Below are 144179 nucleotides of genomic sequence, written 5' to 3'. Positions count from 1 at the left end.
TTCCTTCCTTCTTTCCTTCCTTCCTTTCCTCCTTCCCTCTCTCTTGCTTTCCTCCTTCCTTCCTTTCCTCCTTCCCCCCTCCCTCCTTCCCTTCTCTTTTCCTTTCCTCCATCCCTCTTTTGCTTTCCTCCTCCCTCCCTTCCTTCTCCCTTCCTTTAATTTTTAGAGCAAAGCTGGCTGAGGAACTCTGGGAGTTGAAGTCCACAAGTCTTAAAGTTGCCGAGGTTGGAGACCCCTGCTCTAGGGCACACAACAGCTGAAAGACTGGCTCATTCTGATGCAGAAGGTTGAGAATTATCATAATGTTCCATGCAGAGGCTTGAAAGCAATGGCTACTGCAGGTGGGTCATTCCTACTCCTGTGTAAATCCAGTCCAGAAATTCAGCAATCTGTTGTGTGGACGATGGTTTGGCAAGAACATAGGTAGTCCTTGACTTACAACCACAATTGAGTCCAAAATTTCTATTTCTAAGCAAGACAATTGTTAAGTGAGTTTTGACCCATTTTATGACCTTTCTTGAAACAGTTGGTAAGTCTGTCGCTGCAGTTGTTAAGTTAGTAATATGGTTGTTAAGTGAATTTGGCTTCTCCTTTGGTTGTCAGAGAGTCAGAAAAGGGGGTCACATGACTGGACACTACAACTGTTGTAAGTCAAGCATCCAACATTTGATCACGTGACCATGGGGATAGTGAAATGGTCATAAGAGTGAAAAATAGTCATACATCACTTTTTCCAGTGCCATTGTAACTTCAATCACTTAATGAATGGTTGTAAGTTGAGAACTACCTGTATTAAGGACAATCATACAGGTGGGCAAGAGAGTGGTGCAGTGGCCTAGAGGTGGAGCTCTCGCCTCATGATCCGGAGGCTGTGAGTTTGATCCTAGGTAGCAGCAGGTATTTCTTTCTCTGGGCACATGAGAATATATCTGCTGCGAACTCTGCATTGGCAAAAGGAAGGGCATCCAGCCAGTAAACACTTCATTCAGTTGTCCAGACTCTACTCCCTTTGAGTTGTGAGCCACCCTGAGTCCCTTTAGGGAAAAGGGCGGCATACAAATAAATTAAAACTAAAACTAAAACTAAAACTAAAACTAAAACTAAAACTAAAACTAAAACTAAAACTAAAACTAAAACTAAAACTAAAACTAAAACTAAAACTAAAACTAAACTAAACTAAACTAAACTCCCATGTAAGGTCATTAAAAGCCAAACAACAACAGGTGAGGCAAGAGGTCAGACAGAGAATCAGGAGCACAGAGAGCTCCAAGTAATACTGGATTGATGTTAGATCGTATCCAAACATCTACAATATTTTTCAGAGTATAAAACGCAGGAGCACTCTACAAGCCTGCCAAACCTATGCATACCCTGTTTTTTGGGGGGGGGGGGAAACGGACTGTTTTTCTTGGGTTTTTGCCCCCTGCTCATCCCCAGGAGCACTTTGCAGGCCTCCCGAAGCTCATGCATGCCCTGTTTTTCACATGCCCAAAGGAGTGCTTTGAAGGCCTCTCAAACTCTCTGCATGCCCCGTTTTTCACAAAAAATGAGGCGTGCAGAGAGTTTGGGAGGCCTGCAGAATGCAAAAACTTTTTCTTAAAAATCTACCTCTTCAAAATCTTGGTGCATCTTATACTCTGAAAAATACAGTAATAGTGGCATCAAAGTTCTTTCTTCAGGAAAGGCCTGCAGCAAATTATTGGGTTTAAACCAGTGTTTTTCAAACTTAGCAAGTTTAACAAGTTTAGACTTCAACTCCCATCATTCCCCAGCCACCATGATTCAATTGTTTTGGGTTTTTTTGTATTTATGTATGTATTTATTTTGTCATGTTTGAGTGGTACAGTGGCCTGGAGGTGGAGTTCTCGCCTCACAGTCAGGAGGCTGTAGGTTTGATCCTTGGTAGAGGCCGATATTTCTCTCTGGGCACAATGTAAATATATCTGCTGAACAAAACTCCACATTGGCAACAGGAAGAGCATCCAGCCAGTTAATACTCTGCTAGCTCCATTTAGTTGTCCAGACTCCACCCTGAAAAGGGGTCGTTATGGGGTCTTTAATAGAGGATAATTTATTTTGTCATGTTTACATAAGTATATATTGGAGGTGGTGACCCTTAGAGAGCTGTACACAACAAAATTTCATTTTAATGTATGCCGAGTAGTGTACATTGAAAGTGACAATGAAGTTATTCTAAGTTGTACGTAAAGGGGCTGATACACATGTAGTTATCCTGTGTGGCAGCTATTTAAAACATACTAGCATGTTCTCAAAGTTCCAAATGAATCACCAACCTTTGAGGTGTCTATTGTAATGCATCATGAAACATCTATCTCTTACAAATTATAGCAATGATTCTCAGCCTTAAAGGTAAAGGTACCCCTCGCACATTTATGCTAGTTGTTCTCGACTCTAGGGGGTGGTGCTCATCTCTGTTTCAAAGTTAAAGAGCCAGCGCAGTCCGAAGACATCTCCATGGCCATGTGACTGGGATTACTCAACGCCGAAGGCACACGGAACACTGTTCCCTTCCCACCAAAGGTGGTCCCTGGTTTTTTACTTGCATTTTTACATGCTTTCAAACTGCAAGGTTGGCAGAAGCTGGGACAAGTCATGGGAGCTCACTCCATTACACAGCGCTAAGGATTCGAACTGCTGAACTGCTGACCTTCTCAGTCTTACTATAACTTTAAACCATCGCAGCATGCTGCTGTGGAATTCTGGAGTTGAAGTCCATGGATTTTAAAAGTTGTCATGGTCGATAAATACTTCCTTATGCTATAGATCTCATGTAGCAAAATCCTCTCTCTCTCTTTCTTTCTATTAGGTCCAAAATTTCTTCTCTGGGATCTCAGCAGGTGAGTGGATAATCTTGAGATAAGGAGCAGATAAAGCAGCATTTGAGGGGAAAGAGCTGACCTTAAAAACCCCTGGGTATATTTTTAAACTTTTTTAAAAAAAATTGTAGGTTTATGGGCATAGTTGGGTTGCAGAGTTTATATTACACCAAAGCAAGAAACTCTTTTCTTGACCCATTTTAAAAATATTTGCAGGGCAGATAGGGTTTGAATTGTATCTCTGGGCTCCAGTGTTTAAAAAGTATGCAGTATTTTTAATACTAATACTCTGGCAAAGGCAGTCTGGAGACCATGGATTTGCAGAACAAATATGTCCAGAGGGCAAATGATATTTCTGCAATTCTGTAAAAGTGAATTAAAGGTGCCTCAGATGAGGCAGCCCTTATGGTACCAAGGATGAGTTTTACTTTGATCTTTTTCCTCCACTAGCCATGCAAAACCATAGGTTGTTACCGTCAGTGTTGTTTTCTGGACAACTGTCAAGCAAAACCATTGTGGTATCTTCAAATGGGAAAAACAAAAATACTGTTTGAGACCACCAAATGCTAATCAGAAACTGTCATTATGGATTTTCTATTCTTTTCTTTTCTCCCCCCCCTCTTTTTTGCCTTTTTCTCCTTCCTTCCTTCCCTTTCTTTATCTCTTTTTTCTCCTCTGTCCTTTTCATTCTTTCTTTCTCTTTCTCTCTCTCTCTCCCCTTTTTCTTTTCTTTTTTCCTTCCCTCCTTTCTACCAGCCTTTAGTATTATTATAACTTTACTTCTAGGAGTGGGGAGAAATTTTTGGCCTTGTGGATGAAAATAATGTGGCTGGTCTGGATTGCTTTGAGCCTTCAGCCAGCTGATGCGGAGAGCATCAAAAGCCACAGAGTCTCAGAATGTCGGGACTCATCCTGACCGGAGGACGGACATGAATCCAGCTTTATGTAAAGGAACAGATGAAGAGATGTATCTGATCCAGATTAGAGAAATAACCATCTCCTCCATCCTTTCTCTTTCCAGGGATGTCCAGAAGACAACAAAGAGAGTGACACGGGTATGGTTTTCCAAGGATGGATGCAGGCATGGATAGTGGGGGATAAAGACCAAAGCAAAAAATAAATAAATCATGTTTTGTTACTGCAAAGGCTGCCTCATCTCAGGAGCCCCTTCCTCTATTTTTGCAGAATTGCAGAAATATCACTGCCCCAGACCGTCTTCCAGATGGATTTTATACCTACTGCTCTCTTAACATAACTCATTTGTTCTGCAAACTCATGAGCTCTGCCTGTAACAGTATGGGGAAATGACCAGGCAACAGGGGAGGAGGAGCAAACTAGGAGCAGTCAGATAAGAGATGGCTGAGCCCACAGAAGCACTGTGAATGTCTGAGAAAGGGACCCTCCCTCATTTCTAGGGCTGTAGAGATGTACATTCAGACTTTTCTGGATGCTGTTCAGGAAACCTTAGAATAAAGATAGAGATGGTGCACGTTGGGTAGGCTTCCTGTCTGGACTAAGCCTGGCACTAGCATTGGAAAAAAAAAATGGGTTGTGACCTCTACAGAAATGTTCTCTTTTTTTCCAGGTAGGTGCCTCAAAACTGATAACCTTCCAGAGGTGAGCATAGAAATGTTTGGCTGGGTTACTGTTCCTTTGATTGTAGGGTGGGTTAGAAAGTGAGTGAGTGAGTGAGAGAGAGAGAGAGAGAGAGAGAGAGAGAGAGAGAGGGAGGGAGGGAGGGAGGGAGGGAGGAAAGAAGGAAGGAATTGTAATAGAACTTACTTATATCCTGCTTCACAGTGCTTTACAGCCCTCTCTAAATGGTTTAGATCAGCATGTTGCCCCACATCAATCTGGGTCTTCATTTTACCCACCTTGGAAGAATGGAAGGCTGAGTCAATGCTTGAGCGGGACAGAATTGAACTCCTGGCAGTGGGCAGAGTCAACCTGCAATATTGCATTCTAACCACTGTGCCACCACGGCTCTTTTGATGATGATGCTTATTAAGGTTTATTAAGATTCGGAAGGACCCAAGGGGCTTTACTCAATGCATTTCTCAAATGCAGGAAGACAACATTGAATTTCCACTTGCACTGGTTGTCTTCCCCCCACCCACAAGAACAAAGAGTGAAATACAGTATAGCTGGTTTCTGGGTGCCCACATACAACTTTATAAAGAGCTGTGGTGGCACATCGGTCAGAGTGCAGTACTGCAGGCTACTTCTGCTGATTGCCGGCTGCCTGCAATTTGACAGTTTGAATCTCATCAGGCTCAAGGTCAAGGCTCAAGAACAGAAGTGTCAGTTTCGTTTCTTAGAAAAGGGGAGCCACCCCTCAACCCCTTGGCCATAGTTGTGTTTATCAGTTTCACTGGCTCCGTTATATTCCTGCAGGATCCGGACGTGAAGAATGCTCCGTGGTATGCAGGCAGTTGTGACCGGCGTACAGCGGAAGCAGCTCTCCTCCAATTTAACAAGGTATCCTAGCCCTGTTTTATGATTTTTATACATTCCAATCTCTGGTTTGCACAGTCTGAGCCCTGAGGTCGTTTTTGGTCCACCCTGGCTGAGAAATCCCAACAGAATGTAATTCTATCACATAGCAAGCCTGTCTGTAGCATTAGCAATAGCCCTTGGACTTATATACCGCTTCATAGTGCTTCACAGCCCTCTCTAAGCAGTTTACAGAGTCAGCCTCTTGCCCCCAACAATCTGGGTCCTCATTTGACCCACCTGGGAAGGATGGAAGCCTGAGTCAACCTTGAGCCGGTCAGAATCGAACTGCTGGCAATGGGCAGAGTTTGCCTGCAATACTGCATTCTAATCACTGGAGCACCAAGAAGGAGAAGGAGAAAGGGAATAAGAGAGGAAGGGAGGGAGGGAGGGAGGGAGGGCAACAGACTTATACATCGCTTCACAGTGCTTTACAGCCCTCTCTAAGTGGTTTACAGAGTCAGCCTCTTGCCCACAACAATCTGGGTCCTCATTTTACCCACCTCGGAAGGAATGAAAGGCTGAGTCAACCTTAAGCTGGTCAGGATCGAACTGCTGGCAACGGGCAGAGTTTGCCTGCAATACTGCATTCTAACCACTGCACCACCACTCTCTGTAATCTCAATCTCTTCTTCACCTTGAAGATGTCCTGCTCTACCCAAAGGAAGATCTCAAAGGGTTGGTCTGGACAGTTCTCCATAGGGCACTCAAGTCAGAGATGCCTTAAGTCCACAAGAGAGAGAAGAAAATTCATTTGTTAGTGTTTCAATGAATGATTGGGGGGCTGTGAACTAAAAGATGAGGAACAGTTGCGGGAACTGGGCATGTACAGTTTAACAAAGAGAAGGATTAGGGGTGACATGGCAGCAGTCTTCCAGTATTTGAGGGACTGCCCCAAAGAAGAGGGAGTCAAGCTACTCTCCAAAGCACCTGAAGGCAGAACAAGAAGCAATGGGTAGAAACTAATGAAGGAGAGATCCAACCTAGAACTAAGGATACATTTCCTGAACAATTAGTGGAATGACTTGCCTCCAGAAGTTGTAAGTGCTCCATCACTGGAGGTTTTTAAGAAGAGACTGGACAGCCACTTGTCTGAAATGGTATAAGGCCTCCTGCTTGAGCAGGGGGCTGGACTCGAAGACCTCCAAGCTCCCTTCCAACTCTGTTACTTTTGTTCTCCTCTGCTCCCCCACCTTTCTTGCAGAACGGTGCCTTCATGGTACGGCAGAGTTCCCACCACTCTGCCAGCCAGCCCTTCACCTTGGTGGTTTTCTACAAGAACCGTGTCTACAATGTCCCTATCCACTACCAGGAAAGCAGCTGCCAGTTTGCACTTGGCAAGGATCCCAAGAGCCATGAGGTGAGTTGAAGGGAAAGTTGGATCTCCAGGAAATGCCACTATACAAATAGTTCACAACTTACAATCTATTCATTTAGTGACCAAAAGTTACAATGGTACTGAAAAAAATGACAGGAGCATTTTTCACACTATTGCTATTAGCCTCTGCTTAGAAGCCACCTGGCATAGACAACCATGGGAGAGGGCCAGTGGGAGTCAAACAGCCATGACTGACATCATGTGTGTAAGTTGCCCCCAACTTTGCTTGGTGACATCACAATGCTTGTGATATCATCTCAGCATGGCAGGCAACCTGATAAAATCATGTCAATTGTGGATCATTCGGGTAATGAAGGAAATCGGTGGGTTTAACATTTTTAATTAACAGCTTATGGCCTGGATTGCTCATGGCAGTAAGCCATGTTTTATTCAACTAGGATTGGTTGAATAAACCACAGTTGATGGGTTCCATACAACATGCTAAACCATAAATCATTTTGAATGGCTCAGCCAACCCTCCATCCCCCCATCCCAAAGTATGTGTAGTAATTTGGGCTACAAACTTTCCCTGGAGAGGCCCATAGGAACTCAGGAGGGGAGGTGGTCTTGGAGATGGGACTCAGTCTAACCAACCCAGTAGGATCCTTGGGGTGAGACTAAGCTGGAGGAAAAGGTACAGTGTACATCAGGAGTGTCCAACCGTTTAACTTTCAGAGTTGTGGACTTCAACTCCCAGAATTCCCCAGCCAGCCATGCTTCATGAATTCTGGGAGTTGAAGTCCACAACTCTGAAAGTTAAAAGGTTGCACAACACTGGGGTTAATCTTGAAGGAAAAGCAACATCTAGCAACCACAAACACAACATGGAATACTCCTCTTACTGATCTACAGATGGGGTTGGATGAGGAGACATCCAAACACAACAGGGCAGATATCCTGCAATTGGAGTACAATGGTTGGAAACTAATCAAAGAGAGAAGCAGCCTGGAATTAGGGAGAAACTTCCTAACAGTGAGGACAATTAACTAGTGGAACAGTTGCCTCCAGAAGTTGTGGGCGCTCCAACACTGAAGGTTTTTAAGAAGAGTCTAGACAGTCACTTATATGAAATAATATAGGTTCTCCTGCTTGAGCTTGATTATTATAATTGTATATTTTCCATTATTCTGTTCTGTTCTATCTATGTAAACTAACGTTCATTGAAGGGATAATTATGAAATGCCTGGGCCCAAAGTTAGCCCCCCCCCCTGATTTACGGAAACCCAGATTCAAAAGTACGGAAAGGAGAGAATTGAGCACACCAGATGTTGATCTTTGTCTTTCCCTCCCCAGCTGTTTGACAGTGTCTCCAGCATCATCCAGAAGTACTCAGAGCGCCCCCTGGTGCTGATCGACGGCAGTACTTCTGCCAAGGAGCAAACTCTCCTCTTGTTCACTGTGACGCCCTGAAAATTGGTGCCAGCCATGCTGAGTGGATCCCCAGTTTCAGCTAGGCGCCCTGGGAGTAGTTTCGAGGTGCAAGGACAAAAGGTTCAGAATTCAGCAGGGCATCCTATATTGTTTTATTCATGGCATGCTTTTCAACCACTTTTCCAGAGGCAGAAGAAAGGTGCTGTGCAAAATTCTGGACGTGATTTAATGATGATAATAATCATAATAAAGAGTTTTAAGAGTGGAATTAGACTGGCCTTTAAAACGGATTCTTGCATGAAGCATGCCTGTTGCACCTTGTACAGTCGTAACAATAATAATTCTCTGTTGCTTTTTATAACCTTGCAATCAGAAGTGGTAGTCAGCCGGTTCTGACTGGTTCTGGCGAACCGGTAGCGGAAATTCTGAATAGTTCAGAGAACCTGCAAATACCACCTCTGGCTGGCCCTGCCCCCGATCTATTCGCTACCTCCCGAGTCCCAACCAGTATCCTTCCCCCAGGAGTGGGAGGGAATGGGGATTTTGCAGTATCCTTCCCCTGGAGTGGGGAAGGAATAGAGATTTTGCAGTATCCTTCCCCTGGAGTGGAGTGGGAATGGGGATTTTGCAGTATCCTTCAACTGGAGTGGGGTGGGAATGGAGATTTTGCAGTATCCTTCCCCAGGAGTGGGGAGAGAATGGGGATTTTGCAGTATCCTTCCCCATGGAGTGGGGAGAGAATGGGGATTTTGCAGTATCCTTCCCCATGGAGTGGGGAGAGAATGGGGATTTTGCAGTATCCTTCCCCATGGAGTGGGGAGAGAATGGGGATTTTGCAGTATCCTTCCCCTGGAGTGGAGTGGGAATGGGGAATTTGCAATATCCTTCAACTGGAGTGGGGTGGGAATGGAGATTTTGCAGTATCCTTCTCCAGGAGTGGGGAGAGAATGGGGATTTTGCAATATCCTTCATTTCATTTTTTTTTCATTTCATTTTATTAGGATTTATAGGCCGCCCTTTTCCCTGAGGGGACTCAGAGCGGCTTACAATCGTAAGGAGTGGGAGGGAATGGGGATTTTGCAGTATCCTTCCCCATGGAGTGGGGAGAGAATGGGGATTTTGCAGTATCCTTCAACTGGAGTGGGGAGGGAATTGAGAATTTGCAGGAACCATTTTTTACACTTATGACCATGCAGCATCTTCATGTTCACCTAATCAAAATTCAGCTCCTTGGCAACTGACTCCTATTTATGACAGTTGTGGTCTCCCAAAGTCATGTGCTCTCACTTTTGCAACCGTATGACAAGCAAAGTCAACGGGTTAGCCAGATTCACTTAACAATCAGGTGACTCACTTATCAAGTGCAGTGATTCACTTTAACAACTGCAGCAAGACAGGTTGTAAAATGGTGCAAAACTCACTTAACAAATGTCTCACTTAGTGACAGAAATTTTGGGCTCAATTTTGGTCATAATACTGTGTGCAGTATTTGAGATCTGTCTCTAGCCGATGTTACTAACCCCTTAAACGGAGCCAGAAAAAAATAAGAAAGAAATTAAATGGGCAGGTTTCAAACTACTCCAAAAATATGTAGGAAGTTAGCAGTCACCCCAGAGGTGGGTTCCTACTGGTTCGGACCAGTTCGGCCAAGTAGGTAGTAACGCTCCTGAACCAGTTCTATCAGTTGCGCTGTAGGTGCCACCATCTTGTTTTACACACACACACACACACACACACACACACACACACACACACACACACACACGAAGCGCGTGCCCAACGTCCGTCCCTAACCCTAACCCACCCCTCTCCTAGAAAAATGAAATATTCTAGGAAATATTAAAAAGGCAGAATATTATATTTCCCTGGTTGGGAAATGGAGAAACATGCTTTTAGGCAGGAAGCAAAATCACTCTTGATAGTTCCCATACTTCTCAATAGCCCCAGCATATGTCAGCATTTAAGAGATAAAGAGATAGCTAGGTCTATTCATAGGCAAATGCCCTCACCCAAGATCCAACAAAGGTAGGATTAGCCTTCTACCCATCTCACCACATAGCACTTGGGAAGATTACATCACCCAGCAAGGCTCAACCAAGCCCGGGACTCAGGACAGCCTACAGAGTTGCCCCTGCATGGCCCCATGGGAGTCTGACAACCAATCAGAATACAAGCTCAAATTCAAAAGCCCAGAAAAGGTATAAAACTCAGGGCACTCTTAGCATCTCTTCCCTTTTTTTCTTCTTCATTCAACATCTTCAAGGCATGTTGTCCTGTCCACCATTAAAACCATCTTTCCAAGCAACTTCCATGAATCCAGTGTCTTTCCCCCCCCCCCACTCGGAACTGAACTCAAATGGACATTTCTTCCAACAGATGAGTCCAGGGGATTGAAGTCCAGGGGATTGAAGCCCTTGAAGAGCATTCGGCGACTTCAGCTAGTCCAGAATGCGGCCGCGCGAGCGATTGTGGGTGCACCTCGCTTCACCCACGTTACACCTATCCTCCGCGAGCTGCACTGGCTGCCTGTCAATCTCCGGGTGCGCTTCAAGGTGCTACTTATCACCTATAAAGCCCTTCATGGTAGCGGGCCTGGGTATTTGAGAGACCGCCTACTGCCAATTACCTCCACTAGACCGATACGATCGCATCGATTAGGCCTCCTCCGAATTCCATCTACTAGCCAGTGCAAACTGGCAACTACCCGGAGGAGAGCCTTCTCGGTGGCTGCTCCGACCCTCTGGAACGAACTCCCCGTGGAGATTCGGACCCTCACCACCCTCCAATCCTTCCGCGCCGCTTTGAAGATCTGGCTGTCCCGGCTGGCCTGGGGTTAAGATTCCAACCCCACCCGAATTGTGTGACTGTTGTGCTCTCTTTTAATATGTTGTATTGTTTCCATATTGGAATACTGTTTGTCTTTCCCCCCCTCCCTTTTTGAATTGTGAGCCGCCCTGAGTCCCCCCAGGGAAAAGGGCGGCATACAAATAAAGGAAATGAAGGTCTTGTGTTTCTTTTCAAATGTGCCAAACATACATGAGCCCACATTCTAGCAAATACTAAAGCCTTCTTTACAGAGCCATTAATCTTGAGGCATTTTCCAAAGCAAACATTTCTTAACTATAGCAACTTTGAGCTGTATGGACTTCAATTCCCAGAATTCCTTAGCTGGCTGGGGAATTCTGGGAGCTGAAATCCACCCAGCTGAAATTTCAGAGCTCAAGAAGGCTTACGTACGGCTTTTATTTTTATTTAGATTTGGGTGCTGCCTGTCTCCTCTAATAATAAAACATTTCATAAAATTTTTGAGTTAGAAAAAGTGCCATTGAGCTCTTTCAGAAAAATGTAAAAGTTTTCTTTAGGTAGGTGACATGATTAGAAGTTAGATGGGAGAGAAAGGAAAAGTCTTTTAATAAAGGGTGACATGATTAAAAGCTAGAATAAGTGATAGAAATAAGAGAAGGGGAAATATTAGTGTATATACTTTTATGTAATAAATTGAAAGTAATAAGAAAATGTGGAACAACTGAACAATAGATTAAAATGCGACCTAATGTAAATGGCTAACATTATTAGAAATATACAGGGCGGGGCATAACCTTTTCCTAGGGGGTCACAGCAACACTTGTAATAACAACACAAATAATTCATACACCATTCGAAAGCCCATCAAAAACTGAGTTTATTGACACGATTTAATAGTCAGTATGACCACCATTAGCCCTTCGAACAGCATTCAAACGAGGTGGATAAGAACACAACAAATCTTCAAACAGTTCCGTTCGATTTTCCAGATTTTTCAACACAGTTTCCAAATTCATTCTCAAAGTTTCAACCGAATATCGATTTTGACCTTGCTCCTGATTCATCAGAGCTTCCACTTCATCCTTAATTATGGCCCCAATGTTCTCTGCCGGATTGAGATCTGGCGAATTTCCCGGCCAGACGTCATTGCCCCAAAATTCGACATTGTTTTCCTTTAACAATTGCTGAGTCGCATTTGCACGCATGCAAGGAGCTTTGTCATGAAGAAAGACAGCCTCACCAACCACCAAGACATTGTCTGGATCACTGAGAAATGGAATGACATTCTCCAATAAAATTTTCTCACAGAAATAACTGCCATCCCAGGATTCCCCTTTATCCTTCAAAACCCAATGCAGTTTCTTGGCTGTGAAAATGACAAAAATCCCGATGCAAGTCGGATTGCGAACGATTTGTCGATATCGTTCATGTTTGGCGATGTCGTCGACGTCTTTAGCCCAAATTCGATCGTTCTGGAAATTCGGTTTTCGAATGGCATAAACGAAGAATTCGTCAGATGGCGCCAAATGAAGAAAATCTTCCTCGGTCCATTCAGACAACCAATCGCACAACCAAAGCCGATCTTGAACGTGTGTTTGAGTTTTCAATGGTTTGCAAATGACGTGGAATGGCTTCAAACCTTCTCGTTCTCGATATCGGCCGATTGTCCTTTGATCAACTCGTTTTCCACGAATTTGAAGGATTTCTTGGGCCACTTTTCGGTTTCCTTTTCGTTGTTTGCGACTGCCAGTTGCAATGATGGCTTTGCTTTCTTGGGACAGTTGCAGAGGACGCCCTTCTCCAAATTTTGTGAAACATTCTTGGGCTGTTTTGTTCCAATTATCAGTAACCCAATCCGGATGACGTTTCAATTTGTTTGCAATCCATTTTCGATTGATAAACGTCGCTCCAGCATCGCGAGCCTCTCGAAAGGCAATGCATTTTATTCTGTCAATGATCCTTTGTTCTTCCGAATCGAATTTTCCAGCCATTCTTAAAGCAAATTTAACATTTAATAGCTCATTCAATTCAGTTTTTTATGGGCTTTAAAATGAGGTGTCGCGGAAGTTGTAAACTGCTGTCGATCTTGCTGTGACCCCCTAGGAAAAGGTTATGCCCCGCCCTGTATAAGTTGATTGAATGTAATAATTATGCTTAACTTTATTAGTTTTATCTGTATTAGAATGTATGACACCCAGGTACCACACTCTCATGAATTGATTTGACACATTTATAAAAAATAAATAAAACACTTTGGGGGGGGGGGGAAGAAAAATTTAAAAGTTGTTGGTTGGTTTTTTTGGTTGAAGTTGTAGTTCATTGTCTTAAAAGGAATATCAAAGCCAAGATTAAAGAAACTTTTGGCTAGCACCATAAAAAAACAGAAAGAGAAAAGAGAGCAGTGAAAAAAGGCAGCCAACGGTCAGCTTGACATTTTTTTCTGTTTCCTGCCAATTCAAATAAAATACCAAGTTATAGCTTGGGTGAACAGATGCGCTCAGCCCAAATAATCCTGTTGGCAGCTGCGAGAGAGATAGAGAAAAAGGAGATGAGACAAGATGATAGCAGATTCCAGGGGTGAAATCCAGCAGGTTCTGACAGGTTCTGGAGAACCGGTAGCGGAAAGTTTGAGTAGTTCGGAGAACCGGCAAATTCCACGTCTCGCTGGCCCCAGAAGTGGGGAGGGAATGGGGATTTTGCAGTATCCTTGCCCTGCCCTGCCACGCCCACCAAGTTACGCCCACGCGGTGTGCGCATGCACACTGCAATAAAAATTACTCTCCGCATGCGCAGAAGCAAGTAACAAGATGGTACCGCCCAGAGAACCAGTTCGGGGGTGTGGCAGGCCTGGGTTGCTGCCGGTTCCAGCAACCCAGCAATCCAGACCGCCAAACCACTACCAGTTTGGCTGAACCAGTCCAAACCACTAGGAACCCACTACTGATGTAATAGAAGAGAAGAGAAGCAAAGCTGGAAGGGACATTGGAAGTCTTCTAGTCTAAGGTGACCAGATTTTCAGATTGGTAAAGAGGGACACCTTTGACCGGGGGGGGGGGAGAGGGGGCTTGATTAAAAATTTTATACGGAGCAACAAAAATTTTCATACAATGCAAAAATAGTATTGTAATATTTTTTTTTATTTCAACGTAACTACAACTTACAAATATAAATTGTAACTGTTGCCAAACATCAAAATTTAGATCGCGTGACCATGAGGATGCTGCAACGGTCGCTAAGTGTGAAAATGGTCGCTAAGTGTGAAAAATTGTAATCAGTCACTTTTTTCAATGCGATTGTAACTTTGGTCACTATACCACCTTTCTTGCCACAGTTCTTAAGTGAATAACTGCAGCTGATAAGTTAGTAACATAAGTGAATCTGGTTTCCCATTTGACTTTGTCAAAAGGTGATTATATGACCCCAGGACACTGAAACCATCATAAATACGAATCTGTTGCCAAACATCAAAATTTTGATTGCGTGACCATGAGGATACTGCAACAGTCGCTAAGTGTGAAAATGGTTGCTAAGTGTGAAAAATGGTCATCAGTCACTTTTTTCAATGCCATTGTAACTTTGGTCACTATACCACATTTCTTGTCACAGTTCTTAAGTGAATAACTGCAGCTGGTATTTTGTATTTTGGATAGAATCTTTTTTTAAATAGTCTAAGACAAAAAAAGAATCCCCACAGAATAAATTGAAGTAAAACATTTCAAAGTATTGTGCATAGAATTTTTAAAAATGGTTTCACTTCAATTTATTTTGGATAGAATCTTTTTTTAAATAGTCTAAGACAATTTAAACAAAGAATCCACACAGAATAAAACTATTTTAAAAAATCCTATGTACAATAAATAAAATATTATTTTAAAATACATTAAAAAATAAAAGAAAAAACCCAGCTCACTTACTAGCAGGCACAAGTGAGCACTCCCAGTCAATCCAGAATGATGTAGATGTTAATACAAAGAACTGAGCAAATTAAAATGGTGAAATTAGTCAGGGAAATATTTTTCAAAGAAACTTTGCCACCATTTTTTCCACACGAGCCGACCTCCAACCTCCGTGCCCCTTCCCTCTGGAAAATCCAGGAAGGAACATTCGCTACCTCTCTAACCAAGTATTTCCTGGAGCTCTATGGTACTGGGTCATCTTTTCTTATAAAAGTGAGTAAAAGGGGCGGGGTGTGTGTGTCCATTTTCTTGCTTTAAAGTTCAATGAAAGTACTGAGACAGAGAGAGAGAGGTTAGACAGAGTGTCTTCTGTACTGCCCCGGTTAGGATTTCTTAAGCAAATCCACTGGGCTTTCAACATGAAGCCAGAAAATTGGGACTTTTTAAAAACGCCCTGGGTCACGGGACAAATTGTTATAAATCGTGACTATCCCGCTGAAATCGGGACGTCTGGTCACCTTATTCTAGTCCAGCCCCCTGCTGAAGCAGATCCTATTCCACTCCAGATAAGCTACTGTCTAGCTCAGGGGTGTCAAACTCAAGGCCCGGGGGCTGGATCTGGCCCATAGGGTACTTAGATTTGGTCTGTGGGGTTGCCCTAGAAACAGCAAAGAACCGGCCCGTGGTGCTTTTTCCAGCGAAAATGGGCTCCCGAGTGCCGTTTTCAGCTGCCAGCCACGGCTCCTGCAACCCTTGAAGAGCACCCGGCGACTTCAGCTAGTCCAGAATGCGGCCGCGCGAGTGATCGTGGGTGCACCTCGGTTCGCCCACATAACACCTATCCTCCGCGAGCTGCGCTGGCTACCTGTTGATCTCCGGGTGCGCTTCAAGGTGCTACTTACCACCCATAAAGCCCTTCATGGTAGTGGATCTGCGTACTTGAGAGACCGCCTCCTGCCAATTACCTCCTTACGACCTATTAGATCGCACAGATTAGGCCTCCTCCGAGTTCCATCCGCCAGTCAGTGTCGACTGGCAACTACATGGAGGAGAGCCTTTTCAGTAGTAGCTCCGACCCTTTGGAACGATCTCCCCGTGGAGATTCGTACCCTCACCACCGTCCAGACCTTCCGCACAGCCCTCAAGACCTGGCTATCCCGTCAGGCCTGGGGATAAAGATCGTAATCCGTCCCCACCCGAATAATGAATGTTGTGTACTATTTTTACTTATGTATTGTTTTATGTCTTACTGTCTTGTACTCCCCTCCCTATATATTGTAAGCCGCCCTGAGTCCCCTCAGGGAAAAGGGCGGCCTATAAATAATAATAAAACCATAAACCATAAAACCATAAACCCTCTGCCAGTGAAAGAGGGTTGCAGGAGCCATGACTGACAGCTGAAAATGGAGCTCAGGAGCCCATTTTCGCTGGCAGAGCGCTCAGGCCACAGGCATCCCTGACACAAGTGACATTGAGGTGGACGTGCCCCTGGTCATCCCCCCCCCCGGGGTCAAACACAACCCTGATACAGCCCTCAATGAAATAGAGTTTGACAACCTTGGTCCAGTTTCTTCTTTAAAAAAAAAACCACGACTACTGGAGGCAAGCTGTTCCACTGGTTAATTACCCTCCCTGTTAGGAAGTTTCTCCTTAATTCCAGGTTGTTTCTCTCCTTGATTAGTTTTCAACCATTGTTCTCCTTCTCTGAACTCTTCTTCATTAGCTCCAGAAGAGTTGCAACAGTATAATGCACTTGCATTCTCAGAGGTTCTTGATCTTAGATGAGGTTAATCTATTGTAGCTTTCTTTTCATTGTTCACCTACTTTTCTCCTTCTTTTCGGGTGTGATTATAATTTACGTTTGGCTGCAGATCAGAAATAAAAGTTATCACAATAGAGTTCCTCAACCTTAGCCACATTTAAGATATGTTGACTCAGAGGAGAATACATGTTCAGCATAGTGATGCAACTCACCTGGAACTAATAAACAGGAGTTATGGGAGGAATAACAGAACATCAAAGTTGGAAGGGACCTTGGAGGTCTTCTAGTCCAACCCCCTATTCAAACAGGAGACCGTATACCATTTCAGACGTGGCTGTCCAGTCTCTTTTTAAAAGCCTCCCAGTGATGAAGCACCCACAACTTCTGAAAGCAAGCCATTCCACTGGTTGATTGTCCTCACTGTTTATCCTTAGTTCTGGATTGCTTCTCTCGTTTAGTTTCCGCCCATTGCTTCTTGTTCTACCCTCAGCTGCTTTGGAGAATAGCTTGACTCCCTCTTCTTTGGGGCAGCCCCTAAGATATTGGAAGACTGCTATCATGTCTCCCCTAGTCCTTCTTTTCACTAGACTAAACAAACCCAGTTCCTGCAACTGTTCTTCGTATGTTTTAGCCCCCCTAATCATCTTTGTTTGAAGAACATTTGGGAATTAAAGTCCACATATTTTATTATTTTGTGAGTCCACATGTTTTAAAGTTGCTGAGCTTGAGGAACACTGACCCAGCACAAGAAAGATCAGGATAACCATTTCATGCTTCTGAAGTGGGGGGATGCGAATTCTTGGAGCTGCAGCTGGCCTCCCTGCAGTTCAACATATGGCACTGTACAACCACATAATGTAAAGGGGGGGAAACACCATCATTTTGTGGGGCAAAAAAGAAGAATACTTTAAAAAGAAAAGAAGGAAAGCTTATTAGAAGGCAAATAAAGGGTGGGGTGCAGGTGTAGTTTAATTCCATGCAGAGGAATCCCTGATGGAACAAGGAGAAAATGACATTCATCCCTTCCTTCCTCTAGCTTTTCTCCTTCCTTCCTTCTCCCTTCCTTTCCTCATTTCCTCTCTCGCTTTCCTCCTTCCTTCTCCCTTCCTTCCTCTCTTTCCTCCTTCCCCCTTCCTTCCCTCTCGCTTTCCTTCCTTCTCCCTTCTTTCCTTTCGCTTTTCTCGTTCCTTTCTTCCTTTCTTCCCTCTCGCTTTCCTTTCTCTCTTCTTTCTTTTCTCCCTCCCTCTCTTCCTTTTCTCCCTCCCTCCCATCCATCCATCCTTCCTTCAATTTTTAAAGCAAATCACCTACTTTAATTAATATCTGATGGTTTTTTTTCTCCCCCTTCTCCATTTCTTTCCCAAATAGAACTGCTTTCCTTTGGAGTAATCACATCTTACGTATGTTGCTGATGAAAACAGTGATATTCACGCTACGGCTTATACTGCTTAGCACATTAACCTACATTCTCAGTTGCTAGAAAATATCCTGCCCCGTAACATCACCCAAAGTTCTGGATCTTTGCAACAGACGAAGCGAAAGGGGGAAGACATGACAAAAAGAAATTTAATGGATTGTGCAAATGCAATGGCCACCTGCTTTGCATGTTGTGCACACCCAGTAAATCTCCAAGCCCAGTATCTAATTTTACAAAACCAACAAAAGCAAATCTGGCTGAGGAATTCTGGGAGTTGAAATCCACAAGTCTTAAAGTTGCCAAGGTTGGAGACCCCTGCTTTAACAGACTTCCTATGCAGGTGGCAGTACTTTCTCCTACATCCTGAGGCTGTCTAGAACATAGAATTGTGTGTGTGTAGAATATAGGGATGCAGTAGCTCAGTGGCTAAGACCCTGAGCGTGTCAATCGGAAAGGTCGGCAGTTCGGCAGTTCGAATCCCCAGTGCCACCTAACAGAGTGAGCTCCTGTTACTTGTCCAGCTTCTGCCAACCTAGCAGTTCAAAAGCATGTAAAAATGCAAGTAGAAATATAGGAACTATCTTTGGTGGGAAGCTAACAGTGTTCCGTGCACCTTTGGCATTTAGTTATGCCGTCCATATGACCACGGAGACATCTTTGGACAGCACTGGCTCTTTGGCTTTGAAAAGGAGATGAGCACCGCCCCCTAGAGTCAGGAACGACTGGCACATATGTGTGAGGGGAACCTTTGCCTTAACCTTAGAACACAGGATTGGAAGGGACTTTGGAGGTCTTCTAGTCCAACCTTTTGCTCGAGCAGGAGACTTGAAAAAATAATCCTGCTAAGCTCTAGTAGGCTTCTTCCAAGTAAATGAACTTGGAAAGGGGTGAAAATGGTTCTTCTACTTTTATATATTCCAACCTGCAACCAGATTGTTTGCAAGTCCTGTAGACTAATGGCCCAACAGAGGCTTTTCTTAACTTCTGCACCAATTGTCACCAGAGGTCTGCAAAAGGAGAGAAGTCTTCCTCATTCAGATGACCTTAACAGGGAACTTGTGTCCGCAGGCCAGGTTCTTCCTTGAAAGAAGAAGACCACAATTTACCCTCCAGCACTCTTCCCTCAATAAAACCTCCGTCTTTGCTTGGAAACTATGACTCGGTGGAAAATACAATAGGTCAGAGTAGAGGGAAGGGACCAGAGATGAGGGAAATTGTACAAATTATGACTCAATACTAAAGGGCAGATTTCACTGTTAATCACAGATTATGCTTCCAACCCATTTCTCTTCACACAGCATAAAAGCCACCATCTCTTGCCGTTTTACTTTTGCAATTCTGAGGTTAGATAGCTCCTTCTCACCCACACCCGTGGCTAGTCCTTCTGGGGTATGTGTGTGTGTGTGTTGGGGGTGGGGTGTTTAGAAGCCAGTTTGATGTCAGCAGAACATCCATCAGTCATTGCAAAGCTGTCCTTCAATTTGTGGAAGGGTTTTTTTTTTTGCATAAGGATAAACATGAAAGCATATGTAAAAGAAAGTTAAAAGTTAAAAAGAGAAAAGGGTAAAGGTGTGAGAAAAAATAACACACACCTCCAAGATGGCAGTCCAGTCTCTTCTTGAAAGCCTCCAGTGATGAAGCTCCCACGATTTCTGAAGGCAAGTCGTTTCATTGAATATAGAATAACAGAATTGGAAGGGACCTTGGAGGTCAGCTAGGCCAACCCCCAACCACCCAAGCATGAGACCCCACACCATTCCTGACAGATGGCAGTCCAGTCTCTTCTTGAAAGCCTCTAGAGATGAAACTCCCGCAACTTCCAAAGGAAACTTCTGTTCCATGGGTTGATTGTTCTCACTGTCAGAACATTTCTCCTTATTTCCAGGTTGAATCTCTCCTTGATCAGTTTCCACCCATTATTCCTTGTCTGGCCTTCGGGGGCTTTGGGAAATAGCTTGACTCCCTCCTCTCTGTGGCAGCCTCTCAAATATTGGAAGGCTGCTATCATGTCTCCCCTGGTCCTTTTGTTCATTAAAGCCAGATTAACAGAGTTGGAAGGTTCCTTGTAGGTCATCTAGTCCAAACCCCCACCCAAGCAGGAGAGCAAACACCATTTTTGACAGATGGCAGTCCAGTCTCTTCTTGAAAGCCTCCAATGATGAAGCTCCCACAACTTTGGAAGGAAACTTCTGTTCCATGGGTTGATTGGTCTCACTGTCAGAAATTCTTCCTTATTTTTAAGTTGAATATCTTCTTGATCAGCTTCCACCCATTAATCCTTGTCTGGCCTTCGGGTGCTTTGGAAAATAGTTTTCCTGTTATGGAAAACAATTTTATCAGTGGAATAGCTTTCCTCACAGGGTTGTGGGTGCTCCATTGCTGGAGCTTTCCAGAAAAAGATTGGAAAACCATTTGACTGGGCTCCTGCTTTGGACTTGGATGAGAAGTCCCTTCAGGCCTGTGATTCTATGTTCTCTGGAGGCCTCACACACGCTTCCCCTTTCTTCCCCTTCTTCCTTTCTCACTCTGGCTTCTATGCAATTCCAAATCATCCTTCACTTGCCATACCCCAGGGCACAGCTGCAAAGTTCAGCCATGGGGCATGAGTGCCACAGCAAAGCACTCCCCTTTATGGCGGTTCTGAATTTGGAACGTTTCCCTATCACATTATGCTGAACAGGCAAATGAGGGGGTTTCAGCAGCCCCCGGCGTTAATGATGAACAGAAAGGCAGTTCTGGAATGGAAAAAGTCTCACTTGTTTTTCACAAGGGGCGAGAGCAATGGCTTAAAACCATTCAACCGTACTCTGCAGCTGATCGATTTAGCCCCCTTTAAGTAGCACTTGTGATTCTGGTGGCAAGCTGTTCCATTGGTTAATTGTCCTCACTGTTAGGAAATTGCTCTCCCTAATTCCAGATTGCTTCTCTCCTGGATTAGTTTCCATCTGTTGTTTCTTGCCTTGCCTTCTAATGCTTTGGAAAATAAGTTGACCCCTTCTTCTTTGTGGCAGCCCCTCAAATATTGGAACACTGCAATCATGTCTCCTCTAGTCCTTCTTTTCTCTAACTAGCCATACCCAATCCCTTCAATCGTTCTTCATATGTCTTCATATGTTTTAAGCTGCAGGCCTTTAATCATCTTAGTTGCTCTTCTTTGCACTTTTTCCAAAGTCTCAACATTTTTTTTTGTAATGCGGTGACCAAAACTGGATGCGTTATTCCAGGTGTGGTCCTAATTGTCCTCACTGTTAGAAAGTTTCTCCTTAATTCCAGGTTGCTTTTCTCCTGGGTTAGTTTCCATCCATTGTTTCTTATCTTGTCTTCAGGTGCTCTGGAGAATAGCTTGACTCCCTCTTCTTTGTGGCAGCCACTCAAATTCTGGAATACTGCTATCATATCCCCCCTAGTCCTTATTTCCTTTAGACTAGTCACCAGTCAAACCCAAAATCTGCAGGCGTTCTTCATATGGTTTAGTCTCCAGGCCTTTGATCATTTTAATTGCTCTTCTCTCAACTTCTTCCAAAGCCTCAACATCTTTTTTGTAGTATGACCAAAATTGGTTGCAGTATTCCAGTTGTGGTCTTACTAGGGTTTTATAAAGGGGCACTAATACTTTAAGTGATCTTGATTCTGTGCCATCCCAAACTGTATAGCTAAATATCTGTAGAGATTCTCAGTCATCCAAGTTATTGGATGACTACAGGAACCAGAAGCACCACTCAGGTGACCCTGAGGACACAGGTAAACCTCCAAGTGCTTCAAGGACCCTCTAAAAGGATGCAAATGACCAGTATAAATCATTCCATTCCCCACCATTCAGTCAGAGCTGAAAAAGCTTCTTCAATGGGAAGTGAAATGTTTTCAAAAGAAAAAAACAAAGTCCAGTTGCCTCCTGAAAAAGCACCTTTGGGACAACTATGATCTGGAGGACTGAGAATCTCTACAGACTTGGCAACTTTAAGACTTCAACTCCCAGCACGGCTGGCTGGGGAATTCTGGGAGTTGATGTCCACAAGTCTTAAAGTTGCCAAGGTTGGAGACCCCTGCATTAAAGTAAAGTAGAATAAAGTAGTAAAGTAGTCTTAAAAGTCTCCAAGGTGGGTCACCCCTAGATGCAAAAGAAGTCACATTTTAAAAAGCCCACGGTTGCTTCAAAATTTTGTCTTTCGTCTTCTACTTCTTTCCCTGTTGTTGCAGCAGTCACTGCCACAGGGAAAAAGTGAAAATCCACCCCCCCATGAAGAAGAGAAGCAGGAAAAAAAAAGACTCCAAGGCCAAGATTTCTTATACTGTGGGAGGCTTAGGTCTGTCTAGGTTACAAAGAAAATCCAACAGCAAGCGAGGCTTTTCCTCATCTTCCTAGTGTAATTTCTTTTGCAATTTCTAATAGGATTAAGTCCAGGCCATCTGCAGGAGATTTTAAAATGACCCAACTCTCCCTCCATAATGCAATCACAGAACAGGAAGGCAGGGAGGGCCAGGCCTCTTCTCTAAGCATCCTTCAAGAGGCTGGCTTAAATCACCCGTCACCATGGCAACCTATTCAACCTCGCTGGACTTTTGTGGTCTGAAGCCGCTGCAACATGTGGCCAAGAGGAAAGAGTCAGTTATCCAGGCAGGGACAGGAATTATTGATCTTAGCCATAAATCAATCTCAGGAAGAAGGAATCCGAGAAGCAGATGCATTTTGAAAACATAACAGGAGTTGGGGGCAACCAGTTACAGGTAATCCTCGATTTATGGCTTCACTTAGTGACCATTCCAAGTTACAACACTGCTGAGAAAAGTGACTTTATGATCGATCCTTGCACGTAACAACTGTCACGGCATTATCATGGTCACAAAATCCGTTATTTATGACAATTGCTGCTTTCCGTGGTCAAGAGATCTCCATTTGCAAACTTCCCAGCTGGCTTCCTGTTCCTTTAACAATTGCACTGATTCGCTTAACAACCACAGCCAAAAAAAAAAGTTCATACAATTGACTCGTTTTATAACTGCTTTGCTTAGCAACTGTAATTCTGCTCCTTTGTGGTTTGTTATGTGAAGGACTGCCTGTAATCTTATAAATTCAGTTCTGCTGTGCATTAGGATAAAAGAGTTTCAAGAAAGCCAGGACAAGCGGGAGTGATTTCTGAGCAGTCAGAAAACTTTCTTAAGATTAACAATTAACACATTAACAAGAGCTGGAAGAGGGCTTGGGGGTCTTCTAGCTCAAACAGGAGAGAATATCATTTCAGACAAATGGATGTCCAATCTCTTCTTAAAAACCTCCAGTGATGGAGCTGCAATAACTTCTGGAGGAAAGTCGTTCCGCTGGTTGATTGTTCTCACTGTTAGGACATTTCTCCTCAGTTACAGGTTGCTTCTCCCCTTGGTTAGTTTCCATCCATTGTTTCTTGCCCTGCCTTCGGGTGCTTGGAATGTCAGTTTGACTTTCCTATTTTAATCCCTGATAAGAGTATTTGGGCTCAGCTAACAAAATGGTTCAAGTCTGCAGGCATTGCTGGACAAATACACAGTGCCAAAATGGGCCAAATCCACATATTCTTGGGGCAAGTACAAGCCTATGCATGTTTGAATAGCTGTGCTTGTGTCCCTCATTGAGGGCCATCTGGGAATGGGTTCTGCCAAAAGGAAGGAAGGAAGAAAGGAAGGAAGGAAGGAAGGGCCATAGGACTTGGACTTATATGCCTCGTCGCAGTGCTTGACAGTCCTCTCTAAGCGGTTTACAGTCAACCTCTTGCCCCAAACAATCTGGCTTCTGATTTTACCCCCCTTCAGAAGGATGGGAGGCTGAGTCAACCTTGAGCTGGACAGAATTGAACTCTTGGCAGTGGGCAGAGTTAGCCTGCAATACTACATTCTAACCACTGCGGCACCAGAAAGTACAAGTAGAAAGAGAATAGGAAGGAAGGAAGGAAGGAAGGAAGGAAGGAAGGAAGGAAGGAAGGAAGGAAGGAAGGAAGGGCCATAGGACTTAGACTTATATACTGCTTCATAGGGCTTTTACAGCCTCTCTAAGCCATAGCTGCCTGGGTTCTCCAAGTGAGTTAAGCTACAAACCGCAGTGGCTGCCTTCATACTGTGTGACATATTTAGTTAAAGTAGAACAACGGGCCTCCAGAAGTTTTGAATGTCCCAATACTGGAAGTTTTGAAGAAGAGATTGGATAACCATTTGTCTGAAGTGGTGTAGGGTTTTACTGCCTAGGCAGGGGGTTGGACTAGAAGACCTCCAAGGTCCCTTCTAACTCTGTTAATCTAAATTCAAGCAAGTTATCCTGATGGCATAGTGTAATGTGGACACTGTTTTGACAATCAATAAAAAAATTGATAAGTCTAGCCCAGGGTTTCAAACTCAAGGCCCGTGGGCCAGATCCCGCCAACAGGGTGCTTAGATCTGGATCTGGCCTGCGGGACCACCCTGGAATCAGCAAAGGACCGGCGCATGGTGCCTCTGCCAGTGAAAACGGAGCTCCGTTTTTGCTGGTAGAGGGTTTTCAAAACAAACTAAAAACAAAAGGAGAAATGTTTCCCCTTTTGCATTGGAGCATGCAAGAAGGGACAGGAAAAGGAGAAAGGGAAAGAGGGAAGAAAAAGGAGGAGGAAAGATGGGAAAGAGCAAGGAAGGAAAAATAAGGAAAGTAGGGAAGGAAGGAGAAAGGAGAATGAAGAGGGAAGGAAAAAATAAGGAAGGAAGGAAGGAAGGAAGGAAGGAAGGAAGGAAGGAAGGAAGGAAGGAAGGAAGGAAGGAAGATTATGAGAGAGAGTGAGGGTCTGAGGGAAATCCTGCCTTAGCACTTGGCCACTAAAGGTGCCCCCAACATGAGTGACATCAAGCTGCCCCCCCCCATCAAACACAACCCTGATGCCCCCCTCAATGAAATCGAATATGACACCCCTGGTCTAGCCTATTTGTTTCTTTAGTACAGTGTTGGGTTACAAAAAAGAGCAGGTAAGCCTTGATGCTATCAGTAGTGTTGGCTAAGGATGATTTTTAATTCAATTTTGTGCAACAAAATGCTGAGCTAGCTTCCAATCTATAATTGTGATGTAATGCACCAATCTATAATTGTGATGTAATGCACAATCCGAACGACGACTGCCCCACCTGGGTCCCCCAAAGCTTGGCCAGGTTCCATAGAAACCTCTACATCTTACTGCCAAAACTGTATTTTAAATGGAAAATAGTCTAAACACAAGACCCCAGAGACATAATATGAACTATTCTTTAGTTCACATTGAAAAATAATTAAAATCAAATTTATGTTTCCTTCTGGCATCTATTATTACTTTTAGGAAGGTACCACACCCAGATTTCAGGAAGTATCTGGCCTGGAAAAATTGTGCATTTGTATTTTTTTTATTTATTTGTTTATTAAACTTTTTAACTGCCCAGTTCAATCACAAAGAAGATTGGTTCCTTTGTAAAAGAAGATACAAGCAGGATAACGTACATACATGGATACATACATACAAACATACATACATACCAGAAGTGGGTTCCTACCAGTTCGCACCTATTCGGTAGAACCGGTTCGTCAAATCTACCAAACCGGTTAGAAGAGGTTCCACCAGTGGACCTGGAAAGCCGGCCACACCTACAGAAGAGGTTCCATATTTTTTTTAAACCCACCACTGATACATACATACATGAATGGCTGTTTTTGTGTGTGTGTGTGTGTGTGTGTGTGTTCCAGGATAATTCTAGAACACCTCGAGCAATTTCAACCAAACTTGGAACATAAATGACCTTACACTCTGGAGAAAAATACTGTGGGGGTAAGACATACTGTACAGCACGGGGGAGTTTCCAATAGCTTCACAGTACTCTACAAGGGGCCTCCCTCTGGTAAGTGGGAAAACATTTGGTCCGGACATTTCCCCCCTATAGATAAATACCCAAACAACGTCAGGATACCAGCTAATTCTGAATAAAACTCCAGATGATGAAATAATAAAACGCTAATTTTTAAAAACGATCTGTACATCAATATCTAGCATATGCTCCAGAGGTTGTTATTATGGGACTATATTTATAGATACCATTTTGTGGAATGTGGAAACAAACACAGGTAGTCCCTGACTTACAATTCATTTAGTGACCGTTTTAAGCGTGTGCTCAGCGAACTGGTTAGGAACCCCCCACTGGCCTGAGATGATGACTGGTTGGAATTCTAAGCCAAGACAACTGGGATGGTGGATTCTGTCAAATAACTGACATGATATAGGAAGCAGTAAGGGCAGGGAGAGGAAGATGTAGTTTTCTCCTGCAAAGCAGAAAATGCAGGCAGCTGTCTCACTTAGCAACAGATATTTTGAGATCAACTGTGGTTGCAAGTCAAGGATTTACCTGTACATATTTTCTAGATCAATTTTTGTGACTTTTTGCGTTTGTCCAGATTTGGGCCGATGGTAAATCTCACACAGCATCTGTAAGTATCAGGTCTATCATTCTGTCTCTATTTGTATTTCCCAAGACAGCCTGTCTTGTGCTCATTTGTTCTTCCATATCATTTGGGTCAAAGCTGTGCCTGAGCTAATTCTTCCTTCCACGTCTCTTATCTCTCTTTTTCCCTTGAACTCCTGGAGTAAAAACCGCCCTGTTGGCAGAAAGGATGTACCATATTTTTTGGAGTATAAGACGCACCAAGGTTTTGAAGAGGCAAATTAAAAAAAAAAGTAGGTAGGTAGGTAGAGGGATAGAGAGGGAGAGAAAGAAAAATACAGTAGGTAGGTAGGTAGGTATAGGGAGTAGTTAGGTAGGTAGGTAGATAAAGGGATAGAGAGAGAAATAGAGAAGTATAGTAGGTAGGTAGGGAGAGAGAGTGTGTAGGTAGGTAGGTAGAGGAATAGAGAGAGAGAAACAGAAGGTTCACCGACAAAAGGGCGAACAACAAAACCACGCCCAACTAAACCGCGGTGACAACACCGCGTGTTCTAAAGCACTCCGACGAATGAGCGCTGAATCTCGCCGACAACAGTGCGGCGACAGAAGCGCGCTGTAAAACTAAACCTAACCCTAACACTAAACCTAACCCTAAACCTAACCCTTACCTTAAATCGCCCCTGTCGACTGAAATCCCCCTTCTGTCTCCGCGCTGTTGACTCCGCGCTGTTGTTGGCGCATTGATGACATCGCGGTTTTAGCGACGCAGTTTAGTCGGGCGCAGTTTTGTCATTCACCCTTTTGTCAGGTCATGAAACAGAAAGAGGGAGAGAGAGAAATACAGTAGATAGGTAGGGAGAGAGAGAGTAGTAGATAGGTAGATAGAGATAGAAAGGCAAAAAATGCTGTATTCTGTGTATAAGACACACCCAGATTTTCAGCCTCTTTTTTGAGGAAAAAAGGTATGTCTTATACTCTGAAAAATACGGGTAATTGGCCTAATAAACTACTCTGACATAAAAATATCAGCAAAAACTTTTAATGGGATGGTTAGAAGTCAACCTCTGGCCTCAATCTGCATGTGTGTGTGTGTGTCTTGGTGTTTTATGTGAAAAATGCCAGGTGGGTTGTGAAACATAAAACAATGAGGCAGTCATTATGAGAGAGGCTAATCGTCAGCTATAATTTAATACACTTAGTGGCAGCTATTCATTTAGAGATGTTCTAAGTGGTGGCGACAACTAAATTAGCCCATTCTTTTTCTTGTTGTGCAGTGCCAGGGATCATTTGCATCAGCTTCCTGGCCATTTCTGAAAAGGAGCATCTCCTCAAAGTGTTGCATCATGATGGCCTAGAGGAGGGAGAACTGAAAGGAGGAGGGGGAGAAGGGAGAGGGAGAGAGGGGTGAATGGGGCATGTTACTAAGACAACATGTAGGCATGGGGTGATAATTAGGACTGGCATTTCCACTGAAAGTCATTGTATTTGCAAGTGGAGCTGGACCCAACTTTATAACATTTTTTTTACAATGGTCATTAAGCAATTCCCCCATAGTTGTTAAGTGAATCCAGCTTCCCTAATAGGTGTTTTTTTCTAGAAAAAAGGTAGCAAATGTGATAACAGAACACCACAATATCATAAGCCAGCTGCCAAGCATCTGAAAGGTGACCAAGGGAGTAGTGCTATGGTTGTAAGGGCGATATAAGTTGTTAAGTTGAAGCCATCACTGGTCAAAAGGGCCCAGCAGAGATTATACTACCAGACTTCTCAGGAAAGAACACCTGAATGAAAACTGCTGACCACCTTCTACCGCTGCACCATAGAGAGTATTTTAACTTACTGCACAGCGGAAGATAGGACAGCGCTCCAGAGGGTCAACGTCATTGCCCAGAGGATCATTGGCTGCCCTCTCCCCATTTGGAAGAGCTTTACAGTTCCTGCTGCCTTAAGAAAGTTCAAAACATTCTTAAAGATCCATCTCATCCTGGGCACCCTTTTTTAAAAAAACTTTTACCATCTGGCAGCCGGTCACAGGAGAATAAAAACAAGGACAAATAGGCGGAAAAACAGCTTTTATCCTTGGGCAGTAACCATATTGAATTCTACGGTATAGTGCAATATTGGGATTTCAATTTCAGTTATATAGAAAGTAAAGGATGTATGTTTGTGCTTTTATTTTTATAGTTATAATGTACACTGAAGACAGCATTTAATTTACCAAGTGCTATGACAATAAAGTAAACTAACTAATTAACATTTATATGACAGAATAACCTTCCCTAAATAGCTTGTGGTTCATATGGAGTGAAAAGCAATCCTTGGTGTGTATACTTTGAAAGCTAAAATCCTTGCCTGGTGAACCTTGGTTATCTTAGACATGTGAATTTTGAAAGCATGCTATTGGTACACAGTCAGGTCCAAGTCCAGAGATAACGCTATAACCTTCTAATCTACCGTACTAGACATCCTGGGGGATTCTAGAATGTGGCAACCTATATTTTTTTGCGGGGGAGCAATCATCGGGAGATGACGCATTCCAATCCCACCTTAGGCTGGGTGACTTTGGGCCAATCCCACCCTCTCAGCCCAACTCACCTCACAGGGTTGTTGTTGTGGGGGGGGGAAAGGAGAAAGGTGTGCTGGATATTTGCCAGCTGGAGCTATTTATAAAAATAATAAAAGATAACACAAGGCCACAGGAAAGATATTATCCAAATACCTCGACTTATGAACCACAATTGAGTCCAAAATTTCTGTTTCCGTGCGACATTTGCTAAATGAGCTTTGCCATGTTTTACAACCTTTCTTGCCGAAGTTGTTAAGTAAATCTGTCCTCCCCGTTGACTTTGCTTGTCAAAAGGTCCCAAAAGGACCTTTTGACAAGCAGGTCTCTGCAACTGTCATAAATATGAGTCAGTTGCCAAGCAGCTGAATTTTGATCACATGATCACGGGGATGATGCAATGGGTGCTATGGGTGCTAAGTGTAAAAACGGTTAGAAGTCACTTTTTTCAGTGCCATTGTAACTTTGAATGGTCACAAAATGAACTGTTGTTAAGTCGAGGACTGCCTTTCATTTTGGCAGCTTTTCTAGACACCTTGGCTACGAGATAGGGTAAAATCTAACAGCCGAAGCTTTTCCTGTCACTTCAATTTCAGGCCAAAAAAATTGCTCTACTAATTATCTGCTACAAACACCCCCACCCCGAAGAACAGAACCATTAAGGAAAGTTGGCTGTGCATGATCGCCAGCCCCTTTCCATCACTATCTTGAATACTATCTTGAATACCTTTGCCCTCTTGATTTCTGCTGTTGTTTTTATGCGCAGCCTTCATAAGGCAATAAATATTCCATCTTACATCAGCCCAACTTAAGTCGATAGTCCACTAATGTTCCCTGAAGGCGTGTGAGAGCTTAGCAAGCTTCTTTATGGCTGAGCAGGTCGTTCTGCTTTCTTGAAGTTCCTGCAAATGTACCAGGAAAACAGCACAATCAGAACCATCTAATTCGTCCGGTGACATATGGAACTGTGGAAAGATGCAACGATCTGAATATTTACAGAAAGTACAATTACTAAAACAGTTTTAAGAAAAATGTGGAGGGGGCGGGGGGGAGGTTTGTGCCATAATTTCAAACACTGCAGTTTGTGCCATAGTTTCCCTGTGGGAAAATATTGTGTATTGGCATGTTTTATATTTATAAGATAGATCATCTTCTTTTAACGACCCCATAATCCCTTGCAGGGTGGAGTCTGGGCAACTGAATGGCGCTAGCAGTGTTTACTGGCTGGATGCCCTTCCTGTCGCCAATGCAGAGTTTTGTTTAGCAGATATTATTCTCATTGTGCCCAGAGAGATTTATAAGATAAGATAGATAACTTTATTGTCATTCTTTTTACTGCGAACCCACATTAAAAATGAAATTCTGTTGCCTCTCAAGAAAAAGTTTATATCTACCCAAACACATATGTAACACACATATACACCTGTTATAAACATACATAAATATATACCTGCACTATACATATATATGCATATACACATATATTTATATTATAAATATAACATTAGAAATTATAATCTTTATAATTCATGTTACAATTATAAATGTTAAGATGTGACCTAGTAGTTATACAAATCTAGAAACTAATTTATACGGTAAACCATAGTTAAACCAGAAGGCTGAGCGATCTTTATACAGCACGGTGCAGAACTACATTTCAGGATATGTGCATTTCTGTGTCTTAAATGCAGGCAATAGTATCCTGGCTTGTAAGGTTTCTAGATGACAAATAATAGTTTGTGCAGAATAACCCACATGTATGGAGTAAACCAAACTTCAATTCAATACCAGGGAAATTGGGCTCAAATTTACCAACTAAAAAGAAAGATGCGTTGTAAGTGCAAGTGGGATTTTTAAGCCAGGGACAGGTACTTAAAAAACGTCACTCATACTTACAAATGTGCTACCTATTACTAAAAACAGCGGGCGGGATTTTACTTCCTTAAGCTGATGAGCTGAAGTCACACACAGCCCTGGATTTTTAATACACAGCTTGTTTTCAGAGGTTCATGAGGACATTGTGCAGCTTTGGCAATTCGAACACCATCTGCCATTTTTAATAATGGGAAATGTCTTCATCAACAAAAGTTCCAACTTACATACAAATTCAGTTAAAGAGTAGAATAGAACTCATTCTTATCACCTCAGCCAGTGGTGAAAATCAAACTTTTTTACTACTGGTTCTGTGGCATGGCTTGGTGGGCGTGACAGGGGGAGGATACTGCAAAACTCCATTCCCTTCTCACTCCAGGGGACGGATACTGCAAAATCTCCATTGCCTCCTCACTCTAGAGGAAGGCTACTGTGAAATCTCCATTCCCTTCCAACTCCAAGGGAAGGATACTGTGAAATCCCCATTTCCTCGCCACTCCAGGAGAAGGATACTGCAAAATGTCTATTCCCTCCGCACTCCAGGGGAAGGATACTGCAAAATCTCCATTCCCTCCCTACTCCAAGGGCAGGATACTGCAAAATCTCCATTCCTTCCCCACTCCAGGGGAAGGGTACTGCAAAATTCCCATTCACTCCCTACTCCAGGGGAAGGATACTGCAAAATCTCCATTCCCTCCCTACTCCAGGGGAAAGATACTGCAAAATCCCCATTCCCTCCTTACTCCAGGGGAAGGATACGGCAAAATCTCCATTCCCTCTAGGGAAAGGATACTGCAAAATCTCCATTCCCTCCCCACTCTGGGGCCAGCCAGATATGGCATTTGCCAGTTCTCTGAACTACTCAAAATTTCTGCTATGCACTAACGGAAAAACCTATAACAGATATTCTGAACGAATGCAATCCAGCTGCCTACTAGATGGGCAAAAACAAGATTAGAGAGCAAGGCAATGTTACCTGTTTCTTTGGAAGACCCAAGGAGATCCACTTAAAAAAGGATTGTTTTGAACACGCAAATTAAATGTAGCATGAATACACGTCAAAAGTGTAAATATAAATCAAACAGCAAGATGTATGGCAATTGTTCATGATAAAAGACTGAAATGAGAGCAAGCAGAAACATGATGATGGGGGGGGAGGAAATGAACGGAAGAATTTTAAAATGTGCAAATATTGGCACAAAGAGAGAGTAATGTGTGACCTATCGGGAAGAACGAATGTTTGTTGAAACAAACGTACGGGCTGGTCAAGCAGGTCTCTGTTTGGTCGTGAAGTAAGATTTGGGGACTGTTGCATCATGTAGGACTACATGACATGTCATTCAGGTAATAATGAAACCCACAGTTCCTCTCTTGGTGTATTTCCTTCCCCATCACCTGCCATCTGCTTTATTAGTGGGCATGGAATCATTTAAAAGAAGGTGGCAGTTTAGGTTTGGGATCCCTTGCCAGAGGCAAATATCATGAAAGAGGAACTAAATCTCATCATTCAGTTGTTAAATCAGTAAAATGGTTGTTAAGTGAATCTGGCTTCCCCCTTGACTTTGCTTGTCAGAAGGTTGCAAAAGGGGATCACGTGGCCATTGCAACAGTCATAATTGTGAGTCAGTTGTCAAAGCATCTGAATGTAAATCACGTGACCATGGGAATGCTGCCATGGTCATAAGTGTGAAAAATGGTTCATAAGTCACTTTTTTCAGTGCTGTTGCAACTTAAAATGGTCACTAAGTGAACTGTTGTAAGTCAAGGACTACCTGTATATGCCAGTGAAGTGTACATATTTATTCATTGCTTTAGATATTTAGCCTTTGAAAATGTATCGTGTTTCCCCGAAAATAAGACAGGGTTTTATTTACTTTTGACCCACAAAATATGGCTTGGACCTTATTATCAGGGGAGGACTTATTGTTTTGGGGTTGCCGGGCGGCTGCTCCCTTGCAAGTGGACTCCCAAAGAGCCAGGCACAGCCTCAGGGGTGAAGCAGCCATGAGGTGACCATACTCACGAGCAGCCACCCAGCAAACCCCCTCTCCAGACAGGCAGAGCTCCATGCACTGACCTAGGGGGTATCCGAATGTGCCAAGCTGCGGGAGCAGGGGGGGCATGCAGAGTGCCACGTGGCTTGGCCCCTAAGGGATACCCCTTAGGTCAGTGAATGGCGCTCTGTCCAATGGAGAGGGGGTTTGCCAGGCGGCTGCTCGTGAGCATGGTCACCTCATGGCTGCTTCAGCCTTGAGGCTCTGCCCGGCTCTTCGGGAGCCCACTCGCAAGGGAGCAGCCACCCAGCAACACTCCCTTCCGGCCAGGCAGAACGCCACTCCCCAACCTAGCGGTATCCGAAAGCGCCAAGCAACATGAGCACCTTCCCCCTGTCTCTCGCAGCTTGATGCCTTCGGGATACCACTAGGTCAGTGAGCGGTGCTCTGCCTGACCAGACGGGGGATTGTCCTGGGGGCTTATTTTCAGGGGGAGCTTATATTTTTGTCCACCCAGAAAATGTAGCAAGACCTTAGTTTCAGGACAGGTCGTATTTTTGGGAAAACATAGTAGGTGTTTCTTTGGGATAGTAAAGACAAAAAAAAAAAGACCAAAGGCCTCTAACAGCAAGAAAGTTTGTTTTTTACCCAATTATTTTTGCTTCTTGCCTAATCCCAGTGAAATAATAAGTTTTATTAATGAGAGACATTATACGTAAGCTTTTATCATTGAGGATGGGTGCAGTGTTTGAAAAGTTTGTGCTAAACACAGGCCGTCTCTTTTGGCTCTTTTAATGATGTTTGGTTTTTGTTATTGTTCTTATTAACCTGCAATTTTACTGATTTAAATCTATTTGGAGTAAGATTTTGGGACTGTTGCATCATGTAGGACTGCATGACACGTCCCTGAGGTCATAAAGAAACCCACAGTTCCTCTGGTGTATTTCCTTCCCCATCACCTGCCAACTGCTTCATTAGTGGGCATGCAGTCATTTAAAAGAAGGTGGCAGTTTAGGTTTGGGATCCCTTGCCAGAGGCAAATATCATGAAAGAGAGGAAAATTCTCATCATTCAGATTTAATTTAAAAGCATTCCCTATTATATTCTAAATAACTCCTTGGCACCAGGCAGAGGCAAATAAGGCAAAACTGGCTGCAAACTAGAATCAAATTCTCCATACTTTGTTGGTAGAAAGGTGAGTTTTACCAGGTGCAATTCATATGTGCTTAGCTGTATCATCAAAATTCTGAACTTCTGCAGGACTCAGATTAAATGCTAGGACGTTTATGTACATATATTTAATCTTATCTTTTTGCCTGATTGATATTTAAACAGAGGATAGGTTGTAACATATTCATACTATTTAAGAAAAGTGAATCATGCCCATGTAATTTCCTTTGCACTAAAATGGAAGCATCTGTCACTGGCTTCTTCTGGTATTTTTCTTTCGAATTCTCAATCTAGCCTCAGAAATTTCTGGAGATTTTCATTCAAGTAATAATCAACCCACTCCTGCTTAGCTTTTGAGGCCAAATAAGGTCAGTCATCCAATCAAATAGATTTAAATCAGTAAAATAGCAGCTCAGTAAGAGCAATAACTAAACACCATTTAAAGAGTCAAGAGAGAATGTGTGTATTTCGTTGTTGCTAGTTATGAAGTCATGTCCGACCCATCATGACCTCATGGACAACAGTCCTCCAGGCCTTCCTGTCCTCTACCATCCTCTAGGGTCCACTGAAGCTCATGCCAACTTATTCAGTGACTCCATCCAGCCACCTCATTCTCTGCCATCCCCTACTTCTTTTGCCCTCCATCTTTCCCAGCATGAGGCTCTTCTCCAGGGAGTCCTTCCTTCTCATCAGGTGGCCAAAGGATTTGAGTTTCCTCTTCAGGATCTGGCCTTCTAAAGAGCAGTCAGGGTGGATCTCCTCTAGGACTGAACAGTTTGATTGCCTTGCAATCCAAGGGATTCACAGGAGTCTTCTCCAGCACCCAGGTTCAAAGGCCTCCATTCTTTGGTGCTCAGCCTTTCTTACGGTCCAACTTTCATAGCCATCCATTGCAACTGGGAGAACCATAGCCTTGACTAGATACACTTTTGTTGGATGTTTCTGCTTTTTACTATGCTGTCTAGATTTGCCATAGCATGAAGGTTTTCAAACACTGCATTATTGTGACCCATCCCCAATGATAAAAGCGTATGTATGACATCTCTCACAAATAAAACTTATTTCCCTGGGGTTAGGGCAAGGAGCAAAAATATCTGTGTTAAAAAAACAAACTTTCTTGATGCAGAGGCCATCTATTTGTCTTTTCTTTTCCTTTACTATCCCAAAGAAACACCCACATTTTCAAAGGCTAAATATGGTATATCTAAAACAATGAATAAATGTTAACTTCACTGGCATAAATAAAGTTAGTCCTTCAGGTACAACAATTCACTTAGTGACCATTTGAAGTTACAACGGCACTGAAAAAAAGTGACTTATGAACCGTTTATCACACTCATGAGCATGGCAGCATCCCCATGGTCACGTGATTTACATTCAGATGCTTGACAATGACTCACAGTTATGATGGTTTCAATGCCCACATGATCCCCTTTTGCAACCTTCTGACAAACAAAGTCAAGGGGAAAGCCAGATTCACTTAACAACTTGTTACTAACTTAATGACTGCAGCGATTCACTTAACAAATGTGGCAAGAAAAGTCATGAAATGGGGCAAAACTCCATTAAAAATGTCTTACTTAGCAAAATAAATTTTGGGCTTGATTGTGGCTGTAAGTTGAGGACCACCTGTACTTCCAAAGATATTCCTAAGAATGCCAATGTGCTTCTACATTCCAGTCTAAAACTGCTAAGATAAAATCTACTGCAGGCGTAGCCATCTCTCAAGACTTGTTCCAGGAGTGACTCTCCACTCTTTATGGCTCACTCAGCCAAAGCAGGGGTTTGTGTAACAACATTGCTATTTTCTGCAAGCACAATCAAATTCCTCCCCAGGGGTCACCAGTCCACAGTTTGAATGGTTCTTGCTTATGTATTATGTATTATGAAACTGAGTAGTTGTGGCTTATTTAGCAAACTTGCTTAGAAACTGAATTTGTCCAGCAAATAAACCACTTTGGGTACCTAATTTCTAATTGATAGGAACTTTCAAGCAATTCTTTATTGGCTTTCCTTAAAAATATTGGAGACCAACTCAGGAAGACAAAACACACTTTCCCCTTCATTTATGGCCTCTGCTGATGCTAAAAACTATTCCCCTGAATGCTCAAACAGAACATTGAATTTTCACAATTGATTGTGACTCAGATAAGTATCACTTATCTATAATATATGCATTTGAGACCACTTATTTCTACCAAAAATTAGATTTCTCATTCCCAAAATGCTCTCTTGTATCATCAGCTTTTTATTGCTGCTTCCTGCCAGCTGCAACTGCTCTTGATCATAAAAGCTCTTCTTATCCTTGCTTCCCTTGATGTTATCTTGTTCTGAAGAATCTCAATCACAAATAATACATTAGAAGAGACTATTATTTAATGCTTTTTGATTAAGTAAAAAAGTATCCCATTGATCTCATCTGGCAAGACAAAGTTAATCAAGGCATGAGTCTGGATCAAACAATCTGTGGTCATCTTTTGTTGAACCTTGTTAATTGAATAATCAATAAACAAGGTTAATCAATGGTTCACACAGTACATAATAGGTATAGGCTCCCTTCGTGCTAGTTGTTCCTGACTCTAGGGGGCAGTGCTCATCTTTGTTTCAAAGCTGAAGAACCAGCGCTATCCGAAGACGTCTCCGTGGTCATGTGGCTGGCATGACTCACCTCCGAAGGCGCACGGAACACTGTTACCTTCCCACCAAAGGCGGTCCCTATTTTTCTACTTGCATTTTTACATGCTTTTGAACTGCTAGATTGGCAGAAGCTGGGACAAGTAACGGGAGCTCACTCCATTACCCGGCGCTTGGGATTTGAACCACCGAGCTTTCTGATCGACATGCTCAGTGTCTTAGCCAGAGCCACCGCGTCCCTTTCATATACCATCGCACGATATAAAACATGAGTTGCAAGCCACAAAGCTGGATTCATACAACCTAGACTAGTAATCATAATTTACTATCTGGGTGACCTAATAGGATTCAGGAGACCTTGCAGAGATTATGCGGAGTACTGAGGCTGTTTCCCACTGCCCTTCCCCCCAATTTATCTTTTATTTATTTATTGAGGAGTTAATAGGGAAATGTTTACCTTCCAGAAGCGTTCTGGTTTCATTCATATTTTTTTAAAAATAAGAGGGAAAAAATCATATTTGGAAAACGTGGCTCTTTTGTCACCAAGATTTGACAGTGTGTATGTAAAATACTGCAGCCACACACGGTTTGCAGCTTTCCAGAGTCCGCAACGTTCTGCTAAGAGATGTATTATGTTTGGTTTGGTTTTGGCTTAAGGTAAGGTGTTAAGCCAACCATGTGGAGCTAAATCCAAAATACGTAGGACCAAACAGAATCCTTTCCCACTTCACATTGCAGGGGTGAAATGTTACTGGTTCGGGCCAGTTTGCCTGAACCAGTAATAAAAAAATGTTTAACAAAAATTTAAAAAGTTCCGATGATCAGCTGTGCTGTGTGTTGCTAGGAACTTTCTTTTTACTTTATTTTAGCATTTGGGGTCCGTTTTTGCTCCCAGGAGGCTTCCCTGAGGCCTGCTAGGCCAAAAACGGGGGATGAGGGGTGCTGCGAGAGAGAGAGAAAGAGAGGGAGGGGAAAAAAAGAGGGAGGAAGAACCACAAACCTGGCAATAGACGCAGCTTCAGAGGATGCTTTGGAACAGCACAGCAATCCAAGGCTGGAAGCGACCTCAGAGGTCATCTAGTCCAACCCCCTGCTCCAGCAGGACATTGTTAAAGTGAGTTTGTCTTTTGACCCACTAGTCACATGACTACAGTCACGCCCACCCAGTCGCATGACACACACACACACACACCACCAAGCCACGCCCATGGAAAAACATTGGATTTCACCACTGGGCCAGTTTATGTATTGATTGTAAGCTGTGTTTTTTGCAGTTCCATTTCTCACTTTTGTACTCATTTTCATACCTTTACTACCTCTCAATGATTTTATTTCCAACTCATATAAGATGTCAGAGAAGTTCCAAATTCATTCTTGCTTTCTGATTAATAGGCTTGACATCCAAGGGAACATCTGGGACTACAGCAAGTTCTGTGAAGGTTTATCCAGTAATCAGATAATGCTGGTAGCTTTCACATCAAGTCGTCATTGTGTTCAGTTCCAAAAATAGAAAAAAGGGCTAATATTGACATCATTTCTCAATAGCTACCTTCCGGGTTCTCTCTCTAGTTTCCCATAACCAAGAGACTCCATGCCAGTGGCATGTATGGAAAACAGAAATCAAAATATATTGGTAGTGGGACTGCCGGTTTATTGTTCTATCCAGTACTTTGATATTCAGTGCGTAGTGTCTTTCCAGGGGAAAGTCCTCCCAGCCATCAAACAACATATAGAGGGGTTATACCAGAGGTGTCCTGACTTGGGAACTTTAAGACTTGTGGGCTTCAACTCCTTTGGACTCCCCGGGGTTATAGCTTTCAATTAATCATAGTTAATCACCACATACAGTATGTTCTATAAATCTAGTCAATTTGGTTAGTTAGTTAGGAGTGATGTGATAGCTGTGTTCCAATATCTGCCACAAAAAATAGGGGGGAAACCTATTCTCCAAAGCATGTGAAGGCAGAACAAGAAGCAATGGATGAAAACTAATTAGAGGCCCAACCTAGAACTTTCCTGACAGAACAATTTATCAGTGGAATGGCTTGCCTTCAGAAATTGTAGGTGCTAAAACACTAGAGGCTTTCAAGAAGGGATTGGCAGTTATTTGTGTGGATGGTATCCTGACTAGATCTCCAAAGCCCCTTCCAAGTCTGTTATTTGGTAGTTTATTATTTATTGTGCTTTAGTTCAGAAAACTGAACTGAATAAACCATTATTAAGTGCATCATAAACACGGAATAATCTATATTGCTGGCGTTAATTGAGCTGAAATCAAAAGGCTGAAGTGTTCAAACAACTCATTTGTTGCATCATGCCAATTATGTTATTAATTGTGTCTATGGAAAACTCCAGAGTTAACATACAAAGTCATAAGCTATGTTTAGAAGTTGGAAGGGTTGTACTAATACTTCACCAGAACCAAGCCATATCATGGCCAGCAGTTGACTCCTGCTTTCTACAAGTACAGGTTAATATTTATTTATTTATTTATTTATTTATTTATTTACTTACTTAACTTACTTACTTACTTAATCTATATACTGCCCATATCACCATCCAAAGTGTTTTTGGGCAATTTATTAATATAATACTGAAAGATGTGATGGTTTTTATATCTGCTATTTATTATCTTGTCGTATGACAAGTTCATATCACATCTTATATCTGCTGACCATCACGAAAAGAGCTAAAGGTGACTGTTCAGACAGAGAAATACCATTTTAAGTTTTGATTCCCAAATGAATAGGACTCCCTACCTTTCTCACAATATTTGCTCTAGGAAATGTCCCTTTTTGATTTCAGAGAATTGTGTTTACTTACCTGACTCATTTCCAGCTTGAAGCCAGCTTACCAATTTCCTAGATGCCCAAGCTTTCCACAGATCATTCTGATCCTGTAGATATGATAGATAAACCCAGTGTCTTTGTTATTGTTTACTAGAAACAAAAAAAGTCTTAGTTTTTTTAATTAGCATTCTCTGGGATGTACCTTTATATTCATTAACAAGAGTGTTACCTCTATATTCATGTTTTTTGTTTATTTTGATTTCCGGAAAAAGCAAATGTAATGGCTGTAACATCAAGACTGATTTGAAAAAAAAACCATCCCAAAAATCCTTACATGGTTTTGCCCATGTTAAAAATTCCTCTGTAGCTGCACACCCGCCTATTCAAAATCACATATTCATAAACTGCCATGCATATTCTGAAAGGCCTACTTTGCCCTTGAATCAAAATAGGCATATGATACATTGAAACACTACAGTTACTTTGATGGGTCCTTGAAGCTCTCTGAGCTTGATGGTTCTCTTGCAGATAGAAGTTTATTACCCAAACTAGCTAGCAGCATCAAGATCACGTGAAGTATTAGTACCGCTTTATAAAACCTTAGTAAGATTACACCTAGAATACTGCATCCAGTATTAGTCACAATACAAAAATGAGAGTTTTTTGGGAAAAAGTGCAGAGAAGAGCAACTAAGACCATTAAAGGCTTGGAAGCTAAAACATATGAAGAATGTTTGCAGGAATTGGATATGGCTAGTCTAGAGAAAATGATCATAGAGGTGACATAATAGCAATGTTTCAATGTTTGAGGTGCTGCAATAAAGAAGAGGGGGTCAACTTAGTTTCCAAAGCACCAGAAGGCAGGACAAGAAATGATGGATGGAAACTAATCAAGGAAACAACCTAGAACTAAGGAGAAACTTCCTAACAGTGAGAACAATTAACTATTGCAACGATTTGCCTTCAGAAGTTGTAGCTGCTCCAACATTGGAAATTTTAAAGAAGAGACTGGTAATGAAATGGTATAGGATGTCCTGCTACAGCAGGGGGCTGGGCTAGAAGACCTCCAAGGTCCCTTCCAACTCTATTTTGTAATAATCAGGTAACATCAGATGATGTTACCTAGTTTGGTAATAAAACATCTGACAGAAAAACCACCAAGCTCAGAAAGCAAAAAGGACCCCTCATTTCAGCTGAGCTTCAGCTACCTTCGTATCTCTGGGCTGAAATGAAGGGGCCTTGGTAGTTAATTTGCAAGCTGTTCAGAGTTACCATAATAGGTCATGTGATTTACATACAAATGCTTGACAGATTCATACTTATGACGGTTGCTGTGTCCCGGGATCATGTGATCCCCCTTTGTGATCTTCTGACAAGCAAAGTCAATGGGGAAGCTAGATTTGCTTAACAACCATGTTACTAACAAACACACACACTCACACAGCCTTCACACACACGCAGCCTTTACACCGAGCTTTCACACATACACAGAGCCTTCACGCACACACACAAAGCCTTAACACACTCACAGAGCCTTCACACACAGAGCCTTCACACTCACACACAAACCCGGCGCGCCTAGACCCTGGCGCCCGCCAAAAAGTCGCCTGGCTCAGGAAGAGTCGCGAGGCGGGAAAATTCCGCGCGTAGGCGGAGACAAGCCGGCCGGGCAGAGTAGGAGCCTCCCCCTCAGAGATGGGGGCCTGTGAGTCGGCTGAGGCGCCTAACGGCGGGGGGGAGTGGGAACAGAATTACCCCCTCAGGACACCGGAAACCGGCTGGGGGGCTGCCCCCCCTCACGCCTTTGTCCGGGGGAAGGGAAGCCGCCGCTCGCTCCTCCCGAAAAGGCAAGGAGGCGTGGTTTCGCCTGAGGGGGCGTGGCCTCCCTTATAAATATCGGCGGCGGGCGGCGGGCACCCTCATTCCTCGGGCGCTTCGCTTCTGCTTCCGTCGCGTTGTTTGAGGCGGCTGTCTATACGGTTTTTTTTATTATTACTATTATCATCCCCGCTGACGGCTTTGACGCCTCCTCGCTTTGTCTTTTTTCCTTCTTCTTTCGGCCTCGCAGTGTTCGCCCCCGCCATGAATGGTTACCGGGACAGCAGGATCGAGGAGGGCACCTTCCTCTTCACCTCAGAGTCGGTGGGGGAAGGGCATCCAGGTGAGAGGGGGAGGGGAGGGGAGCGCCCGAAGGACCCGGCTGTAGCAGGCGGGGGGGGGAGAGGAGGGTGGGCGCGCAAGACTGAGGCAAAGATTGGCGGGCGGGAGGGCGGGCGCCGCTTGATTGGCCAGCGCACCGCGGCTGAATGACGCAACGGGGCGGCTGTGGAGAATGTGGGGGGGGGCGTCTTGTGAGGGGAGGCTTGACATGACCGGCCACCCCTTTTTCCCGAATATTCGAGCCTCTCCGTCTTAAGGGGAGGGAGAGGAAACGCCTGCGGGACTCCCCTCTCCCCATTTCCTTGCCGTCTCGGAGCGGCCTTGCGGGCCGACCGGCGAAGGAGAAGCGGTGGGGGGGGGGGAGAGCGGGCCCTCGCGCACGCGCACTCCCGTTTTTTTAAGCCTCGGCGGCGCGCCCCGCATTGCAGGCGACCACGTGGTGCCCGCATGGCGAGACCTTGGGAGGAGAAGATGGAGAGAGTGGGGGGAGGTGAGAAAGATGGGGGAAATAAAAGAAAAAAATCACACCTCCCCATATTTCGCAAAATGCCTCTTAGAGGAGAAGCGGGTGGAAGATTTAAGGGTAAAAACGGGATGAGCTGGGGGGATGTTTTACAAGACTTAAGATGTAAAACTGATGACAACCCTTTCTGATGAAGGAAACCAAATAAAAGAAGCATCGAAGGCTTAATTCAGTGGTTCCCAACCTTTTTCTTCGGCCATGCTCCACCTAAGTATCTGAAAAACCCTGATGCCCCCACCCCCCATATAATTATTATTTTACTCAAAAAGTGAGCTCTACTCATGGAGGAAGCCTAAGAGGCCATTAACTTGGTTTAAACAAGTTTCAAATTGCCCCCATTAAAAACCAAATTATCCCTCCCTCCCCTGGGACGTGGGCCCCACATTAGGAACCACTGGCTAAATAGGATAAAAGCCCATTGGGCCGAGTGGAACACAAATGCTCTAAAATAAATGGGCGAGTTTAAGAAAGGCACCTCCGTCGTTTGAACTCTTCTGCAACAAAGGGACTTTTAAGTAGAGGAGAGGAAATGAGAACACAGGTCGCGCTTAGAACCAGACGAGCGATCCTGGTTTGGATACCCAACCATCTTGAAGGCATCTTCCCTTTTCCATTGTCTTCCGCCATGATGTCTTGAGCTGGGGGGGGGGGGTGTTGTACTTCAGCTTGAAAAGGACTCAATTTTCAGCAGTGGGACAAACCAAGCTTTGGTTGCCATGTTTGTCTAACGTGGGAGATGTTAGTTAAGGCATCGCCGGAGCCTCTGCTACTGAAGAACAGGTAGACCATCTTTTCCGCCATTGACATGTAGTCACTGAGTGCCATGTGGTTCCTATTAAAAGGAGAGCATTGTGTGATGTTCCCTGCAGAGTGGATCAGGTCTCTCTAGTCTCAATTCCTCTGCTTATGGCAATAAATAAAAGGCTTGATAGTGGCGGACACACATGCTTGATGAAATGAATGGAGACCTTGCCCCCTTCACTTAAGTGCCCATTACTGTTGTTCCTTTCATACCATAGTATGAAAGTATTTGGGGCGCCGTGCTGTAGAACAACATCTCAAAGGTCATCTAGCTTAACTAATGCAGTTGCTAAAAGATACACAAGAGACAAGGCAATCGTTTCTTTGGAGAAAGCTGCAAGCTAGAAATTCCCTGAAATTTGTTCTGAATCCCCAGTTGTAATTTATTTTTATTAAAATTACATTTTACCATACAATATAACATCAGTATGTACACAATCTTTCGGATATGACATCTACCAGAATATTGAATTGCATTCTAAAACAATGGCAGCCGCATCTCTGCTTGTCACTCTTGAGGGGGATGTTTAAAATAGTGTGGGGTTTTTTTGAAAGCTAAAGGAGCAAGGATTGTCTAGGTTTTAGTAGTATTGCTTGTGGTTGTTGCCTATTGCTTACTTTTACAGGCTTAGGTACTCCAAAGCCACATCAAAGCAATCCAGCATTTTATTCCATAGCAACCAGTCATTCCTACAAGAAACCCACAGACAGGATCTAAATGCAGTGATGCTTGTCCACCTATTTCACCTCCAAGATTTCTAATCATCTTAGTATTACACCATAGCTTAAGCCAAATCTTCCATGTTTCAGCTTTATTGATCAATAATTTTTATAACGTAGAAATCCAAACATATATTCTCTGAATGTTCATGTTTTTAAGATAAAAGAATCTGGACAAGCCTTGATTATTAGCTTGATCATACCACATTTAACAATGCAGTATGTTCATTTTTCTCTTGTCCTTAGTTTGCCTGTATCTGGGATTCTCTAAAGATGCTTATTCTCCTTGTTGCCATCATGTGTCCTCTAAAGAGCAGGGTAATAGGAGAGTGCAGATAAAGTTTCTTATAATAGACGGTGTAAATCAGCAGGGGCTAAGCTCTAATTGACAGTAGGATATTCAAGTTTGGTGTTTTCAGAGGGAATGTAAAAGACTTTGGTATTTCCAGCTTTTCCATCCCATAAAGTGTTTAAATGCAGGTCTTATTAATTAATAATATACCTACCTAATAAACAGTGGATTGAGTAAATTTATACATCCATAATATCGGGAAGAGCCACTTTGGTATGTTTAATGGTGCCAGGCCAAGAGATTTGAATTGTAGTCCTATTTTAGACAGAAAAGCCATCTAGGTGGCTTCGCCAGGCATGTTTTTCAGGCTTTAAGAAGAAGGCTGTGGCAAACCATTTCCAAAAATATTGCTAAGAAAACTGCATGAACTTCTCAAAGCAGTCACCAGGAACAGGATTGACTCAGAAGTCCACACATTTCACATCCAGACAATTGCAGCTTTGTTATTGCTTGAGTAACTTCTATGGAGCAGTAACGTAACAGAAACCTAGTTTTATCAAATTTTTGCCAAGTTATCTTCCATGGTTTATTGGGCTTGTGCATCATCAGCTTAAACCCAGCCCTTGTGGCCCTTTATCTAGGTTTTCCTAAGACTAACTATTTACAAGAAATGATGGCTGCTCCCAGTTCATGTGCTAAGCATTGGGTTAGCCTGAAAGGTTACACCGGGACAGGGTCTTGTTTGCAATTATGTGAACATGGTTTTGCCAGCAGGCCAGAGACCCCAGGGAACTATGGAGTCCACCATGTGGTTGTCGTCAGGGGTATCATGATGCTTTGTCAACCATGAAAGACAGGGAAGGGCTTTGGACTATACAGGTAGTCCTCACTTAGTGACTTGTTCAGCAATCCTTTGAAGTTACAACAGTGCTCAACAAGACTTATGGCCAGTCCTTGACATTGTGGTTATCACAGTGTCCTCACCGTCACAGGATCATGACTGGGACATTTGGCAACCGGCACACAGTTACAATGGTCACAGCTGCCCACAGTCACATCATCACCCCTTGTGATCTTCATTGCCAGCTTCCAATAAGTCAAATCAACGAGGAAACCAGCCACCCCCTGATGTTATGCTTAATGACGGCACATGATTCCTTAATCACCACAACCTGAACTGTCATTGTACACTGAAGATTGCATGTAATTTCGTTGTACGAGGTGCAGTGACAAAGTAAACTAAACTAAGTCACCTTATTTTAAATGGCTTGTCAAAGAGATGGCCAGAACAGACTTGAGAAGGAAAGCCTGTTTTAATTGATCGGTGAAGTAACAGATGTCTTAAAATGTGGAACCGTTTCTTTTTAAAGCACAAAACATGAAAAGATATTCCTAAGAGCACAAAGAATGATAGACCCCCTTTTTTTTTTCAGATAAGATCTGCGATCAAATTAGTGATGCTGTTCTTGATGCGCACCTGAAGCAGGATCCAAATGCCAAAGTAGCATGCGGTGAGTGCACCTGGCTTTTTATAGTAGGGCTGGAACAGTATGTTCAATATTTGTTCCTCATTGGGAGATTCTGTTGCACTTGGAAGTGACAAGTGTTTAATCTGTGTCCCAATGCAGAAACTGCTGCAAAGACTGGAATGATTCTCTTGGCTGGAGAGATCACCTCCACTGCCGCGGTTGACTATCAGAAAATTGTTCGTGAAACAATCAAGCATATCGGCTATGACGACTCTTCAAAAGGTGAGCAGATTGTGGATGCCTGCTAGGCTTAGCTACATTTTTTTTTTTTTTTTTTTTTGCATTCTGGGTTTTGATCAGGAAGCTTTTTTGGTTCAGATGCTATTTTACTTCCTCATCCTAAAGTTAAAACTTTTGTGCGTTTTTTTTAAGGCTTTGACTTCAAAACGTGCAATGTGCTGGTTGCTCTGGAGCAGCAGTCCCCTGACATCGCACAAGGAGTGCATCTTGACAGGAAGGAGGAAGACATTGGTGCCGGGGATCAGGTTGGTATTAAGACCTTATTGATTTGTGATAAACTAGAACAGAGGTGTCAAACTCAAGGCCCCACTGTGCTCCTGCCAGAGAAAACAGGCTCTCAAGCTCCATATTAGCTGGCAGAGGTTTGCAGGAACCCGCGGCAGCCGAAAACTTGGGAATCTGTTTTTGCTGGCAGAACACTTGGGCCACCACAGGCACCCTGACAGGAATGACATCGAGCTGGCCATGGCCACCCTAGCCACGCACACCCTGCCCCTTCCCCCTTAGATCAAACACAACCCTGATGCGGCCCGCAATGAAATAAAGTTTGACACTCCTGAACTAGAATGTGAAGTGAATTCTTAAGTCCTTGTGTCAGGGTTCCAAATAACATCCAAAATTAAATCAGAGTCCAAGCCAAAGTACTGCTCAAAGTTCCATATTTATTAAGAGAGCCATGTTGGCACATCTGGGAAAACCCGAATCTGAAAGCTTCCCAGTTTTCCCCACCCAGTTGAAAGTTGAAGTTCTTGCCCCCACACCCACAAGTCCATCACATGGTCCAATCTCCCACTGCTATGCTGGCAGCTTCCACCCAACCAGTTCCAGTCAGGTGCAGAGACAAAGGATGACCTTGGCTTCCTAGAAAGAATTTTGTTATGGCTACATTGCATCTAACTCTGTGCAATCGCCCCCTCCCAATTCCCCACTAATGAAACAGCATAGTAGAATAGAATATTAGTGTGGCAGGCCAAAGGAACCGTCTGCAGGCCTGACACCTTGCCTATATTGAGTCTGGAATTTATTGTTCCGCATGTCGTTCTTGCTTCAGGGTTTGATGTTTGGTTATGCTACCGATGAGACCGATGAGTGCATGCCCCTGACTCTCCTCCTGGCACACCAGCTGAATGCAAAACTGGCAGAACTCCGTCGGAATCATATTTTGACTTGGCTGCGACCAGATTCGAAGACCCAGGTAACGATAGTTGGCATTTTTCAAATAGGAAGGCCCCCGCTCTAGGCAGGCTAAAGGTTCCTTTTCGACCATGGTATGAGACATGCTCCTTTTTGGCTCTGTTACAGGTGACGGTTCAGTACAAGCAGGATCGGGGGGCTGTCATTCCCATTAGAGTCCACACGATTGTCATTTCCGTTCAGCATGACGACAGAATTGGACTGGATGAGATGAGAGATGCCCTGAAGGAGAAAGTGGTCAGAGCAGTTGTGCCTGCAAAATACTTGGATGATGATACTATTTATCATCTGCAACCTAGCGGCCGATTCGTGATTGGTGGCCCCCAGGTATGTCAACTGCTGCATTTTGTTGTTGTTGTCTAATGTGGACATACAGAATATTGGCAGTTTTCTGAAATGCCCAGAGCAGGAAAGTTCAGAGGCACTTGGCAGTATTTTGTAACAAAGCCAGGAATTTGCAGGATAAGCAGAGATGTTTAATAGAACAGAATAACAAAAGATAGAAGAGACCTTGGAGGTCTTCTAGTCCACCTCCCTGTTCAAGCAGGAGCCTCTATGTCGTTTTAGACAAATAGTTGTCGCCTCCCTTCTTAAAAGTCTCCAGGGTTGGAGCACTCACAACTTGTGCAGGCAAGTTAAGTTGTTCCACTGGTTAATTGTCCTCACTGTCAGGAAGTTTCTTCTTAGTTCTATGTTGCTTCTTTCTTTGTTCAGTTTCCATCCATTGCTTCTTGTCTTGCAGATCTTAGCTAAGATTTGCAGCAGAATTGTGTAATAAACACAATTGTTTTAGGGAGATGCTGGTTTGACTGCCTAAGAAATCCTTGTTAACACAATTGTTGTTTTAGGGAGATGCTGGTTTGACTGGCCGGAAGATCATTGTGGACACTTATGGCGGTTGGGGAGCCCATGGAGGAGGAGCTTTCTCTGGGAAAGACTACACGAAAGTTGACCGTTCAGCTTCTTACGCTGCTCGCTGGGTTGCCAAATCCCTTGTGAAGTCTGGCCTGTGTCGACGGGTGCTTGTTCAGGTAGGTTCAGCCGTTGTTTTTTTAGGAGGCAAAGGATGCTTGGGTCAGTTTCATTCCGACATATTCACCTTGTTCTTCCCTTTGGGGGGATAAGCAGTGCTGTCAAAGTGCAGAAAGATTACATTAAGTAGCCTGAGGGATTAATGCCGTAAGATAGGGGAAAGGGAATATAGCTAAATATGTGATTTGCACAGTGTTCTTTGTTATATGTCCACGCCTTTTATGGTTTTGTAAACAATGCTCATTTCCATCCTGCCCATATGCTGCATCTAACCTTTTGCACTTGCTACTTCTGACCATGATGAAATGCATCAATGTTCTGACCTAGGCTTCCTGAGAAAACAAATCACGCTCTTAGTCTCAAAAACTCTTTTATTTAAACGGCTGTGAATTATGGTCATTCATAGCCGGTAATGATTCACAAACAGTCTGAAGGTTCCAATGGAGTTGCCAGCAGTCTTTCAGGGGACTCTGGATAAGCACCCACCTTTATCTCCTTTGAAATGCTGCCAGAGGCATAATTGCTAATTAGTTTTGCAAGGCCAAACATAGCTTCTCAGAGCTTGAACCAACCAGATGAACTAATTGCTTCATGAAAAGGCTCACCTCTGTTGGCTCCTCCTTTATGTCTTATGGGACAGGCCAATCATCGCTAAGCCTTACTCCCGAGTCATCCCTTTTGTCTTAACTGTTCTTTCCTTCTAGCAGCTCTGCGCATGCGCACACTGGGAACAGGCTCTCACTGTTCCTCTGCCTCACTGATGTCTGGAGGCTCCAGAGGCAGAAAATAACTCCCAGACGGCTCCAGCCCCCTCTCTGCCTCCATTGCAGAGCCCTCATCAGAGCTTTCCCCAGACTCCAGGACTGGCCCATGTTCCTCCCCAACCTCCTCACTGTCCGACTCTGCTGCCACCTCCCCAGGCCATCGGCGGACGGCAGCAATCAATTCCAGCCATTTTCTTGGCCTCTCCCGTCCTGTCACCCTCTTATATTCATTGGGCATTTATTCATTCTTCACTGTTGCCTTGTTTTGTTAAACCTTTCTAAATAAGTTGCACTGAGCTTCTCTTTTTCTCCCTCCATATCCAACCTTTAATATCCCTTAGAAAAACTGAGCAAACATTTGGTTCCTCCATTTTCCCTTCAAAGGGCAACTACTTTTATGTAATTTTGAGGTTCACGTTCTGTGCCTCGTTGTGCAACCTTATGCAGTATCTGCTACAGATGAGTTGGGTTTTCTGTCGGCAGACATGACATTGCCTGTATCCCAAAATAACAGCATTTAGTTTTGAAATAACAGCACTGAAAGCATGATGAGTAAAAGGCAAGAGGTTTTTTTTTAAAGAAAATGAAAAATGTGTTATGATTTTTGGAAGTTATAGTGTGAAAGTGGGAGGGTGTCTATGAACATTCTCACTCATCAAAATCATAGTTGTCCCAAAGGTGTGTTTGTTTTTTTCCTTTCAGAGGAAACTGAATTTTCTGGTTTTACGTTGAAGACATTTCGCTTCTCATCTAAGAAGCTTCTTTGGCTCAACAAAAAAACAAAACAAAAAAACAAAACCAGAAAGTCTAGTTGCTCCTTGAAAGAAAGAAAAAAAACACACTTAGAAAAGAGGAGGAGTTTCCTGTTCCTACTTGGTGACCAATCCCACTATGGTTCCTCTTTGCTTGCAGGTCTCTTATGCTATTGGAGTCGCCCATCCGATATCAGTCTCTATTTTCCACTACGGCACCTCTCAAAAAACCGAGCACGAACTGCTGGACATTGTGAAGAAGAACTTTGATCTTCGCCCAGGGGTCATTGTCAGGTAAAACATGGCAACGCATGTCTGTATATGAACATGGAAAATACATGGGGGCTGCTAGGAAGGAGGGGATGAGGCATAAACGGGCAAATGGCTGTTGGGCAAATCTGCCCTCAGTGTGCCAACGTTTTGTCCTTCCTTCTGCTGTATGCGCCATACCCACTACGAAGAGACACAGGAAAGCGGCCTGCCGAGCACGGCGTGTCTTGGTTGTGTGGTCACAGGAGATGGCTACAAGTATCAAATCAGAGGTGATGTCCCTGCATTATTGGGGGGGGGGGAATGTGCACTTGAATGCCTTCCAGCTAGCAGCGCATGCTCTTTGATATGACTTGGCAAGGTAGATTAGATTAGGAAACACATGTTATCTAGGTTAATTACTACCTTATTGGAAAGCTGTAGGAAGAGAATGTTGCAAGTGTGAATGACCTTCCCCTCCTCCTTCCCTTTATCTTTGCAAGAACTAGGAGGAGGGGGGGGGCTGTCTGAGACGTTGACGTAATCTAATTCTTGCTCCAGACTCAGACCTCTTTTTGACCCGTTATCTTGATAAGCAGTACTTCCTTCAAGGCCATTCCCTCTGACCTCTACAGGGACAGTTTTGATGGGATGCCCCGGAAGAACATGGAATAATTTTCCTTGGGCGGGGGGAATGCCTGGGAAGCAGAACATCTTTGAGAGGCTGACCTTACACACTCAAAGATACTTTTAGGTGGTTGTTTGACACCTTCAAAATCATTTAATGGGAAATTTCACTTGCTGTATAACAACACCAGCTACATTCGCAATTGAAATCTTACTTTTTGAACAATGCCAGAACTGTAGGAGTAATTTATAAAAGGGTTTTACCGTATTTTTCGGACTATAAGACACACCAGAGTATAAGACATACCAAGATTTTGAAGGAGAAAAGAAAAAAATAGTTTTTGCCCTCCCAAACACGGTGCACTGTTTTTGATTCCGAAAAGTATGGTAATTTCTACACAGCAAGCATATAATAATATGCAGAAGTAAAATTTAAATTTGGAAACTACTGTTTTTTATGGGTTTCGTGTTCTGATTGAGCTGAGGCAACAGAGTCGCTGATTAACTCCTTTTTAGAGCCATGGAAAAACTGCTGATAGTTAAAGCTTAATTAACTTTTTTGTTTTGTTTAAGGCTAACCATCCCAGGTAGAAGTTTGTTGCGACTTTGGGTGGGTGGGGGGGAGCTTAGCTCCGCAGAGAGGTAGCACAGACTTGTGTGCCTATTATCTGTCAGGGAAGCTTCTGCATTTTGAGATGGGCTGATGGTTGAGATAGGAAGTGTCCCTTCTGAAGAGCTTCTGTGGTCTGCTTGGGAAGTAGACACTCCTAAGTCTAGAAGGTAAGCATTTCATTGCTCTCCGGCACGCATTGGCCATGCTGTTTGTGACTCTAAAATGGTAAGCCTCGCCTCTTGTAGAAGGATGATGGTCTCTGGGGCCGAGAAGCATTGACCATCCCCACTAACTTGCCGGCCTCTCGGGGATGTAGGTGCTTTTTGCTTCGTTTGGGTTGACTGCTGTGTATTGAGTTATGGACTTGTATATTCCAGGGAGCTGGATCTGAAGAAGCCTATTTATCAGAAGACTGCAGCCTATGGTCACTTTGGTAGGAACAACTTCCCCTGGGAAGTCCCCAAAAAGCTTAAATACTGAATAATATGTTGGGCTTCTTTCCCCCAGACCTGTTGGTGTACATTACAGAGAAACCTCCAGGCTCCTTGGTGGGGAAAGAGCCCCCCCCCCATCCCTCAATTGGTCCTATCCTTCTCTACTCTTAAAACTTGGCACACTGTTCACGACAATGAATATCAGTCCTCTGGGGGGGGGGGGCGCAAATTTCACTGTGCTTTCTCTTCCCCCCCCACCACCACCTCCTGGTGGGTTTAACCTACGAGCCAGTTGAGCCTAGGCACCATACAAAAAAAAAATCAATCCATGAGAAGAAAGGCTGTCTTCAGCCTAATCTTTTTTTTTGCATCGCCCAAAGGCTTTAAACCTTAACCTTCAAAAAGAAAAATCCCAAGAGATTTCCCTTGTGTTGCGTATGCAGTCCGTGGTTTTCACCTCCTCTGCCCAGATGCTTAGAGCAGGGCGGTGCCAAGCAGCCGGTTTTGGAGAAATGCCAAGGCCGCCACCTCAATTGATTCCTTAGGAGCAGCGGCCTGTTGCCTAAGCCAGAGAGAGCTTGCATGTTACACAACCTCCATTTGCAACGCTCGTTTGAGTGCGGTTCTTAATAACAGGCAGCCCTGATTCCGTGCTTTTAAATCTGGCATCACATCGTGATCCTTTCCTGCTGCTTTCTTTGAGGTTCATCTTATTTTATTTTTTAAACCTATGCAGTTTTAGCACTAGCCAGACCTCAACCCACTCCCCCACCCCCTTATCAAATGGGCACTTGGGGGGCAATCTTGGTATACTATTTAGAAAAGTCAGAAGATTGTACCCAGGACTTGTAGGCTGCACACATTTGGCACCTGGATTTTTTTCTTTTCTTTCTTTTCTTTTTTTTTTCTTTTTTGGTTAGAGCCAAGAATTTTCATATTGCACAAAATTCCCAGTTTACTTTCATAGTCGAGTCCAATCTGCATTCTGAAGCCCTGGTGTAGCTACAGAGATGCCAGGCCCCCTTCAGAGCACATGTGCAATTGGGAAGGTTGTGGGAAGAGACCTACATACTTGAAGAAAAACTTTTTAATAATTGCTTATTTATTGTGTTTGGGATGGGGTGTGAGTACAGAGAAGCCCTTGTCCCAAATGGCAGCTTTTAAACTTTACTTTTTGACACCATGAAATTCCTTGAACAGTTCCCAGCATTCCCTGATAGGCCAAGGTGTACTACAGAAAAGCCTTGGGTGTATCCTACAGGGGGTCTGGCTTGTGTAAAACAGGGGAGGGCAGTGCTGGGGGGGGGGGCTAACCATGGAAGGGGCTAACTTGGTTGGTGTTGTACAGAGAAGCCAGCTTGTTTACATGCCCATCCCATGGTCAGCATCCTAAACAGGAAGTGCCTTTTGCGTTCCATTTTTTTTTCCTTCCTGGGCGTTTTATTACATATGTCTGGTTCTTGAAATTCCACATTAAAATCTTAATAAAGTGCTAGGTTCTATCTTAAATGATGACAGGTGTAATAGTTTGAATTTTTTTAAAAAGAGGTGAATGTTTCCCTCTCCTATCCTGTCCCACTTTGGAGGGTGGGGGAGTGTTCATCTCTGCTTTCTAAGTGAGAAAGAGCCAGCGTTGTCTGAAGATGCTTCCTTGGCCATGGGGCCACTACGCCAAGGCCCATGGGAAACGCCTGTTACCTTCCCACCAAAGTGGCACCTGCTTATCCGCTCAACATTGGCATGCTTTCGAACTGCTTGGTTGGCGGGAATGGCAACTCCACTCATCACAGCAGTTGGGTCTTGAATGGCCAATCTTTCGATCACTCCAACCCAACATCTAAAGTGCTGGGGGTGTGGCTTAAAAGAACAGCTTCCTCAACAGCAAGTCTTCTCTTCCTGCTGCTGGATTGATTTCCATGAGCTATTAAAGAAGTGGAAGACATATTAAGAATTTAGAGGTCCCCAAACTTGGCAGCTTTCTCCAGCTGGCTGGAGAATTCTGGGAGCTGAAGTCCACAAGTCTTAAAGCTGCCAAGTTTGAAGACCCATGCATTAAATCAATACCTGGCTAAAACACATTCCCCAGGCAATCTCTCTCAAAACATTGTGTAGGTAGAAGATTGCCTCTCCTAGTTGGTAGCATTGAATGAAATGCTCCCCTCTGTGCTATTGAATAGGACAAAAGGATAATGCCTTGAAGATTTGAGTTTGGTTTGTTCCCGAAAGTAATTCAAGGCCCATTTCCTGGATGCCTGGACATAGAGACATGAGCCACTTACTCAGGAGTGGCTTGTGTCCAATGTTACTAGATTATTATATCCTTTATGACAGTGAACATACCTAGTACCACTACCAACTCCTATTTTCTCCACAATAACAAGCCAGTGAAGTGAGTTGGGTGGAGAGAAGAATTAGCCCAAAATTAGCTGGCTTTCATGACTAATGTGGGGCCTGAGCTCACGGTCTCCTGGTTTCTAGGCCAACACCTCAACTATGGCACCAAAATGGCGCTCTTAACATTTATAGCATCACAAGGTTGAAAGCTTGTTTTACAGCTTGTTTTGCATGAACCGCCTGATTGGGAAAGCATGCCTCGGGTGGCTCCAACCTAGGGGTCATTTTTGAATGGTGGCACATTTGACGTCTTCCCTCATGGACTGACTGCTCTCCGATCTTTTACCCGAATCTTGAATTCACCGCGGAGTTGAAAACTGTTTTTTACTGGTTTTTAAATGGGAGCCTGGGACACCAAGATCCACTGATCCTCTGAAGAAAAGTCCTGTGAACATGATTTGGGACTGATTAGGGGATGATAAGCGGTAACAGAAGTTAATGATAAAACTGGTTTTAAAAAGCAGCAAGGAAAAGCTGTGCATGAGACCAATTGCCTTTGTGAGATTTTACTCTGGATTTAACTTGTTCAGGTAAGCACACCTACACCAACTGTCACCAATATGCAAGTCGGAGCTGGATTTTTTTTTGGGGGGGGGTGACACTAAATTGGGGAAAGTTTCATGTTCTTACAGGGGAAAATCACAAAAATACTGGGCAGTTACCTTCCAATGCTTACCCCACGTCAATGTTCCTAAAACCAAATAAAATTATCTTAATATACAATGTTTGCATGCCTTACTGAGCAAACAATTAGCTAAATAACAATGTAGGCAGCTGTTTTGGCTTCAACATGCTTAAAGGTAAGGGAAAAAAACAACAACACGTTAAAAACTAATGCTTTCCATTTTAAAACATTTGTTCCTTAATACAGTGTTTTTCAACTAGTGTGGCGCGGCACACTAGTGTGCCGTGACATAGTGTAAGGTGTGCCGTGGGAAAAACACTTTATATATAGTCAATATAGGCACAGTTAAATTTTTTAAACATTTTCTAATGGTGGTGTGCCTCGTGATTTTTTTCATGAAAAAAGTGTGCCTTTGCACAAAAAAGGTTGAAAAACACTGCCTTAATAGACGACAAAAGTAGCAGTCACTCTTGTGTGAACTCAAAAGCAGGGTTGTTCCGATTTAATATGAGGATGGGACACAACCACGAAAATTAAGAAATAGGGCACTATACTGCAGAAAAGCATGGCTAATTTGAGTTAGATGAGCTAATATTAAAAGCATCTTTATCTTTTAGTGCTGTTTTAGCAAAAAAACCAAAACAGCATTCAAAATAATATTCCTGGCCCATATTTCTCAGTAATTGGAGAGAGATTTTCAAGCACTGAAATTCTTTGAGACCCTTTTATTCAGGGGAATAAATGCAGGTCATCTTTAATTTGCAACATTTCATTAAGTGACTGTTTTGAAGTTCTGATGGAGCTGAAAAAGAACATGACTTTTTCACAGGATCATGTGATTAAAATTTGGATGATTGGCAACTGACTCAGCTGTTCCAGTGTTCTGGGGTCTTCTGGATCCACTTTTGTGATCTTACAAGGAAAGTCAAGGGGGAAGCCAGATTCACTTAACTGGCAAGAAAAATAAAATGAGGCAAAGCTCAGTCAAATGTTATCACTTAGCAATAGAAAGGTTGGGGCTCAACTGGTTGTAAGCTGAGGTGAACCTGTATTGGGAGGCATTAAATGAGGGGTGTCCAAACTTTGGAACTTTATAAGACTTGTGGGGAATTCTGGGAGTTGAAATCCACAAGTCTTAAAAGTTCCCAAGTTTGGACACCTGATTTAAATAGTTTGGCAGCATCTTTTCCAATTAAGACTTCAATATAAGCCTTCTTGACTCCCTTTTTTGTTAGTTTTGGTCATCGTAGACTAATATGATTGTCTAACAATGACTTCAAACATTTATCTCCATTTCTGCAAACATGAAAACGCCCAGTAAACAAGGACGGGTTTTGCAAATCACCTGTATACCCTACACAGGAAAAGGCTGATAAAGGTCAGCAGCTTCTGAGCAGCTCCAAAGTTCAAAAACGATCTTCTGTAACACCTTTTTAAAAAAATAAAAAGTCTAGGAGCACCTTGTTCCTTTAAGGGCTTGGTTCCATTGTAGAATTCAGGTGAAAGGTTGGGTTGGATTGGATTGACTGGCTATTCACATTAATCCACGGTAAGGTGAGTCCATGTTCTCAAGTGCTATTAAAGGTAAAGGTTCCCCTCACATATGTGCTAGCCGTTCCTGACTAGGGGGCGGTGCTCATCTCCCTTTCAAAGCTGAAGAGCCAGCGCTGTCTGAAGACATCTCTGGTCATGTGGCCAGCATGACTCCCTGCCAAAGGGCCATGGAATGCTGTTGCCTTCCCACCAAAGTGGGCTCCTATTTTTCTACTTGCATTTTCATGTGCTTTTGAACTGCTAGATTGGCAGAAGCTGGGACAAGAAACAGGAGCTCACTCCGTTACTGGGAACCAAGGATTTGAACTGCCGACCTTTCTGATCAACAAGCTCAGTGCCTTAGCTACTGAGTCACTGCGTCCCTCCAAGTGCTGTTAGAACTGCCCTGTTGGGTGCAAAACACCAGATCGCCACGAGGGGGCCTCAGAGACACCATGTTTTTCCTGCCCTCTGGTGGCCTGAGGTTCTGCAGCCTGAATCTGAGCTAATAGAATAGAATAGAATAATGGAATAGAGTAAAAGAATGGAATGGAACAGGTATCAAATTCACAGAATGGATGTGTCACATGCTGGCCGAGCCCACCCCAGTCTAGCAAAGGGGAGGAGGGAGAAGTGATACATCACGATAATGTGATGCCACAAATTTGACACCCCTGGAATAGAATAATAGAATAAACTATTGTCCCTTTGAATGTAGACTAATCGGCACACATTAAAATGAAATTTTGTTGCATACAGCTCTCAAAGGGTCACCACCTCCAATATACACTACATAAACATGACAAAACAAATAGAAAATTATGCATATAAATAGTGCAATAGACAGTTGTTCCCTGCACTGTGACTTGCTAGATCCTGTCAGGGTGGGTCCCTGGAAACGGTGCTATCTTAATTTGGAGGCAGGTGGAGGCTCGGGACGCATCGCCAGGATGCCCGGTCAAAGTAGAGCATCCATCACCCTCCGTAAAGAAGACATGTCACGTCACCTTGGGTGACTTTTGTCTTATTGATTCCAATGGAATGAAGCCTCAGACTTCCCCTGCGCCAGACCTTGTGACCACAAAGCCCATCGATCTGCTGAAGCCCCTGCAAGAGGGAAACTAATGCTGAAAAGCGAGAGGTGGTGCATTAATTTACATTTGGTTTCTCAAGGGCAGGAGAAACTTGATTTCATGAGGACAAATCTTCAATGCAAAATCAGATGCAAATAAATACCAAGTTGCTGGTGTCATGATTAATTACAAGATTTAATTAGTGCATTTATTAGAGGACAATTAACTCAGAATATCCCCACCCCTTCTGAAGTTGTTTTTTTTTCTAAAAACTTCCTGAGTGGAAGTTTGCAAATCTTCTCAACTGCAATTTCCAAATAATTATTGGAAGGGATTCAATCAAGATCAAGTGAGGTACTAATAAAGGTAAAGGTTCCCTTCACACAGTTGTGCTAGTCATTCCTGACTCTAGGGGGCGGTGCTCATCTCTGTTTCAAAGCTGAAGAGCCAGCACTGTCTAGACATCTCCATGGTCATGTGGCCAGCATGACTAAATGCCAAAGGAGCACGGAACGCTGTTACCTTCCCACCAAAGGTGGTTCCTGTTTTTCTACTTGCATTTTTTATGTGCTTTCGAACTGCTAGGTTGGCAGAAGCTGAGACAAGTAACAGGAACTCACTCCGTTACCTAACATTAGGGATTCGAACTGCTGACCTTTCTGATGGACAAGCTCAGCATCTTAGCCACTAAGCCACGACACCTTGAGTAGTAACACTGGATGCAGTATTTTATAACCTTATGCAGCTTTATAGCCTTAGTAAACCCACACCTAGAATTCCGCATCCAGTTTTGGTCACTACACTATTAAAAAGACACTAGAAAGAGTGTAGAGAAGAGCAACCAGGATGATTAGGAGACCGGAGGCTAAAGATGGACAGTTGTAGGAACTGGGCATGGCTAGTCTAGTAAACAGGAGGAACAGGGGAGACATGATGGTAGTCTTCCAATATTTGAGGGGCTGCCACAGAAATGAGGGGGTCAAGCTGTTTTCCAAAGCACCTGAATGCCAGACAAGGAACAAAGGATGGAAACTGAACAAGGAGAGATTCAATTCAATTCAAAGAGGAATTTCCTGACAGTGGAAACAATCAACCAATAGAACAGAAATTGCCTTCAGAAGTTACGGGAGCTTCATCCCTGCAGGGTTTCAAGAAGAGACTGGAGTGCCATCTACATCAGGTTAACAGAGTTGGAAGGGACTTTGTAGGTCATCTAGTCCAACCCCAGCCCAATCAGGAGACCCTATACCAGTGTTTCTCAACCTTAGCAACTTGAAGATGTCCGGACTTCAACTCCCAGAATTCCCCAGCCAGCAAATGCTGGCTGGGGAATTCTGGGAGTTGAAGTCCGGACATCTTCAAGTTGCCAAGGTTGAGAAACACTGCCCTATACCATTTCTGACAGATGGCAGCCATCTTTTCTTGAAAGCTTCCAGCGATGAAGCTCCCACAACTTCTGAAGGCAACTTTGTTCCATCTGTCAGAAATGGTGTAGAGTCTCCTGCTTGGGCAGGGGTGGGTGGGGGCAGGTTGGACAAGGTGACCTCCAAGGTCCCTTCCAACTCTGTTCATCTGAAGTAGGCCAAACCATTATTGAGGCCCCAGATTGTTGGGGGACAATATGCTGCCTCTGTAAACCGCTTAGAGACAGCTGTAAAGCACCGTGAAACGGTATATAGGTTTAAGGGCTATTGCTTAATTGCGGTGAAATCATCGTAGGCGCCCATTAAAACAAAGCCGGAGGAAAACGCTCCATTCGGAGTTTGAAACCGTAGAAGGCCTTAGCGCGCGTGCGCGGTTTATTTAAAAAAAAAGAAGAGGAAAAAGGCTCTGCGCAAGAACCGGCGGGGATCGACGCGCCTGCGCCCTTCGCCAGCCGTGTTCAGCCAAAAGGGCGTGGCCTAAGCCGGGCCTCGAGCGTTGCGCCTGCGCGGTGCGCAGAAACGAAGGGAGAGAGACCTTCAGCTTTTGACACGGAGGGACGGTCAGGCGGCCGAGGCTGAGGCGGCGGAAGAGGCGCCCCTGAGGTGCGGCCGGTGGGCGAGGGAGGCGGCTTGCGGGCGGGGGGAGCCTGTTCCCTCACCTATTTCCCCCCCTTCAAAGAGGGGCAGCCGGGGAGGTTCGGGGACTTCGGTGGGCTGAGGTCTCGGGTGGGGGAGGTTGTGGGGAGCAGACTCCTCCCTTTTGGTTGTATTAGTTATATTAATTTATATTATATAATAAATTATATTAATCTCTATTAAGGCCGCACTTGAGCATCCCGCACCCATTTACTCGTTCTCTGTGGGGAAGGTCGGAGCTATTGTAAGGGGATGCGGGGAGCATGAGGAGATGGGGGGGCATGAGGGTGTGCGGGGAGCATGGAGGCGCATGAGGACATGTGAGGGGCATGAGGACATGGGGGCATGGGGGTGGGGATGGGGGGAATGAGGGCATGTGGGTGGGGATGGGGGGCATGAGGACATATTAGGGGGAATGAGGACATGGGGGGCATGAGAGGATGTGGGGGACATGAGATGTGGGGGTGGGTATGTGGGGGAGGGATGAGGGCATGTGGAAGGGGATGTGAGGGGCATGAGGGCATGTGGGGGGGCAAAGGCATGGGGAAGGGGCATTTCTGGGATCCAGACATGCTCCCCTTCCTTAAACAACCCCCCCCCATGCTAAGCCTTACAGGCACCTGGTGCCTCTGCAGGTGAAGGGACTGGGGTTCCCAGTAAGCCTTCCCCCACTCGGTGGGTCCAGTTATACAGGATGCTGGCTGGGCCACTAGCACTGAAGGGTGGGCAGCAAATTTGGTGGGAGGAAGGTGAGTGGGATATTATGTTCGCTGCCTTGAGTTATATGTAAAAAAATAAAATGGGATATAAATAAATAAAACAGCATGATAGGAAGGTGTCTTAGGTTGGCTGCCTTAAGTTATTTGTAAAAATAAACAAGTGAGATATAAATAAATAAATAAAACATGGTACTGTAGGAAGTTGTGTTGGATATCTTGGCTGCCTTGAGTTATTTGTAAAAATAAAGGATACATACAAATATATAAATAAATAAAAGAAAGCACGATAGGAAGGAATGTTAGATATGTTTGCCACCTTGAGTTATTCATAAAAATCATGTGGAATACAAATGAATAAAAGAAAGCATGATAGGAAGGCGTGTTAGGTTGGCTGCCTTGAGTTATTTGTAAAAATAAAGTGGGATATAAATAAAATAAACCAGGATAGGAAGGTGTATTAGATAAGTTCACTACCTTGAGTTATTTGTAAAAATAAAATGGGATATATAAAATAAATCAGAACAAATCCTGATGCTAAGCCAAACTCAACACATGAGACCTCACCTTGAGGGCTGGTGTGGAGACTGGTGTATCCCATGAGGTCACAATGCGCATTGTTTACTTTGGCTTGGTAGGAGCCATTTTGGTTTATTAACCTTGGGATTTGGTTTAATATGCTAAGGGCAGAGGCTGCCATGGAGGGGCAGCAGGGTGGAAGCAAAGTCATCTTTGTGCAAGATGGGTAGGTTCCGAGCCTCCCAACCTTCAGGTGTGTTTCCTAGGAATTACAGTTCTGACATGTCTGGGAAAGGATTGGTTATAATATGGGCTTAGAATTGGAGAGGCTTGGACTGAAAATGAAACAGGAGATGGAGTATGTGCATCATAATCAGATTGAGGTTCAGACCCTTGCATAGCCTTGAGCACCCTGCAGAAAGTGTCTTTGAATCCAGCCTTTCTGACAAGGTTGGCTGTACAGATCAACACGGGAGGGACCAATATAGTGACTTGGCTCCTTGGCAAGAAAGGTAAGGTAGCAGAACAGAATAAATACAGCTGTGGAAAGGATGTTTGATTGCCTCTTATCTTTTAAAATTTAGAATTGAAGAATTGAAGAGTTAAACCAGGCTAGGTGTCTGTCCAGCCAACTTGGTTTGATGTAGAATTGCCCAACTTTGTGCCATCTGGATGGGTTGGACTATGGCCCAGACTTCAACTAGCATGATTATTGGATGATGGTGCTTGTTTTATTATTTTTTAATCTGAACATTGAAATGGATAGGGTAAGATAAAAACATTTGAAGAATGTGTGTCCTCTGCTTCAAGCAGCCGGTGACCAGCATGCTTATGTAAACTAGTTTATAGTCATTTTTATTAAAGAGGATGATAGGACAGTGGGAAAGTGGCATAAATAACATTTGAATTATATCCTTCAAAATAGCATGGAGTGGCATGTATTCATAACCTAAAGCAAACCAAATGGATTCACGACTCTGGTGGCATGCATCAAATAAAATCCCAAAGAAAATAATGCTGTCTTGCAATCAAAAGCCATATAACATCAAGAACATAAATTCAGAAACCCACATAAAGAACATACAACCAGGACTCTCCAATTATGCACTCCCAAAAAATTGTCTCATCCATCAATCTGGTGGTGGATGCCCACGACTAGAATGGCAAAACCACATTTTAAAATCTTGAAGGTTCACAAGGTTCAGGCCATAAACAGCTTTTTGGTTGAATAGAGATCTTTATTTTTCATATGTCTTTTTATCAGGAACTCAAGAACTAAGTACTTCCGATCTATCTATCACCTTATGTCATTCTGCTCAGTTTGGTCAAATGTTTAATTCCGTTTCTCCCCCCCCCCCCAATTGAAAATGAAGAATGAATTAGAGTATGCAATAATGCCCTCTCCCTTCTCCCTAATTAGGTCACATATGGGGAAATTACATGTACTGCAAAGTCAGCAATGATGTCACAATCCACAAATGGTTTTTTTTTTTTAAAAACCACCTGGCTACCTTGATATTCTAATCTTTTAAAAACAAACTTAAAAAGTGGCTAAAAGGTGAAAAGTTGTATTCCCAACATATTCAAAAAAGTGTTCTACTCCCTTGTCTATTTAACCTCTTGCAATATATTCTAAGGCGTATATTAAGTCCTATGTGAGACTGTATTTGAAGATACATGTATTGTGCCATGTATATAAAGTGCTTCAGCTTTAATACCTATTGTGAATCAGCCGATGGGTTGTATCTAGGAATACCAACACACATTCTTGTTTACAGTCGTGTGAACATAAATCATATATATATATATGCATGCATGCATGTATGCGTACATTTGCTTGCATTTTTGTACTTAACCTGTTGTGCAAATTCGTTGGTTTGGTTACACTACTTTATAGTTCATCTAAGTCAGGGGTGTCAAACTCATGCCGTTATATCATCACCCCTTGATGTATCGGGAACTTTTTTCTGCTTCGCTAAACAGTTGATGGGCGTGGTCAGCATGTGACGCATGTGGCCCTTGGGCTGTGAGTTTGACACCCCTGATCTAGGTTATTAAAATGATTCATTTATAGTGTTATAGGAAGATTGAGCTAAAACTCCTCCCATACTTGTTACATCAATTCAAAAGGAAATTTACTGGCGCCTCAAGGAAGCAGATTCTTTTATCCTAAGGGGAAAATAGGAAATAACTCAATTCCAGTGTTTATTTTCAAAACTATTGTATGATGAGTTGATACAGCTTAGTCTAAAAGTCCCTCATAGTTACAGCTTGCAATTGGCTGGATTACCATGCATCAACTTGGCTAGGTACATATTAATACAGATATGAATTTTGCAAGGGGTTTTATTTGAATTTTTGGTACCCTCTTGTGGAAATGCTGTGCTGCAATACCAGTCTGAAAGAGCACTCCACTCTGAGCTCACCTTATAATGTGGTCATTCACAGAAGCACCTAAGGTTGTGGCAGGCACTGCTGTTGAAAATCAGTAAGTTGCTGATCTTGTAGTTCATACCATGAACCAACTTCTATTAAGACTGAGCCACATGGTATAGTTTCAATTGAGCACAGCATCAGTGCAAGAGTGAATTTTGCTGTCTTACACAAAGCTCATGTTTTCTCTATTAGCAAGCAATCTGAGTAGAAGCTATTCAGACAAAGGAAGCAGGTGTAGGGGGAAAAATGGAGTGGGCTATTATTTGAAATGCCCTTTGCAAAAACCTCATGAATGAGACAAACTGCATAAGTTGTATAAATTAGAAAGTGATGCTTTGAATTCAACATGGAGGATGTTCCCCTCCAAACCTTCCCCCAAGATTATGAGTTTCCTGAATTGTGTCATTGAAATAATGACTTACCAACAAAGTCTTTTTTATTAGAAAGTGATGCTTTTTTTTTCACTTGAGAAATGATACAGATTGAATGGTAGTTGAAACTGGTGCATTTTTGTAATTGTGTAGATTCTAACTCTGGAAATTGCATTAGTCATTTGTTCCCCTCTCCTAAGTCAGATTTGTTATATAAACAAATCATGTTTATATACTCCTAAACTAGATACCGGAAGTGATGGGGGGGGGGAGAGATAATAACTTGTCCATCTTACACTCAGTCTGTACACAAGATACTCTTGGTCCTATCTTTTTTTTTCTGTAGTAAAGTGACTTTTATCTAAGCATCATTTGATATGAGAGAGCACAGGAGGAGCTTCATCACTGGAAGCTTTCAAGAAGAGACTGGATTACCATCTGTCAGAAATGTTGCCTCCTGCTTGGGTGGGGTGTGAGGTGGACTAGATGATCTACAAACTCCCTTCCAACATTGTTATTCTATACTCTTAGAACTGAAAAAGGATTATAAGAACAAAACAGCAGAAGATGTGCATGTCATAGACACTTACAAAAGTAGAATATTTCTACATATCTTTTGCTAAGCAATGTATATTTTTGGAAGAATCATTTATTGTGACAAGGATTAATGCAAAGAATGGAAAGGCTTAGTCTGAATCTCTTTTTTAAAGATGTCTGCAAGTTTCAGGAATCATTAACTTGCAGAGAATAGTAAGCGGTAAGGTTAGGAACTGATGGGATTACTGAATGCGAATGTGCTGATTTTGCTGACCTATCTGTTCTTTGTTGACACAGAGTTGTATCCTATCAATAGTCTGATGGTCAGTCCAAAAAAGCAGATTTCTTTGCTTACAAATTCTCAACAAATGTGTTAAAACGAGTGTGACTTTTTATTTTTTTTTATAAAAACCTGCTCAAGAAATGTCCCAGTAGCATCCATTACGTCAACATTCAGATGGAAGGAAGCAGGCATCTGTGACGCTTTTATATGTTTTGAATGCATTTTAGGAAACCCCCTCCCCCCAATGTTGGAGTACTTCCTTATTGTACATGCACATCCCTCAAATGCACACAATCTCATGCTTAGAAATATGCAAATGTTTCTATCACACTGTTCTGACTCTGGAACAGATTGTTACATCAAAGCAAGCCCATTCTCAAGTGTCCAGTAATGTCTCACTTCAAACTGGACCTGCCTAGATGTTCCAGAAGTGGAACACTTCAAGGTCACACTATTATTGGAACACTTAGAATGTCCCTTTAGATAGTCGGGTCAAGCTCTCAGAACATGGTTTCTTCAACAGGCCTGGGGATGCCTTAGACAGCAGGGAGACCACACAACATGTAACATTCTGATTTTAAACCTCTCATGAACTTGGTTTTAATAATTGCTGTAATTGTTTTAATTGATTTTACACTATGGGTAAATCATTGGCCTAATTGTACGCCACACAGAGTCACTTTGGGTGAGAAAAGTGGGCATATATATTTGATTAAATAAACAAATGCCATATTTTGCATGACACAGCTATTCACACAGATTGTCTATGATGGCTTGCTATATATTTGGAGTGGGGTGCTTACTCTGGAATTTTATTTAAGATAAAGCCAGTAGTGTTTGTTGCTTTTCACATCCAGAATCTTTCCGATAGAAAGAATGTAGGTGGGAATTAATAACCTAAATTTGGGTAAATATGCATTTTTCAGACAAACTGGAATACCTTGTCAACAACTTATGGTATAGTATGAGAATGTGTATCTAGCACTTAACAATATTCTGATTCTCATAGAAGTTGGTGTCACTGAAAATAATATTTTGAGTTAGTATGTTGCTGGCACACTCAAATGTGTTTTGAGGTTAATCAAAACTATTCATCAAGAAATCTGTTCAACTTATTGGGACCTAAAAGATAGGGATGCCAAAAGAATTATGTGAAATATGTTTAGACTGAGAAAATGGAAACTGATTTAGAGTCATACCGAATATTGTCTAAAATAAAACTGTGATTTGAATTTCCTTGGTATTAAATATAATGCTGTATCAGGTATATCGTCCTGGTCTAGGAATGTATTAGATCCTCTTTATTGGAGTAGTATTCTAAGTGTACATCAAATTTAGGATTAGGGGTTCAGAATTTTGAGAATATTAAACATACAGTATGCTATGTGCTAGCTATTATATTCTATTGATAACACTTTTTTCCCCCTCTCTTCCATACTGGACAGGTATACTTAAAAGAGGCGAGTCCTTCTGTAGATTCACAGTGAGGTAAATGATTTAGGAGCTAAGCTGTGAAATACAGAGTCTGCAAGCATGTACTCCTCCTGTCCCCCTAGAGTGTCAGGTAAGTCTTTTCCTCACTCTTGCTCTATAAATGTCTGCATAAATATGTGTATTCTTAGAAATGTTCAAACGTTTCAAGTAAATAATTAGAAACCAAGAGTCCTGGGATGGTGTATATTAATAAGAAAGTTACTGCTTTGATCTTACGTTTTGTTGAACATTTGCAAGGAATTCTTGCTTGTCTTCTGAGGGGCCATATTAGAAACCATGTTTGGCAAGATTAAAATTCTTGTTGAGCAAATTTCAGGGGAAAGAAAACTATTAATTTTTTTGAGAAGCCGGAAAACATCCTTAGTAGCAATAAGGTTGTTAGTGAACAGCATTTCAGTGGAAAAACACAGCAAGAGATCCACATGACAAAGCCAGCAGTCGATTTATTAATATAAAGAGACAGGTCCCAGGGTCCAAAATCAGGACGAAAACAACATTTCCTCTCAAAGAAATAAGATACCCTGTTGAACTTCAACTCACTTTCCAACTTCTGGATTCCCACAGGCCTGGAAATTTCTTGTAGAGGAATCAAGAAAGTTGGGATCAAAAATCTGTGAAGGATGGGCAGGAATGGAGAATTCTTGAAATGAATCATAATGTTATTGTTGGAAGGCTGTACAAGGGAGGGCCGTGGTTTGGAAGAAATGTATTGCTGGAGTCTAATTCAATTGTTGGGTGTTGTGTTTTTCAACATACAGTATTTTTCACAAGTTTTCTATCCCTGAAGGTTTGTGAATAGACTGTCAGGACTTCATCATTTGTGACATACAAAGAGTTGTGAACCGCTACTGAGGTTGTGTCCATGTATATGCTTGAGTTATCTCTAAATCTGTTGCAATCCTGCTTTTTATAGACCCCAAGAATATTCCACCAGCTTATTGTGACTTGGGGAAATCTGCTAGAGATGTATTCAACAAAGGATATGGTGAGTAACGTAATGCCCACAAACCCAGTTTTTTTTCTTTTCACCTCAACCTTAGACTAGCCATCAAAAAAATGATACTGATACTACTTATCTCTTCGGGAAATCCTCTTTTCAAGTGACTTAAAAAATGTTGATTTTTATCAATTGGATAACATTAAACTTGCAAGATTTTTTTTTGCAATGCTCAGGACTCAAGCTTTTTAAAAATGTATTTTTCTAGACTTCACTAATTGTGGAACATAAAGGGAGTGCAATAGCAGAGGTCAGCAATTAATAAATAATCTTGATATTTTTTCACATAATTTTGGAAAAATCTACAATTATTATTAAATCAGTTTCTGAGAATGGTAACTTACTTATTCCAAGGGTTTATGTGGGGATAGATAAATCTCTAGATTTTTCCTGAGCGTGGTAAGAACTTCAGAAGAGCATGACAGGACCAGGCAAGCAACTGGAATTCCTGTTATTAAGTGACGTGCTCATATTGCCTTTGTCTGTAACTATTTCAGACAAATAAGTGTGGTTTATCACATCATTTATTTTGCTGTGTATTTTAATTTTAGGGTTTGGAATGGTCAAGTTAGATTTGAAGACCAAGTCCTCCAGCGGAGTGGTAAGCAGTGACCTTATTAAATCATTCCTGTAACAGAAGGCTTTGTGAAACATCTAGGAAAATCTCTGTAATACTAAAGATGTAGCCCCTACAAATATTCCCTTTTAGAATCCCCAAATCTTATCTCCCTATCAGTGTTTTGTGATGATTTTTCAACAGCTTAATAATTTGGAGTGTGGATTTAGTAACTGGCAAAGAAAGACTTTGATTGATGACAATTTTATCGTGCATTTGTCTGGCATATCGGAACAATTATACCAAGAGAGATAAATAACTGCAGCAATATATAATGATTGATATAATTGGAAATCCAGGTATAAGTGGTAATATGTAGGATTAATCAAATTTTACTGATGGATTAATGGTGCTAATTTAATTTTTCCCCCTTTTTTCATGCAACACTGTTTTTGGATGTGTAATTAGCTGGTAAGAATACACTATATTCTCTTCTATATGCTTTTTGTTAAGGTTTATTTATTTAGACCATAATCCAGTCTGTCTCAAAGCCATTCCGATGGTTAAAAAAATGTGATAAAGAGGCTCTAAGTGTTGCATTATTAAAAAGAACCATTTATATTGGAACTGTCCAAAGAATGAGAAATTGGCATAAAACATTTGCCCATTCTTTATCACATGCACCATTTCCCAGCCCATTCTTCACCTGCTTAGAAATTCTCACTAATTCTCAAATTGTGCTTGACTATTAAAAGCAGTCTAAGGGCCTAAATCCTGATCAGATTAATTGTAAATGTTGCATACTTTCTTTCTTTTTTATTGGCATCTATACCAGTGTGGAATTTCTAGTGGGGAGTTCAGTTTTTGAAATTTGTCTTGGGGTGGGGGGAGGAGGGGAAATGAAAGATTATTTCTTCCAGTAGCTTTTTGGCCAACCACCAGAAGGGCTGAACACCCTCTACATCTTTGCAACACTTAAGATATATTAACCTGGAATAATGGGATTTATTTCTTCTGTCTCATGTTTGATTTTAAAATATCTGTCTTGTATTACATGATCTAATGTATGATAGCTTTAAGCACATTCTGTTTTATTAAAGTAGTAGGGAGGGTTAGCATTTTTCCTGTCCCCCTCTGTTGAGGGCTGCCTGTGGGGCATGACTGAAACAAGAAGTAGGGCACTTGCCAGAAATGGATGAAGAATAATTATCTCTTTCTGATATCCTCTCATACTCTTCCAAAAGGCTACCAAGGAAGGTACAGAGCAAAAATCAACACTGATTTTCTTGCACGGGAGTTTTGAAACTTAAGTCCAAGACTCCAGAATGAAAAGAATCAAGAAAGCTTGATGCTGAATTAATAGACTATCAATATTAATAGATCAATAGTAGTATGGAATGGTATAATTTTGTCGGTGTCATGGCACACCCTGAATGATAAGACCTCGGACAGGGGAAATATATCTTGATATGGTCCTGAAATTCAGTAGACTACTTTTATAACGCTGCTAACCCCTGTTGTAGATCAGGGGTGTCCAATCTTGGCAAGGGTTAGCATGGCTGGTTGGGGAATTCCGAGAGTTGAAGTCACAAGTCTTTAAGTTGGCAAGATTGGACACCCCTGTTATAGATGGAAATTGTATAATTTGTTAACATTGCATGTTAAAGACCCAAATCTTTGCAACTTAAGATAAATGTAATTTGTTTACAGGAATTTACTACTAGTGGCTCTTCCAATACAGACACAGGCAAAGCCTCAGGCAACCTTGAGACTAAGTATAAATTTAAGGATTATGGACTTACATTCACTCAGAAATGGAACACTGACAACACCTTAGGCACAGAGCTCACCATGGAAGATAAGGTAAGAATGGGGAATTTACCCTAAGACACCTCTTGTATCAATACAGGTAGTACAATTAATTGCGCTTAATTTATTCTGTGCAGTCCAGAATAAAATAGGTTTTGTGCATTATAGAGGAAACCTTTTAAAAAAATCATTTTCTCCCACATTTTTCCTAGATCAGATCTTCATCCTGATCTGTACAAAATTTAAAATAGCTAGAGTAACATTATGCTATGTTTTATACTGTTAGTGTATTTTCCTATTTTGTCAGCAGCAGGGTGTAAATTTGATTAGTAAATAAATAATAAATGAGCATGGGTAGCACTAGATCTGTGGAAATCCTTGGAGAATTAAAATCTGAGGATGGGCACTGGGTGGATTGGTCTCCTAGAAGCTAAAGATTAGGAGGAGGAATTCTGAATGAGAAAATCGTGAATCCCATGAGTCCTAATTTGGGGAGATTTTAAGATGTTCTGCATTCTTCTGACTTGCAGTTAACCTTCTGGTAATTGAAGGACCCCAAAAATGTAACCCATATTGTGGGGAGAAAGAATCAACGTATTCTTTTCCTTTCTTCATTTGCAGTTGGCTGAGGGAATGAAGTTGAGTCTTGAAACCATGTTTGTACCAAATACAGGGTAAGTATTCCTCTAAAAGGCCTCTTTTGCTACAACCCTTCCCCTGTAGGATGTGGTACAACATATATATATATATACTGTTGTTCTAAATCCATGACACCCGCTCTCTCCTGGAACCCCACTTTTGGAAAATTGCCAGGCTGTGGGAGATTAGTTGTTACCATGTTTCCCAGAAAATAAGGTGGGTCTTATTTTCTTTTGCCCCCCCCCCCCAAAATAAGTACTGAGCCTTATTTTCGGGGAGGTCTTATTACTGTATTTTTCGGAGTATAAGTCGCACCTTTTTCCCTCAAAAAAGAGGCTGAAAATATGGGTGCGTCTTATACACTGAATACAGCATTTTTTTGCCTCCTGAAACCCCACCCCCTTCACTAAAATGGTTGTGCATAGCCTTTAGGAGGCTTTCAGAGTGCTGCTAAGGGCTGGGGAGGGCAGAAATTTTGCCCCCCCCACAGCCCCCAGGAACACTACAAGCCTCCTAAAGGCTATTCATGCCTTTTTGGGGAGGGGAATGGGCCCATTTCTGCAAAAAGTTGCTGTATTTGGGAGGTCTGCAGAGTGCAGAAACTTTTTTTTTTAATTTGCCTCTTCAAATTCTTGATGTGTCTTATACTCCGAAAAACATGGTATTTTTGAGGTGCAGGAGGTGGTGAGCATGATCACCTCATGGCTGCTGCTGTGTTGTTATATATATATGTCTTATTTTGGGGGGGAGGGCTTATTTTAGCACATGCGCTCAAAAGCCCGATTGGGCTTATTATGCGGGGAGGTCTTATTTTCGGGGAAACAGGGTAATAGAAAATGTCCTTCTATGTGTGTGTAACATATCTTTAACATGTCAACAAAATACAGTTTGGGGATCCCATCGATGCCTTCTAACTATTGCAGGAACTTTGTTGCTGACTGTTTTCATAACATTTGAGTTGTAGAAAGCTTTGATCCTTAACATGTAGTAGAAAATGTCAATAAAACATGAGCGGTGCTATCTGCTAGACAGCCTGACTCCATTTTCTCTTCTTCTTCTTCTTCTTTACCTCCCGTTTGCCAGGAAGAAAAGTGGGAAGTTGAAGACATCTTACAAACGAGAATATATAAATTTAGGTTGTAACGTTGACATCGATCTTTCAGGGCCGACCATTCATGGCTGGGCTGTTTTGGGCTATGATGGTTGGCTGGCTGGCTATCAGATGGCTTTTGACACTGCTAAATCCAAACTTTCACAGAATAATTTTGCCTTGGGTTACAAGGCAACAGATTTCCAGCTGCATACAAATGTGTAAGTACTGATGGAAGGCAAGGGGTGGGCGGGGGCTGAACGTGAGCGAATGTATGTGAATGAGTCTTGGTAGTGGGGGGGCGGGCGTGCAGACTTCAGACTAAATGAAGCCTTGCTGTACCTAAAACAGAAGGTTTCTTATCAGTTGAGATTTTGGTAGAGAAGCAGCTGATAAACTTTTTATTTTGTGGTTTGAAAAAGGCCCTAAGTTTTGAGAATAACTGACCGGGTCAGAGAGTGCAGACACAGCTAATTCGCTGGTTGTCGCAATCCTGGAAAATTTGAACTCCTTGTTTATATTTCTTCCCAGATCTTCTTCCCTGTATCTACACTGATTATAGGGAAAAGGTTGTGGCTTTAAAAAAAAAAAATCAGGAATTTGGAAGGATCTAATGAAAGCTCAGGTCTTTGAATAAAGCATGTTATTTAGAAAAAGTGTAAACCACATTTCTGATTTCAAGAATTGGTATATGATTTTTAACTTTACTGTGTGTGCTTGTTCCATCCCCTGGTACAGCTGGAGAAATTCATATTTTTGTAACCTTTTTGATTCCAACTGTTCTTGAGGAATGTTTGTAAATCACCTCGCTCTGAAATGTTGGATACATTAAAAGAATGCCAAGGCCAGGGAGAAATTATTCAATTGGATTATTCAGACACTTGTCAGTCTGTTTACTCAAGGAGAACAGGGGAAACAAAAGGTGTGATTGTGTGTGTGGGGAGGGTTTTTTTTGAATTTTAGGCAGAATTCTTTTAAGGGCAGAAATGGGATTTCTTCTGATTTGTTACCAACAGGAACGATGGCACTGAATTTGGTGGCTCAATCTACCAGAAGGTTAATGACAAGGTTGAAACAGCTGTAAGTCTTGCTTGGACTGCCGGTAGCAATAACACTCGGTTTGGCATTGCCTCCAAATACCAGCTGGATGATAAAGCCTCTATCTCGGTAAGAATTTTGCGTTTTCTAGAATATTATAACTGCGTTGGTTAATGGAGTTGTTTGGATGTCATATTCTTCTTTCCTCCTCCTATTTACTTAGAAGTTTGGAAACTCCTCGTTGATTAATGATTTTTCAGAATCTGCCATCAATCTGGCTCATTTCAGTTTAAGCCAGCTTCAGGCTGATTTGAGATTGGCTTGTTAGCCATTGGCAAGTTTGGGTGACGTGACATTGAACAGCAGAATTGGGGGCAAGCACGGACTGTTTGCATCTCACTAAAAAATTATTTAGCAAAATTTCTGAATCTCCTCTCTGAATGCGTCACACCTGTTTTTGCTGCTACTTAGTTTAGAATATGGAACATAGAGCATTTTTAATTAGTTTAATTTATGACTTTGATGGGAAACACTAATATTAAATCTTTCCTTTTGGGATCTTCTTTTGGAACTGTTTTGTATGCTTCAGTGAACACTACTGGCTTACAAATAAGTTTGTGAATATGATCATTTGCTGATGGTAGCTTTAAGCTTAAGTGTCCTTAACCTGGGATTCATGGATAGATTTCAGAGACTTGAGTAGGAAAAAAAATGCAATTTTATTATCTCTAATTTCTAACAGAACTTTAGCTATTTATTTACCAATGTATGTGGAGGATAAAATAATTTCTGGCCTCTAGACTGAAAAAGAAAGTCATTTCCCAGTAATTTTATATATAAGAACAGCAAGATTTATATCTATGGTTGTAGGAACTATTTATCCAAGGTCAGTGAAGGCGAATCCTTGCACAGCAAAAGTTTTTTTTTTAACGGGCAATTGTTATTAGCTTTTCCTTATCTGTAAGTTGTTAGCTTTAGTTCAGCGTTCAAGATATATGCATAAATGCTTATCCTAGGAAGGAGCCCATGTGTTATTTATGTGCTGCACTTTTATTTCTTTTTAGGCCAAAGTGAATAATGCCAGCCTCATTGGACTTGGTTACACTCAGACTCTCCGACCTGGTACGTTAATCATTTGCTTTTCATTTTAATAATAATTGTAACAAAGCTTCCAGCAATTGTGATCATCGGCTTGGAAGCATGGAGGCAATGACAGCTGTAATTCAGAATAGCTCAGCGAGATTCCATGTGGATCACAGGAGTGGAGTATACGAATCTGGCCAAGAATAGTACGTGTTGTACCATTCATGCCAAGGGAGAGTCCTGTCCCAAGAACTGAAGGGCAAATGAAGGGAAGGCAGCTAGATTAAACCAAGCTACTCTGGGGATTTCTCATGTTGAAACTCTCCAGCAAATGGATAATAGTTCGAAACCTGGCATTCTGTGCTTCAGATTTCCCAGCCTTTCTCCTCCTATGTGTTGTTATTTTTCCCCCTTATTCTCTAATTCTGCTGTTTCTCATTCTCTAACAATGTCCTCTTTCTACCAGGTGTGAAGTTGACTCTCTCAACTTTGATTGATGGCAAGAATTTCAGCACCGGCGGCCATAAAATCGGTCTGGGATTTGAGCTGGAAGCTTAATGTAGGTATTGATGAAGTATTAGATCTTTATTTGGAAGATGAAGGAGAAAATAAAACCCCACATGTTCTGGCCTTAAACTCTTCTGTGAAACTTCAAAAAGCGTGAACTCAATATTCTTCCAAAGAATTGTTGTAACCCCCAACACTGAAGTCTGGAGAGTGCAACCTAATGAAGGGCAATACTTGAAGGAATGCATGGAAGTTGTAATGGTTGTAATGTTACATGGAAGTTGTAATGCTACATTTCAGTTCAGTTCTTCAGTTATTTTAAAAGTGTTCCTTGGAAGACAGCATAGCATCTGGTTAACAGGAAGAATCTCCCACTTCCCATCCTTCTGTGTCACTTTATCACATCGTGCATGTCCAACATTTCATGACCTTTTGTAAAACTGGTTTCTGTGCTGTAGTGAAAGCTTTGGTTTTGCATCAAAATGGAAATAAATGAAATCACATTTGGAACCCAATCCTTTGTTTGATTAATGCTACTTTCCAAATCCTAAATGTTCCCCGTTTGGGACCAAACAGGCCAAGCTAGGAAAATAATTGTTGGAGGGGGAATTGCATGACATTTTCTGTAACTCACACGGTTTTGCTGCCAAAGGAAATCCTTTAAAAGTGCTGCTCTCTCTGCAGTAGAAAAACTAGATTCTTTTATATAGCACTTGATAGAGAATAAATATAGTAGCAAGTTAAATGACCTTTTCTTCACCAGTGGAGGAAAGAACATGCTGAATAGCAGCACTCACCATTTGGGATTTTTTTTTATTTTTTTTTGCTATTTCCCTCTCACAGAATAGCATGATGACAATGTGTGCCTTTCAGATACTATCAATTAATACTGCTTAACAAATAAATCAATAAAATAGCCACTGTGTTAAGTCTGTTTCTGTATTGAAATTGGTAATTTATAGCCTTTATTACAACAATACATATTTTTCCATCATGGGTCTACTGTAAAAAAATAATGAGATCCTTTTTTTGCAGTTGGAGGACAGATAATTTTTTTAAACTGATCTGAGACCTGCAGAACATTTGACTTGGGAAAAAGATTCAGGAAAAGACTTTAAGGCACAAAGTGTTATCTTTTAACAATGTGTTTTAAAATGTAAGCTTAATGTATCCATTTATTCCTCTTTTTAGAAAAATATATATCACTGGGAATAATTGAACCATGGAATATTGGTGGTTCCTCAAATCCTAGGAATTTTGAAATTCACCGCTTTCAATATTTTTAACCATAACTCAATACAAAACCTGGCTAGAGGGGACCAAAACTTTTTGCCTATTCACAATTGAAGAAGTCTGGTAAATTTACCCCTTACCGAAGCCTTATTTTGGTTACTGTATCTTTTTATTTCTTTGATGAGATTTTTACTTCTCTCCAAAAACTGTTGACACCAAAGTCCATTGAAGCTGTAAAAGTAGATGCTGGGAGTGTTGTATTTAGCCCCTGCAAATGCCATTCAAACTTTCCAATGACTTCAGGAGGAAAGATTGTGTGTAGACAGACTGATGTGTTGGCCTCTGTCCCTACATCAAATGCAGCTTCTGTCCCACAAATATATTCAGAGCAATATTAACAGAATTGTATCATATGCGGAAGCCTCATGTTAAGAATGCTCCACATTCTTGCTGGAAATGGAGATTTCTTTTTTCTTGTGTACTTCCGAGTAACAAAATGTATGCCAACTGTTTTCAGTCTCTGCAATTAAGCAGTAATATGGAAACAGGCACTATCAGGTGAACAATGAAAACCGTACAGAAAAATATAGTTTATATTACAGTAGAGTAAGAATCAAATACAAGACTTAGGGTCACCCAGTAGGCTTCAAGTATAGATTTCTTCACAAGAACAGCACTTTACACTAATGTGAGGTCATCAACATGATGGAAAGTTAATTATTATGTGATTAAATTAAGATTATATTCACATCTGAGTTTGTTCTAGTCTTTTTCTTTCTTCCGCTGGAAGTTCCAGCCAACTCCAGTCCAAAGTCTAAATATAAAGAAAATGCATGTTCCTATTAATGTACTCTGTGTTAGTTAACATATATAGGCCAGAGGTGAACAGTTAATTTTTCCACATGAGAAACCAAGACTGTTGGGGAGGGCTGATGCCCTGTCTCCCACCTACTCCCACCCCCAAAGATTATGCCTGCTACCCCAGGCCAGAGTGGAACAGCCCGTGGGCTGGATGTGGCCTCCATGTCTTAAAACGCTCGGTTGTGAGATAGAACAATAGATATGTGAATTAAGTAAATTGTCCCCCCTTTTTAATTTTTCTTTTCTATTTTCTATCTCTGTTTAAGCAGTATTCTATATAACTAGTTGGCTGAAAAGTGAGAATGGCTCTTATTATTTTTCTCCCAAACCATCACCCATCTGCTAGAGAGGACCAGAATTTACCATAAAGCTGTGCTCTTGATCCTTCATTGTATCCACCATGACATTCTCCAGCTGACTACAGAGGCTGTGAGTTTCCACCAGAAGATCCTCACTAAGAGATAAAATTATAAAAGGAAGCTTTATAAAGACATTTCACAGGCAAAATATTGGGTACAAAGAGAGGCCACCCTCCTAACTCACTGCTTGCTTTTGTCAAGAGCAAGCAAAGTTTTCATCTCTAAGAAGTCTCTACTAGGCCAATTAAAATAGTACTTATTTTCCATAACATTGATTCTACCCCCTCTGGCAGAATATTAAAAAATATACATAAAAAGATATCGGGAACCAGTAATTCACTCCTCTGTTGCATAAACAGTGAAACATATTTTGTTTGGCTTATGTACTCATAATGAAACTAAGTATTCCCTTCATGAGCTGTGTATTTGCAGCCAAAATCTGCTACTCTTTACATATGATTTACTAGCTTTCCCCTCCTAACATGAGTATGTATTACTTATGCTCCAAAGGACCTGTTGGTACCGTGAATCTATAATCAGACATTTAAATATATTTTCGACCAAATAAAATGGCTGAATTGTGTTCTGTGTATTTTGGCATCTTGAAGCACCTAGGTTTGTTTTTAGAGATCTCTAAGGTAAAGGTTCTCCTCGCACATATGTGCTAGTCATTCCCGACTCTAGGGGGCAGTATTCATCCCCTTTTCAAAGCCAAAGAGCCAGTGCTGTCTGAAGATGTCTCGGTGGTCATGTGGCCGGCATGACTCAATGCCGAAGGCACAGGGAACGCTGTTACCTTCCCACCCAAGCTGGTTCCTATTTTTCTACTTGCATTTTTTACGTGCTTTCGGACTGCTAGGTTGGCAGAAGCTGGGATAAGTAACGGGAGCTCACTCCCTTACGCAGCGCCAGGGATTCGAACCGCTGTATTGCAATCGACAAGCTCAGCGTCTTAGCCACTGAGCCACCGAGTCCCTTTAGAGATCTCCACTGATGTCTAAATGTCTAAATATAAATCACAGTTAGGTATCAATCCGATTCACGTGTCCCTTATCTCTTTCAAAAAAAGGGAAAGAGAAGTTTCTTTATGAACTGAAAGTATTTCAGTAATGCTGCCCTGCTACATATCTGGCAGCCTGGTTTCCAACAGCTGCTTCTATTTTGAGGCTGGTGTGTGTGTGTGTGTGTGTGTGTGTGTGTGTGTGTGAGAGAGAGAGGGGGGGGGAGAGAGGGAGCATTAAATTGTCTGTATGCCAAAATGGGATTGCTGTCCTGTGTATCAGAACTTGGGAGATACACATTTTAAATTAAGCAGGTTCTAGACAGGAGCTGAAATGGAGCTGCTGCAGTTGATTTTAGGCCAACCATCTGGGTTCAAGAGACAATGACATCTGCAGATGTTTAAGAGCAAAAGCATAATATGTACTAAAAGGGATTAAACCTTTTATTTGAGGCTGGTAATCTGAGAGATTTTAAATGGGCAAGCAGTAGCACTTCCCACTCAAATTTGTTTTCATTTCTGCTTTACAAAGCTAGGCAGAAATCTAACTTCAATTTCCCAGCTATTAAGATTGTTGGCCGAGCAGGTACAAAGATAGCCAGGGAAATGATTGAAGCCTGGGAAACATGCTCCTTGTCAGTGCTGATTTACCACCAGCTTATCAAATACTTAGGAGTCAAGGACTTGGCGGCACAAGGAAAAACAACCAATCACCGCCCATCAACCCAACAATCGTCCAGTAGGAGGGCACCGCATAAAAACGAAGCATAGTATAGCCCATATTCCAGTAGAGAAGTTCCCTGAAGATGGGCTCCAATGTAAGTCTGAAAACTCGGAAGAGTAAACCTCTGGTCCAGGTGCCTGACCCAGATTGGGTCCTGGGACACAAAAATTTGCCTTCATGCATGAGAAATATAACTGAATAATGTGCTCAGGAAGACTCTTATCTCCTGGATGAAGCGTTAAAAGACTGAGATATTTCTATATTGCATTATATGATCCTGCACTGCTGCCTATGACTTGCCCCCCTTATGAAAACAAGATCAACTGCTTTTGATTGGAGCTTCAAGTCGAAAGGAAACTAACTCTTAATGCAAAACAGAACAGACGCAATAACTCTGGAAGGCAAGTGGCAGCCCCTGGTTGACCTTGGCTGTTCTCTAGTGTGGTCGTGGGAGGGTCCAAGAATGGGTTGTCATGTCCTTTTCTCCCCAGGGACAGAGTCATCAAATTGTTGGCACGCCTCCGTGCCTCTCTGCTTGGCCCCAGTTTCGACTCAGTCTTGCCCAGGAGAGTGCTCACTACATCAGGAACTCCGGACCAGTCAGTTCCACGTCCTTAGGACTGCCGCTTTGGTATGTCCCATTCTTGGACCTTTCCACAACCGCACTGGAGAATACATGTTGGTCCTACCTGATACCTTGCTTCTCAGGGGTTGCAGGAGAGTCCAAACCCACCCTGTAGATGGGAGATCCGTAGTCCAAGAGTGCAGCACAGTTAGCGAATAGGCCATTTATCCACAGCTGTGTCTTTGTCAAAATGAGCCAGGCAGAGAGGGCACGGAGGCATGGCTACAATTTGATGACTGAGTCTCTGGGCAGAAAAGGGCATGACAACCCATTCTTGGACCCTCCCGCAACACACTGAGAAGCAACATATCAGGTAGGACCTACGTTTCATCTCAAGCAGCAAAATGAGACTGGATCAGATGACTTTTAGGACAGAATGCTAATTTCAAGGTAAACTGGAAAGAAAGAATGGAAAAGGAAAGGGTGGGAGGTAAAAGGAAGGAGAGAGGGAGGAAGGGAGGAAGAAAAGAAAGAAATCCCAGAAGGCAGCAATGGAAACTATTTCTAAACCATTAAACTATGTAAAGTTCAACTCAAAAAAGACCCAATTTGGAATAGGACACCACAATTACCTTTTAACCCCAGAGTCCACCAAATGATTTTGTGGAGTTATAACCTGGAGTGACAGCTGACCAGGGTTATTAGGACGCGATATGTTGATACTATCTGGACTTCCGCTGACCGGCCCACGGACTTTGCTCTGCAGAAGGGGAAAGAGGGGGAAAAGGTGTCTTTGCATGCCAACTGGAAATTGGGTAGGCTATTGGGATGCCTTAAACCAACATGGCCAATGCTATGAAATTGGAGCATTTCCCATCAAGTAGGTTTAGATATAGGAAGTCCTTGACTTGTGACCACAACTGAGTTGAAAATGTCTGCTGCCATGCAAAACATGTGAGCTTTGCCTCATTCTATGAACTTTCCTGCCACGGTTGTTAAGTGAATCTGGCTTCCTGGTTGGTTTTGCTTGTCAGAAGGTGATGACATAACTCTGTGAGACTACAACCTTTATAAATATCATCCAAATGCCAAGCGTCCGAATTCTGATCACATGACCATGGGGGTGGTGCAATGGTTGTGTGAAGAACTGCCATAAGTCATTTTTTGCCATAGTGGCGCAGTGGTCAGAATGCAGTACTGCAGGCTAATTCACTGTTCACTGCCAGCAGTTCGATCCTAACCACCTCCAGATTAACTCAACCTTCCATCCTTCCGAGGTGGGCAAAATGAGGACCCAGCTTGTTGGAGGCAAGAGGCTGACTCTGCAAACCGCTTAGAAAGGGCTGGAAAGCTCTGTGAAGCTGTATATAAAACTAAATACTATTGCTATTCCTTTCTTCCTTCTTTGCTTCCTTCCTCTCTCCCTCCTTCCTTCCTCCCTTCCTTTCTCATTCCTTCCTCCCTTTTTTCCTTCCTTTCTCCTTCCTTGTGGTTAGAACGCCGTATTGCAGGCTAACTCTGCCCACAGCCAGGAAGTTTGATCCTGACCAGCTCAAGGTTGACTCAGCCTTCCATCCTTCCGAGGTGGGTAAAATGAGGACCCAGATTGTTGGGGGACAATAGGCTGACTCTGCAAACTGCTTAGAAAGGGCTGGAAAGCTCTGTGAAGCGGTATATAAATCTAAGTACTATTGTTTATTACTATTTTTCTGTGCCATTATAACGCTGAATGGTTACTGAACGAACATCTATGGAGATTCTCAGTCATCCAGGTTGTCCCAAAGATGCTTTTTCAAGAAGCAACTGGACTTTCTGGTTTTTCTTTGAAGACATTTTGCTTCTCATCCAAGAAGCTTCTTCAACTGTGCATAGCTAAATGTCTATGGCGATTCTCTGTCATGCAGGTCATGGTTGTCTCAAAGGTGCTATTTCAAGAGGCAACTGGGCTTTCTGGAAAGTCCAGTTGCCTCTTGAAAAAGCATCTTTGGGTCACTGAACAAATGTAAATCGAGGATTACCTGTAGTGAGATTTTACTCACACATGCAATTTTCAGGAGATTCCAGAGCTCCTTCTGTCGTTTCTCCTGAAGCCGGACAACTGTTTTCTCATCTTCGTGCATCAGAGTCATCACCTCATCCACCTTAGGAAATAGTTCCAGGGCCTTCTGCTTGCAAACCACGGTATTACTGCAAAAATGACAATCAAAACACCCACCGTGTTTCCCTGAAAATAAGACAGGGTCTTATTTTCTTTTGACCCACAAAATATGGCTTGGGCCTTATTATCAGGGGAGGCCTTATTGTTTTGGGGTTGCCGGGTGGCTGCCCCCTTGTGAGCGGGCTCCCACAGCCTCAGGGGTGAAGCAGCCATGAGGTGACCACACTCACGAGCAGCTGCCTGGCAAACCCCCTCTCCAGCCGGGCAGAGCACCATTCACCGACCTAGGGGGTAGCCCTAAGGCACCAAGCCACATGGCGCTTTGCCCGCCCCCCAGTTCCCGCAGCTTGGCACATTCAGTATACCCCCCTAGGTCAGTGCATGGAGCTCTGCCCGGCTGGAGAGGGTGGTTGCGCGAGCGCCTGTTCCGCCCCCAGCACGCATGCCTCCCAGCCTCCCCATGCCCTGACCCAGCTCTCCCTGCAGGCCAGGGCACTGCCACCGCTTTTGCCACCACGCTCCGAGCATAACTTCTTCTCCGGCTTCTAAACTCCGGAACTCGGCTTCCAATTCTTCCAGCAGCGGCTGCTCTAGGAGTGTACTCTATGGTTGTGGACTGGCTGCGCTCTATGGTTGTGGGCCAGAGGGTGGGTTGTCCAGGGGGCTTATTTGGGGGGGGGGCTTTTATTTTTGCCCATGTGAAAAATGTGGTAAGGTCTTAGTTTCAGGACAAGTCGTATTTTCGGGGAAACACGGTATTAGCAGCTGCACCCCAGGAGGCCAGGAGGTTACGGTTACTTTTAGCTCTCTGTGTACTGACACTATTCCCCCCCCCCCCCGACACTCCCGCTCCAAATTCAAAGCCCAGCAATTTTGAGAGTCTTACCTGAGTTGAACATAAAGGAGGCGAATCTTCTTTTCAAAGGTCTGGATTGCCTGTAGAAGCAATCGTACTACTTCTTGGCTGTCCCCGCTAGTCCTTTGATCTGGAGAACAATGAGAAGCATGCAAAACACCATGAACTATTTTAGACAGGAGAAGAGATGAAAGAGAGATTGCTAAATTCTGCCATTGCTGGAGGGCCAAAGAGCGGTTGTGCTACCCTGGTAGCTTTCAATGCTTTGGACCCACCAGCTTCAAGGATTCCCAAGCATTAAGTCTTGGGTTGTCACCCAAAAGGAAATAAATGCAACAGAAGTTCAGTAGTTTGACAATGCTGTGTTTTCTATTCTAAAAGGTTATTTGTGGAGCATGCAAACGAAGAACTTGTCTGTAGCTGCTTAAAACAACTTGCACATGCCTTACTCTTTGAGTTCAGGAACAAAAAAAAAATACCCTTATTAGTCACATGTCACCAAACTCTGAGGGAAGACTCCTGTTTGCCTCAAATATGGCATAATTACGTTTTGTTACATATCTTAGTGCAGATGACATTCATTTGTATTTTCTAAAACTATTTAGAAATCAGTTCTATTTGGGTGAAAGCGGTGACAAAAATCCAGATTTGTACCATCCTTTTTACAAAAAAAGAAGTGAGTTACATCAAATGGTCTGCCTAGGATAGCAGCAGTACTTTATGTTTTGTAAAATAAAATCCAGATTAAGAAATTGGGGGGTGGGGTGGGGGAGTTCGGAATGAGTTAAAATGACAGAAGATTTATGCTTGAAAATTGCATCTGGATATTTCTCTCTGGTTTTATAAAGTGGTCTTTGGAATAAACTATGGAGCAAGATTCCAATTCTGTTTTAAAAAAAAATTACCTCTTGGTTTTTCTCTCAATTTCCGGTACAACTCTCTTGCCTGGTTCTCCCTATTGAAAATAAAAATTGAAGAATAAAATTTCAAATATTGTTTGAAATCAGTTGCAATGAGCTTTCGATATCTCAAAAGTTTCTACTGTTCTGTTCAGATAATACATTAACTATAGTGTGCAATAGATATGTTTTCTACCTCTGGTCAGCAGGAAGTGAGTCAGTTTTAGTCAAAATCAACCTGGGGCTGCAGACTTAATTCACTTCCCCAATGAACAGAAACAAAAGGATTAATAAAAGGGTTACCGTGTGCTCTAGTGGCCAACAGAGCAAAGTTGCTATAAAAATCCTACTAAAACAGTGGTGCTTTGGGATTCCATCTCGATAGATACTCGTGTTTCAGTCCTAACTTTTATCCACGGTGATTTTAATCATAGTAAGGCTATTGCAGATCTATATAACCCTTGGGCTAGTCCCTCTCAGCTCACCTCACAGGGTTGTTGTTGTGGGGGAAAATAGAAGGAGGAAGAAGGTGTGTTGGACATGTTTGAGCAAATAAATAAACTAATTATCTTCTTTTACTCTTCTCCTCCCTGACCATTGTTGTGGTGTCTAGGATGTCACCTAAGAAAGCTGCCTTTCCTAGGTGGCAATTTGACTAGGGCCCTTGTAATATAGGCGCAGAAAGCGAAGAGGAACTAAAGTTGATTTCCCCAGGCTTATGATCCTGGGGGATTTCAATCTGCCTTCCATTGGCAAGACATTCAAGTCAGCTCGGGAGTTCATGGCTTCCATGATGGCTATGGACCTAACTCAGTTAATTCAAGACCCCACCCATAATGGGGGATGCACGCTCGACCTGATTTTTGTCTCTGGGCAGTGGATGAATGATCTAGATTTAGGGGATATTTCTATCCAACCCTTGTCATGGTCGGATCATTTCCTCATCAGGCTTGACTTCCATACTGCTACCCTCTCACCGCAGGGATGCGGAACCGATTAGATGGTTCCGCCCAGGCGCCTGATGGACCCTGAAAGGTTCCTGATGGAGCTTGGGACTTTTCCTGAATCCCTTGCTCACAACTCGACTGAAGCCCTAGTGGAAGCCACTGGGCGGCCACTGGGGCTTTGGATCATGTTGTGCCTTTGTGGCCTCTGACCCGGTGTCGATCCCGGGTAGCCCCCTGGTTTACCGAGGAGCTGCGGGAGATGAAACGCTGGAAAAGACACCTAGAGAGTGGTTCGAGGGCCAGTCGGTCCGAATCTGATCGAACACTAGTAAGAATTCATATTAAATCTTACTTAGTAGCGATAAAAGCGGCAAAATGGCAACATTTTTCTGCTCTTATCGCGTCCACAGATAACTGCCCAGCCGCCCTGTTTAGGGTGACCCACTCCTTACTTAACCAAGGAGCTGGGAAAGACCCCTTGCAGGGTAGGGCTGAAGAATTTGTTCAGTATCTGCATGATACAATTGCTCAGATCCGGACAGGCTTAGACTCTGACTGGGTAGATTCAGGCGAGTCGACGGAGATGAAGGGAGGTGACACGAGGCTGGCTCCAGGCGATTACAACACTTAATTGAGAGAGGGGTTCTTTCCCACCGCCTTGAAGGAGGCGGTGGTGAGGCCCCTCCTTAAGAAGCCTTCCCTGGATCCAGCTTCTTTAGCCAACTATCATCCGGTCTCCAACCTTCGCTTTGTAGCGAAGGTTGTTGAGAGCGTGGTAGCACGTCAGCTTCCCCAGTCCCTGGATGAAGCTGCCTACCTGGATCCGTTTCAGTCAGGTTTCAGGCCCAGATACAGCACAGAGATGGCATTGGTCGCGTTGGCCAATGATCTCTGGCGGGCCCAGGACAGGGGCTGCTCCTCTGTCCTGGTCCTATTAGACCTCTCAGCGGCTTTCGATACCATTGACCATGGTATCCTACTGTGACGACTAGGGGGGTTGGGAGTGGGGGGCACCGTTTTACGGTGGTTCTCCTACCTGTCGGATCGGTAGCAGTTTGTGTTGACTGGAGGGCAAGGATCGACCCCGAGGTGCGTCACTTGTGGGGTGCCCCAGGGGTCGGTTCTCTCGCCCCTCCTGTTCAACATATATATGAAACCACTGGGTGAGATCATCCGTGGTTTTGGGGTACGGTATCATCAATATGCTGATGATACCCAACTTTTCATCTCTACCCCAAACCACCCAAATGATGCCCTCGACGTGATGTCCCGATGCCTGGAGGCTGTGCGGATCTGGAGGGGGAGGAACAGGCTCAAGCTCAATCCCTCCAAGACGGAGTGGCTGTGGTTTCCGTCATCCTGATTTGTGCATCTTGTTCCATCTTTGATGATAGGGGGAGAAATTTTAGCCCCCTCAGAAAGGGCCCGCAATCTGGCCGTCCTCTTGGATACGCGGCTTAGTTTAGAAGAACACTTGACGGCCGTGACCGGGTTGGGGGGGGGGGGGCTTTTACCAGGTTCGTTTGGTCCGTCAGTTGCGCCGCTTCCTGGATCGGAGTGCACAGTCACTCATGCCCTCGTCCTTTCTCGCCTGGACTACTGTAACGCTCTCTACATGGGGCTGCCCTTGAAGAGCACCCGGAAGCTTCAACTGGTCCAGAATGCAGCTGCGCAGGTTATCATGGGGGCACCTAGGTGCTCCCATGTTACACCCCTTTTAGGCGGCCTGCACTGGTTTCCGGTTGTCTTCCGGGTGCGATTCAAGGTACTAATTATGACCTTTAAAGCACTCCATGGCTTAGGCCCAGGGTACCTGCGAGACCACCTACTGCCACTGGTAGCCTCCCTTCATCCAGTGCAATCCCACAGAGTTGGCCTCCTCAGGGTGCCGTCGGCCAGACAGTGTCGGCTAGTGACCCCCAGGGAGAGAGCCTTCTCTGTGGGAGCGCCTTCCCTCTGGAATGAGCTGCCCCCGGAGCTTCGTATAATCCCCGACCTCCGGTCCTTCCGACGCACCCTAAAAAGTTGGCTTTTCCAGCAAGCCAGCCTGGCCTGAACAAAACAAAATAAAGTATTGATCACTGTTAATTTTAATTCGAATTTTTTTTTAAAAAATGTATTGTCAATTTTAATTGGGTTTGGGATATTCCATTTATTTTTGTTTAACTTTTATATTATGTGTTTCTTTTAATCGTTGTACGCCGCCATGAGTCCTTGGGAGAAGGGCGGCATATAAATCTAATAAATCTCAATCTTAAAGAGCCTCTTGACACGGGTGAAGAAGGAGAGTACGAAAGTTGGCTTGAAACTCAACATTAAGAAAACTAATATCATGGAATCCTGCCCTCTCAATTCCTGCCAAATAGATGGGGAAGAAATGGAGGCAGAGACGGATTTTATTTTCCTGGGCTCCAAGATCAGCACAGATGGGGACTGCAGCCAAGAAATTAAAAGAGGCTTGCTCCTGGGGAGGAAAGCAATGGCAAATATAGACAGCATCCTAAAAAGCAGAGACATCCCCCTGCCAACAAAAGTGCCTCTAGTCAAGGCTATGGTTTCCCCAGTTGCAATGGATGGCTGTGAAGGTTGGACCCTAAGGAAGGCTGAGCGCCAAAGAAGGGAGGCCTTTGGACTCTAGTGCTGGAGAAGACTCCTGCGATCCCTTGGACTGCAAGGAGATCCAATCAGTCAGTCATAGAGGAGATCCACCCTGAGTGCTCTTTAGAAGGCCAGATCCTGAAGAGGAATCTCAAAAGACTTTGGCCACCTAATGAGAAGGAAGGACTCCCTGGAGAAGAGCCTCATGCTGGGAAAGATGGAGGGCAAAAGAAGAAGAAGGGGACAGCAGAGAAGGAGGTGGATGGATGGAGTCACTGAAACAGTTGGCGTGAGCTTGAATGGACTCCAGAGAATGATAGAGGACAGGAAGGCCTGGAGGAACGTTGTCCATGGGGTCAAGCAGTGCCCAGACATATTTGCCTTAATGGAACAACGGAATCAGGTATATTATATGAACACAACTTATTCATTATATAGAATATTGGGGGTGGGGAAGAAGGCCTTTGTTGCTTCCAACTAATGGATATTGGAACAGATCCTTGTTTTAAGCAGAATTATGACTGCTAGATAAGGAGTACCATGAAGCCACAACTTACAGATCATCCAAGGAGCTCCCTTGTTTTCCGCCCTGTGGGATTCTCTGTAGTTCCACAATGTCTGTCTGCAGGGCCATTGTCTTCTTCACCAGCTGCTCCACGTCTTCCTCCTTTCAGAGGCAAAGAAAGCGGACAAAGAAAGAACAGCAGAAAAAGCCGTTTGGCCTTAGTGAGTCACATGCTTCTAACTACAGTTTAACAAACTGGTAAGGTAAAGGTTCCCCTTGCACATCTGTGCTAGTTGTTCCAGACTCTAGGGGGCGGTGCTCATCTCCGTTTCAAAGCCAAAGAGCCAGCGTTGTCCGTGGTCATGTGGCCGGCATGACTCAACGCCAAAGGCGCACCGAACACTGTTACCTTCCCACCAAAGGTGGTTCCTATTTTTCTATTTTTTACATGCTTTCGAACTGCTAGGTTGGGAGAAGCTGGGACAAGTAACGGGAGCTCACACCAGTACGCAGCGCTAGGAATTCGAACCGCCGACCTTTCTGATCAACAAACTCAAGAGTCTTAGCCACTGAACCACTGCGTCCCTCAAGCTTGTAGCCACTTCTTTTTAGATCCAGAATTATCTGGTCTGAGGACCAAATGGCTGGTTCATCCAATATACTATGTCAGCACTGGCTGAATATTCACAGCTTGTTGAGTCACAAATTATCCAACGTCCTCTTACGTTTGACATGGCATGATGCATGAAGCCAACTTGTATGTGAATCTATCCGACTTGCCAAAAGTGGATATATAATATAATTAATATAATATAATATAATATAATATAATATAATATAATATAATATAATATAATATAATATAATATAATATAATATAATATAATATAATATAATATAATAAATATAATATAATATAATATAATATAATATAATATAATATAATATAATATAATATAATATAATATAACATAACATAACATAACATAACATAACATAACATAAATATATATATATATATACACACATACATATATATATATACATACATACACATATATATATACACACAAGCCTAAATTTTATTTGAGTTAATGTTTATCTCTAGGTACAAATTTAGAGCAAAAACCATCCTTCTTAGGTTCTAAAGCCAAAGACCAACCTAAGTAAAGTTTTAAAAGATTTTCACTGATTCATTGTAAAAGATGGCTCAGTGCATAAATCAATTTAACATGTTGCAAGCTTTTGAGGGATAGCAATACTTGCCGCTTACAAATTCTGAATCAGAACACAAACAATGGTGTTGGTGTAACAGACTACCAAAGAGCCAAGTAGCTCCAGAATCAAAAAAGAATATAAATTTGTGGATGAGTTGGTATTTATTATGGAGGAGCCAGTAGAAACAGGGTCAAAACTAGTTGAAATAATAGAAGAATGTGGAGAAGTAGTGGGTTTGAAGATTAATAAAGATAAAACAAAATTTTTGGTGAAAAATATGACAGAAAAACAGAAAACAGAGTTGATGGGGAAACTGGACATACAGGTAGTGAAAAAAATGAAATATTTGGGGATTCAATTGACATCAAGGTGTATAACGTTAAAGGAGGATATCTTACAAGGTGAGGAAACAAATAGAAATAGATCTATTCCATCTATTAGATGGAAAGATGGAAAAACCTACAACTATCACTGATGGGAAGAATATGTTGAAAACTTTTGAGGGATAGCAATACTTGCCGCTTACAAATTCTGAACGAGAACACAAACAATGGTGTTGGTGTAACAGACTACCAAAGAGCCTCCAGAATCAGATGTCATCGTGAACATTACATTTCACTAGGCAGCTTTGGTTAAAGCTGTCTTTCTGTCTCAGCCAGGTGTGGTTTTCACTTACCTTCCCTACCAGTTCGCAAAAGTTCGCATGCACGTTGCACAAATGTGCACTCACTTCGCTCGCATGAGCCCCTTCCACGCATGCGCACGGCCACAAAAATGTGCTCAAATAGGACGACATAGAGCCAGGGTGGGTGGGTGGCCCACACACGATTTCCACTACGGGTTCGAGCGAACTGAACCAACTAAATACCACCTCTGGTCTCAGCCTATTTGCCACAGAAGCAGAGGAATATAGAACTCTTGTACAGAACAATGTTCACACACCGAACTCAACAATATTGTGATTTGTTCATTAATGTTATATGCAGGCCCACTCATCTTGAAGTGTTCAACAAACCAGGGTTCTTCCTTTAGTGACCTCAGCCAGCTGATACAAGAGGAGGGGAAAACATTTGTTCTACGGTAGCAAATCTGATTTTAAGTGAATTGCAACTTACTCTTCCACAAAGCTCAACGGTCTGCTCCATCTCCTTCCAAGCAAGTAGCAGTTTCTCAGAAGCTGTAAAAAGAAACACCGCTATGATTTTCAGTTTGATTTCAAAAGAAACATGTGCCCGTTTCTAAATTAATAAAATCCTTATTTGGGCTGTTTCATTTGGGTATCACAAAAAACTTTAAAATGTCGATACCCTGGTGGGGAATACATGGATTTCATTCATTGAGATCATGTGCCCAGCTAGACATTTGCACATGAGAAGATAGTTTGTATTTTGAAGAGAACTAAACCAGTAGAAATACCATTCAAAAAGTACTGTAGATTTTGTACAGGCTACGGCAGGTCCAGGATGCAAATTCTAAGAGGCTTGTTTCCCTCCTTTGAAACTTGCTTTTTTGGCAAGAACAGCTTATTCTAACTTTCAATCCCACCAGAAATAACCAGGATAAATAAACAGACAGACAGATACCTTAACCCAGCTCATGCTGCTTTTTATTGCATTATTGTTGTTGTTGTTATTTGGCCCTCAAACAAATCAGAACTAGGGAAAAAAGCTCCAAACTCCACTGCTGACGTCTTATCAAAGAGAATGAAACTCACTGATTCCAAATTCAATTTGCTCGTTGTATTTCTCCAGATCGATCTGGATGCTGGTTTTGAAGAAGTCCAACTTTGCCTTCAGCTGCTGGGAGAGTGAGGCCATTGCATTCTTCATCTTGGAAAGAGTGCTGTTGTGACGCAGCAGGTTCCGCCTACGAAGCCAGGGGTGGGAAGGGAGAGGGGGGAGAAAGAGAGTCACCCTCTGCAGAGACTCAACAGACCCTGCCCTGCATTGGGGGGGGGGGGAGGGAGGAACCTTTTTTAATTATTATTATTATTAACAGAGACATTCAAACTATAAGTAAAATGCAATGCAGCTCTCTCTCTCTCTCTCTCTCTCTCTCTGTGTCTGTGTAATAGTTCCATGCCATTGGCGGGCACATGTGCATGTTAAGCTCCATTTGCATGAACCGCAGGCACATGCAACCGCCACTCGGAAATGGAGCACACGCACGCACACACTTGCCCACTGCTCACGCAAATTGGGATGCACTCACCCGCTACTTCCACGGCCCGGTTCCGAATCGCTCCAGGCCCAGTAGTGGGCCGCAGTCCGGGAGTTGGGCACTCCTGACTTAGACAGCCCACGTTTTTAAGGCGGCACAGGGGATAAGGACTTGGGGGGGGGGGGGATGGGGTTCGATATAGGATGGAGCTGAGTTCAGAAAGAAACTTGAATGGCCCCTTTCTTTCAGAAGACCACTGTGATACGTACATTGCTGCTCGCTGACCCTTCTGAAGCTGATTGAAGTCCTCGTTCAGGCTTCGGATGGCATGCCACACCTGACCCCAGACTTTGCGCAGCTGCAAGAAGCTGAAGTTCCTTTTGGGGTCTTGAACTGAGGAAGAAGTAGATCATCGCTAAGAATGACCAGATGGAGAGATGGGGATTGGCCGGCACAAAACAATCAACAGTTGATCAACAAGCTCTCGCTAGTTCCTAGGAAAAGACCTGTGATATTTTAGAGGTTTAGATTGCCTAATTAACTGGATACTATGTCAAATTCTATCCAACCAAAGCCTCAACTGAGAATATCTCTACTACAAAGCGATGTCACCTGACTTGCCAACTGGCGTACAGCTCAGTGCAGCAATTGGAATTGTAGTAACTCTACTATCTGTCTGAAAAGGTCAAGGTTTCCCCTGCCCAGTCGTATCCGACTCCAGGAGGCAGCACTCATTTTCCCTTCGAGGGAGCCAGTGTTGTCCGAAGATGCTTCCGTGGTCATGGGGCCATCATGATTATACGCCAAAGTGCACTGAATGCTGTGACTTTCCCACTGAATGGATACCTATTTATCCAGTCGCATTTGTATGCTTTCGAACTTTGAGGTGGGTAGGAGGTGGAGCAATTAGCGGGAGATCACCCGTTGCAAAGCACTTGGATTTCAAACCTGGGATGTCAGCTTTCCAGCTGACAAGCTCAGCATCTTTAACCACTAAGCCAACTTTCTGAAGCAAACTACTAACTGTTGTGACTGCACAGACGAACCCCTGTGTCTGGGCAATGTTTTGTCATGCTCTCACAAACCCGGGGAAGAAAGCTTGAACATTCCTAGCAGGATTCCATTTGCGGGTATAACATTTTGTCCCTTCTCACAATGAGCAAAAGCCAAATTAATCATGTCAAGTAAAGAATACTAGATACTTGACCTGTAGATCAGTGGTGAAATTCAAATGTTTTTACCACCGGTACTGTGGGCATGGCTTAGTGGGCGTGGCATGGCAGGGGAAGGATATTGCAAAATCTCCATTCCCAACCTACTCTGGGGCCAGCCAGAAGTGGTATTTGCTGGTTCTCTGAAGTACTCAAAATTTCTGCTACTTCTCCAGAACCTGTCAGAACCTGCTGAATTTCACCCCTGCTATAGATGTTACAAAACCAACTTCTTTGTGATGCAAAAGGAAACACCGTTCTTACTACGAAGGTTTATTTCTTTTGCTGGTCTGAGGACACCACACAAGTCACAGTTGCCTTAACCAAGTATGGTCATGTGACTGCCTTTGGCTCTTCCTGTACCTTTTTAAACTGAAGCAATCTATACATTTTATACATAATGAAGATGAGGTATCAGGAGTTTGGTTTGGCTGCAGGCTTGGGAAAGTGGAATCCCATTGCAGGAATAAACACTGGTACCTAATTCTAAAGATAGCTTAAAATTGCACAAAGAGTAAAAAGAATCTGAGAAACAGCTAAGGTAATTTGTACTATTTAAACAGAACTGAAAGAGCAGCCACAGGTAAAAAATTATTGAAAGGGAGCTTGTTTTGGGGAAATTGGGAGCATCTTTTCAGACTACAGGTAGCCCTCGACTTAATAACCATTCATTTAATGACTATTTGAAATTTCAACAGCAGTGCAAAAAAGTGGCTTAGGACTGTTTTACAACCATTGCAGCACCCCCACAGTCACAGGATCAAAATTTGGATGCTCGGCAACTGGCATGTACTTATGACAGTTGCAATGTCCCGGGGTCATGTGATCACTTTTTGCAACAAGCAAAGTCAATGGGGAAGGCAGATTCACTTCCTAACTGTGTTACTAACTTAACTGCAATGATTCACTTAACAACTCTGGCATGAAAGGTGGTAAAGTGGGACAAAACTTAACACATTTCTCACTTAGCCACAGGAAAGTTGGCCTCAATTACGGTTGTAAGTCGAGGACTACTATATATCTAGCTACAAAAGCTCTTTCCTGCATCCTCTCATGCAAAGAAATAAGAAAGCTTCTTCCCATCCCAGATTCTTACGGATGTAGTTTATGCTTTCTGGATGGGGCCTTGGGGAGATCTGAGACTCATAGGCGACTTTTCGGCCATCAAACAGGAAGAAAAGGTTGGTATCAGCAGCAGTGGCGTCATTAAGCTGGAAGAAAAAAATCATTTCATTTGAATGATGCTGACAACGTTCTGACTGACGAACCCAACTAAAGCAAGAATAGCCGAGGCGATCCTATCTCGGAATGCAAATCTTTATTTATTTAAATTTATTTTTTAATATATTTTTTAAGTTATATATTCATATTGTGTGTGAACAGTTGGTTCTGGGTATCCTTCGTATTAATCCACAATAATGATGTTAATAATCTCTATCATATTTCTCAAACGTAAGTAGAATTAGAATTAGAAGGTTTATTTATATGCCGCCCTTTTCCCTGGGGGGACTCAGGGCGGCTCACAATCCAAAGGAAGGGGGGAAAACAGACTTTTACATATAAGACAATACATCATTAAAACACAACATTTATAATATAAGTAATCCTTATATTGTTCATACATATTCAAAAACTCCATCTTTATCTCCAACTTCATCTATATCTTTCTTGTTATATCTAAATATTTCTCTATGTATGAACAGATTTAACTAAGTTTCCATTTATATTGATCCAGTTTTACACTAACATTGTTAATAATCTCTATCACATTTACCAAGTTTATGTAATCCTCAATATATTATACATCTCCTCTTTAGTGTTTCATTTCTTACCCATTTTTCCATTTTGATCCAATTCACAATAACAGTAGCAACAAAATTAACTAAATATCATTCATGTTACTCCAATTCACATTTTTGAAATGCAAAACTTTATTGAGTACATCATTTCGGCACAGATGAGGGCAAAACCAGATCTAACTAATTCCCACGCAAACCCACCTAATTAAAGTATAGATTCTCCCTAAAGTTTCCCTGATCATATCCAAGATCCTGCCTTGAGACTCAAGGGAGACACAGATAATTTCTTCAGTGGTCATCTTCCATCCCAATTTTTCCTATTTTATGCAATTGAAAATTATTGATAATTTTCAAGTATTTCCTTTAGCGGAATCTTTCCCCAGCAATCTCTTCCCCAGCTTTAAACATCAATACTTTTGAAAGGCAGAATTGTATGTTACATTGGCTTTGCTACTATACTTTTAGCTGTCGTGTGGTACAGAAGCATGTCTCAGTAGAGCTGATGTTAGGATACAGTCTTTTATAACAATTTCCCCTTCAATGGGCCAACTGATTAGCCTAAGGACATAGAATCTAAATTAAATTTTGTGAAATTACAGCAAGGCTGTTCTATCACTAACCAACTGTCCTAGAGTAAGAATACTCTCTTTTCCGCTTCAGAAAATGAATGAAGAAATATAGAAAATGGTTTAGTTTGGAGAATACATCCATCTACTAATTAAGATAAAGGTAAGGGTTCCCCTCACACATATGTGCTAGTCATTCCCAACTCTAGGGGATGGTGTTCATCTCTGTTTCAAAGCCGAAGAGCCAGCGCTGTCCAAAGGCGTCTCCACTGTCCTGTGGCTGACTAAATGCCGAAGGTGCACAGAACACTATTACCTTCCCACCAAAGGTGGTTCCTGTTTTTCTACTTGCATTTTTTTAATGTGCTTTCAAACTGCTAGGTTGGCAGAAGCTGGGTCAAGTAACGGGAGCTCACTCTGTTATGCGGCGCTAGGGATTCTTTCTGCCGAACTGCCGACCTTTCTGATGAACAAGCTCAGGGTCTAAGCCACTGAGCCACTGTGTCTCTACCTACTAATTAAAGGCTTTTAATCAGAAGAAATGATAGTTGAAAACGCCTCTGCATCAGCCATAACTGATAACTGATAACTGAGTGCCACTTAGTGAAAATATTACAGACTTACCTTTATGTCAGTCAGATACTGAGCATCATGTTTCTCAGGAAATAACACTAATCCGCCTTCCTGTAACAATTCTTGATTCTGCTCTGGAATACCAGTGTCTGCCTCGATTTTAATCTTTATGCTCTGCAAAGTCTCTCCCTCTGCTAGAGGATACACGTGCGTTGAACCTGTTACCATGTTTAGGATATGGACCAGCTGGAAAAAAGAAATAGCCATAATAAAGCCACAGAAATGCAAATAAACAAAGCAACAAAGATGCTGTTGCTAAAAGGTCTTTCCCTCTTCTGGCCATTGAGTCCCACAATAAAGTAGGTAGTCCTTATACAATAATATACAATAGCAGAGTTGGAAGGGACCTTGGAGGTCTTCTAGACCAACCCCCTGCCTAGGCAGAAAGCCCTATACTCGGGATGGTGAACCTATGGCACGTGTGCCACAGGTGGCACGCAAAGCCATTTGTCAGGGCAGAAGAGGTGTTGCACTGTCCCAGCGCACATGTGCGTGCTGCCAGCTGACTTCAGCTTTTTTTAAAGCCATTTTTCACCCTCCCCAGGCTCCAGAGGCTTTATAGGAGCCTGGGGAGGGCGAAAAGAGCCTCCCCCCACCCCAGAGGCCCTCTGGAAGCTTCAGGAGCTTCCCTGAAGCCTCCGGAGTACAAAAAAACCCGGCCCTATGGGCAAACCAGAAGTTTGGGAACGGACTTCCAGTTTGTTCGTAGGATCGGTTTAAGCCCTCCGGAGGCTTCAGGGAAGCCTCCTGAAGGTCGATAAAGCCTATGGAGGGCCTCCGGGAGGGGGAGAGGCTGTTTTCGCCCTCCCCAGGCTCCTATAAAGCCTCTGGAGCCTGGGGAGAGTGAAAAAAGCATGCAAAAAATGGGGGTGGAGTGCTTCTCATGCACGCATGCGCACTTGGGGATCACATGTTGCATTATGGGTGCAGCATGCCCACGGACGAGCCCCCTGCGCTCCCCCCCTTATGGCACACGAGCCAAAAAAGGTTCGCTATCGCTGCCCAATACCATTTCAGACAAATGGCTGTCCAACATCTTCTTAAAGACTTCCAGTGTTGGGGCATTCACAACTTCTGGAGGCAAGTTGTTCCACTGATTAATTGTTCTAACTGTCAGGAAATTTCTCCTCAGTTCTAAGTTGCTTCTCTCTTTGATTAGTTTTCACCCATTGTTTCTTGTCCTGCCCTCAGGTGCTTTGGAGAATAGCTTGACACCCTCTTCTTTGTGGCAACCCCTGAGATATTGGAAGACTGCTATCATGTCTCCCCTAGTCCTTCTTTCTATTAAACTAGCCATGCCCAGTTCCTGCAACCGTTCCTCATGTGTTTTGGTCTCCAGTCCCCTAATTATGACCACAATTGAGCCCAAAATGTATGTTGCATGTATGTGGGTCAATTGCCAAGTGTCTGAATTTTGATCACACGACCATCCAGATGCTGCAATGGTCATAAGTGTGAAGTGCAGTCCTTTTTTTAGTGCCGTTGTAACTTCGAATGGTCACTAAATGAACTGTTATAAGTTATGAACTACCTGTAATCACATCAATAATCAGGTATCAAAAAACTTCCTTTAAAAAAAGGAAAAAAAACTGGCTCAATTAAATGAAAATAAAACTTTCTTTGTTCTGTTCTTTATCTGGTTAATGTTAAATATACTTTGGACACCTATTCCAACACTATACTGACATTTTTAAATTAAAAAAAAAATCCTTTCCCAATTGTAGGTATTTGTGAACTACAATATCCATAACCCTAGACTAAGATCCTCTGAGATTTTGCAATCTAAATGACTTGGAGAACATTAGAATAGAATAGAATGACAGAGTTGGAAGGGACCTTGGAGGTCTTCTAGTCCAACCCCCTGCTTAGGCAGGAAACCCTACACTACTTCAGACAAACAGTTATTCAATCTCTTCTTAAAAACTTCCAGTGTTGGAGCATTCACAATTTCTGGAGGCAAGCTGTTCCACTGGTTAATGGATCTAACTGTCAGGAAGTTTCTCCTTAGTTCTAAGTTCCTTCTCTCCTTGATTAGTTTCCACCCATTGCTTCTCATTTTGCCCTCAGTTGCTTTGGAGAATAGCTTGACCCTCCTCCTTTCTGGGGCAGCCCCTCAAATACTGGAACACTGCTATCATGTCTCCTCTGGTCCTTCTCTTCACTAGACTAGCCATGCCCAATTCCTGCAACCGTTCGTCGTATGTTTTAGCCTCCAGTCCCCTAATTCTCTTTGTTGCTCTTCTCTGCACTCTTTCTAGAGTCTCCACATCTTTTTATATTATGTAACATCTTTTTATATTATGTAACTTTGCATTATACCCTCTCAGTGCTCCACAACGTGTAATCCATCATTTCTATTTATGAAACAATATGCCAAAAGAATCTCAACAAAGTAGGATGTCCAATAAAATACATTCAATCACGCAGACTTCCAAAACTGCTCCAGTGTTATACTGTTCTCACACCCCTTCCTAAATGTCATCCTACTTCTTTCACCTGGGCAGAACCTACCTTTACATTCAGGATATCATCCAAAGCCTTGAAACAGCCATTGGTGCCGTACACGGGATGAGTACCCCTCTGACGTGGGTGCCATTTCAGCATCATCTGTAGCCATTTCTCCAGTCTATCAGCCAAAACACTACAAACACAAAATAGCAAAAGTGGGAAGGAAGATCACTACTGTAGAAGCTGAGGGATAGGGGGAATTGAACCGGTTTCTTTGATCCTCATATAACTCCTTACCTATTTAGATTGTTAGGATAGGGCAGTTTGTTAGAAAATTTCACTTCTCCAGACAAATCTTCAAAAACAACAATATCCAGCTCACTCTTCTGTCGGACCTTTGCATGCCTAAGAGAATAGAGGGAGCTCTGTATGTTAAGGGATTTTAGTCCAGCATAGGTCTGCTCCTTTAATAAAAGCTAAGAAATTCATTGGGACAAAACCCTTTTATGAACTCGAATCTATTCTACCGTATATTAACAGAGTTCATCTCAATGGCTGTATGCATGTTGCTAGTTCCTGGACAAGATTTATTTAACTTGTACACATTTCCATCTTGTATTTTATATTTTAAATCTTCCATCATATAATGTGCTTTATTTTAATCATGATGCTTCTGACATGAATAAACAAGCAAACAAACTGCAAACGAATCTGGGCATTTTATCGTATTTTTCGGAGTATAAGACGCACCAGAGTAAAAGACGCACCAAGATTTTGAAGAGGCAAATTAAAAAAAAAGTTTTAGCACTGTTTTTGCACTGTGCAAAAACAGCCCCTTTTCCACAAAAACGGGTCCATTTCCCCCCGCCCCAAAAAGGGCATGAATGGCCTTTAGGAAGCTTGTAGAGTGCTCCTGGGGGATGCCCCCCCCCAAATGAGCAAAAAAAACCAACCCATTTTTTGCTCGTTTCTGCGCTCCCCAGCCCCCAGGAGCACTCTGGAAGCCTCCTAAAGGCTCTGCATGGCCATTTTGATGAAGGGGCGGGGTTTCTGGAGGCAAAAAATGCTGTATTCAGTGTATAAGACACACCCATTTTCACCTGCTTATACTCCGAAAAATACATTTAATTGTACACAGTTCAATCTTGTATTTTATATTTTGAATTTTATATCATATAATGTGCTTTATTTTAATCATGATGCTTCTGACATTAATAAACAAGCAAACAAACTACAAATGATTCTGGGCAGCTTATATTTTAAGAGCTAGAATAAAAGATACCAATCTCAGACACCTAGAAGGAAAGAGGCAAAACAAGCAAGAAATGACCTACCAAAGGCTCAGCAGCAACCCCAAATCAAGGTGTGGGGAAAGAGTTGGGTTTTCAAAGGTTTCCAGAACACCATTTATATCCTACTTTTCCCATAAGAGCAAATATATAACATTCCTGCCTCCAATTTCTTTGCAGAACAGTCAGTCTGTGTAATAGCTGGGAAAGGGAGCCACTGAGCCAAAGTGGTCAGATTTCAACCTGATTTTAATTCAGCACAATTGTAACCATTGTACCAAATCACTCTCTTACTCAGTCCTCAATTTACGATCATAATCACGATGTAGTTTCCAGTCACAAGTGATGATCATAAGTCGAGGAACCCGTGTGACTGGACACAATTTTAAATCTTTGGTGGCAATTGTTACCATCTTTTTTGGAGTTTAAGACACACTTTTTTCTCTCAAAAAAAGCTGAAAATCTGGGTGTGTTTTATACACTGAATACAGCATTTTTTGCCTACCGAAACCCTGCACTCTTCACCAAAATGGCCGTGCATAGCCTTTAGGAGCCTTTCAGAGAGCTCCTGGAGGCTGGGGAAGGCAGAAATGAGCACAAAAAGGGCTGTTTTATGCTCACTTTTGCCCACCCAGCCTCCAGGAGCACTCTATAAGCCTCCTAAAGGCTATCCATGGCTTTTTGGACAAAAAACAGGTCCGTTTTGGGGAAGTTTGCAGAATGCAAAAACTTTTTTTTAAAATGTGCCTCTTCAAAACCTTGGTGCATCTTATACTCCGGAAAAGACAGTAACCCATTCTTCAGAATAGGTGTTTTTTGTCAGAAAGTTTATTTTGTCAGAAAGACTGTGGGACACTGCAACCAGACACACAGGTGAGTTGGTTGCCAAGCGTCCAAAACGTGATCACGGGATGGTCTGTCTCTGTATGTGGCATGACATTCCACAATAGCCAGAAGTGCTTTACGGGCCATAAAACATTTGGTTTTGGTCCATTGTAATTTAAAATGGCTGTTAAGCAACTGATCGTAAATCCAGAGCTATCTGTAATAGCTTCTCCAAGTTACAAGATGTCTGAATTACCATTGTACTGGTTGCGAGCTGGGAAGGAAAGGTCGGAAACCGGTTATGCACTCAAAAGCCAGCGTACCAAAGCTCCAGTAATCGACTGTGACTGTGTATTTCTGTTGTTCTAGCAGCTCTGGAGCCTAGAACAGTAAAAACACAAAGCTGTCTACCAATGCAACCCCACACTTGTCTACACAGAAATCAGAATCAAGGATTTGAATAGGACTTATTTTCAATTAGGGTACATTCCTCTATCCACCGAATCTTCTTTAAAAGGGAGAACTCTTGAAACCATCACTTCCTTCCCCTACAAAGCCCGAACAATGGATGGGTGAGAACTCCCCAAAGGAAATAATCCTTGATACAACGGTCACAGAATTTACTACTATAAGCTACAGTGATGTTCATTAGGTTAGAATGAATTGGAAAAATGATAAATCTACAGAGGAAGAGGAGGGGGAGTTGGGAGAGCTCTGTTCATTTTTATTACCTATAAGAGACAAATAAACTCACTACAGACCAGACAGTACTGTATACAGTGAAAAAATTAGACTGGTCTCTGTCAGGGAGACAAACATCTTATAACTGAGATGCTTTCCCACAATATCATCCTGGCAACCTGTTCATCTCAAATTCAATATGCTTCTTACGTTCTTCAGGGCAGCGCAGTAGCTGAGCAGCTAAGCCACTGGGCTTGTCGGCTGGAAAGCCTGCAGTCCAGGTCCAAGAGCCGTGTACCATGAGATAGGATGAGCTCCTGTACTCGCCCCAGCTCCTGCCAACCTCATTCAAAAGCATGCAGATGCAAGTAGATAAATAGATACCAACAATGCTCCGTGACCTCATGCTGGTCATATGACAGGGGAAACATCTTTGCACAGCTCTAGCTCAATGGCCTTGAAATGGGGATGAGCAGCGCCCCCTATAGACAGCAACGACTAGCGGAGCAAAATCAGGGACTCCTTTACTTTTAGCACTAGCCCTTAGACTTTTCATTTGACTGACCTCAGAAGGATGGAAGGCTGAGTCAACCTTGAACCAGTCAGAATCAAACTATTGAACTACTTACAGTCAGTAGAAATAGCCTGCAGTATCGCATTCTAAACACTGCACCACAATGGCTCTTTTACCTTATGTTCTTAATATGTGAAATCTCATTGTACAATTCTGAAAGCCCCAGGGCTTACTCTAAAAGAATGCTTACCAGATACTGCAAAGTCCCAACGAAGGATGTGCAAAGGCTGCCTTGATCCAGCTCTTTGGCATAGCCCAAGTCAATAATCTTATGTATTAACTAAAGAAAAGCACAACAATGACATATGTGAGCATGCTAAGAATCTGGGGGAGAAATGCAATTTATTGTCTTGGGTTCACTCAACCCTCTAAGCCCAAGGATGCTGGATTATTATTTAACATGTTGTGTAAAATCAGCGAATATGATTGGTAAACCATGTTTTATAGTTCAGAATAGACACAGACAATTGTAGTTCAATAAATTAGAACCAATATCTTCTATACATACAACTGTATTTTACTGTAAATTCTCAATGGGAAGTGGTGTGTCAGTTATTTAAAACAATCACTCCCTGGAAAGATACAATTAAATGACCCTGGCAAGATCACAGATATGTCTAAAATCCTAGGCTTTTCCTGCTACAGGAGGGGGGGGGCACGGGGGACACAGAAGTGATGCACAGCACGGTTGAATTTGGGGGAAAAAATTACAAAAAACTAGCATGCTTACTAACGCTGAAAAGCAGGCTCTCCATCCAGTGCATCTTCCAACGGCTTTCTGTTACAGTACCTCACCTTAAAGCACTATGCACCATGCACTGTGCAAAAGACACTGTGCAACAAGCCAAGAATTGAATAAGTGGAAAAGGACTCCTAAGCCCTTTGTACACAGCTCAAAGACAGCATCCCTGAAAATATTTATGTTTAAATGTTTATGGTACCCAGAGATACGTGGGCTTCAAACTCCCAAATTCCCCAGCCATCCAGAAATGTGTGGACTTCAACTCCGAAATTCCCCAGCCAGCAACCCTGACTGGGGAATTTTGGGAGTCGAACTCCACCCATCTTAAACTTGTTTGAGGTTGAGAAACTGTGAATTACTCTATTTTTCAGAGTATAAGACATACTCCCCCCGCTCCCCCCAAAAAGAGGCTGAAAATTTGGGTACATCTTATATTCCGAATGTAGCTTTTTCGAAGCTACTTTTTCAGCCCTACTGAGACACTACCGAGTGAAACGATCTTCCGTGCTTTGCCTGCTTTTCTCATTGCTTCTCTCTCCAATGATCAGCTGTGCTTTAGAAGCTGTTTTTTTAATCCCCAACCAGGGAATAAAAAGCATGTGCATGCTCAAAATCAGCAAACCTATGTGCTGAAGCTGACCAGATTAAGAAGGCTAGCCAGATGAGTATCTGGTAGGCAGAATTTTTTTCCTATTCCTCTCCCCAAAAACAAAGATGCATCTTATACTCCAGTGATTCTTATACTCTGAAAAATATGGTAGTTAATTAAGCAAGTGAACGAATGTAACTACCTCCAGACTCTATTTCCTTCTTCTTTTTAATTAAATATGAGAGGTTAATCTCTGAGAGTGAATGAAAGCCATCCCCAGCCTTCTTCCTATGTGGCATACATTTGCCAGAAGAGAAGAACTAGGTCTAACCTCCTGCACCTTATGAGGAATGAGGAAATGTAGCAGAGGAATCCTACTCACCCTCTCTTCACCTTGTTGCAAAACTATGTTCTCTGGTTTCAGGTCTCGGTGAATGATTCTGTTCTCATGAAGGTAACGCAGGGCTGAAGCTAATATTGAGGGGGGGAAGGGAAATCACAATCAACGCAGTCCGTCATATTAAACAAACACTCCACTGTGTTTCCTGATGAACTGAAACGGGTTCAGAAAAGGTGAGTCAGAGGAACGAAAACTATGCCTTCCATGGAAAAATCTGAAGAATCTGGGTATGCTGAGGTTTTTGAGAAAAGACGGCTATGGGGAAGCATGATTCCAGGACCTAATCTAGGTCATTCACCGGGGACAGAGGTTTAGATTTCCCAGGACAAATCATGCATTTCAAAGATTGCTTGGAGGAGGGAGATACTTCCAATGTAATCTACCAGGTCCCCTACATGGATCGCCCCTGGGACTATGTAGGGCAGACGAAGAACACAAGCGTGTTCTCCATAGGCTCATCTAGCAGGCCTTTACTGGAATATGGCCAAACTTGGAATTGTTTCAGCCTCACTTTGCTCTCTTTAATCCATTTCTTGGGATTCCTTACCTTTAGATTTGGCCCACAATATCCGATACTTACCAATGTCTGATAATAAAATGAGAATTTCTTTCTCACGCAGGCCACAGCAATTCTCAAACTGGTTCAGATGCTATGGATTACAAGGAAGAACAAGAAAATTACCTTTACACAAGTTTTCCATGAATCTATCACTTAGTTCTACAAGGGGAGACTGTCAGCTAACAGATAACACTTCCAGAACTGACTTTCAGAGCTATATCAAGTCTAAATGTCTGTAGAGATTCTCAACCATCCAGGCCATGGTTGTCCCAAAGGTGCTTTAAAATGCAGTTGTCTTTTGGAAAAGCAACTTTGCAGCAGTACAGCTCTTCTACACTGTAAAGATTCTCAAAGCAGGATATATTTGTGGTCTTCTATACCTAAAATCATAGATATCTTAAAAGTGAAATAAGTATTGGATCCCAGAGAAGAATGGGATAGAACAGACTTTATAAAACAGTATAGTAGAGGGAGGGATTTTGATGTCATCAGTCTAGCAGTAGCAATGTGTATGGAACTGCGATGATACAACAGGATATCCCTGATTTGCAACTATAATTAGGACTGAGGCTTCTGTCACTAAGGGATAGCAATAGCACTTAGACTTATATAACACTTCGCAGTGCTTTGCAGACCTCCCTAAGAGGTTTACAAAGTCAGCCTCTTTCCCCCAACAATCTGTGTCCTCATTTGACCCACCTTGGAAGGATGGAAGGCTGAGACAACCTTGAGCTTGGTGAGATTCGAACTGTCAAATTGCAGGCAGCCAGCACTCAGCAGAAGCAGCCTGTAGTACTGCACTCCAACCACTGTGCCACCTCAGATGAGGTCATTAAGTGAGACGTGCCTGATTTTATGACTTTTTTTGCCTTGGTTGTTAAGCAAATCATGCTGTTACGCTAAACTGGCTTTCCCCATTGACTGTGTTTATCAGGAGTTTGGCTGGGAAGGTTGCAAACGGCAATCACAAGATCCCAGGACGCTGTATTCACTGTCGTAAATACACATTGCCAAGTGCTCAAATTGTGATCCTGTGGCCAGCTATGGTCATAAACATGTGGACCAGTCGTAAGTCACTTTTTTCAGCACCGTCATAACTTTGAGCAGCCATTAAACAAATGGTTGCAAGTCAAGAACTATCTGTAAAAGTAGGAACTGAATGCTATATAACAGAGGTCCCCAACCTCTGATCTGTGGACTAGCACTAGGATGTTACATTCCAGCAACTGGGTCACACAGAGAAGTCCCATCCATGGGATGCAGGGAGCACGCAAAATCCCACTCCCTCCGGTCCATGGAAAAACCTTTCTCCATGGAACCAGTCCCTGGTGTCCCAAAGGTTGGGAGGGTCGCTGCCGTAACAGAAGCCACGTTTTGCAACAACTGAAGTTTAGTTCTCAGCCCTGCTTTAATGAAGCAAATATGGACTTCTCTTATTTGACACCTGGAAAATCATATTCCGTAACACTTTCCACAAACCTCCTTAGAGAAGGATTAGATTAGAACATTATCTACTATAAAGGATTTATTGTTTTTTTTCTATAAGGGAACAGAATGTACAAAAGTCTCCATGGGAAAAGTTGTAAGGATTGATCAGTTCACTTGGCGGAAAGCTGAACCCTCCAAGTTTCTGACAGATAAGATAGTCTCCATAGAAATAAAATACTGAAACATTTTACATTTCTCACAGTATTTATTTTCCACTTCAGAGGGGGAAAAACGGTCTGGCACAATTAATCTACCAACCTACTGCAATACAGCCAAGTCATACCAACATGAGATATTCTGAATTTATTTACAGTTGGGGAGGAACATTGTGACTCGCCTACTGCACACTATCGTCAGATTGTTGGTCTAAATGCTGGCACAACTACTGATATTCCAGTTTTGACCTTCTAATAAACAAATAGAGACGCTTCCCCCCCACCCCTGAATCTCATTCTTTATTTCAAAAGGAAGAGCATGTTTGTAGTCAACACCATCTTCTCAATTTCATTTGTTTCTTAACAGATTAACAGAGTTGGAAGGGACCTTATAGGTCATCTAGTCCAACCCCCTGCTCAAGAAGGAGACCCTACACTATTTCTAACAAATGGCAGTCCAATCTCTTCTTGAAAGCCTCCAGGGATGAAACTCCCACAACTTCTGTTCCAAGGGTTGATTGTTCTCACTGTCAGAAAATTCCTCCAGGTTGAATCTCTCCTTGATCAGTTTCGATCCATAATTCCTTGTCTGGCCTTCGAGTGCCTTGGAAAATAGCTTGACCCCCTCCTTCTGTGGCAGCCCCTCAAATACTGGAAGACTGTTATCCTGTCTCCTCTGGTCCTTCTCTTCACTAGACTAGCCATGCCCAGTTCCTGCAACCGTTCATCACGTTTTAGCCTCCAGTCCCCTAATCATCCTGGTTGCTCTTCTCTGCACTTTTTCTAGACCTCAACATCTTTTTTATAGTGTGGTGACCAAAACTGGATGCAGGATTCTAGATGTTGTCTTACTAAGGCTTAATGTTTATTTTTCCATCCTGATTAAATCTTTTGTCTGAGTGACGTAAAAAGTAAACAGAAACTGAAGAAAGAAAAAGTGTTCCAGAGATGCCCTGCCTTTTGAAGATGGAACTTTGAAAAGGACTTTCTTGGATGCAGAAAAATTCTGCTTTGCTAAAGTTTTGCTTACCAAAACAGAAAGTAACACATTCTTTGACGCTTGCTTTCATTTTAAGAAATAGCCAAAACAACAAAAACAACAAAAGTTATATGCTATGCACGATGAAATTGATTTTAACTCTTTCAAGCCACTACCAGTTTTCAGATTGATTTCATTAGATTGGCCCTGCAAATATCATCTTATAAAGAATTAGAAAAGCTTTTTTTTAAGTTATGAAGAAGAAACTCAAATACTTTGGCCACCTAAAAAGAGAAGGAAGGACTCCCTGGAGAAGAGCCCAATGCTGGGAACGATTGAGGGCAAAAGAAGAAGGGGATAACAGAGAATGAGGTGGCTGGATGGAGTCACCGAAGCAGTAGGCATGAGCTTAAATAGACTCCAGGGGATGGCAGAGGACAGAAAGGCCTGGAGGAACGTTGTCCATGGGGTCGCGATGGGTCGGACACGACTTTGCAACTAATAACAACAAATGATTTCTGATAACAATTTCCCCTTTGCACAAAACCATCGTGCTAGGAAGAAGCCAAAGTGGAATATGTCTACTTCTTTTTCTAACAAAGATCTTAAAGTTGAAAAGGTTGAGAAATATAATTCTAGTTCTGTTCCAGAGTTTCAGCCAAGACCCTAAGTGTACTCTAGAAAGTTCAAAGTATTTTTATTTCTTTCTGCAATGTGACAACATAACTGCCGAAAGACTCACCCTCCTAAGATCTCCTCCTTGGCAATATTCCATAGCCAGCAGGGGTAGGTCATTGGGTGTAACATTTTGCATCCCTTCCGGAACATCCCGGGCAGCCACCACATTGGGGTGATTTAGACTATAAGAAATAAAAGAACACATAAAAATGCACAAAAGCTTGGGAAAACCTGGCACTCAACTTTAAAGCAAAGGCTTTATTCAATGCCTGTATGTTAAGTGTCTAACACAAAATACTTGGATGTGTAACTTTGCAAAGGACTGTGGGACACACTCAAGAGCATGCTCTTTATCATTTTAATCCTCTGCTCACATCCTTAGCCTATGCAAGCAGCACTCTTGTTCCAAATTCTTTCTGTTATCATACAGATTAAAGAGATTATTTTAAGCACGCTCTTTTATACTTTCATTTCCATGTATTCCTAAAATACATATATTAAAAAAAATACGACTCTGCAAATCATACAATGCAAGATTAAAATAATTAGTGAACTACCAAAAATGCAACAAATGATACTATATATACAGAGATACACGTAATAGTATGTTAATTAAAGCTACCATCATTTTGAAGGGGAAAAAAACCACTGTAGAAATTAGTTATTAAATTCCACCACATAATAAGTAACAAGACCTCACACTGTACTTTATAGACGATCTAAAGATAAATTGCAAAAGAAAGATTTTCCAAAGACAAATATGAAGGGATCTAACTTCAAACAGATTGATACTCAGGCAACCCTCTAATCACTTTTTTAGTATGTAAAAATTGGAATTTACTTCAGAATAAACATACTTGGAATGATGCTGTATGTATTTCTATATGACATGTGATTAATTTCTTGGTCTACAGAATATTCTGTTTTGTTTTGAGCTTATTATTTTAAGATGATTCAGGATTCATGTAGGGACCTTGCCAGCTCAGAAAGTTTTCCTCTTTCAACTGATACATGCATGTATTTAATGCCTTACAGATATCTGAAAGGTTAGATTTTAAGATAAATAATTCATTTTCAAGTGACGCACCAGAGTGCTCCAGACTACGGATCATGTTAGCTGTGCCATCTGGCATTGTACAAGGCTAAATAAATAGTTGTGCAATAGGATTATAATCTTCGTGATAATTGCTATATCAAATGACTATTTTTCATAATGTTTGTGGACAGTTGTGTTTTACAGTGTTACTCACCGTTTCATGATCTGTATTTCCAAACACCATCTCTCTCGGTTGCGGAGGCTGAGCTCCTGACGACACTGCTTGATTGCAATTTGCTCTCCAGTTTCCTATAAAAAGAGGAATTTTTGAGGGTTCTTTCTCCAACGATGCACACGTAAAATAAGGTTGACAACTCTGAATGCCTTTTTGGCAGTGTTGTTGCAATGAGCTTGGAGGCTTCGATCTTTCAAAATGAGTACTCCTAGGTTTTTGACAGAGTGGGGAGAATGGGTCATCTTTTAGATTGTTTCCGCCCAGCTTGTATTTGAAGTTCTAATTTTTATTGCCAATGTGTAGAACTGAGCATTTGTTAGCAGAGATTTGGAGTTGCCAATTGTTTGACCATTCAGATACATAATCTAGGTCGTAGCTGCTTATAATATGATCACAAAGGTCGTTTCTGTAAAGTAGAAAGAGTGTTGGTCCTAGAAGGCTGCCAAATGTTTTTTGCAGTGTATGAGTTGCAGATTACAGGACAAAATTTTCCTGAAACCAAATTGCTTATTAGAGAGTAGGTTGCTTGTCTCTAAGTGGAGAGTTGGTTTATGATGGATTCCATGACTTTACAGGTGACACAGCAAAGGGAGACGGGTCTGTAATTCTCAGCAAGGCCGGGGTCTCCTTTTTTGAAGATAGGTATGACTGTTGCTAATGACCAAAGGTCAGGCAAGGAGCTTGTTCTAAAAGATACTTCATAGATGAAGCTTAGAGGTTCAGCTAAGGCAGTGGAGAGCTTTTTTAGAAAGTAGGCACATATTCCATCGGGGCCAATAGAAAGAAATGGCTTTAGGTGTAGTGCCCTATCTTGTCTCGTAAAATCAATGTGGATTAGATCATTGCAGTTGGTTGTGGTATGACTAGGAAATGAGGGTGAGATAATGCTGGTCATCTAAGCACTTTTTTATGGCAATGTAGACTATGTTGCAAATTATTCACAGATTCTTGGATGCCAATTGCACAAGCAATGTCATTAAAAAAACAACCTTGTATTTGGTCGAGACCATAGATTTTAATCTGCTATTATGTCATGGAGCTGTTGGCCATGTCCATCACACAAAATTCCCAACTTGAGGTTCAATTCCTTAGAAGAAGACATTCACTTTCATTCAAATCAGGGATCTTCAACCATGATATGTCTAAGGTTTTAAGGTTTTAATGGATTTGTATGCTGCCCAATCCCAAAGGACTCTGGGCGGCTTACATAAAAACAATTTTAAAAAATATTAAAAGAATTTAAAATACAAGACAAAGCGAATTAAAAAACACAACATGCACTCAATCTTAGTGGGGCTGAAGCTCAGTCAAAGATCAGCAGCCCCAGGCCTGCCGGAACAGCCAGGTCTTAATAGACTTTCGGAAGGCCGAGAGAGTGGGGAGGGTCCGGATCTCAGGGGGTAGATCGTTCCATAGGGCCGGGGCAGCTACAGAGAAGGCTCTCCCCCGAGGAGCCGCCAGACGACATTGTGTAGTTGACGGCACCCGGAGAAGGCCCACCCTGTGAGATCTTATTGGGTGCTGGGAGGTATGTAGCAGGAGGCAGTCACGGAGATATCCAGGTCCTAGGCCATGTAGGGCTTTAAAGGTGATAACCAGCACCTTGAAGCGTGTTCGGAGACCAATAGGGAGCCAGTGCAGCTCACGGAGGATAGGTGTAACATGGGTGTATCTAGGTACACCTAATATCACTCGCGTGGCTGCATTCTGGACCAATTGTAGTCTCCGAACACTTTTCAAGGGCAGCCCCATGTAGAGTGTGTTACAGCAGTCGAGTCTTGACGTGACGAGGGCGTGAGTGACCATTTGGAGTGCCTCCCGGTCCAGGTAGGGCCGCAACTGGTGCACCAGGCGAACCTGGGCAAAAGCTCCCCTGGGGACAGCTGACAAATGGTGTTCTAGTGTCAGCTGCGGAGCCAGGAGAACACCCAAGTTGCGGGCCCTCTCTGAGGGGTGTAAGATTTCACCTCCCAGGTTTAAAGGTGGAATATCTTTGGGGGGCAGCATCCAAAGTCACTCGGTCTTGTCAGGGTTGAGTGCAAGCTTGTTCATTCCCATCCAGACCCTGACAGCTTCCAGGCATTGGCACATTACTTCCACCGCTTCACTGAGTTGGCACGGGGCGGACAGATACAGCTGGGTATCATCCGCATACTGGTGGTATTTAATCCCGTACCGACAAATGTCATCCAGCAGCTTCATGTAGATGTTAAATAGGAGGGGGGACAGGACCGAGCCCTGCGGCACCCCGTATTAAGGGGCCTAGGGGTCGACCACTGTCCTCCGACCAACACCGACTGCAACCTGCCAGAGAGGTAAGAGGAAACGGTGCCTCCCACTCCCACCTCTTCCAGCCGCCGCAGAAGGATACCATGGTCGATGGTATCGAAGGCCGCTGAGAGGTCAAGAAGCACCAGGATAGAGGAATGTCCTCTATCCCTGGCTCGCCAGAGATCATTGGCCAGTGCGACCAAACGGTTTCGGTGCAGTAACCAGGCCTGAAACCAGACTGAAAGGGATCTAGATAATCCGCTTCATCCAAGGTCCGCTGGAGTTGGGAGGCCACCACCTTCTCAACAACCTTCCCTAAGAATGGGAGGTTGGAGACTGGATGGTAGTTTTTAAGGGCAGCTGGGTCCAGAGCAGGCTTCTTAAGGAGGGGGTCTCACCACCGCTTCCTTCAAAGGTTGCAGGAAAGACCCCTCCCGAAGAGAGGTGTTTACAATCCTCTGGATCCAGCCTCGTGTCACCTCTCTTCTGGTCGAAACCAACCAGGAAGGACACGGGTCCAATAGACAGGTGGCGGCACTCATCGCTCCCATGGCCTTGTCCACTTCCTCAGGAGTGGCAAGCTGGAACTCACTCCACAAAATTTGATCAAGGCCCTCCCTCGGCATCTCTGCTGGCACTGTCCAAGTGGAGTCCAGGTCCATCCGAATCTGAGTGACTTTGTCCGACAGAAACTGAACAAATTCCTCAGCTCTTCCCTGTAAGGGTTCACTCACATCCCTCCCTTTCAGGAGGGAGCGGGTTATCCTAAACAGGGCAGCTGGGCGAGGTTCTGCGGATGCAATAAGGGTGGAAAAATGAGCACATTTTGCCGCCTGTATCACCACTAAATAAGTCCTAATAAAGGTTCTTAGTAGTGTTCGGTCGGATTCGGAGTTACTAGCCCTCCAGCGTCGCTCTAGGCGTCTCTTTTGGCGCTTCATCTCCCGGAGTTCCTCGGTAAACCAAGGTGCCCTCTTGGATCTACTGCCGTGGAGAGGCTGCAAAGGCGCAATCCGATCTAATGCCCCAGCCGCCGCTGTATTCCAGGCAGCAACCAAGGACTCAGTCGGATTGTGGGCAAGGGAGTCAGGTATCTCCCCAAGCTCCATCTGAAATCCCAATGGGTCCATCAGGCGCCTGGGGCGGAACCATTTAATCAGCTCCACCTCCCTGCAGTGGAGGAGTAGCTTCCAAAAATCAAGCCTCAGCAGGAAGTGATCTGACCATGACAAGGGCAAGATCTCTATCCCCTTTAGTTCCAGATCACGTCTCCACTGCCCCGAGAGAAACACAAGGTCGAGCGTGTGTCCCGCCACATGAGTCGGACCCTAAATTATCTGGGTCAAGTCCATGGTTGTCATGGAAGCTATGAACTCCTGGGCCCCATCTGAGTGTTCGCCAAGAGATGGCAGGTTGAAACTCCCCCAGTACTATAAGTCTGGGGAACTCAACCGCCAGTCCGGCTACTGGCTCTAGGAGTGCAGGCAGGGCTGTTGTGTCGCAGCTGGGAGGTAGGTACGTCAACAACAAGCCCGCTTGACCCCCTAAGTCCAACTTCACAAGGAGGGACTCACACCCGACATTCTCTGGAGCAGGGATCCTGCGAGGAGCTAATGACTCCTGCAGATGGATCTACTGCAGATGGATCTCAAAAATCACTTTGGTGGGACATGACGAAGTCCTTGCAAAGTTAAGTCTTCTATGTTTTATTCTCTTTGTTCATTATAATAAAAGAATGTCTGTAGACATCTTTCTTACTTTCAACAACTGAGGGGCTGCTGAGTGATGAAGTGACATTTAGAGGGACACGTGCTGGATAAAAGTCAATGATAGTCCCTATGTCTGGAAAAGAAAACCTCCATTTAGTCAGTCCATCCCTGCTTTGTTTGCTTGCAAACATTTTGTTATCAAAGTAACATTTTCTTTGTATTGTTTATATACAGTAGCTTGTCTGGCCAGTGTTGGTGGTGATGTTGTTTTCTCCTTCATAGTTCCTTGATTATGCTGTTGTTTACTGCTTGTTTGTTTGTCTGAGTTGATAGTTGTTTAATTAGAGTACTTTTTATTACTTTTGTCAGGTGTTAATCCCTTCTTATTAGTGTGTTGATTGCTGGCCGGGAGGTGTTATCTTTATATTTCCTTTTTAGCTTTTTTTACTGTCTCTTTTGAATAGTATATACATGTTGATCTTTATGGGCCTGATGATGGCTGATCTGTTTGAGTGTCAGGATTACAGGAATTCCCTAGCATTTTTTCAATTTAGCTTGGTTTAGGATGCCTCCAGTTTGCCAGCTGAAACTATCTTTAAGTCTGTCCCTTGTGAAGTTAAGGAGTTTTTAATATGTCTTTTGAGGGCTAGTTTGCATTCATAGATGTGCTCTGCTAATCTTCCTGTCTCTCCTACGTAGTGTCTGTTACAGTCGCTATATTTCATATTGTAGATGACTCCTATTTTTTTTTTTTTTAGTTTACTTATGTTTTTGAGGGCTTTGGTTGGTTTGAGTGCCAAGATGCTGCTGCACAGCTGTAATCATCTTATTTCGGAGTTGTTTTTTATATGTACCTTTTCAAAGCTAGCATTGGCTGCGCTGTAGCGGGTTCAGTTGTCAGGAATTTTTTTTGCTAAAATTGCATGGATATTCATTTTGTTGAAATATAATTTATAGGCAATCTATTTCCTTTTTAAGATATACTGGATTGTCGCAATGCATTTGTGGTTGTCTGAATAATGTTCTCACACAGCTCTTGCAAAAAATTGGGTTTAGCTGGTGTAATTTTTCAATAGACTTTTGTTTCTAATTTCTGCCATGTCCTCTGCTCACTTCCACTGTCTCCTCCACTTCCCCCTATATTTCCAATTACTGTTTATTATTTGTAAGATGCTCAGGGTCTTTGGAAAATGAGCAACCTATTTATTAGTTTAATTAATAATGCCCAACTCCAGACTGAAGGAAGAGAGGAGGTTGTGAGTTCCTAAGGTACAAATATTCTATCGAGAGGAAGTTGCATATAAATCAGACAGAAAAGAAAGTACTGCAGGAAAAGCTGCTTGAAAACAAAACCACAGAGGACATCAGATCTGTAAAGCCACTTTTATGTGTCATATATAACACATTGTGTGTGTGTGTGTGTGTGTGTGTGTGTGTGTCTGTGTATTATACAGACTCTCTCTGTCTCTGCCTTTCTCTATATAGAGGAGAGCTGATAGACGAATGATGGATATAGATAATAGGTTGACAGATAATATATAGATAGATAATAGATATACATAATACAAGATAGATGGATGGATGGAGAAACAATAGATAATTGATAGATGATTAATGGATAAGGATGATAGATGATTGATAGATAGAAATAGATATGATAAGATAGATGATAGAGAGAGGTGTTAAGAGAGATATGTAGGTAGGTAGATAAGAGATAATTGATGGATAAGATAGTTGATAGATGATTGATAGGCAGATAGATATGATAATTGATAGATGATTAATGGATAAGGATGATAGGTGATTGATATAGAGATAGATATGATGATAGATAGAGAGATAGGTAGGTAGATAATTGATGGATGATTTGATGGATAGATGAGGATGATAGATGATTGATATAGATAGATATTAGATGATAGAGAGATGTTAGAGAGATAGGTATGTAGCTAGAATTGATGATTGATAGATAGATAAGAGATGATAGACAGATATGATAGATGGATAGATATAGAAAGATATAGATAGATGGTTGATAGATAAGATAGATGATATAGACAGATATGATAGATATAGAGATATAGATGATAGATGATTGATAGATAGGTAAGATAGATGATACAGGGAGATAGATATGATAGATAGATAGATAGATAGATAGATAGATAGATAGATAGATAAGATAGATGATAGACAGGTACAATAGATAGATACAGATAGATGTAGAGACATATAGATGATTGATAGATAAAATAGATGATAGACAGATAGATACAGATAGATATAGAGATATAGATGATTAATAGATAAAATAGATGATACATATACTATAGATACACATATATAGATGATAGATGATTGATAGATAGATAAGATAGATGATACAGACACAGATCAGATAGATATAGAGATATAGATGATAGATGATTGATAGATAAGATAGATGATACAGATAGATAGATACGATAGATAGATAAGAGATGATAGATACGATAGATACAGATGTAGAGATATAGATGATTGATAGATAAGATAGATGATAGGCAGACAGATAGATACGATACAGATAGATGTAGAGATAAATGATATATGATTGATAGATAAGATAGATGACAGACAGATAGATACAATAGATAGATATAGAGATATATAAATGATAGATAAGATAGATGATACAGACAGACATAGAGAGATATAGATGATAGGTGATTGATAGATAAGATAGATACAGACAGATAGGATAAACAGATAGATCACACACAGAGAGAGATTTTTAAATTCTATTTTGATCTGGCTGATTTTTAAAAGATTTTATTTCCTCCCAGAGGCGAAGAAAGGAAGGAATCCCCAGATCCATAATTAAGAAAGAAGGTGTGCCAGGAAGTGTGGGGGGGGGAAGCTGGAAAAGGCGGGAACCTCCCCCCCAACCCAAAGCCCCATCTCTGACGCCCTCTCTCCTTGGGGGGGGGCAAGAAAGGAGGGGCAGGGGAGGGGCCTCATTGTGGCTCGAGGGCACTCGCGGGCAAAAGCCTCCCCTCTCTCCCTCTCCTCGGGCCCGGCCTTTTCCCGCCAGTTCTTGTCAGGCGCGCGCCAGACCAACCCCCTCCCCCCTGGCCCTTTCCCACCAATTCCTGTCAGACCCGCTCACCTTGTGCTGCCAGCGGAGGACGTTGCCGAAGCCGCCGGTGCCCAGCCGCTCGCGCATCTCCCACGGGCCGCAGCTGCTCAGGGGCTGCAGAGGCACCGGCGGCGAGGGAGAAGGCGAGGGCTGCGGCGGCGGCATAGCAGGGCCGGTGGAGGCCGGCGACAGCAGCCTGAAGTGAGGTCGTTTGCCGCCTCAGCAGCAGCCGCACTAGGCCCGGCAGTGGCCGCTTCCGCGTCGTGAGGAGGAAGGAGGGCGGCGGTGGAGGCGGAGGCCGGGTCTTAAAGGAGCAGCTCCGGAGGAGGCGGAGAGGCCGCCGAGCTGAGGCCCGGCGGCGGGGTCGCGCTGCCGATGAGGGAAGGCCCGCGGAGGCTCCGGGGTGCACCGCCCTGGCTGGCGGTTAGAGGGCGGCGAAGAGCAGAGTCCTCCAGAGGCTGTGCTGCCCCCTGTTGGCCGCCCGAGGCTTTGCAGAGCCGCCTGTAGGGCCCCCTCAGCGTAGTCCTTGACTTACAGCAATTCATTTAGTGACCGTTCAAAGTGGCAACGGCGCTGAAAAAGAGTGACTTACGACCGGTTTTTCCACACTTTGGGCCTGTGCAGCATCCCCTTAATCACATCATCAAAATTCAGACGCTTGGTAATGGATTCATATTTATGAGGGTCCCAGGGTCATTGCAATCCCTTTTTGCAACAAAATCAACGGGGAAGCCGGATTCACTTAACGACCGTGTTACTGTCGTAAAACAACAGCAGTGGTTCCTTTTAACGGTGGTAAGAAAGATTCTGAAATGGGGCAAGACTCACTTTACACGTGTCTCACTTAACAATTATTATCACTCTGAATGTACACTAATCGGCATACATTAAAATGAAATTTAGTTGCTTACAGCACTTAAAGAGTCACTACCTCCAATTTTACAGTACCTAAACATGAGAAGGTAATTTTTTGTTGTTGCAGGCAGCTCTCAAAGGGTCACTACCTCCAATATGCACTACGTAACCATGACAAGATGAATAAATACAAAATTATGCATATACCCATGTAGAGATTTGGACTCCACTGTGGTTGTGAAGTCGACAACTGCAGACCTTGGTTGGCTTTGGCCTGCTTTTAGTGCAATGGGTGTCTGAGTGGAGGGACCTGCAATTAACTGCAGTTGGAAATAACTTTTATTGTCATAAGTTCACACAACACGCTGAATTCTAAACCCAGTTTATGTAATACTCCAATAGTGGGTTCTGGATCCTGTTCCAACCGGTACGGTTGGAACGGGTTCAGCGTCCACATGGATGTGTGCTGCGCATGCATGCATCTTACCATCCAGCGACGCCTCTGCTAGCCTCCGTGACGCTCCAGCTGCTCGGCAGAGCATCGCGCAGGCACTGTAAGTGCCTTGCTCAGAAGCGCCGAAGACTTTAAACACCAGTAAGGAGGGCGGGCGGGCAGGTGTGCCCTCCAGAGCACCTTACCGGAGCGGTACCCGGTGCTCCAGCCAGGCTCCAGTACACCCATACTGGGGCGTACCGCCTGCAACCCACCACTGTAATATTCCAACCAACCAACCATATTTTGCTCTTCTCCTGATTCATTTTGGAGGTTAAGACAAACCTTGGGATTTCAGAACACACTGACTCAAAAATTACTCAATCTTGTTTTAACCTAGAATAGCAGCATGTTTAAATGCAGCCACTGATTCAATATTATCTGCTTGCTACATTGTATCAATCCAGCCATAGGGCCACTTTAATGAATCAATTGGGCAAACCCATAAGTCATGATTCATGGAATGATGGGTGACCTTGTCAGGTTAAACAGCGCAGAAGGATACTTTTAAAGTGGGTAAGTCAACCAGTTAGTGAAATGTAGTGCGGTCTTTGGTAATAACAAATGATTTTGGCTCTGACCTTAGTCCTACATCAACATAAGCCTCTAATTATTTAATTATAGTGATTATGTATTGAATAAACCAAAATGCTGAGTTTTAATATGACTAGCCACAAAGCATAAGAGCCCAGACAAAAGCAGTCATAACAATTAAAAACACAACAGGGGCTTCACTTACACAATAATCCCAGGCCTGAGAACAAAGCGAAGTCTTAAGGACCTTCTGGAACCCCAGGAGATGGATGCCATTTGCATTCCTGAAGGGATGCAGTTCCAGAGAAGACACACTCCCCACAACTGTTTGATTGATTAAACTGGCAGTTTAATTGAGGGGGTCCAAGACATACTAGTCTGCCTGAATGCATTAAGTGGGCAGAAATGACTGAAGACTGGTAATTCTGCAGCTAAACAGGCCCGGTAACATAAACGGACTTTATAGATGACAGCCAGCGCCTTGAATTGTTACAATGAGCAGTGCATGAGCATAATCTCTTCCCTTCTTTTAACACTGAAAATAACCATTTAGGAAAAAAGGCAGAATAGTACGACACAATGCTCCCAACCCGCCCAGATGGTGCAGAAGAATACCATTGGTAGGTAATATCAAAACCCACTAAGAGATTAAAGATCATCTTTGTAGGAGCCCCTCAAATATTGGAATAGTTCTATCATGTCTCCCCTAATCCTTATTTTCATTAAACTAGACATACCTAATTCCTGTAACCATATTTCCTATCAGTGGTGGGTTTGGACTGGTTCAGCTGAACCAGTAGTGGTTTGGCAGCCTGGGTCACTGGAACTGGCAGCAATCCAGGCCCACCACATCTCCGAACCGGTTCTCTGTGCGGTGCCACCATCTTGTTTTTGGCTTCTGCGCATGGAAGAAATCCTTCTGGATTCAGTTCCAAGTGGGGGAAAAAACACTGAAAACATGGAGGCTGCTTGGAAAGATGGTTTAATGGTGGACAGGACCACATGACTTCAGCTCCTGAACAGAAAAGGGAGGGTCACATGCTTCCAGATGTTGGGTGAAGAAGAAAAGAGAATGAGATGCTGAAGGTCCCTGGTTTTATTCCCTCTCTGAGCTTTGATCAGGGGTGGGTTTTAACTTCCTATAGTAGCCACTAAACTATGCTTGCCTCTCCTCACTTGGCCTTCTCTTGGCACTTTTGTTCTATTTCCAGTAAGTTTCACAATTCAGTTCTACAGAATCCAATCTATTCAGTTCCATGATTTTTTCTACTTGAATTAACATACACTGCCCAAAGAAAACTGCCCTGCTTAATTTCTACTTATCCTTAGCATGGACTGTCTCCTAGCAGCAGCCTTTGAGTAAAGTGGCAAGTATTCTAACTAGGAACATACTGTAGTCAGCAAAGCAATGAAGCCAAGGCTGCCTAAAGTCTTTGTCATAAAAGCAAGCAGGCAAAAAGGCAATTTCTGAGAAAAACAAATAGTGCCAGGAAATGCCAGATGGACGTGTGCAATGTATTCTAACAGTGAGGCAATTGTCACATTGGTGGGATATGCTGCCAGCCTAGCAGTGGTATCCATAGGCTTCTCATTGCAAAGAACTCTGGAATTCCATTGTTTAGTTTAACATGAATCAAAAGCCAGATATTTCAAAGGAAGTTCTAAGCCACAAGAAGTGCTGAGCACAACTAGAGAGCTTCATAGGGAAGCACGTGGTGGTTGTTCTGTGTCATTTCTGTGTCATTCCTATCTCTCTCCCCCTTCCCCAAGCATTCTGACTTAAATGTGACCCTCTTTCTCTAGGACAGTGTTTTTCAACCACTGTGCCGCGGCACACTAGTGTGCCGTGACATAGTATAAGGTGTGCCGTGGGAGAATTACTTTATATATAGTCAATATAGGCACAGAGTTAATTTTTTTAAACATTTTCTAATGGTGGTGTGCCTCGTGATTTTTTTCATGAAAAAAGTGTGCCTTTGCACAAAAAAGGTTGAAAAACACTGCTCTAGGAATACAGAAGTAGAGGTAGCAACCCTGCAGATTCCAATCAGCACATATCTTCTGCAGTTGTCTGAGCCGAGGTGGCACAGTGGTTAAATGCAGCACTGCAGGCTATTTTAGCTGACTGCAGTTCTGCAGTTCGGCTGTTCAAATCTCACCGGCTCAGGGTTGACTCAGCCTTCCATCCTTCCGAGGTGGGTAAAATGAGGACCCGGATTGTTGTTGGGGGCAATATGCTGACTCTGTAAACCACTTAGAGAGGGCTGAAAGCCCTATGGAGCGGTATATAAGTCCAACTGCTATTGCTATTCCTTGATTCTTTTTAATTTTAATAATATTCCATTCTACTCATCAGTTTAATGCCTTCCATTCTGAATAATTTCTTAATTAGGGTAAGCGGGAACCACCCATCCTATTGTTATGCCTCATCCTCTCAAGTTGCTTCTGATGTCATTGTGTTGCTGCAGAGGTTGTTCAGCCCTCTTATCATCTGCAATGTGGATGCTCGTCCACCAGCTGGCACTCTTGCACCCTATCAGGGGCTCCAAATTAAACATTCTAATGGTTTTGATCTTTTTAAGCTCTTCCCAATTCTTCTAATTTAATCATAAATGGCCTCCCTGCAAAATGCATTGAAATAGGAAGGAAAAGAGACTATATAAAAACAAAGCACTTTCTCAAATGCCAGTTTCTAAAACTTGCTCAAATGTCAGTTAAAAGCAGTTTTAACACACAGCCATACAGAAGACCGTTTCTAAGATCATTTCTGTAGAGACATTTTTGGAAATAAATTTTAGACCAAAGAATTGGAAGAGCTTTATTTATCATGAAGGACTGAAGGATTTTTTAAAATAAAGTAAAGACCCAGAATTATATAAATACGAGCTTGGTTCATAAATGAGTCTAAAGTTTATAGTTTAATTTTGGCTTAGTATGTTGCATGAATCCAGCCACTGTGGTTTGTAAACTATAATTTATGGTTTAATATGTTGTGCTAAGGAATACACTGATGGTCTAGCGACATTTCAGTATTTTTATGAAATTCTAAAGACTAGATAAGCTGCTATCTTCTACAGTCAACAAACATAATTCATATTCTTAAGTATTTTAACTCAAATATTCATACATGTTATGATGAAGGACACTTAAACAATTTTAGTCAAATGAAAATGGAGATATGATGGTGAACACCTGTTGTTTCTTGTCCTGCCTTCAGGTGCTTTATAGTTTGTCCCCCTCTTCTCTGTGATAGCCCGTCAAGTATTGAAAAACTGCTATCATTCATGTCACTCGAGACCTTCTCTTCACTAGACTAGACTTTTATTCAGTTCCGAATGGCTAGAGGAGGGCAAATGTTTCTAATTCCAAAAGGGGACATTCTAGAAAAAATTATCCTGCAAAATAATTACATTCATCATAAATTGATCCATTGACTTGATTTCTAATGCAGTACATAAAACAGTGCTATTGTTGTGAAAAAATATCACAGAGCTGGTGGGAAGACATCTTCTCAACTGCATATTTAAAACAAATGTTTTCCTGGTCTGAAAATAACAATACTTGAAAATGAAAAGTAAACTAATCACAGTATATTCCCCCTATATGTGTATTTCCTATTATTCATATACCAGTTTGTGCCCAATCTGAGCAATTAGTGCAACCAGAGTGAGGTTGAGAAAATATATCCCAATTCTATTGGTCAGCATTCAAAAATCAAACATGGTAGATTTTCATCTCACATTTTCCCCTCTTTAACCCCTTTCCCTTCTCCTGAACTCTGAATCCAGAGATTTTTTTAAGTCCTCATGATCATAATTGAACCCAAAATTTATGTTGGTAAGTGAGACATTTATTGAGTTTTGCCCCATTTTATAACCTTTCTCCCCACAGTTGTTAAGTTAGTAATATAGTTGTTAAGTGAATCAGACTTCCCCATTGGCTTGTCAGAAGGTCACAAAAGGTGATCACATGATCTGGGATACCGCAACTGTCATAAAAATGAACCAGTTGCCAAGGGTCTAAATTTTGGTCATGTGACTATGGGGATGCTGCAATGGTCATAAGTGTGAAAAATGGTCATAAGTGAAAATATATGTAGGAAGTGAAATAGGAACATAGGAAGCTTTTCTTTCTGTATCAGAAATGTTAATCTGATAATGAGAGCATTAGTGTTTTAGAATCCCAAGAGTAGATTTATCCATCGTCCTGTACAGGTAGTCCTTGACTTATGACAATAACTGAGCTCCAAATTTCTGTTGCTAAGGGAGACATTTATTGTGAATTTTGTCCCATTTTATTACCTTTCTTGTCATTGCTGAGTGAATAACTGCAAGTTAGTAACATGGTTGTTAAGTGAATCTGGTTTCTTCACTGACTTTGCTTGGTCAGAAGTTCACCAAAGGTGATCACTTGATCCTGGAACACTGCAACCGTCGTAAGTATGAACCAGTTGCCAAGTGTCTGAAATTTGTTCGTGTGATCATGGGGATGCTGCAATAATGTGTGAAAAATGGTCATGTCACTTTTTTCATTGCTTTTCTAACTTTGAACAATCACTAGGCAAACTTGTTAAATCAAGGACTACATTCTGCAGGGATCTCATCTCCCACAATCCCATTATGAGATGAGATAAAGCAAAATTGCACAATGGAAAGGGGTGAGATATGTTGTTGTTCAGTTGCTAAGTCATATCCAACTCTTCATGACTCTATGGACCACCATCCCATCTTCCACTGCCTCCTGAAGTCTGGCCAAAGTCATGCCCACTGCATCAATGACACTATCTAACCATCTCGTCCTCTGCCTTCCCCACCTCCTTTCACCTTCCATCTTCCGCAACCTCAGGTTCTTTTCTCATTTGGTGGCCAAAGTATTTGAGCTTCGGCTTCAAGATCTGTCCTTCCAAAGGACAGCACCACAGTTCCAAAGCAGGGTGAAATATAGAGCAATATAATTCTATTATGCAAGGCTTTTCTCTGTAAGCATCTATATAGAGCTTGGCTGTCAAACTCGTGGCCCGCAGGCCAGATGTGTCACGTACTGGCTATGCCCACCCTCATTTTAGCGAAGGGGGGGAAAGTTGCGATACGTCACATGATGACAACGTGACAACATGAGTTTGACACCCCTGATATAAACTGTACAGAAGCAGAGAATGGGATCTGAATGACCAGCTGTTGTGGATCCTTTACTATATTCCTGCAGTAAACAAGGTTTGCACTGGATATGCTATAGATTCCTTTTAACTCAACCATTCTGTGAGTCTATAATTGACAGAAATCTATGGATCTTGTTTAGGAGGTCAAGATCAGATGATCACATGTCACATGATGGGAAACTCCCCTGACTTCAAGAGCTGGTTCCAATTAAATATCAGGAACGGGAACTGTATCCCATCAGATGTTGCTCAACTACAGTTGTCAGAATTTTTCCCTATTAATGATACTGTCTGAGTCTGCAATGCATTTGACTCAGGAATGCTCCCTCATTCTGAAGAAGAAAACCTTAGATTTGTCATAGAGTAGTTTATCTGGAACAATGTGTCAGAATAATGTCCCATAATGTTTTCCAAAAGATGACAGGACTTTCTTTGGTTTTTTCCCCTGGAAAAGATTTTGCTTCTTATTCAAGAAGTTTCTTCATTTCAGTTTTCAAAGGAAAAAACCAAGAAAGTCCAGTTGCTTTTTGGAAAAAACACCTTTGGAACAACCTTGACCTGGATGATTGAGAATCTCCATAGACATTTGGCGCCAGATGATATCAGGTAAAAAAACAATATGAGGCTAATTATAAATACCATAGAATACTATGAAGAGAATCTGGGAAAACAAGTTGCACTTGTCTTTTTAGATGCCCAGAAGACCTTTGATAACTTAAATTGGCATTTTAGTATCACACAGTTAAAAATAATGAGATTTATTCGGCCCCGACAGCAAAAATAATAATAAATAGTGACAGTACAGAATAAGTTAAGATATAGAAAGGAGTGAGACAGGGTTGTCCATTATCACCTTTATTATTTATACTATGACTGGAAGTTCTAACAGAAATTAGAAACAATCAAGAAATAAAGGGATTAAAAATTTAAAAAGAGGAATATAAAACACAGGCATCCTCTAATATGGTATTCATATTAGAGGATCCATTAAAATCAGAAATTAAATCAATCCAAAAACTAGGGGAATTCGGTAACGTAGCAGGACTTAAAATTAATAAGAACAAAACAAAGATCATTAAGAAGAATTTTACTAAAAAACAAGAGCAAGAATTAGAGGAAAACATGGGAATGCAAATAGCAAAAAAAGTAAAGTACCTGGGAATTTGGCTCAACAATTAAAGAAGATAATTATGTTAAAACAATTCAGAAAATTAAGAAAGATCTGGGAAATTGGAGGAGACTACAAATATCCTTAATGGGAAGAATTACCATCATTAAAATGAATATACTACCAAAAATGTATTTTTTATTTCAAGTGGTGCTGATTAGCCTAGGGAATTTTTTTTCATAGATTTAAACAAATTAATTGCATAGTTTATTTGGTCAGGGGGAAAAACACGAATTAAATTAAAATTGTTACAAGACAGTAGAGAAAGAAGAGGATTCGGACTTCCCGATTGGGAGCTTTATTACCAAGCAATAACTCTCACCTGGATAAAGGACTGGATCAATTTAAAAAACAGAAGATTATTAACAATAGAAGATTATAATTTGGAATTCGATTGGTACACATTTATCTGGGATGGGAAAGACAAGATTCATAGCTATTTCCAAAAACATTTAATTAGAAAAGCTCTACTACAAACATGGTTAAAAATCAAAACAAAACATTACAATAAAATCCCAACCTGGTATCCACCATGGAAGTTCTGAGATAACTGAATGTATTGGACAAAAACAAGATAATAAGATATAAAGACATATTATTCAACCAAGAAAGGCTAAAACAAGGCAAGAACTGTCAGCTGCGACTTCAGTTAGTAATCATTAAAGAAGCCACTCAACTCCATTTGTTTGAAATCAAATGTACTTTTACTAATTATAAACGAACAGTAGCAAAGCTAAGCTGAATCTGATTAATTAGGCGTGAAAGCGAATAATATCATGTATAATTCAATCCCTCCCCTTGGTACCCCAGTCCATAGTCCAATTATAATGCACCCAACTGTCAGGTGGGAGATAACTTCAAAAGTCATCACCAGGATGGAATGCTGGACAGTTAACCTTGGCGGGAAACTCCCTTCCTCCACATACGCAGTAAGATGGTCAGGTCAGCGTCTAGAATCTTCCTCCAGCACATCATGATTCCCCTCCCAAATACCATGCCCCCCCTCCCCGTTTCAATGGCAGCAGAAGCAGCAGCAAAGCAGACACTGACAAGAACTGAAAGACGAGGGAATAGATATTGGCTGGTGGCCCTATTTACAAATACAGGCAAGGTATAAAAAAGACAGGGAAAGGGACGGATTCCATAAGGAGCCGCAAGAGCTGCATAAAATTTTTCAGGGAACCGAAGAAAAATTGATTAAAAAATATATCACTACTTATTAAAAATTAAAATGGAAGAAGAAACTGTGAAAGAAACGATGATAACATGGGCGATAAACTTTGGAAATAGTATTGAATTAGCGGAATGTGAAAAAATTTGTGAATAAACTATAAATTAACGATGGCCACAGCTTATAAAGAGAACATGTACAAGATGTTTTACAGATGGCACCTTCCACCAGGGAGAATTGCAAAAATGTTCCCAGAGTATTCATCTATCTGTTGGAAATGCAACAAACAATATGGAACATACTAACATATGTGGTGGACGCGCACAGCTGCGAAAAAGTATTGGAAAAAAATAAAAGATTGGCTAGAGGAGATTACTACACATCAAATTGCACTAAAACCTGAATTATTTTTGTTAGGGATTATAAAAGGAAATTATGAAAAAATACTAGATAATTAATTTTACACATCGTTACGGCAGCGAGAATTATATTCACACAAAACTGGAAAAATAATTATATACCTATGGAAGCAAATGTAATTGAAAAATATTGGAATATGCAGAGATGAATAGGCTCACGAAAGAACTAAAAGAGAAAGACGAATCTGAATCCTACTCCGTATGGGATTTATTGTACAATTGGCTAGAGGAAAGGAGGGGAAAAGCAGGAAAGCAAAAAAGAAAGGAAGAAAGATCAACAAAACAATAGACAACTACAAAACCAGAAAAGGATTAAAAGATAGAAATATGAGATAGACTATAGCAAATAAATATTATACAAAATGACATAAATATAGTAAAAACTGCTATACATAGAACATGTAGAATATTATGTATAGAATGAAAAAAAATGTATGAAATAATGTAAATGCACAAATATATGAAGTCATAGTTATAAAAGATTTATTGGTATAGATAAAACAGGCACAACAGATAGGTAAAAAATGTAATGTGTTGCAAAGATGTGAATTTTGTACAAACAAAATAAAATTTATAAAAAATAAAATAAAGATATCAGATAAAGTGGTGTTTATCTTGCTTTTGCTTGTTTCTATACTTAGTTGTTCGCTTAGTTATTGGCAGTATTGACACTTTTTAACCTGGTTACTGATTTAACTCATTGGCTGGGCTTACACAAAGCACTGAACAGTCTGAATTCACAAACTATGCTAAGCTATGAGTAAAAGAAAAACACAGTAAAGAAAACCCCTCTGTGCTTAAAATTAATCCAGGCAGGCATATTTAGGCATGCAGTTCCAGATTCTTTAACTGATCTGATTAAGCATGTTAATACTTCAGTCAATATCCCGCTTTTCATTTCACATTGGACACTCAGGGCAGCTTAGAGGCTAAAACAAAAACTTAGATCTGATCAAGAAGCTTATTTGATCCAGGACTTTGCACATACAAAGCTGTAGAACCAGAATGGGGAAATGCTAACCTGAAGGCAAGATCCACTTCATAGTGTCCCTTCCTTATATTCCCCAACATAGCAGATTGCTTTAAGAAGAAATACTAGGGGGAAAATGTACAAATACACTTTCAGAAAACCTATTTGCTGTGTGGGAGTTTTTGAGGGCCATTGCATCCTTCCTCTGCCTCCAAATTTCTTATGGAATAATAATCATTTTTTATTCTAAACTATTTTGAATGTTTTTTTAAATAGACACAGTACAGGGAATCCTCAAATTATGATCACAATTGAGTCCAAAATTTCATTCCTAAGCAAGATAGTTAAGGTTTAGGTTTAGGTTTATTAGATTTATATGCCACCCTTCTCCCAAGGACTCAGGGCAGCGTACCACATTAAAAGAAACACATAATACAAAATTTTTTTAAAAAATTAAATAGAATATCCCAAACCCAATTAAAATTGACAATGACATATTTTTTTAAAAAAATTCGAATTAAAATTAACAGTGATCAATACTTATTTTGTTTTGTTCAGGCCAGGTTGGCTTGCTGGAAAAGCCAACTTTTTAGGGCGCGTCGGAAGGACCGGAGGTCGGGGATTATACGAAGCTCCAGGGGCAGCTCATTCCAGAGGGAAGGCGCTCCCACAGAGAAGGCTCTCCCCCTGGGGGTCACTAGCTGACATTGTCTGGCTGACAGCACCCTGAAGAGTTTAAGTGAGTTTTCCCAATTTTGTGATTTTTCTTGCCACAGTTATTAAGGAAATCAAGTTGTTAAGGGCTGTTAAGTGAATTTGGCTTCAGGTATTGATTCTGCTTGGCAGAAGGTCACAAAAGGGGATCACATGTACCCGGGACACTGTGACCGTCATAAATATGAGTCAGTTGCCAAGCATCAAGAGTTTTGATCATATGATCATGGGGAGGCTGCAATGGTCCTAAATGTGAAAAGTGGTCAGATTTTCCAGTGCCTTTATAACTTCAAACTGTCACTAAATGAATGGTTGTAATTCAGTGAACACTTGTATACAAATGAAAGGAAAAGAGAAAGAAGAGAAAAGTGGAATGAGGAAACAGAAAGTAGGGTGTGAATGGATGGCAGATTAATGACGTGTGTGAATAGGATGTTTGTATAAGAAAAAGGTGGCTCAGTGGCTAAGACGCTGAGCTTGTCAATTAGAAAGGTCGGCAGTTTGGCGGTTCAAATCCCTAGTGCCGCCTAATGGAGTGAGCTCCCGTTGTCCCAGCTTTTGCCAACCTAGCAGTTTGAAAGCACGTAGAAAAATAAGAACCACCTTTGGTGAGAAGGTAACAGTGTTCCCGTGCGCCTTCAGTGTTGAGTCATGCTGCATGACCATGGAGACGTCTTCGGACTGCACTTGCTCTTCAGCTTTGAAACAGAGATGAGCACCACCCCCTAAAGTCAGGAACAACTAGCACATATGTGTGGGGGGAACTTTTACCTTTATCTATAAGAAAAAGGGTGCAGGGAGGGCCCCATTCCATCACACAGTTGGTATGTAGCCTCCAACTGGTTAACCCCCTGAAAGGAATGCAGTTCCTTGGGTGAGAAGGATGAGGAATTTTCTTACCCCTCCAATGGACTTTGGAATCATTCTAGTTTTTCTGCCTCCTGCTACTAGGATAACGGCATAGTTACCTTTATCAATAATTCCAAAAGCATGTGCTGGCACGGAGAAGCCTACAGCTTGGTTCCTGCCTGCCAGAAATTGCAGGAATGTCCCTAATTAGCTGGTTGATGGGGGTGGGTGGTGGGTGGGAGGTTGACCCTTGACTTTGGCTGCTATGGGAAGGAGTTGTTGAAATAAGAAAATGTGAGAGAGGTACAAAAAAGAAGAAGCCGAGAATATAAATGTCAACTCCTCAACTCAAACTTGGCAGAAGTCTCAACACTGGCAGCTAAATAAGAATCTTTAATCCTTTCTTAGAAGCAGTCTCATTGATAAGAGAACACAGTTATTTCTTATACCTACTCTGAGCGAAATTTCCAATGGCTTAGTGAACACCTTGTGCTGTGCTTTCTAAGGCTTAGTAGAACATTGAATCATAGGACTGGAAGGAAGTCATCTAGACATCCTCTGCCCATGGCAGCTGACCTTATAACATCCAGGTCAAATGGCAGTCCAATGTCTTCTTGAATTTGCCCCCACAATTCCAGGAGGCAAATTATGCTATTGATCAATTGTTCTCACTGTCAGGGTATTTCTCCTTAGTTCAGGGCTGGATTACAAGTCTGAGAATCGCTAGCTAGCAAAGCCAATGATGATGGTGCATAATACTTATGGGAGTTCAAATCCAATAGAGCTGGAGATAGAGGCACTTGTTTGAGAAGTAGCATCTTGGTACTTTCAGTAAAACTGCATGTCTCACACAGTTAGTGCCTATGACATGACTAGTCCTGTTGGCAACAATTGAGAACATCCTAACATTCCAGTGCAATCGCTGCTAAAGTACAAAAAGTTAACACACAGTGCCACAGCTTCAGGAAACTCTTCATGTACCCCTTCCTATCTCTGCTTCCGCTTTTTAGGCTATTCACTGTGCTGATGTGTCATTCTGAGCACACCTACAATCTCAAGTCATATCTTTAAACTTTGGGGGTGTGGCTGTACTACATGTCAGGGTTCCAAGTAATACCCCTAATGAAAGAAGACTCTGAGTTTGAGTTTCCTCAAAATTCCAATTTATTAGAGATGTTTTCTAATAGGTTTTCCTCACCCAAAAGAAAATTCAAGGCTCTGCCCAGCACCCATATGTCCCATCACATGATCCAATCAGGTACTAGCCAAACCAGGAGATGCCTCCCAGTCACCTCATCGCAGCTGCAGCGCCAGTTGACTTTGAGTTTCTGAGAAGTTATTATGGCTACATATCACCCACACTCTGTATAATCCCCCCTCCCATTTTCCCACAGTAGAAAATGTGGCAGGCCTGAAGTCCAAAAGGTGAAAGATGGCTTCCAGGTAGGTCTGACACCTTGACTTTCTGAGAAAGAATGTTATTATGGCTACATATCACCTACACTCTGTAAAATCCCCCCTCCCATTTTCTCACAGTAGAAAACATGGAAGTCCAAAAGGTAAAACATGGCTTCCAGGCCTGACACAATATCTAAATTTCATTTTAATGTATGCCGATTAGTGTACATTCAAAAGGACAATAAAGTTATTTATTTTATTCTAAGTTATTTTTTTCATTTTATATTAATTTGAAACATAAAAATAAGTGCGAATAAACTGAAAGTTGCGTGGATCATCCAGTGATGCAAACATTTGTTGTATCTCCTCTTCCCAGAATGGACATTGACAAGGAACAAATAACAAAGTGGGTGGGTGTGGTAAGAACATTTCTTCAGAAGTGTCTGTCTGTATCTGACTGAGAAATGCCCTATTAGATGTTGTGTTGCAGAGATAAAAGTGTTTGATATCATCCAACTTCATTATGGAAAGAGAACTTCTGAAAATATCACAGATTACGTAGTTCTAAATTATGTGTTTCTTTAATATCTCTCCTGAATTGGGAACAGGGTCATGGAAATTTTATAGCACTTGATAGTGATGAAACTGATTAGAATAAAGTACATTTGTGGACAACTAACAATTTCCTTGGTTCTGTTTTTACAAAAAGCAGATTGGGAATAAGCAATAAAATCCAACAATGCCGTCAAGTGTTTCAGCAGTAAACTTTTTAGTTTAAAATACGCCTTTTCTGGAACAGTATATCATTCCAGATTGCTGCCCTGTTTTTGATCCTCTGACACATTACAGGGTGACTTAGACATTGCCTGTGCAATTGGAATGGAACTTCTTACGTTCTTATGTAAAATGGCTGATAGGGAGGATTGGCCAACTTCATTGCCTATTTTCTCCTTCATCCAAGTACTGTATGTGCTTCAATCAACATAACTCTATCCTGGATCTTTGTCTAGATCTTAAATCAGCATGGCCATTGGGATGAGGAGTGCAGTCCAAAACATCCGGAAGCCATCACTTTGGAGATTATCGAGGTGCAATGTGAATTCATACTGAATTTCCAGGGGAATGCCTATGCTCTTTTGTTGCAGCAAATGTAAAAAGGACCTAAAAGATAAAGGATAACATGCCCTGTCATGTCCAACTCTAGAGAGAGATACTCCTCTCCATCTGCACCTGACAGACCCCTCTCCCAATTAATGAGACAAGTATAAAGTAGAGTAACAGAGTTGGAAGGGACCTTGTAGGTTATCTAGTCCAACACCTCACTCCCCAAGCAGGAGACCTTACACCATTAGAAGTAAAAGTGAGGGTGGGAAAATTTGTACTTTCAAACTTGCAAGATTCTTCAATGAGCCTTAGATAAAATAGAATTAGCTCATCTGGTTATGTTTCCTGTTTGGTCTACCTGGAAAGGCTTTCAGTGCTGGACTCTTCTGTTTGAAGTTGGGTGACCACCCATTAGGGATGCTGACAGGGGTATCCACAGGGAGAGGTTAAAGAATGGCAGCTACAGTTATGCCATCAAAGCCACACCCCTTTTTAAAAATGCCTATTGACACACATTGCAACAATGGATTTCCTGCATCAATATGGTCTCAGAGTAGCTATGTGAACCACTCTTTTGACTATGGTTTTGTCCTGCAGTATTTAGGAAATTATCCTTGAGTCTTAGTAAATAACAAACTTTAATTGTGGGCATGACATACCTACCTTATTCCTTGTATTATCAACATCTGCCAGCCACAGGCTCTCTTATTTCTCTTGAAAATTCCGTAATTCTAATATTTTAAAATCTGCTTTACTATTCCTTGTATGCTGACTTTCTTCATACGTAGTATTGAAAACATTTGTGGGAAGTGGAGTATCTCTCGTTGTTTATTCTACAGTTTTAAGTCAGCAATGTTTTAGTGAGCCAAACAATTTATCTTCAAATCTCAGCTAACCACAAAAAGATGTGCAATCTCTGCCCATTAGATGCATGAACCTCATTTGGCAACATTCTGTGTTTTTCTAGAAAGCATTGCTTTGTGACTTCTATCACAAGAAGATACAAGAGAAATCCAAGGAGTGACGTGGGCAAAGCTTTAGGATTGTAGATATGAAAGGTTTGCCCTTTTTAGTGATTCACCAGGATTTCCTTCTAGCAGATGCTGGTGTGCGAAATTGCCAATGTAGGATGTTTCAGTTTTTCCTGATGGCAAGACCCTTTTTTGCCTGGACTTCCTTGGATGAACAACTAAATTATACTTTTGGCATATATAAGATACAAATTGTGGTCTAGGCTGAATCAGGTTTCCTGTCATACTGATGAGGTTACCGTTATAATAATGATCTCATCAGCAAAAATGTAGATTAAAAAACAAGGGCTAAACAAGGATTTTTTTATATAGTTCTAGACACAATACAGGAATAGTTGCCCAAGAAAATTTAGATGAAAATCACGGCTTTCTTGTACACTTATTTCTGTATTTTCATTACGTAGGAAAAATAATTTTCCCATATTCCCAATAAAATATCATTAAAGACTTAATATCTCTGTGGTTGAGCTTGGAAATATATGGGTCTCAAGATTAAAACATGAAGAACGGTTGCAGGAATTGGAGGTGTCTAGTCTAATGAAAAGACGGACCAGGGGTGACATGATAACAGTCTTCCAATATTCGAGGGCTGCCACCAAGAAGTGGGGTTCAACCTATTCTCCAAAGCACCTAAGGGTAGAACAGTCATAAGAAGCAATGGATGGAAACTCATTAAGGAGAGAAGCAATCTGGTATTAAGGAAACCAGTGGAATGGCTTGCCTCCAGAAGTTGTGGTTGTTTCATCATTGGAAGCTTTTAAGAAGAGATTGGACAGCCACTTGTCTGAAATGATAAATATCGGGTTTCCTACTTGAGCAGGGAATTAGACTACATGACCTCCGAGATCCCTTCCAACTCTGTTCTGTCAGTTGGTGCCAGGATTAATATAAATCAACAGAATGAATTTAAGTATTAATCCATTTTTAAATGGTTGAAGTCTGACAAGATCCCATACAAAAGACCATATTTACACACACACACACACACACACACACACACACACACACACACACCAGATGATTCCTCATCTTTGTCTTAGGACAGGGTGACATTTCCTTAGACCAAGCTGGGGCACAATTTGGGGATCTTCTTAGAAGCACAATTCTTGCTGAATGAACATCTGTGGCTGAGGAGGGGGCTTTGCATCAGGTGCAACAATTGTGCCCTAATTGGTGTCAGGGAGTGAGAGTCCTTGCTCATGCTCACTCATGCCTTGATCACCTACCTTCTGGATTACTCCAAGACTCTCCATAGGGGGTTGTCCTTGAAGACCACTTGGAAACTTCAACTGGTCCAGAATTCAGCAGCACACACAATAATGCAGGAGCCTAGGTTTGCCCATGTCACACTTCTAGCATGAGCTACAATGCCTTCCAGGATTCCCCCCCACCTCTCAGGTGCACTTGAAGATGTTGGTCATCACCTTGAAACCCCTACAGGGCATAAGGCCAGACTATCTGTGGGACCACTTTTCCCAAAGGATATCTACCTGTCCTAGCAGGTCATATAGGGTCTGTGTCTTTGCCCTGGCAGCTCCTGCCCTATGGAACACCCTTCCTCCCTGAAGTTTAGCAACCCTCCTTTTTTTAGCCTTCCATAAGGCCTTAAAGACCTGACTTTTAGCTTTCAGTATGGCTTTGAAGACTTGGCTTTGCTACCAACCAGATTAGAATATTGCATGTTAGAACTGATTGTTAATAAGTTTTTTTAAAAATGATTTTATTGGTTGATTTTCATAGTTCTAAAAATGTTTTTATATGCCTTTTAATGTTTGATTGGCAGCCTCCAAGAATTGGTTACAAGATGGGTGGCTATCTCAATGTATGTATGTAGGTATGTATCAATCAATTAATCAATTTTTAAAACCCTAAGCAGCAAATAACTATGGCCCAGTAAGTATGAATCATGTTCTAAGGACTATGAGTATGTCTTTAATATCATCTTTTATCGTCATATGGGCCCCCCTCACACAGTGTAGGTAATAAAAATGGCATTTGGCTGCAGCTCAGTGTTTTGATTGGAACTGCCCAAGGAAAAAGAATCCAAATACTAATTTTACAGTATTTCTTGGCACAGCTTTTCCATACAGCTTTTTAGATAATAGTGCAGATCCCAGTTTTACAGCAGACCAGCTTTTTAATCTCTCTATCTTTTATTTCCATGGCCACTTTCTTTACAGGTTTTGGACAGATTGTTTGCATTGTTAGTTTTGCATATTTTCCCCTTCGTGCTGGTGAAAGATCAAAATAAAAACAGTTTATGGCATTGTGTATGATACTAAGCCATAATAGTGGCTTAACATATTGCACTAAGGTAGAAGCAAAGGAACCTCACCAGATGGCGGACAGGGCTTGGCTCAAAAATTAAGCAGTTCAGTACTTAGAACCATAGAATAATCATGGGGCTGAAGGGAACTCAGAGGTCTTCTAGTCCAACCCCTGCTCAAGGCAGGAGACCTTACACCATCTCACACAAATGATTGTCCAATCTTTTCTTGAAAACCTTCAGCAATGGAGCACCCACAATTCTGGGAGGCAAGCTGTTCCACTGATTAATTGTTATAACCATCAGGAAATTCTTCCTTAGTTCTTAATTGGATCTCTCCTTGATAATTTTCCATCTGTTACTTCTGTCCTGCCTTCAGGTGCTTTGGAAAATAGCTTGACACCCCTCCCCTTCTTCTTTGCGACAGCCTGTTAAATATTAGAAGACTGCTATCATGTGCCTCGCCCCCCAGTCCTTCTCTTCGTTAGACATACTTAATTCCAGCAACCGTTCTTCATATGTTTTAGCCTCGAGTCCCCTAATCATCTGTGTTGCTCTTCTCTGTATTCTCTCCAGAGTATTAACATCTTTTTTTATATAAAATTATTTTTAGATGGATGCAATATTCCTAGTGTGGCCTCACTAGTGCAGGACAGAATGGAGTAGTAACAACTTCTCATGATCTTGATGCCATCCTTTTGTTGATGCTGTCTAGGACTTTCTGAATGGTCTTCCATTAGAATTTCACCCATTCTCTACTCAGTTTCACAGCCAGTCTTATCAACGAAGCCATTTAATAATCAGTATCATAATGTGGATAGAAAAACCCTGCTTAATTTCATCACTTGTAAGCAATGCATATTTTAAAAGCCAAACTGCTAGGACAGAAATTTTGAAATATTTAAGTATTTGTCCATCCTGCCCCACCCTCATTCCCTACAAATATTAAAAACTATCTGAGGGGAAACAGATAAGGAGAATATTTGGCCATTGCATGCTCACTGAATGAGCATCCAATTGGTGTGATATAACACCCTAGTATACAATAAATTCACAAGGTTTTCTTTGGAAGAATAGCTGTTGATTCAAAATCAGATTAACTGGATGAGCAGCTTTGAAATAGGTTTCAATATGAATCCTCAACACAAAACAAAGAAGCAGATTTTTTTTAAAATATATTTTTTATTATGTTTTCATTCTATACAATCACATATTCACTGTGCTTAATCAGGGCATATAACATTGAATAATAAACACGGCCCTCACTTATTTAGAAAATGCCCTCTACAATACAAACCCAGTATACCACCTTGGCCCGCCATACACCCTCTTTCAACCCCCTCCAACTTTCATTCTTCCTTCTCACACACCCCTCTACGCCTACTTCCCCTCCCCTTCTTTCTAACCCTAACCCTATCACTCCCTCTAATCCATTCCCTCCCTCCCTTCTCCTCCTCCTCTCTCTCACCCTCTCCACCCTCCTTCTTCTTTCACTCGACTCTTTCCTTCGGTATCTATTACCTTCCAGTATATTCGGTTTGTTCTATTTTCGCACTAACATTGAAAAGCCACAGTATACAAATACAATCATGGAATTTAACACATATTGTATTTCCCCCCTCCCCCCTCCCCCCTCCCCCTAAATCCCCACCTCCCTTCCCTCCCCCCGACTTCCCAAAGACCATACGTGGTATAACTTTTGGACAATCACAGTCTAAAATATCTCTACATTGAACTCAGCTTCTTACTGTTACCCAAATTTTAAACAATTTAAATTGTTACTGATACTAAGCATAAGCTATCTGGAGTTTCTTAGTCCCATATTTACTTTTTATGTAATCAATCCATTTTTTCCAGTCTCGTTTATATCTCTCGTTTGAATGTTCTTTGAGATATGCTGAGATTTTGGCCATTTCGGCTAAGTTCATAACTTTCAAAGTCCATTCTTGAATTGTAGGTAAATCTTTCTTCTTCCAATACTGCGCCACCAAGAGTCTTGCTGCCGTTATTAAATACAGAACCAAATTAGTCTCTGCTGCTGTAAAGTCAATACATATACCCAGTAAAAACAGCTGGGGGGTAAATTTTATCCTTCTTTTAAAGATGTTTTGCAGGATCCACCATATTTTTATCCAAAATGCCTTGACATTACGACATGTCCACCATATATGAAAATATGTAGCATCACAAGAACCACATCTCCAACATTTAGGTTGAACATTTGGATACATAGAGGCAAGCTTTTTAGGATCTAGGTGCCATCTATAAAACATCTTATAAAAATTTTCTCTCAAGTTTTGTGCTTGTGTAAATTTCACATTTCTTACCCAGATTCTTTCCCATGTTTCAAGCATTATTGGTTCCTCGATATTCTGAGCCCATTTTATCATACAATCCTTAATCAGTTCCGTTTCAGAATCCATCTGTATTAGTACATTATATATCCTCTTTATATGCATTGAGCTTTGATCTCTTATTTGTTTAAACAAATTATCCTCAACTTTTACAAAGCCAATTTTTTTATCTGTTTTCCACCTAGCCTGTAGTTGACCATACTGAAACCACGTTTGAACTACCTTCTCTTCTTTAAGTACCTCTAAAGATTTTAGTTGCATCACCCCTCTTTCTGAGATAAGAAGTTGTCTATAGGTGGTTCTATCGTGTTTTTGTTCTACATTCATATTTTCAATTGCATGTCTAGGAATTGCCCACATGGGCACTTTATCATTTAATTTATGTTGATATTTTTTCCAAACCCGCAATAAAGCATTTCTTAAGATGTGATTTTTAAATTTCTTATCCATTTTTTTGTTAAATAACAGGTAAGCATGCCAACCATATAACAAGTCATATCCCTCGATATTCAAAATTCTGTCATTAGTTAGATGAATCCAGTCACTAATTGCAGATAATGCCACTACGTCGTAGTATAATTTTAAGTTAGGTAATTTCAATCCTCCTCTTTCACGTGCATCTTGCATTATTTTCATCTTTACCCTCGGCTTCTTTCCTGCCCACACAAATTTGTTGATACCCTTCTGCCATTCTAAAAGATTCGCATCTCTTTTAAGTATTGGTAACATTTGAAAAAGAAATAAAAATTTTGGTAAAATGTTCATTTTTACTGCCGCTATTCTACCCAGCAAGGACAAATGCAGTTTTTCCCACCTTTTCAACTCCAACTGTATACTATGCCAAAGTGGTTCATAATTATGCTTATATAATTTCCCATTTGAGATTAAAATATTAACTCCAAGATATTTAACTTTTTTAACTACCTCACATCTTAGCATCGCCCCCAGTTCTTCCTTCTGTTTGATAGTCATATTTATAGCTAATATTTTGGTTTTTCCTAGATTTATTTTAAATCCCAAGACTTGACCATATTGATTGATCGTATTCAATAATACCCTACTAGATTCCTGCGGTTGTTCCAATATTATAACCAGATCATCCGCAAATGCACGGACTCTATATTCTTGCTGTCTAATTTTAATCCCTTTTAGACCGCCCAAGCCCCGTATCTTATTCAACAGTATTTCCAAAGTTATAATAAACAATAATGGGGACAGAGGACAGCCCTGTCTTGTACCTTTTTCAATTTGAAAGGAGTCTGTCAGACTTCCATTGACAATGATCTGGGCTGTTTGCTGCTGATATATTGCACCAATTGACCGTAAAAAGCCATCTCCTATCTGCATTTTTTGCAATGTCTTCAGCAGGAATTGCCAATTAACTCGATCAAAGGCTTTCTCCGCATCCAAAAATATGAATGCGGCCGGGATTTGATTGTTCTTTCCCAGGTATTCTAAAGCGTTAATAATTAATCTAACATTGTTCTTCATCTGTCTGCCCTGTATAAAACCAGTTTGATCGGTATGTATCAGTTGTTGAATTACCCCCATTAGCCTATTTGCTAATATTTTAGTAAAAATTTTATAATCTACATTGAGTAATGAAATAGGTCTATAAGTTTGGTCTTTGCTCGTATTGATTTTTAATAGTCTGTTTTCTAAAGATTGTCCTAAGGGGGAGGGGTTCCTGTCTTGTGCTGTAAATAACAGCTGCGAAGTTCAGGTCGGAGTTGAATGACTCAGCTTTGGATTGATCCTCCCCCTCCGTCCACAGCCCACAAAGAAACAAACTGTGAACTTCAAAGAAGATTCTTACCAGCTGAGATTCCTCACTGCTTTTTTCTTGTCTGAAAAAAGAGTTATCTTCTTGATATCGAGTAGATAACGAACCTGAACTCTGGGGGCAGCTCTGTTAAGCTGCCGACGGCGACAGGCCACCCCCGGAAGCCAGAAGCAGATTTTTTTTAAAAGGTTAAGTGTGAGAAATATTTCTAGTATATGGAGAATATATTGTATGAACATTTTCCCCCATTTCTCCATTGCTTCAGAGTCTCTCAGGTCCTACAAAATTATTTTTGCTGTTTAATTAACTAATTAATTAATTAATTCTCAATACCTAATTGCAAAGCAAGTCATAGCAAATAATCCCATGTTTAGATTCTACATTAGCATAAAATCCTGGTAAAATAACAGTTCTAAAACTCATGTATGAGAAATCAGGAATCAGTTCATTGCAAATAAGTGTCCTCCCACAATCCATCCATGGAAAACTATTTCTTCCATCTGTCATGAGCCTGTTTTTCTTTTTAAGTTGCTAGATTTTGGGGGGGATTCCAAAACAGGAAAGGAAAAAATATTACTGAAGTGAACAAAGCTTCTTTTATCACAATATTGTAATATCTGGTTTATTATCTTCAGAATTAATCATAGAACATAGAATATTAGAGTTGAAAGGGATCTAGGAGGTCTTCTAATCCAACCGCCTGCTCAAGCAGGAGACCCTATGCCATTTCAGACAAGTGGCTGTCCAGTCTCTTTTTGAAAGCCTCCAGTGATGGAGCACCCACAACTTCTGAAATCAATTTGTTCTGCTGCTTTATTGTTCTCACCATCAGGAAGTTTCTCCTTAGTTCTAGGTTGCTTTTCTCCTTGTTTAGTTCCATTCGTTGTTTCTTGTCTTGCCTGTTGGTGTTTCTTGGTCTTTAAACTACTCAGGTGCATGATTTCAACAATAATCTAATTTTCTTTAAAAAATTTATTATTTTCTTTGTGTTTATTGTAACAGTTTCATGGTTAATTTACAATGACCATGTTTTTTGATTCAAACCTTAAAAGAAAAACATAATCATGAATCAAAAGACTATGATTTTGATAATTTATCTTGGGCAACAGATTTATTTGCAACCTTCTTATTACAGTTAAGCATAAATATGTTAAGATGCAAGTATTAGCCATGATTAAGCATGACTGAGAATAGTGTACCATATGTGTTTACATTTTCCTGGATAGTACAATTTCCAGCTACAGATGTGGAGTTGAGTGTTTAAAAGATTTGGAAAGCAGCCATACATCTGCAGATTAACCCATCAAGGAAATAGTTCAAAGCAGTTTGCTCACTAATGAGCTTTTACAAAGTAGAACTGGGGCTCCTAATGGGATTTTGGGAATCTTTGGTGAGGTCTCATTGCAAAACATTGACCACAAAAGAGTTACTGCTCAAAATATCTGACCTACTGGCTACCCCTAGTAAAAAAAATCTCTGCTTAAAGCAATAGTGGAGAGCCTTTTATGACTTGTGGACTTGAAGTCCAGAATTTCTGAGCCAGCCACGCTCATAGGAGTTGAAATCCACAAATCAAAAAAGAGCCATGTTTCCCCATCACCCCTGATTTAAGGAAGGCAAGCTAATCTTCCTGCATGCTCTTGGATACCCAGCTGGATTTTTGAAGGTTCCAAAGTCATTGCTTTAAGAAGCTGATGCTTTACCTTTGCAGCATATAACTTTCCAAGTCAATCTGTTTTATGGAAAACATTTTATGTAATATAGAATGGGACAGGAAACTTGGTAGGCATTGATGCAAGATATGCAGTCTCGGGCAATTTTATTCTGCAGTCAGGAATTGGATCTGCCATGATGAAGATACTCACGTATTTGGAGACTCGAAAGATACATCCTAGAAAAAGCTTTACAGGGACAATCAATCTAATTTAGTAACACAGGAAAATTTCACTGAAGCTACAGCATTTAACTGAGCAAAGGTGTGAAATGTGTTTCTTCAAAGTGTTTTTTCCCATATTTACATCCCTTTTTCCAAAAGGCACTTGGACTTTTTTCCTTTGAAAACATTTTGCTTCTCATCCAAAACATTTCCTCAATTAATTTTTGGAAAAGCACCTTTGGGACAATCATGATCAGGATGATTGAAAATCTACATGGACATTTTTCCATATTTACATTTGCAGCCTAGTTAATATGTTCTCTGTCTCAACCCTTATCTCTATTTTTCATCAAGAACTGTTGTAGATCAGAAAGGTTTAAATGTGTAAAATTCATTCGGACATGAAGCTCAAAAGGTATTTTGGACCCAATCTCCTCTGGCTCTGCTTGTACAAGTTTAACCAGGTTAAGCAAATACCTAGAGACAACATTTGCAACCACAACTTAGTGTTAGCCTTGTGGTTTTGTATGTTGTGCAAATCCAGCCTATTTCGTTAGCATATGGTTCGGTGACTTGTTCAAAAATATGACAAGCTGTTGTTTGAATGTAGCATATTGATGGCTAAACAGAACATTGGAGGAAAGCCAGCATGCTGTTATAAGCAATAATATTTTAAATACAAAAAACCTATTTGTTTTTATTCAAGTGATATTGAAATGCTTGGAATAAATGCTTGATTGAAGCTTTGGAGAGCCACAAGGGATAATGTGGTGCAGTGATGGTACTGGTGAAGGAGAACCAGGATTTGGATAATATCATAACTGCCCCCAAATGATTCTTCTCCTTCCGTCACTACCGTCACTCCCTCCCCATATTATAGGGTTAATATCCCATTTTAAAGCTTAATGATATATTTTCAAGAGAAAAAAAAATCCTGCCCCAAACTGGACAGTTGCTATTGAATTTCAGCAGTTAGTTTAGTGTGAGGAGTCACAAAAAGGAAATTGAGGGCTACTGCCAATTCTATTCATAATCCAAAATATTTTCAATTAATGAGAAAGATAATTCAGCTTCCCCTACATTTATGTGGAAGAGAAAAATGTGTATTTTATTACAGATTCCACCGACAAAAAACACCTACGTCCTTCTATTCAATTGTTTCCAGTTGTCAAAGAGTGCATGAACAAGTCCCCGTAGTTTTCATGAAAATGTTTTCTTCCGAAATGGGCTGCCATTGCGTCCCTCCTAGGGCTGAGAGATCCATGAGTCAACAATGGATTTCCTTGTAGTGCTTATATGATGTTGTTAGTATAAACTTTCCAAGACTTGGTTCCAATCAGTTTCCCCCAAGGGGTAGTAGCTTAGGCAGAGGACAATTACATGAACTTTCAGTGACCCAACCCAAGATCCAAGGTCATGTGAGGTTGCCTCCATGCTGGTCTAGGTTTGATGTTACAGGTAGTCTTTGGCTTATGACTACAATTGACACCCAAATTTCTGTTGCTAAGCAAAACAGTTGTTAAGTCAAATTTTACTCCATTTCACAATCTTCCTTGTCACAATTACAATTAAGAAACAGAAGGTTTAATACTGGCTGCTCAAGAACAAGCACTACGAACTAATGCCGTGAAAGCGAAGATACAAAAATCCACTGACAACCCAAACTGCCGACTTTGCAATAACAAAGTCGAAACTGTTTCACATTTAATGTGTGAATGCAGCAAAATCGCACAAACCGATTACAAAGCTAGATATGACCGAGTTGCTAAATTAATCCACTGGTCATTATGTAAAAAATATGATTTACCTGTAGCCAGAAAGTCATGGGAACATAAAGTGGAAAAAGTTATTGAAAATAGGAAGGTGAAGATCTTGTGGCCCTTTCGAATACAATTGGATCGTCATTTGGAGCACAACACGCCAGATATCACGGTTGTAGAGAGCCAAAGTGTACAGTTTATTGATATCGCTGTTCCTGGAGATGCCAGAGTCGAAGAAAAAGAACTAGAAAAAATCACGAAATATCATGACCTGGCCATCGAAACTACACGGCTATGGATGAAGCATGTAACAGAGATACCCATTGTAATGTCCAAGAATTTTACAAGACACATCCACAAATTGCAGCTTCCTGCAATAACACCAGCAGAACTGCAAAAAACTGTGTTATTCGGAACATCTTATATTTTAAGAAGGTCCTTGGTTGATACTTAGGACGTTGGCAGCAAACAGTATCAACCATTAGCACCAGTCACTGGTATTTGCAATGCATTTTTGAATGTTCAGTTGGTTTCATGTTTAATAAATAAAGTATATAATAATAATAAAAACAATTTAATGTAACTCTTTATCCTGGTCTGATGATAGCAGTATAAAAAACAACTTGCAGAAATTGTTTGAAAATAGAGTCAAGAGCCAAGCGCCATCTAGTGCCGAAAGACAGTCTCTACACCTCCTAGCCCTTCTCTGTTTAGCCTTAGTTGGTGACTGGGCAAAGACTATGTATGCAGGTAGTCCTTGACTTATAACAGTTCATTTACTGACTACTTGAAATTTCATTGATACTGATAAAAATGACCTATGACAATTTTTCACACTTGCAACTGTTGCAGCATCCTCAGGGTCACATGATCAAAATTCAGACCCCTGGCAACTGATTCATCTTTATGACAGTCACAGTGTCCCGGGCTCATATGATCCCTTTTTGCAACCTCCTGACGAGCGAAATCCATGGGGAATCCAGATTCACTTCACAACCATGTTACTTACTTAGCAATTGCAGTGATTCACTTAACAACAGTGGCTAGAAAGATCGTAAAATGGGGCAAAGCTCACTTAATAAGTGTCTTGCTTAGCAACAAAAATGTGGGGCTCAGTTGTGGTTGTAAGTCGAGGGCTATCTCTTATGGTTTAGAGAGGTCACCAGATTGGGAATAACTATATACACCCAACTCCTTCGTTAGTTGCAAGATGATGGGATCGTTGTAGCTGGAGGAGATTTTTTTGCTCTGGGCTGGGTTGGACCCCTCCCTCCAGTATGATGCCTGCACTTATGCTTATTTTCAATTGTTAGACAGACTAACTACGTTTATTTATTGTTAGTATTATTGATTATCACACAGTCATCCAGATGTTTAGACTGGGTTTGCCATTATTGTCTACCCATGAGCCTGGGATAGGCAAATCAGGAAGTTTAACGGTGTTACGGATATCATTGCAGGATGGAAGCTGTTCCAAGTCAAGCTGCCTTCTGCAATTGACTGATGGAGAATTTGTCAATGCCGATGGTGTTCAAGTTGTTTTGGGATTGCACCCTATTATTATTATTATTATTATTATTATTATTATTATCATCATCATCATCATCATCATCATTATCATACAATTGTATCACAGCGGTCAGTTGTTTCGCTGGATTTGGCATTAATTACTAGTCGGGCCCCACCCAGGGGCCTAGGAGGTCGTAACGTATTTTCGTAATATGCGTGCAGATCCAAGCAGTGCGGCTTTTTGCATTTGACTGATGGTGATTTTGTCAATTTTTAACTGTTTAAAATGTAATTCCAGTGCTTTTGGAATAGCACCCAGCACCCAGTGTGCTGGTTTGTGCCATAGTCGTTGAATTTCGATTTTTAAGTCCTGGTATTTTGTGATTTTTTCATGTTCCTTCTCGGCGACCCTGCTATCACCTGGTATTGCGATGTCTATGATTGTGACCTTATTTTTCTCAACCAGTGTGATGTCTGGGGTATTATGCGCCAGTATTTTGTCCGTTTGTATATGGAAATCCCACAAGATCTTGACCATCTGATTTTCGGTGACTTTTTCAGGCTGATGTTCCCACCAGTTTGTTGCTGTTTTAATATTATAATTTTTGCACAAATTCCAATGGATCACTTGTGCTACTGAATTGTGCCGCAATTTATAATCAGTCTGCGTGATTTTTTTACAGCAGCTGAGTATGTGATCAACAGTTTCAACAGCTTCTTTGCAAAGTCTGCATTTGGCATCATCAGAGGATTTTTCGATTTTGGTCTTAATGGCATTTGTGCGGATAGCTTGTTCTTGCGCAGCCAGGATTAGTGACTCTGTTTCTTTCTTTAATGTACCTATTGTTAACCATAACCAAGTTTGTTCACTGTCACTTTATTTTTTATTTTTTCCAGAAATTGGCCATGCAGTGTTTTGTTCTGCCAACTCTCCATTCTTGATTTTATCACATCTTTTCTGTATTCTTGTTTCGTCTGTTGGGCCTTCAGTAGATTTTTGTTCTTTACTTTGATTAATAGATGTTCTTGACTTTCTTTTAAATAATCAGCCAGTGCATGTTTTTCTTCTTCAACTGTTTGCTTCACTTGTAATAATCCTCTGCCACCTGATTTTCGGGGCAGGTGTAGTCTATCAGTATCACCACGTGGATGTAAACTGTAGTGCATTGTCATTAGTTTCCTGCTTTTTTGGTCCAAAATGTCCAAATCAGCTTGTGTCCAGTTAACTATACCAGCGGTGTATCTTATAACTGGTATTGCCCAGGTATTTATGGCCTTGATTGTATTTCCACCATTCAATTTAGATTTCAAAATTTTCCTAACTCTGTTGGTGTACTCTCGCCTGACAATAGTTTTTACTTCTCCATGCTTGATATTATCCAACTGCAGAATGCCTAAGTATTTGTAGGCTTCATTTTTGTTGCATTTAATTAGTTGGCCATTGGGCATTTCAATTCCCTCACATGCAGTGATTTTGCCCCTTTTTATGGATACAGTGGCGCATTTTTCTATACCAAACTGCATTGAAATATCGGTGCTGAATACTCGGACTGTGTTTGTCAATGATTGGATTTCTATTTCTGACTTTCCATAGAGTTTCAAATCATCCATATATAGTAAATGCAAAAATTTTTCAGCTTCTTTGGCTGTTTGGTAGCCTAATTTCATTTTTTTAAAGATTACTGATAGTGGGATCATTGCGATGATGAAGAGAAGAGGTGAAAGTGAATCACCCTAGAAAATTCCTCGCTTGATATTAACCATTCCGTAGATCTCATTCCCTACTGCCAACTCAGTTCTCCATTGTTTCATCGCCTTTTCAGCAAAGGATGTAATATTTTTGCTAATACCAGTTGTTTCTAAGCATTTTATGATCCAACTATGTGGCAGTGAGTCAAATGCTTTTTTGTAATCAATCCAGACCATATTCAAGTTCGTTTTTCTGTTCTTACAATTTTCTAATATCATTTTATCAATTAGGAGCTGATCTTTTGTGCCCCTGCTCCTTTTTTTGTTGCCTTTTTGCTCTACTGGCAAGATGTTGTTTGTTTCCAAATAATCCATCATGTTATCTGCAATAATGCCTGTGAGTAATTTGAAGGTTGTTGGCAAGCATGTTATTGGTCTGTAGTTTTCAGGTGTTGTTCCTTTAGTTGCATCTTTCTGAATCAAGTATGTTTTTCCCGTTGTCAACCATTCATCAATTTGGCCCTTTTGTAAAATTTCATTCAGTTGCCTGGCCAATATTGCATGTAAACTGGTCAGATATTTGAGCCAGAAACCATGTAATTGGTCCTTTCCAGGTGATGTCCAATTCTTTATCTTTTTTACTCGATTTTTGACCATCTCAGTTGTTATTTCTAATACTTGCATTTGTTTGTTGCCAATGCTTTTCTCAAAGTCATGTATCCACTTTGCTTCCTTATTGTAGTCCTTCGCATTTTCCCACAATTCTTTCCAGAATTCAACTGTGGCCTGCTTTTCTGGTTTTTCACTTTTGGTGTTACCATTCACATTAAGACTTTGATAAAAACGCCGTTGGTCTGATCGAAATTGCTGATTTTGTTTATATTGGATGATTCGTGCCTCATATCTTTCAATTTTTCTAGCTGTTGCTGTTATCCGCTCTTTTACAATCTCTACAGCTTCATTGATGTTTCTTGTATCCAATCTATATCTTCTGATTAGCCGATCTATGGTTTTGTTGTTTTTAAGCCGTTGCTCATGCATGTTCTTTAAGTTACTAGCATCTGCCCTTAATTTTTTGACTTTTTGTTCTAATCGGATTTTCCACTTTGGCTTTGATGCTTTTTCTGTTGTGTGACTAGGTACTTTGATTTTAATGCCTAGTTCATTAGTGACTATTACAGCTGCGCTGTACATTAACTGGTTCGTTTCCAAGATGGATCCTGATTCAATTGTTGAAAACACTGCATTAACTATTTTCATGATAGAGGCCAAAATTTTCTTAGGCACAGTTTTTAGTGATGGTAAACGTTGCCTTTCCTCATTAAGCAGAAAATGCTCCAAGATCTTATCTTTCAATTCTTTTTGTTTTTGAGTTAGTTCATCAGTTGGTTCAGTGATAACTGGTTCTAGTGGTGGTGATGTTATTTCCTCCCCGAGAGCTTCTTCTGGGAGTTCTACTATAATGTCTTTAGTTGTGTCTTGAATATCAGTTATTTCTGCTTGTGATATTGTTTTTCTGGTTTTGCAATTTGCCTGAATTTCCTCAAGTTCAACTTCACTAAGCACTTTATTTCGTATAATAAATCGCCTTTGATCTGCTAGTCGTTGTTCACTAACATTTGAATCTGGATATTGTTCTTTCCATAATTCATACATTCGCTTTAAATAACCTCTTTTTTCTGGCTCTGAGTTGTAGTAACAGGCCATTATGGCACGGTTTTCATCTGCACTATATTTTTGTCATTTTGTTGGCTGGTCCACTTGTAGCCCACTTGTCGACGGATGTCCAGGGACCCCAACATCCGCTGTGTGCCTTGTTAACCCGCAAGACGACCGATGCGGTATAAAATTTTTATTCGTTTCTTTCACCATATTGTATGGGTTGGCAGGGTTTTTTAATGGGGCCAGTTGCCAACCTGACCCCAACCCTCCTCCTTTCTCATCCGAGC

The 144179-nt window shown here is 41.9% G+C and overlaps 4 protein-coding genes and 1 long non-coding RNA gene across 8 annotated transcripts in view; 3 read left to right on the top strand and 2 right to left on the bottom strand.

Annotated features, from left to right (window-relative positions):
- The window catches only part of LOC106543480 (SH2 domain-containing protein 6), a 20427-nt gene extending 12091 nt beyond the window's left edge, over positions 1-8336 (top strand). The window contains exons 12-17 of the mRNA XM_087706102.1: positions 2828-2858; positions 3859-3892; positions 4423-4454; positions 5232-5315; positions 6535-6690; positions 8002-8336. Of these exons, the coding sequence (XP_087562228.1) occupies positions 2828-2858; positions 3859-3892; positions 4423-4454; positions 5232-5315; positions 6535-6690; positions 8002-8118 (454 nt within the window). The 3' untranslated portion in view covers positions 8119-8336. The remainder of the gene's footprint in view (positions 1-2827; positions 2859-3858; positions 3893-4422; positions 4455-5231; positions 5316-6534; positions 6691-8001) is intronic.
- Positions 8337-27487: 19151 nt separating this feature from the next.
- LOC106550866 (uncharacterized) lies at positions 27488-39492 on the bottom strand. Of its 2 annotated transcripts, XR_015695363.1 has the most exons (4): positions 39407-39481; positions 37891-38014; positions 29641-29815; positions 27488-27716 (listed from the first exon to the last, which is right to left on the bottom strand). It is a non-coding gene; the product is annotated as an uncharacterized LOC106550866 (long non-coding RNA). The 2 variants fall into 2 exon arrangements; XR_001313691.2 differs by lacking the exon at positions 37891-38014 and having other exon boundaries at positions 39407-39492.
- Positions 39493-41288: 1796 nt separating this feature from the next.
- Positions 41289-52814, top strand: MAT2A (methionine adenosyltransferase 2A). The gene is made up of 9 exons (XM_014068855.2): positions 41289-41532; positions 45301-45378; positions 45496-45618; positions 45769-45881; positions 46688-46831; positions 46939-47157; positions 47679-47861; positions 49539-49672; positions 51245-52814. The coding sequence occupies exons 1-9, from the start codon at positions 41454-41456 to the stop codon at positions 51345-51347; spliced, it is 1176 nt and encodes a 391-aa protein (XP_013924330.1). The 5' UTR covers positions 41289-41453; the 3' UTR covers positions 51348-52814.
- Positions 52815-58824: 6010 nt separating this feature from the next.
- VDAC3 (voltage dependent anion channel 3) lies at positions 58825-73576 on the top strand. Of its 2 annotated transcripts, none has more exons than XM_087706100.1 (10): positions 58825-58953; positions 65294-65412; positions 66256-66327; positions 66891-66940; positions 68606-68758; positions 69326-69378; positions 70427-70654; positions 71450-71600; positions 72536-72593; positions 73021-73576. In XM_087706100.1, exons 2-10 carry the CDS (start codon positions 65382-65384, stop codon positions 73110-73112), a joined length of 888 nt encoding a protein of 295 aa, XP_087562226.1. In that variant the 5' UTR covers positions 58825-58953; positions 65294-65381; the 3' UTR covers positions 73113-73576. The 2 variants fall into 2 exon arrangements, with proteins under 2 accessions (XP_087562226.1, XP_087562227.1); XM_087706101.1 differs by lacking the exon at positions 58825-58953 and adding an exon at positions 60368-60474.
- A 410-nt stretch (positions 73577-73986) lies between these two features.
- IKBKB (inhibitor of nuclear factor kappa B kinase subunit beta) lies at positions 73987-113426 on the bottom strand. Of its 2 annotated transcripts, none has more exons than XM_087706098.1 (21): positions 113160-113426; positions 106011-106105; positions 104825-104942; positions 101482-101551; positions 100884-100972; positions 99361-99450; positions 98172-98296; positions 96099-96206; positions 95865-95994; positions 93345-93539; positions 91452-91566; positions 89414-89537; positions 88699-88850; positions 88100-88161; positions 85819-85928; positions 81723-81772; positions 80848-80947; positions 79822-79990; positions 78436-78563; positions 75519-75609; positions 73987-75108 (listed from the first exon to the last, which is right to left on the bottom strand). In XM_087706098.1, the coding sequence occupies exons 1-21, from the start codon at positions 113292-113294 to the stop codon at positions 75040-75042; spliced, it is 2325 nt and encodes a 774-aa protein (XP_087562224.1). In that variant the 5' UTR covers positions 113295-113426; the 3' UTR covers positions 73987-75039. The 2 variants fall into 2 exon arrangements, with proteins under 2 accessions (XP_087562224.1, XP_087562225.1); XM_087706099.1 differs by having other exon boundaries at positions 79843-79990; positions 113160-113421.
- Positions 113427-144179: the final 30753 nt, after the last annotated feature.

The sequence above is a fragment of the Thamnophis sirtalis genome, unplaced genomic scaffold (genome assembly GCF_051295495.1).
Source record: "Thamnophis sirtalis isolate CommonGarterSnake01/CBP01778 unplaced genomic scaffold, rThaSir2_p1.2 scaffold_2, whole genome shotgun sequence".
Taxonomy (NCBI): Eukaryota; Metazoa; Chordata; class Lepidosauria; order Squamata; family Natricidae; genus Thamnophis; species Thamnophis sirtalis.
This window is presented reverse-complemented; position numbering and strand designations above follow the sequence as displayed.

Bases quoted from the DNA above. Each gene is read 5' to 3' on its own strand.
- MAT2A (XM_014068855.2), top strand. From the start codon at position 41,454: ATGAATGGTTACCGGGACAGCAGGATCGAGGAGGGCACCTTCCTCTTC. The intron at 45,379-45,495 runs GTGAGTGCACCT...GTCCCAATGCAG, and splicing joins AAATGCCAAAGTAGCATGCG to AAACTGCTGCAAAGACTGGA. The intron at 45,882-46,687 runs GTTGGTATTAAG...TTCTTGCTTCAG, and splicing joins ACATTGGTGCCGGGGATCAG to GGTTTGATGTTTGGTTATGC.
- VDAC3 (XM_087706100.1), top strand. From the start codon at position 65,382: ATGTACTCCTCCTGTCCCCCTAGAGTGTCAG. The intron at 65,413-66,255 runs GTAAGTCTTTTC...TGCTTTTTATAG, and splicing joins CTGTCCCCCTAGAGTGTCAG to ACCCCAAGAATATTCCACCA. The intron at 68,759-69,325 runs GTAAGAATGGGG...CTTCATTTGCAG, and splicing joins AGCTCACCATGGAAGATAAG to TTGGCTGAGGGAATGAAGTT.
- IKBKB (XM_087706098.1), bottom strand. From the start codon at position 113,294: ATGCCGCCGCCGCAGCCCTCGCCTTCTCCCTCGCCGCCGGTGCCTCTG. The intron at 95,995-96,098 runs GTAAGGAGTTAT...TTGTGTTTGTAG, and splicing joins TATCCTAACAATCTAAATAG to TGTTTTGGCTGATAGACTGG. The intron at 91,567-93,344 runs GTAAGTCTGTAA...TTTTTCTTCCAG, and splicing joins AGTATCTGACTGACATAAAG to CTTAATGACGCCACTGCTGC.